Genomic DNA, 144,179 nt, shown 5'->3' with positions numbered 1-144,179 from the left:
CCGGACTTCATTGACATCTATTATTTGAAAACACGAGATGTTCCAAATTGTGATTTTAAGATGAACTAGCATATGCCCGTGCATAGCACGGGTGGTGAATTAATTAACAAAATGTTTACAAAATGATATTAGTTAATTAGATAATATATATATATATATATATATGTTTGGGTGTGTATCCTGTGTATGTATAGGTAGTTAGATATAGATATAGTAGAATACTCTAAATAACTAACTTCATCTAAAAAAGGATTATGGAGTTAAGAGGTTATTAGATCATGGAGTATGAAGTTACTAGAATAAAGAAATAAAAATAAATTATATTCATCAATTGCAAATAATTTTGTAAATAGAATTCTATACAACTTCACATACAAGCCAAACCATGGAAGATGATAAAATATTCATGTGCTAAACAATGAAAATAACCATCTAAAATTTTCTGTAATCACTTGAAATAATGTTAGGAGATGAAAAAGAACACTTCAAAACTTACGAGAATTAAATTAAAACAATGTGTAAGAGAATATGCACCTAAAAATTAAGTTAAATTCATATCTAAATTTACCTTTCCTGCTTGAAATAACTTTCCCATGTAATATGAAGTGTTGTTGTTAAGCAATGCTAGGGGCATTATTATTTTAATTTTAAAAGGAAGAAACCAAAATTCTAAAGTAAAAATTAATAACAATATCTTACTCTCAAACACATTTCGTGATTCAAATATTGAAGATAAGTAAAGATATTAATAAGATGGATGAAATGTGAAAACTACCCATAATTACTTTTGAAGGTAGAGATCTTGAATCACATGCTTTTATTTATTGTCTTTTTGTCATTGAATATCTAGGTTGAAAAACATTATAAATTATACATTATAGCATAAATATATAGAGAGAGAAATGAATTTGGACAAGGCTTGGAATTTATAGTAAGTAATTGGAATTAAAAACAACAATGACAATATAAGATAAGAAACTCAAACCTGAATGTTCAAATGATAATACAAAAACCTATTTGAGAAAACACTTGAGGCGTCCAAGTTGTGGGAGAAACCATCTCAAAGCATTATAAGCATGTGTTGGATTGACCTAGATATGTAATATTTACATGATAAAAGATTTCACTGGCTTGCATTCTTTCATAGAAGAACAAAAAAATGGAAAAAAAACTAAGTCCCTGACATTTGAGAGGTTTGAACATATTTATTAGTTTCTAATTACAATTGAGATTAGAATATTCAAAACAACAAATTTTGAATCACAAATTAGATTCCTTCTAGCAAGTTACCTGCTGAAAGTGACCCATTAATAGAATATTACCTCTTCTTCTATGATATGTTCATTGCTTTTCCCCTTTTGAATTCTCAATAAATATGGTCATCCTTCCCAAATATGTATTGACAAAAAAGCAGACAAATTCTTGCAACTGCCCATCACCTCCGTTCATGGATTTGTGTGTTTAGAGTTATAAATGATAGTTATTCACTCAACTCCTTGACAAGGAGGAGTTACAAAGGCGCAAATTAGGCCAACTTCTCCATGTTCCGTATAAAATACATGTATAAAATAAAACAAAGATAGTTGAGAAGTGGGGAGATTATTATGCTTGAAATTCTTATATGGGGATGTGTGGGTGAAACCCCACATTTCATAATTAAATTATAATTAAGAATTAAAATTAATTTCCTAAACAGGATTAAGATGTGAGGGAGGCTTTTATGCTTGAATTTTTTTTAAGATTTTTAAAATTTAAATTTAAATTTTTAATTAATTGAGAAGTTATGTTAATGGATAAGATAATAGAAATGGTGAGAATATTTATTTGTTTTGGGAAAAAATAGTGAGAATATTTAGGAATAAGGAAAAGTTGATCATAGTAGCTTTCATATTATAAATTTAAAAACTAAATCATCAATATATCTAAATATTCAAATTGAACATTTAAATTATAAGTAAGAATTTAAGTTAATTTTACAAATAGGATATGGAATGAGGAGGTCATGATACTAAAATTTTTTCAAAGATTTTTTAAATTAACATTAAAAACTGTGAGTTAATTGAGAAGTTATAGTTAAAAATTGATATTATGGGAGAGAATATTTTGCGATAGGGGGAAGCAGATTTTGTTTGTTTTAGAGATGAAGTTGATATTTTTTAAAAAAAATATTTTTGTTAATTAATAATGACGTGAATAGCCTAAAATTGCATTATTTTGAAAAATGCATATGTATCAAGCTTGGAAAAGTACTTGTTATTCTTCCATTATATATATATATATATATATATATATACGTGGGATTTCATTTACACCTAACAAAGTAATATGTTTAAATAAATCTAAGCTTTCAATAGTTATCTACTTATCTTCTAAGCCGGTTTTAGACTCATCATGGAGTTTTAAATTATACGCTTGTTAGAGCAGTTTGGTGCCACAACGTGTTTTGCCAAATGCATAAAAGGGTCATGAAGTGCAGATTTATTCTATATATAGTTTTGAGACATTGGAATTTTAGTATAAAAACAGATTCAAAACTATAAACCATTTTTGCACTCTGCTTTGAATAGAATATATAATCTCCAAGCCATCTGTTTCAATATTATAATTCTAAGCACCCCTTAAAACTGGATCGTTGTTTCAAGTTTCAACCTTGGTGAAATTAAATGATGATTTCAAACCCAGTGATTTTGTGACGTTGATTTCAATCTTTATTCCTCTAAATCTTGGCCCTTCATCATAACTCCACCTTCCAAAACTTTAGGCTTCAAATACGAGCCTTTTGCGGCTACTTTATCATCATTTAATTTGCACTGAATGCCTTCTTTCTTTTGTTCCATCCAACCCAATTTAATCAAAGTTGAAAAGGGATTTCTAATTAATTATATTACTATAATTAGATTGCTCTCCCATTCTTAATCTTTCTTCTTGTGCGAGAACTTGAGCTCAAGGCTCTAAATTAGATCTTCATGATCTTCCCATAAGTGAATCTCTTAAAATTTTTTAATTCATTTAAAAGGCAATTTAGCCCTTAAATTACAGGTGCAAAAGTGTCTAGAACCTTATAATGAAAATGGTACAATTTCATCCTTACTATTAACCAAAGTTAACTTTGACCATTAATTAACTAAAAAATTAGAAAAAAGGACCTCAAAATTATATAAAAGAATCAAGAAAATTTTTGAAATAATTTTCTAATTAATTAACAGTTAAAATTAACTTTTATTAATAGTAAGAGTGACATTATATTGTTTTCAAAAGTTGAAAAGTAATATTTATATTAAAAATGAGGTTAGGGTCTCAAATGCTAATGAACATATAATTTAGGGGTTAAATTATCATTTAACCCTTCTTAATTTTATTTTAAATTGATTATCATTTAAGATGGATTCTAATAAATTGTTAGGTATTTTTATAATTTTATTCTTCAGTAGTAATATAGCTATATTTTCCTATGATAATATACATTATTTACCAAACTAAATGTTTTGAATTTATATACACTACTTTTATATGAGGAAAAAAATTGTTGAAAAAAATCACCCATTGAAAATTTAGTTGGCCAAAGTACCTAGAATTTGTACAAGGACTTAGGTCCTTGAGGGGAATAAAGTTTAATTGCAAAATATCGGCTTGCTATTCAGCCATATGTAACTTTTTGGATGCATATGCAACATTCTTTTATCATATGTAAGTTTCTTCTATTCGTGTAAACTTTCTTCTTTTATATGCAACTTCCTTCCACAAGATGCAAAAGGCTCCTATCATGGAAAACTTATCATTAGGTGCAAGTTCTTGTTGAGTGCAAGGGATCTTCTACTGGATGAAACTTTTTAGCAGCATACTTCAATCATATACAAGAGCCTATCTATCTTTCTTTAATTTTGTGAAAATTTTCTTTCGTCATATGCAACTTCCTTCTATGAGATGCAAAAATCGCTTATGAGATGCAAATTTCTTTCATGTACGCCAGACTTCTTTTGCGAAATGCAAAATTTTGACGTGCAAATTATTGTTCGATGCAAGGCATCTTCAACTAGCCAATGCAACTTTTTTTAATTTGTAGGCACATGCAACATTTTTTTTCATTGTATAGAAGTTTATTTTGTTCGTGCAAATTTTCTTCTATCATATGCACCTTCCTTTGGTGAAATGCATAAACATCCCAAAATGCACAAATTTATTCTACATATACAAGAGTTCTTCTGTTAAATGAAAACCTTTTTCATTAGGCTGCAAGTTCTCCTTGGGTGCAAGACTCAAGTAGATGCAACTATTCTTTCCTAATATGCACAATTCTTTGAGGGGATGCAAATTCTTTCACACATGAAATGTAGCATTTGATTTCTCATTTTTCATGAAATCATAAATAGATATTCAAAATATATATATATATATATATATCCTTAAAAGATAAAACGTGTAGTACATTACTTTTCATGAAAATGCTTTCACATATCCTGAAAAACCATGTTTTCCATTTGTAATATAGACTCTTTCATCAAATTCTATGAAAACATGGATCAATTGTTGGGAAAAATGTGCAGCCCTCCAAGATCTTCGTGGGGAAACATTTGTTTTCATAAAAACTTATTATTATATCTTAAAAAATAAGTTTAACATATATAATGTAATTTATATTTCTTCATATTTCATGGAAACACAACTTGATATGGGAGAATTGCACTGCATGCCCTAAAAAAGCAAAAAATTATACTTTTGGTCTAATATATTCTGATATTGCACTATTGGCTCAAGAGTCCTTGTTGCAATTTTTTTTGAGAGCAAAAGTTCAATTTTGTCTTTATGTGATTTGAAAACTCAAGCTGTGTAAAACTCTCATCCACGAAGTACAACATAATATTTATAAATTCTTAATGTAATGTATGCATCCATAAACATTGTGTTGTACATGATTTGAGTTTTCAAATCACACAAAGGTAAAATTATACTTTCACTCTAAAAAAAAGCAACAAAGGCCCTTGAGCTTATAGTGCAATTTTTTGCTTTTTTAGACCCTACCCTACAGTGCGATTTCCCCAATTGATATTTAAGAAAAAGAGTAAGGACCCATTTGTTTTAGCTTATTTTATTAAAAAAATCACAAAAAATCTATTTTGTGAGTTTTTGTGATGTTTATTTAAACTTTGATAATAATTAGAATAATAAAAAAAGCAATTAAGAAGTTACTTTGAGTAAGTTCTAAAAATAATCTAATACAATAGATGAGAGAGAGTCTTTTAAAGAGGTGGGATACACAAAAATATCATAAAATTTTAAAATAGTATAATAATAAATTATTTTTATGAAATAAAAATTAAGAAAGATATCAAAAAATTTAAAAATAACTAGTTAATAATCACTTTTTATTATTGTAACCAAACATAAAATAATGTTTTCTTTTTATAAAATTTCTAAACTACCTAAAAATCACTTATTTTTAATTTTAAACAAACAGACCTTAAATTTTACATGGAAGATAACACCTCTAGAGTAGCCATTTTTTGTGAAAACATCGTGTGATATCCTAATCGAAATTTATCAAACCGCGATTTAACATTATTTTATGATATATGAAGATGTTGCAATAAATTATGGTGGTTTCATTAAAAAGGCATTGTGACATATATTTTACAAACCATCAAAATATATTCAACCATGTTTTGGAAAGGAAAAAACACTGCATGTTTGCGCAGAATCTTTTAGCTTACAGATTCCTCATTTTTTGAGAGTAGCAACCGCGGGTTCTTGGTGGTTCCATTTAACTAAGCTTACAATTAATCTCTTTGAGATTAAAAATGGTAGCATCGTGTTCATTCCTCCCACTTTGCATCTCTATACGCCTCTTAACTCTGAAGTATCTTTGGTGGACTTCTTAGTGGCAACACAACAAGAAGATGAAGAAGATATTATTGAAAGCAACAAAAGTTAAATGAATAAGGGCAGGTTTGTTTTATGTTTTTAAAAAATATCTTTTTAAAAAAATTAAAAATTAAAAATTCATTTGAATAAATGTTTTGAATTTAATAGTCTTATTTAAAAAAAAAAAAAAATAGAAACATCTTCAAGCTATTTTCGTTTTATTAATTTTTATTTGTAAAATACATAATATTTGATTATTAAAAATTACAGTTATCATGACTAATTACAATCATAAATCACCACTATTAACTACTAATGATCGTCATCATTGTCAGCCAATTTTTTTCATTTTAAAACTGTTTTTAAATCAACATTATTAAAAAAAATCATTTTGTTTTGTAAAACAGTTTTTTAAAAACAATATATGAGAACTGTTTTACAAACAAATTAAAAAATGAGAACCGAACAGGTTCTAAAATTATAATATTACCCTTCGTAATTATATTGTTCTCGTAGGACAAAGTAAACATCAACACTGAATATGAACAACAGAATCTGATAAATCTTCAAAACAAGGGGCAATGAAATTGATCATTGCACCAGTGATCAATACAGTGAGGCATTTGACCATATGATCTTCTTGTCATTACATCAAATTTAGATATATAATGCAAGTTGGCCCAAAAGAAAGACAAAAGCAAACATGTTTGAGAATAACCAAATAACCTAAGAGCAATTACCTGGTTATGAAAGGAAACATATAAATTAAGTATATCAACTTCCAAGGTTTGGATTCCAATTTCAGGTAAGGATGACAGATATATTTGGATGGGTACGTAGTAGAGATGGTGATTAATCTGTCAAATTTGGGTACAAGGTGGCGTTGAAGAACTTGAAATCTGAACTGCTTAAAGTTGTGGTATGCTATTTGGAGCATTAACTCTTATAAGCCTTCTGGTAAATTGTGGGATGCTATTTGGAGCATTAAGTTGCCTTCTAAAGTTGTTCACTTCTTATGGGGGGCAGCTAATGGAGCTTTAGCTACACAAGAGGCTCTTTTTAAGAGAAAATGTGCAAGTAGTCCTGTATGTTTACTGTGTAATGATCATGTTGAAACTGTTGAGCATCTGTTTTTTTTTGTGTTGGTCTGGCTCTTCTTTGTCTTTAAGGGTTGGCAGATGAAATGTTACAAGATTTGATAATTGGCTGGAATCTTGGTTTTTTGTCTGATAAAAGATCTAATGATTCTGTGGCTGCTACTTTAGCTGCACTTTGTTGGTCAATTTGGAAATCTAGATGTAGCTTTGTTTTTGAACGTGTGCATATTAATGCGGATTGGTGCTTGTGCAGGGCATTAAGTATAGTAGAAGAGTGGCAATAGAATTTAGTCAGGCAAAAGAAAGAAGTAGTAAACTCTCAAGGTGTGGATAGAGCAATGAGGTGGGATCGTAAGGCTTTGCGTATGAAGTCTTTGGAAGTGAAGGGGTGTGAATGGTGGTGGCTTTCTGTTGTGGTGCAAGAATGTATTGAGCTTTTCAGATTCGATGGTGCTTGTTCTGTGAGTTTGGTCGCTCGTAAGGGCAATGCTGCCACAGACTGGATTGTAGCTGGTGTTATGAGTGGTATGGTACCGCAAGGATGGCTCTTTGAGCCACAATCTCTTCTAGTTTTTGTTTTGGCCAGGGATTTGAGTAGCAGCAATGTTGAGTCTAAGAAGAAAAAAGGAAATCGGCTGAGCATTGCTGATTCTGTTGTTGTTGTTGTTTTTTTTTTTTTTTGGGGTGTTGTTTGTTGCTTTATTTATTTGTTTATTTTTTTATTGCTTTTCTTATTAATTAGTGAAACCCATTTTTCGATATTAATAAAATTGGCTCTGTTTTGCTCATCAACTTCTATGTATCTGCTATTCATGACAAAAATAAGGCAAAACAAAATGTGGATTATTTGCTTTAATAGCCTATTTTTTGTTACAGTATAGATTATTTGTTTATCACTTTTTAGATTAAAACTCCTTCCGTTCTAACATTATTGATGCTTTAAATTGTGTGCACATATTGAGAAAGTATATAAATACCTTAAATTTTGACAAAATATAATAATATTACCAAAACATCCTTAATTATAATGTCTTTATGGCCAAGACAAAAATTATAATGTCTTAAAGCAAATGTATCTTATAATTACAAAAATAATTAATACTTTTTTATAAACATAAAATAACACAATTATTTTGAAATTAAAAAAAAACAAACCATGATATATAGCAGTTATTTTGGGATAATTGAGCGAGTATAAATTATACAAATGCACTACTTTAGAAGTAGAACATTTTGAAGCGTATGGATGTATGAAGTAATTAAATTGACAAAGAATCAATATGTATATAGTATAATCATTGTATAGAGTACTTTAACTGAGCCAACTAGAGAGTACGGTTGTGCAAAAGTTTGATTTTTCTGTCTAACCCAATTCAACTTGAACAGCTAATCTAATCCAATTCAATAAAATAATTGGTTCAAATGACTAAATAGAATAGGAGACCAAGCTTTCAAACCACTTGATCTGATCTGGTCCTATAAAATTATTTTAATATAATTTTAATTATTTTTAATATATTTGAATAGTTTGAACTTTGAACTTAGCATTTTCTTCATTCATATTCTATTTAATATAATTTCACTTTACTTTGCTACTAAATTGTTGTTAACTTGTTGTAATATATATTAGACATATTGCTGAAATTTTCTGAATGTTGTTATTGTTATTGTTGAAGTTATAAATTTAAATCATTTAAATTGTAAGTAAAATATTTGTTGTTGTTGTTTTTAGATATTGTTATGGATTTTTTATGATTATCAATATTTTTATTATTTTAATTGAGTTTATCATGATGAAATGAATTGTTACTTCTCATATAGGAAAAACATAAAAAGAAAAGCTAAGTGAGTACTAAACTATTAGAATCAATCTTCTATTCCTATGGATTAAGTCTAATTCTATTAATTTTTAATTTTTAATTGGATCAACCGAACTTTGGGTTTGCTAATCTAGCCCTTTCAGTAAAAGAAATTAGATTTTAGGTTAGGTTAAAGTTTAGTCTTATCTAGTCCTTCATGCAACCTATTAGAAGTATAATAATCTATATGCAATGTGTGTGTGTAATATAAGGTTTTACTTAAACCAATCATTCATAATATTAATTATAAATTATACAATAGTGTATAAAAAAAATATTATTATAAAAAAAATTCTAATCCTGTACGTGTATACGTGAATAAAACTAGACGAAGAAGTAAATTGTGTGTGTATGTTTTATTTTTATTTTATTTTTCATTTTTCATTTTTTTTTTTTTTTTTGAGTGAAGAAGAAAACTCTTTTTCTACGAGTAAAAAACAAAAGTGAGAAAAAAAATCAAAAGAAAGCAATGAAAGCAAAAACACCAGAATCTGCTGACGGAAGCTATGACACCAATACAAATTAGGTGTGGAAAGGAAAATTACCTATGCTGACTTCCTAGACCAAGCTGTAAGTCAGACCAAGCTTCATGAGATAACATCAACAAATTTAAAAAAATTTAGGGTCAGATTTAAAAGTTTATATAATTTTCTTTATTTTAAATTTATTTAGGCCATCCGAATGAATTTGGAAAAAATTGAATAAAGCTTGAGTCCAAATCAACTTAACCCAAATGCACAAATTCTTTTTTATTATTGATAAAATAAGATAAAAATTTAATTTTTTAAAAATAAAAATTGAAATTAAATAAAAAATAAAAATAAAGAAAAATAATATTTAATAATTTAAATATTAGTCAACCCATAAGGGTGATTAAAGGTGTGATTTGGTTCGGTTTTGATTAAAACATAAACCACACCAAACCAATCAGTTTGCATAAAGAACGATGCTTGATTGGTTTTTTTTTTTTTATTAAAGTTGGTTTGGTTTAGTTGTTTAGCAATTTGATTTATACATAGATCAAGTTTTAGTATTTTTTTACTCTTTTTTTCCTTTCATATCCCAAAATCAAGTCACATTCTCAACTTTATTATTTATGAATGGAAATAAGTATCATATCAAAAATAAAAATATTCAAATTTTGTTGTTAATAAACATCAGATTATATGCATTATAAGTAATGTTGACACGAGTTAAATTTGATTACAAATGATTTTAATGTCTATAATGAAAATAAATTTGTTTTAAATCAATAAAAGAGAAACATATTTTAACAATATATAGTGAAGTATTTAACTCTCCTTACTTGGCAACAACAATACACCTCTCCTTATTTTTGATTATCTTTTACTCTAAAAGCAACTGGCAAAATTGATAAAGTAAAGTTAGAAATTCTATTAAAGTATTTTGATCTTGGATTGGACTTCAGTTGATATTAAAAATTAAAAATAACAAACACTAAATAATCTAATATTAATTATAAAAAATACACTTAAAAATATAAAAAAAATGATTCAGGTTTGCTTAAGGTTTCAAAAAAAAAATGAAACTTGAACCAACCTATTTAGTTTTTTAATTTATAAAACCAAATCAAACCTTACTAATCACTGATTTTGACCGGATTGGTTTGATATAATGGTTTTGCTCAACCTTATCAATCCAAATAAGCCTGAAAACTTGACAAATTAGGATTAAGCCTTTTTTATATGTTAGGTTATTTTAAACTCGGCCCACATTGAATTTTGCCTGAATAAGCTCGACTCGCTTGGATCACTGATTCTTTTTCTTAAGTAAATTATTTCATAAATTACATGCATGTTAATTTTTAATTTTTTTTTATATCTTTGATCAATCCTTATTTCTTTTTCAAGAGAAGGCAGATGATGAGGGAGGGTGATACTTTCTTCTCGCAAACTTCTGTGAGTTTTGAATACGTTATTCAGTCAAAAAAAATAGAAAACTGAACATGAAAGTTTGAAGAACACGTCAAGAATTAAGATGCGATTGGTGAAGAAAATTTTCCCATTTTGTAGATAACGTGCCATTTAAAAGTTGATCTTCTTTTATAACATAGGAATAGATGATTAAATAAATTAGCACAAATAATATTTGACTAAAACAAGTAGATATTTTAAAAAGTTTGTAAGCATTCCAATGGCATCAAAATATCTTTTTGCCACAAAATGCATAAAAATATCTAAGATTTCGTTTTTTTATACTCATTAATTGAGAAATATCATCTAAGGACTGTATAATATTTTAATATCAATGAAAAACCTTTAAAATATAAAATGTTACTACATTTCTTTAAGACCTATTCGGAAATAAAATTTTAGAAAAAAATTAATTATCCTTGAAGCATTTTATAAGTTTTTCTTTTGTATAAAATACAAAACATTCGGCTATAAATAATAAATCATGGTTGTAAGTTTTTTAACTTGCTCATAAACAAATATTTACTTATTAATTATGTATAATAACTTATTGAAAATTGAATACTTTATTATTTATACCAAAGACTTGTAAAACGGTACAAGAATAATCACACCTTTTCTCCCAAAATATTTTTTCAAATATGTGTCAAGGTTTTTTTTTTAATATTAAAACACTATTGGAGTTCTTAGATGATATTTGTGTGTAAAATTTTATATTTAACTTCATATACTTAATATACTTTTAACTAATTAAGTTAAAATAAATAAATTTTAATAAGTTAATAATATTAATAATAATAAGTTATCGTAAAAAAATAATTTATAAAAGATATATTTGTTATAATTTTATATGAAACAATCACCTTAGATGTATAAGTTTGTGTATATACTAGTTTTTTCCTTATATTTTTTTCTGCCGACTTTCCCTTATATTTGTTTACACATGATTAGAGAAAATTCAATTTAAGACTTAATATAAATTTAAATTAATAATACACCTTAATTTGATTATTTATTATATAATTATGAGTTTTTTATATATTATTTTTATTTTTATTGACCTGGAATTCCCTCACCGGCCGCCGCCTCACTTTCGGCAGCTGTTGATCCCTTTCTACTTTTAGCTTCCACCTTCCAGACTGTTTCGAACTTTTCTCTGCAAATTGAGGCATCCGAGACCCTGCTCCTCACTCCTGCGTTTCTCTCCATCGTCATTTCCTCTTGAGCATTTCGTGATTGTTCTATCTCGCAGTAATGGCGAATGAGGTGGTTCGGTTGGATTTCTGGCCAAGCCCCTTTGGGATGAGGATTAGAATTGCACTTGCTGAGAAATGTATCTAGTACGAGTATAAAAATGAGGACTTGAGGAACAAGAGCCCTCTGCTTCTTCAAATGAACCCGATCCACAAGAAGATCCCGGTTCTCATTCACAATGGCAAACCCATCTGTGAGTCTCTTATCGCTGTTCAGTACATTGACGAGGTCTGGAACCACAAATCCCCTTTTGCTTCCTTCCGATGCTTATCACAGAGCTCAAGCTCGATTCTGGGCTGACTTCGTTGACAAGAAGGTTTGTTTCTCTGTTTCACCACTTTTCTAGTTCTTTACCTTAACTTCTTTTAGATTGCAATAATTTCTGCCCCTTGTTTGACATACAGATGACATGTCTTCGTTGGTTTGCTTCTTGTTCGCCCGTCAGCTTTCATGTTGACGATTTTGACGGAATACTAGAAATGAATTCGGCTTTTTTTGCATGACTGGGTGATTAGTCAGTAAAATACGGATAATATAAAATATTGGAGCCTCGTTTATTGTTTTAAAAAACGGATATTATATAATATTGGAGCCTCTTTTATTGTCTTTATTTTTTTAAAGATTTTGCAAATCATTTGATTTCTCGTGTTTTAATGTTAATGGGAAGCCATACTTGCTGAGTCTCACCAAGTCATGTGGTTGACTTCCGGGTTTGGAAGTTCTGCTTTCTACATGCCTTTGCAATCTTTAATAGGGGAAGAAGAAAACGATTTGGGAAATTATTAACTTCTTTAAATATAAAAATGTTTTCAGTTCAGTACGAATAACTAGTGAGCGACTGACTCTTTTCCGATCATTGTATTGTTTCTTTAGGAGAAAAGTGAGAGTGACTGGTAATTTAGTTTACCTTTTCTAAGATGTTAATTTGAAACAGATTCATGATGTGGGAAAGAGTGTGGACAACCAAAGGAGAAGAGCAAGAAGCTGCAAAGAAGGAGTTCATAGAGAGCCTGAAATTGTTGGAGGAGCAGCTGGGAGACAAGCCATACTTTGGAGGGGACAACCTTGGATATGTGGATGTGGCACTCGTTCCATTCTACAGTTGGTTTGAAGCCTATGAGACATTTGGTAACCTTGAGATAGAGGCCGAGTGCCCCAAATTCATTGCCTGGGCAAAAAGATGCATGCAGAAAGAGAGTGTGTCCAGTCTCTTCCTGATCAGCATAAGTTCTATGAGTTTGTGCTTCAGAGGAGAAAGAGGTCTGGCATTGAGTAGAGCTTCATAGAAGACAAATGATCTTCCAGTAAGCATTTGCTTTACCTTCTGAATAGTAATTGTATAATAATGATACGGCACTTTGGTGGGCCATGCTACATGCATGTTTTTCTTTCTCAGTGGGGTGTTTGTTGCTTTTTGATTGGTACTTGGTCCCTGTTTTGTCTGTCTCATCGTATCATGTTTTGTTGGTCGTTATTACAGTGTACGACCTTTCCCTGCATGTGTAACTAGACTTGGCTCATCTAAAGATTGCAAGTGCATCAATAATCTCTGTGTTTTTTTTGGACCAACAGTGCATCTATAATCAGTGTCGAAGCAAATTTCAGAGAACCTTTTTTCTTTTTTTTTTTGGGGGGGGGGGTTGAACAGAGAACTTTTTCCTGACAAGAAGAAACAGAATCTCCTACTGTCAAGTGAGCTAATGTTTTTAAAGTTAAATGTTGCACCGTGGTATCATGAACAAAGGATAATAGAAGCCTGGGCAACCGAATCAGCCCAGAATCAGAAATTGAGCAAATGAGTAACTAAGTTGTTGCTCTATTCTGTACCCGGAAAAAAAAGGGGGGGGTTGTTGCTCTAAAATTATCTGGTACTTGGTAAATCAGCCCATCGAAGTTGGGATGGAAGCAAACTTCTTTTCCCTCTTTATAATATAGGAGAAGAGAGAGAAAGAGCCAAAACAAACAAAAAAATTAAAAAGAAGAAGAAGAAGAAAGACTCCACTATGTTTTGCTGACTGAAGCCATAACATAATGGACGGGTGAAATTTCTATTTAGAGTTGTAGTGTTGAGCCGGCGTTTAGAGTCGATAATTCAGGTCAAGCCTGACGGGCTAGCTCGAATTGGCCCGAAAAATTTTAGGGCCGGACTTAGGAAAAAAAGTATTTTTTTATGTTCGGGCCTATTCGGGCCGGCCCGAATAGGCCCGAATACCCGAATAAAAAAATTATATTTTAAAAAATATATATAATATAATAAATATTAATTAATTCTTTAAGTTTTAAATCATTTTATACTAAAATACCATATATTTGAGTCCTAGACATCATTTAAGTATTAAAAAAAATATATTTTATATTTTTTATAAAATAAAATAATTAATTTCAAAGTAAAAAAATAATTAAAAATAATTTTAAAAATTAAATTCGGGTATTCGGGCCGCCCGAAGCTCAAAGGAATTCAGGGCCGGGCTTGATTATTCGGGCTTTTCGAGGAAGCGGGCTTGTTCGGGCCAGGCCTATTCGGGCCGAGCCCGAATAAATCCGGCCCGCCCGAATTTCCAATTCTACCCGCGTTTAAAAAAAATGAAATAATATATTATTGCTTTAATTTTCGTTACACGTTTTTTAATGATAAATATGTCTTGTAATTGTTTCAATTTTATTAAAAATATTTTTAACATATTCCAGAAATTTTTACAAAATTATGAAATATAGAAATATTAGATTATATATATTGAAAATGAAAACAAATAATGTAATTTTAGTTTCAAAGTTTGCACGTCATCGCTCACGTCTTTGTGGCATATAATGATATCATGTTATCAGTACGGCAACATAACATTGATTCCCATTAAGATGTGTGCGAGAATTCTTTACATTTGCTTTTTAATCCCCTTTTTGGAGGTCTGTCACCATTGTCTGAAAACTTGTGTGATAGCATTTGCTGTGAGTTTTTGCGTCGGCAGAGACACGTGTCTATAATAATTTTTTTTTTTTTTTTACCTTCTAGTTGCTGACAAAAACTGAATGAAAAAAAAATAATAATAATCAAGTCTAATTGTCTGCAAACTCGACTATTAAACTGCAAATTTGTCGGTGACTGTGTACATATTTGACTCACTAGGCTTTAATTTAGAACATAGAATAATATATAGGAGTGACCTAGCCCACAAATGTATAATGAATTCTAGAAGTGTACAATTCATAAAATAGTAAACAGTAAGTAATAAATTAAAATCGTTCTCATAAAAAATTAAATTAATTAGTGATTAGGCAATAAATTTTTCATGTTCATTTAAATTGAGCGAAATAAAATTTGAATTTGATTTCGCAAATTAAGAAATTAAAATTATATGAATGTATTAAAATAAAAGTTCCAACAACCACAAATAATCAAGGCAATTTAGGGTGGTTAATTCCTTCTTCAATTTATAGAGCATGTAATTATTTAAATAAATTTAATTAATATTAATTTATTAATCTAGAGTAGTAATAAGAATAATTATCTTCTGGTTAGTTACACTCCTCTCTTAAATTAATATGTTATTCCTAACACAAATACCCAAGAGGCAAAAGATATAAACTCACTCTAATGTGATCGTATGTGTCCAAGAGGTATATTCTTATCCTATTAAAAAATTAAAATAAATTTTAATCTCACATCACTCAATTTAATGGTCTAATTAGATTTTCCTCTCTTAAGGCCCCAAATTCACACTCAATGTTGACCAAATACTAAGTAGATAAATAAATGCAAGATTAAGTAAACAAAATTAATATTAAGCTCAAATAAATGGTTCAAACATGCTTTAATCCAAGAATCAGTTCATAACTGCTCTAGATTAAGAGAAAATTAGCCACACATGACTCTAATGACAGCAAAAATCAGCAATATATACAACAAAATGAAGAGAAGAAGGAGAAGAGAAGGTTTATTGGAGTAATTTTGAGCGAAACTCTTAATTTTTTACTGAATCCAAGATTCTCCAACCCTTCTTTAGTTCTTTTTCCTCTCCCTACACATTCTGAGCTGCTGGAAGTGAGGAATGGTAAAAAAAAAAATGAGGTCCCCAAGCTCTGAAAATTAGCTAAAGATCAAAACTATGCATTTTACTAAAATCAAGCTTCGTGGCACCGAAACAAGTTTTTGCAGCAGTGAACAAGACTTATGCAAAATTCCCTTTCAGATTTACTTCCTTACGACTTAGACTTCAAAATTTTCATTTTTGGGCCCATAAATTGGACTTCTCTACATGTATAAAAACCAAAATTAATGTTAGAATTGGTCCACTAATTTCTACTCACGTTTTTATGTCCATTCTCATACATAATCATTCACTCAATCATATTTTTGCTAAGAAATTCAAACAAATGATTTCCAATTGCATGAAAAATACCAATGAATTCACTAAAATATTGAAAGTCATCAAACCCCCACACTTAAATTTTTGATTGTCCTCAAGCAAAAGAAAATCATTATACAAAAAAAGATAAAAGAAATTGTGAATGTTTTGAGGTCAATTTCAATTCAAACTTTCAATAACTCAATTTAATTAAAAATCTTTACTTCCTTCCAAAAATAATAGCAGCAAGGTAATTAATTAAGCAAAGATAAATTCCAATAGGTTGTTCCTTGTCAATCAAGTGTTTGTACTCTATGCTCAAGGTGTTGAAATATTGTATTTAACTCAATTCCACCTATTGCAACCCATCTACTATATGCTTGTTTCTCATCTCAATCTCCACTAAATTATGCCATTGCACACGCAATCAAAAGGATTTTTCAAGGGTTAAAATGTTTTAGATAGGATAATAAAATGGAATTATTCAATGACAACAAATGCATCCTCTAATTAGTTCTAAACATTTTAGATACAGATCAAGAAAATTGAAGGAAAATATTATTACAAAATAACAAATGCACCACAACTATATATGGACAATATCCATCAAAGTCACACAAATTTTGTTTTCTCTCCTTCTCCTCCTCCTCCTGCTTCTCCCCCCTCCTCCTCCTTCTTCTCCTTCTTCTTTCGAATTGATCACAATTTTTTTTTCCAAATCCTCTTGCTTTTCTTCTCTTGTATTTCTTTTTTTTTTTTAAATTTCAATTCTAAATCCTAATTCCTCCATTTTCTTTCTTAGATTTCAACACTTAGCATTTTCTAAAGTGGTCAACAGGAAGAAAAGGATTAGAAGAGTGACTAAATCTTAACAAAGGGTTCATGATTTTTTTTTAATTTTAAAATAAGGATAAAGCTCAAATGGGTGAAACAAGGAATTTATGTGAAAAGGGATGGTTATTTGGTCAAACTAGCTTCAAAAATAAATGCATAAATCATTATTGTGTATGCAAATAGCTATTACAAGTATCAATAAAGATTCAAAACAAATTTTGGAGATAGAATCACAATAAATTTACTCCCTCTTAAAGAAAATGAACATTTAGGCTCAAAATTCTCACAACCTTTTTGGACAAAATATAATCAATTATTCAAACTTAATTCATTGTCTATTTACTAAAATTCTAGAAAGGTAGGACCAATTTTTAATCAAACATAATTTTTTTAAACTCAAAACAATCCAACCTTAGCCACATTCACAAGGAAAAAAACAAACAAAATGACTAAAACAAAATATTTATTAGATTTTCAAAATTTTCAAATTTTTTAATAATTTTTTTAAACTATGTACAAATATGTACAATCAATTCCTACTAGAAAAAGAAAAAAATAAGACTTAAGGACAAGCAAAATAAAAAATATGAAAGCACTACTACAAAAAAGGGCATATAGGACCGTTTTTTTACCTATAATGTACAGTACTATATGACACTGTTATATATTGATAAAATAAATATTAGACAATTCAAATACCTGTCCAATATACTATCAGAATAACTAGTGTTAGGCAGAGCATATTGGACGGTTATTTACCATAACCGTCCAATATTACACGGTATATTGGATAGTTATTATGATAACCGTCCAATATACTAAATAATATTGGACGGTTGTGAATATAACCTTCCAATATTTGATTATATTGGATGGTTATTATGAAAAAAATTGTCTAATATATTAATTTTTTTAAATATATTGGTTGTATTTCTTGCAGCCCCCTATAACAATATGATACAAATATAGATTAGTCTAATTCAATTCAGTCAAATCCATAATTATACTAAACTAAATTCAATTATAGTAAACTAATAATTTTATTAAAATAAAAAAATTTGTTTCCTATACAATTTCTCAACATATTACTAAGTAAAATAAAGTTGTTTGCTATACTAAACCAAAATTATTCTAAATTATAAAATCTAAATGAGAAAAACAAAAATAAAAATGTGTAGTTCACTTCTGTTTAGCCCACAATTGAAAAATGTACTTATACCATTCCTTAATAACTTCATTGATGTGATGATCCTTGAATTCTTCACAGTATAAATTAGGATAATATGTAATAATGTAATATGACAATAAAGTTAATTACTTTAACAAATTAAAATTTATAATTACATATAATTGAATCTAAATAACATATATACCGCAGCGGGGATTACAGTCATCCCACGAGTGATGATGTCTTAAAGAAATCTCATGATATAATATCCACAATCCTCGCTATATGCTATTTGTTGTGGGTACTGCATAGAAAAATCAATAAATATGTTATTGAATTAATTAGAAAATTAAAATTGATTGTTAAAATTAGTAGTGATAAGTACCTTTATTATCTTTCAAAAGATTTTCTTAATCTTCAATAATAATGTTGTTGAGGCACCCATCTACGATGTCCCATATAGACATTCTTCACACCATGTTCTAATCTCATTGACTGTGTGCTATCTTCACGAATAGGGCATTCAGTTTCCCTTTGATACTATACCCAGACAAATTATCATACACCAGAAAGTCATTGATTATGCCAAACAATATGGCTTAAAAATTAAATGTTTCCTCCTTGTACGCATCTTACACTTTGACACCTATCTCCCACAATAGCTTTAAATCTTCAATTAAAGAAGCCAAGTATATGTCTATATCATTTCCTAGTTGTTTTGGCCTAGAAATTAACATGGACATCATCAAATACCTACGCTTCATGTATAGCCATAGAGGTAGATTATAAATGATTAACATAACTAGCTATGTGCTATGGGTATTGCTTTGTATGCCATGTGGATTCATTCCATCGGTAGTTAGTATGAGATATAGGTTTCTAAAATCTTTTGCAAAGTCTGGGTACTCTCGATCAACCTTTTCCTATTGTATAAAGTTAGTGGCATGCTTTAGCATACCCTCTTTAATCCTCTTGATCGCATGCCATGTCAAATTTTTTGAATCTACTACACTGCTATACAAACGTTTAAACCTAGGCATTATGGAAAAGTACCATACCACCTTCTCTAGACTCTTTCCATTATTCTTATAACGCGATGCATTACATTTAGGATACTCAGTTAATGATGCATATTCATTGCTAAACAAAGCACAATCATTGAGCCAAGTTGATATCTTATCATAACTCATGCCTACAGATTGTAACACTTGTTTTGCATCATAAGTTCGGGTTGGAAGCTTATTACCTTTTGGTAGCATTTCATGAATCAATGAAAGAAATTTTATGAAAATCGTATCAGTCAACCCGCCTCTTGCTTTCAAGTTGAAGAATCTCAGCACAATAATTAATTTTGAAAATTCTGTGCAATCAGTGTATAAAGGTGTCCCCACATCATTTCTCAACCTCTCAAGCATTTCTGGATAATCTTGAAGTTCCTCTTCAATAGCATTTTTCATCTCTTCAATATGATCATCCTAATCTATATTTGTTTCAAAATCATGTGACACGCATGTTGTAACAGCCATCTGGGTCACCACTGCCTCTCCAGGGCCTTTTCCCAACGCTGGACAACACATATGTCACCACATGATTGCCGGCATTAGCCCAGGTGGTACTGAGCGTATTCCTCACCCCACCCTCGGGTCTTTTAGAACCTCCCCAGACTTGAACCTCTAACCTCTACCACCTTAATGAAGTTGAGGCTAAGTCTGGTACCATTGAGTCAACTGACTCAGTGGTACCAGATTCAGCCTGAACTACGCTAAGGTGGTAGAGGTTGCGGGATCAAATCTGGGAAGGTTCCAAAAGACCTCTTTGATATGGTGAGGAATAGGCACTGTACCACTAGTGCTGAATGCCGGTCTGGGCCTCGTGAGTGGAATTGGCCCAACATAGATAAAAGACCTCGGGAAGGTGGGGTGAGTCCAGTCCAAAAGACCTCCGTTGGGGTAGGGTGAGGACGTAGTGCTGTTATATCTACCACCTTAGCGAAGTTGACTCAATGGTACTAGATTCAGCCTGAACTATACTAAGGTGGTAGTGGTTGTGGGATCGAATCTAGGAAGGTTCCAAAAGACCTCTTTGGTGGGGTGAGGAATAGGCACTGTACCACCAATGCTGAATGCCGGTTTGGGCCTCGTGAGGGGAACTGGCCCAGCATGGACAAAAGACCTCGGGAAGGCGGGGTGAGTCTAGTCCAAAAGACCTCCGGTGGGGTGGGGTGAGGACGCAATGCTGTTATATAAAAGGCACCTTTTATGTAACAGCATGGCCTCACAACTGCCTTCCCAGCATCTTTTGGCCGTGCTGGGACCCACTACCCTCACGGGTCTAAGTCCAGCATTCCCCACTAGTGGTACAGTGGGTATTCCTCATCCCACCCTCACGGTGGTCTTTTGGAACCTCTCCAGAGTTGAGGCTAAGTCTGGTATCGTTAGTGGTACAGTAGATATAGATTTCTTGTCCATGATCTCTCTCAATCTAACAAGAATAGTTGAGGGAAATGATATTAGTGACTCAATCATATTGAAAGAGTTAGTTTAATGACTATATTAATTTCTGACTCAATCAATTATGAGACACATGCTTACAAATATGTATATCATCCCTCTCTAAGCTAATTAAATTTAAGATAATACTTACAATTATATTAAACTAATTGTAAGTATTTTATCTTATACAAAAACTTGCCAACAAGTAAATTCTTTTATTTATAAATTATAAATAATTTATAACATTCATTTTTTTGATTTCTTTAGGCATTGTATTTAAATACACACACACACACACACATATATATATATAATCCAAACAACATTAGGGCCCGTGTATTTAAGATTAAAAAATAATTTTATAAAAAGTGATTTATTTTGTAGAGATTTTAAAAAATTAGGAATTATTTTATTTTGGTTACAATCATAAAAAAATCATTTTTCACTTATAATAACAAGTAAAACATATGTTTCAATATTAACATTAATATATAAGTCCAACTGTTATAAAAATTATATATCATTAATGTATAAAAACTGTTTTTATTAAAATTTTTCATTCCTATTATAAACAAATAAAAAAAATTCTTGCATAAAAAATTCCCTTTTAATTAAAAAAACCTTAAATACAAAAGGGCCATTAAAAAGCCTAACTATTAATTCAAACAAAATTTTGGCAGCATAATAGCATAAAAATAAAACTTTTTAGGGCCTTTTGCCCTCATTTTGATCACAACTCATCATCATCATCATCATCATCATCATTATCAACAAAATCTTATGCTATTTAAAGTTAAAAGTTATATATAAGTAACAATTTCGAGTAAGTTAAAAATACTCATACACAATTTTAATCACTATAAAACTTTATATACAACTCAGTCATCAATTAAAGAATCAAACAATAAAACATTTTCAATCAAACTAGTTGAATTTTGTTCAAACAAAAAATGCAAAAAAATATATATATATATGTACCATAAATTCGGATAAAAATAAAAACTAAATATAACTTCCATCTAATCATATATTATTAGTCTAACATGCATTTTCAAGTTACTCATAGCTTCAAATTCATGTGGGTTTTTGCCAAAGGTTTTTTTTTTTCTGTCAAACATTTTATTGAACACCTTAAGTGCGCCAATAACAACTCAAAATCAATATAATGTAATCTCACAAACCAAAGCCTAATCAAAAATCAAACAAGCCTAATGTAATTCAGACAATAATCAAAAGCAAAAACTAGCTTGAATCTTTTAGAAAGCAAACAAGAAATTTGGAACAAATAGGAAGAAGAGTAGCTCGTTGCCTTATCGAATGAAACATGTGGAGAGGAAATAAACGAGAGGGAGGTGTGGGGGAGGAAGAAACCACAACAGATCAACAGCCAAAGCTCACCGATGGTGAAGAAATGGGAGAGGAAGAGAAGAGAGCAGCCACGGTGAGCGGGTCCAGAGACGTGCCACGAGCAACTCTATTTTTTTGGGTTTAGCCAAGAGAGCAAATGATAGAAAGGAAGAAAGGAGCTGATATAAAATGCCTATATTGGATGGTTATTTTTATAATCATCCAATATAGTGAGATCTTATTGGATAGTTATAATATAAAATCATCCAATATGTTTTTTCTTTAAATTAAACATATATTGGACAATTCTCTTAATAACAGTCTAATTGGACAGTTATAATTTGAACCGTCCAATATTAATCTTTATTGGACGGTTATGTTTACAATTGTCTAATAAGACCTGTCATTTATTTTGCTTTCTGTAGTAGTGAAGCAAGTGCTCCTTCCCTTACACTTAAATTAAACATTATTCCTAATGTTTAAAGACCAAAAAACAAGGAGAAAAGGACAATAAAACTCCCCTGACTAATAAATGTGGCAAGTTAATAGACAAAAAGACTCTGACAGAGAGATGAGAGTGACATATCCTCAAGAGAATATGGTACTTGTTAATAACATCAAATAGAAAAGCAGATAAGTTAGAGACAAAGAAGTGAGATACAGACCATCAAGTAGTAAGCTATGAATTATTAGTTACAATCCCAAGAGGATAAAAGCCAAACTGTATAATCAAAGAAGAAGAAAAAGAAAATCTAACAATAAAAGAAAAGTCAGAGTTCTATCAGACTAAAAGCTCGAGTCTAAGAGAAGGAGCCAATGATGGAGCTTGAAGCTCAAAGCCCAGTACATCAATTCTCTTCCACTCTTCTAATTATTTTTTGAATGGAATTCAATTGTGCTTCACCTATATGGAGTAACATACATTTGATGATACTTGATTGGTATTCTTTGATGTTTGCCCTTTTTTAGCCATCTAATTATGAGTAACATGTTATCCATCAATAGATAAAAAGTTAAGTGCCACAAAGTATCACAAAATAGGAGGGTTGATGAGTAAAGGAACAAGAGAAGAGTAAATGTTTAGGGTAGGATTGAAAATGGGAATGGTATAGGCAGAAGAAAGAAAAGAAAATATTTTTTTATTGTAAATGTATGGAAAGAAAAACACACACATATAAACAAAGGAACAATTTTTTTTAAAAGTAATTTTCAATTTTTTAAATTTCAACATAAATAAAAAAAACTAAATAATTTTGAAGCAATTTTTTTAAATTTTTTTAAATATGAATTTTTTTGACAAATATTTACAAATATATTATTATTATACTTTTATTAATCAAAAAGAAATTTTTTTAAATAAACAAAAACTTCACTCCAACGAAACAAAGTTTTGTTTTAACAAAGGTGCTCCCTAGAAGTTTGGTGGAAAGTCACAGAAGCATGTTTCATTGGGGTAAGACACAATTTCACTACAGCTAATGTGTTCTCTAAAACTTTGGTAGAAAATACAAAGAGACCCTTTGCAAAAGCAAAATCTCCTTTCGCTGGTTAACAGAGAATAAAAACACACACAACCTTAAAAAAACTATGCAAACAAAGTAAATACTGACGAAAAAATAATCTAAACACTTCCCAATCAATAAAATCATTATGCCATACCCTCTTCAACACATCCTAATATTTAATTAATAACTTTCAATCCAAACATTCATCAACACAAACCTTGAGCATAGTGATAGAAGCAATAAAGCACAAAGATAGAATACTTCCCCAAGATGTTGTTGGCTTGTTTCTTAATTCAAAATTTAAGGTTCCACATTCATCAAGAATTCAGCAACCTATGAACACAACAAATAAAGAAGATCAAACCAAAGACAATAGAAACAAACAAACCAAAAACACAAGTAAAGAGGAAATAAAACTTGGGTTGCCTCCTAAAAAGAGCTTGGTTTATAGTCCTTAGCTAGACTTTTTTAAATTATCATGATGGATTCCATTCATTTCGATTAGACACACCATGGCATTTGTAAGGCTTCCAGAACAAATTTGTTCTTCTTCTTGTATAGTTTCATTCTTTACTCATTTTTTATTTCTTCCCTTTGCTTCTTTAAGAACCTTAAATTTGACCTCTTCTCCTGACACCCTCATAGTAATTTTTCCTCTATAAAGATCCACAATAGTTCTTGTAGTTGCTAAAGTAGGACAACCGAAAATGAGTACTACTCCCTTGTCCTCCTTAAAATCAACCACAATAAAATCCACCAAGATTATGAAGTTATCTATCTTCACCAAGGTATCTTCAAGAATCCCTATTGGACATTATAAAGATTGATTTGTTAATTTTAAAATGACAATGGTGGGCTTAGTAATGACAAGACCAATTTGCTTGCACACAGAAAGTGGCATCAAATTCACATTTGCTCCTAAGTCATAAAGTGCATTACCATTAAAAATAGGAAAAATAACAATTAAGGACCCCTAAGGATATTAATCCCAATTAGGGACCCTAAAAGTATAGAAATCTCAATTGAAGACCATGGCCTTTAATTGGGATAAAAAACAAAGCTAACTTTACAAAATTACCCCCTTACTAAACTTTGAAAGGTAATAGGAAAGAAGCTCATCTCGTGTGCTTTGTTTTCTTATTGGGGGGGAATTCTAATCGGATGTGCTCTTGTCTATTGAAAATGTTTAGGAAAAATTAGTGGAATGCATAATCATCTTTTAATAGGTAATGACATACATTGCTTCTTTTAATAGGTTTATTTCCCATATGGCAAGTACTTCAACAAAAGAGGTATTTTGTTATTTTCATGTTGATGGACATTTTGTAAAAGATTCATAAGGGAAGATGACCTATGAAGGTAGGAGATTAACTTTTAAATTGATTAGAGAAGGTATAAATCATGAAGAGTTGTTAAGGATGGTGTTATTAGTGACAAGAATTGATAGTGGTGCAGCTGACTTGAAATTTTATAGTGAAGTTTAGTGAAAACACATACATAGACCTATTAAACGATGAGGGAGTACAACATTTCATAAAGTATAATAATGAGTCAGCACATGTGTATATTGAGACAAATGATAATGAAATACATGGAGCAATGAAATATTCGATGGAGTAAGTTGTTGTTCTAAGTTATTTGTGTTTTTAATTAGTTTAGTCACCATTTATATTGACCTGTGAGTAATTATGAATGTAGGATGGAGGATTTGTTACCATGATCACTGCCAGGATCTCCCTATAGGTAAGAGCTTGAAAGTATATTTCCCTCTTTGCCATGTTCAACACAAAATGCTCTTGCACCACTACCTGAGGTTAATTCAGTAAAATGGAAGGATTTATTTATGGGTTTTGGCTAGACATTTGGTAATGCAATTATATTTAGAAAAGAACAATATAAATATAGCCTTGCTCATAGGTTTGGTTACATATTTGTGAGAAACAACCCTAAGAAGATGATTGTCAAATGCAATATTGATGGTTGTAAATGGAAGATATCAACTTATACTCTTGCGAAGCCAACCTTTATATTATGTGTGAAAAAATTCCACAATGAACACATGCATTCTACTCAAGATAACTAAAGCAAAAGGCTAGCTTAAAATTGACATCATCAATCATCATTAATGCTGTGAAGGGGAATGTGGAGAAAACTTGAAATGAAATTAGATAAGACCTTTATAAGAGAATGGGCAATAGGTTGAACCTCACATATTAGAAAGCTTTGAGGGAAAAGATAGAGTATTGGAGGAAATACATGGGCTTCCACAACAATCATACATATTAATCCCATGGCTTTGTGATAAATTAAAGGAGACAGACCCAGACACAATTGCAAAGTGGGTTGCCTTGATAAATTACAAATTTGATAGACTTTTTATGACATATTGATGCTGCATTAAAGGGTTTCTCCAAGGTGCTCGTCCAATTTTGTTTATTGATGAAGTCATTTAAGTAGTCCATATAAGGGAACTTTGCTAGCAACTTCTGCAATTGATGTAAATAATGACTTATTCCCTTTGGCTTATGCAATAGTGGGTGGAGAAACATATGATAATTAGACTTGGTTTCTTGAAAATGTGAGAGAGATCACATACTAAGTTCAATTGACCATAGTGTTAGACAGGTATAATGCTATTACCGGTGCAATGCGTGCAATATTTGATGGGAATCGACATGCTTTTTGTTATCATCATGTCATAGAAAATTACAACTCTGAGTTTACAAAAATTAACAGGGGCACGCGAATGATTGATTGGATGACCAAAGAAGATGCATTTAAGCTGTTGGATAATATGCATATGCAAGGTTGGAAATAGAATTTCATATTGCCATGGGTCATTTGATAGTTTTTTCCCCACAATTAGCAAGATGGTTAGAACCAAATGGGGATATAGATCATCGGGCCTTAGCAAAATTTTCATACAAAAGATAGGACAACATAACAACAAACCCTGCTGAATCTTTCAATACTTGGCTAGTGAAAGAAATAAAACATCATATATGTACATTGATAAATGAGCACCGAGCAAAATTAATAAAGAATTTATATAATAACAAAATAGAAATGGCAAATTGGTCAAATAGAGTTAGGCCTTGTGTTGAAGTGAAGTTGAAAGAGAATGTATTGAGAGCTGAAATTATGGTGACTGAACATTATAGTGTGAATATGATATTGGTGAAGGTAGGAAATAATAATTTAAGAGTAAATCTAACATTGTGAGAATACTCTTGTCAAGAATGGCAGATGGTAGGACATGTGCAGCAATAAAATTAGTCCATGGTAATGCATGTTCATATGTTGAAGAATGCTAGCTACACTATCCATGCACAAGACAAAAATTTATAGCTTCACAATGATTCTGATGGAAACCATTGACATGCCTCAATTGGCCGAGCTATATTATGAAGATTATGAAAACAATACCTTTTTGTAACCACCACTGACTACACATCCCCAAGGCGACCACTTACCAAGCAAAGAAAGTCACAGTTTTAGAAAAAAAAGGTGTATTATTGCTTAAGATGTAATCAAGCTAGACATACCAAAAATAGATGTAGGAATCTCAATCAAATGTAGGGATTGAAAGGGGTGAAAGCCATATGCATATTAATTTCTTTAAAATTGAAATGCATATGATTTTTATTTATTTTGTGCATTTTGCTATTAAAAGACCTTTTGTATAGACACTAACTTCATATTTTTTATATTTGTAAAGGTGACAAGTTATGTAAATAGGATTACAGTCTACATTATTTTTTGGTAAGCAGACTGCATAGGTACCATTTAGGTAGATGGGATATTTTTTATGTAAGAAGAGATGCAAATATGGTGTACATGTATTGAAATCAGTGTAATATAATGTTGATGCATATTTTAGATTTAAATATATGCAAGTATAAATGCTGTCATGACATAAGACTGTTGAATTTACCAACATAGCATAGGAATATTGCTAATGTTACTACTAACAATATATAACCTTACTTGGGATTAAATTTTTTCGTAGTATTTCAAACATTTAAGAGACTTGTCAGATAATGGAATCCAATAATGTTAATTAGGAATTTTATATCTAAACTAAGAAAAATTCCTACCGTATATTGTGAAATGAATAACCCCACTTGGTATCATTTTTTATTAGAAGATACCTGTCAGAAATTAGGATCTAGCAATCTCATTTAAGAATTCCCTAACTTGGATTGGAACAATAGCTAACGTATAGTGTGAAAGTTCCTAACGTCACTTGGGAAATCTTTATGTAAGGGTAAGTCTTGCCACAAATTGAGTTCCAACAACCTAACTTGGGAATTCCCTAACCTACCTTAGAAAAGTAACTAATGTATGTTGTGAACGTGCCTAAAGTGCTTGAGAATTCATTATATAAGGATAAGTCTTGCCATAAGTTCAGTTTCGGCAAACTCACTCGGGAATGTCCTAACCTAACTTGGGAAAAAGTTTTGAAAACGCTTAATGTGACTTGAAAATTCTTATGTAAGGATAAGTTACTTGACACAAGTTGTGTTCCAGCAACCTCACTTAGGAATTCCCTAAACTACCCTGGGAAAGTAACTAACGTGTGTTGTGAAAGTTCTTAATATGACTTAGGAATGTATTCTTTGATGAAAACTCATGTGGCACAAGTTCGATTCTAGCAAACTCACTTGGAATTTTTGTAACCTAACTTAGGAAAAAGCCAAATGTTGGTTTTGAAAGTGCCTAACATGACTTGGGAATTCTTATGTGAAGATAAGTCACTTGGCATAAGTTTTGTTCCAGCAACCTCACTTGGGATTTCTATAACATAACTTGAAAAAGTAACTAACGTGTGTTGTGAAAGTTCCTATCATGACTTAGGAATGTATTCTTTGATGAAAACTCGTGGCACAAGTTGGGTTTCAGCAAACTCAATTGGAAAAATCCCAACCTAACTTGGGATAAAGCCTAACATCAATTTTGAAAGCATTTAACGTGACTTGAGAATTTATTGTGTAAGGATAAGCACCGAACATAAGTTTTGAAAGTAACATGAGTCAGTAAAAATCAAGAATGATTTGTCAAATTTCTTGTACATGTAACCAAAGTTTTGTTGGAAATTGCTGTATTATATACATAAAGCCACAGGAAAATACTTAATTACATAAAGATGTAATTTATATATCACAATTGTCTACACTATGATTTCAATCTTTTAGATCCTGCATGCCTAGCATTCAAAATAAACATCATGACTTGAGAGCCTACTCTGTTGTGTGGATGAGTCAATAGCCAATATAATACCTCACTTTTCATTTCACTCAATTGTTCCTACACAATCAAATAAAGTCAACTGACAAGACACAAAATTATCACACATAGAAATTATATCTTAACTTTAACATTTATTCCTACTATTGTTAATGAAGGTATAGTAAGGCCGCCCTATTCCTCTCGTACAGTATTATTCCACTTTCTGAGGCAAAAGATGACATACATTCCACAGTCAGATTTGCAAAAAATATAAAATTTATTAGTACTTAGTTGGAAAATATACACATAATTACATGTACACAATTTTAGCTGTTTTACTCACGTCATCAGTTGCTGTTCCATAGGCACCAATTTCAATTCTAGGTCATAATTGTCATCGACAAGTTCAAGTTTCAGTTTCATTAATATTTCTACAAACCTATTTTTCTGAGAATAATAATAAAGTGAATGAGAAGCTTTCACTGATAAAATTTTACATGACATTATATGGGAAAAGGCATACCATGAAGTAAGCCATTTTTTCCTTCTCTTTTGGTAATAGAGCTTCCTTCACTTTCTTTATATTCTTCTTTTCTTCTTTAATTCTTTATTAGATGGTAGCATCGAGTCCAGCGTATACATTGTGGCTGGTTTTAGCTCCACAACATAGCAAAACCAGTGCAATGCAAACACTATAGGGGAAAAAATGAAATTGCAATCTCCTATGTTATACTTGACGTTAGTTAGCATAAAGTCTTTCAAATGGCTATCCAAGTCTCATCTTTTTTATTGGTGAATTATGGTTCTCTGAAATGAAAAATTTAATACTTATAATTTGTAAGTACCTAATAAAACAAAGGAATTAAATCGTATGACAAACCGCAAAATCTAGATAAAAAATGTGTTTTCACACAACTTGATCCTTTTCCTTTTGCTCATTGACCAAAAGTCTTTCAATTAATGTAACAACCTACATAAAAAAATAACAGTTACATTAAAATATTACTATAGCTTAATCTATTTTAACTAGCACACTTGCTCACCGAACTACTGATCCATTATCTAGGACTTAGACACTTGCATTCATATCTTGTCAAATAATGCTAATCAATCTCCACACTTTTCCTGTTAGAGAAAACAAAATTATATCAACCAATCGATTATGAACATATCAACTAGTAAGGTTGAATATCATACTCATATCCTTCATTTGTGGAATAGACTTTGTGCAGTATTGGTAAACTTCTTTCTCTATAAATTGTCCACTTTCTTCACATCCTCCTTCTGCCTTCCCTCTATCATCAAAAAAGGTGAATGAATAGTGCTGAGTATTTGTCATTGTGACCTTCTTAGTGTCATTTCACCCTTAGAATCTTGTTTTTTAATTTGCTTTTCCACTTCTTCTTCTTGTGCACCTGATTCTCCCTCACCTTCATTTTCATCACCTTCTACTTGTCTTTCCTCTTCTTCCTTTTCATCTTCTCTATATCCCCCTTCCTTTTCATTTTCATCTCCTTCTGCTTGTCCTTCCTCATCTTCCTTTTTATCTTTTCTAGATCCCCCTTCATCTTCCTTTTCATCTCCTGTTGATTCTCCTTCCTTTTCTTTATCTTCATGTTCCAACTCTTCTTCCTTTTCCTCTTCACCATCGTGGTTTTGAACAACTTTCTCTCCTCTTCTTTTACCTTGGAGCTTGAGGAGTCTTTATACAATTTTATGTGCAAAGTTCACAACATCTTTGTATACATCTTTTATGTTGTGCACTATATAAAATATCATATATTTAAAATTACATAAAATATAACTTTGCTAATTAATAACCATCATTTTACCCTTACCGGATCATAAAATGAATTCATTTCTAGAAGCTCTACTAAGAAGCTGTCATGTCCTCGAGAAGGGTGATATAAAATGCCATGATCACTTGCCTTCTCAAGTTGAACTTGTGCTGTCACTCTCTCCTCTGTCCAATGTTCTAAAGCATCTTCTTGTGATGGCACCTTAATTGGTTCTAATGGAAACATTTGACAGTAGAAAATTTGCATATTTACATCTATGTCATATAACCCATAGAATTTTGTTCAAAATAACTCATCCACATACCGTAAGAAAAAATAAGCATCCTCCAATAGTTTTTTATGCCCATCCTTCTTCTCCCATGCTTTATATTCAGCTACCTCCTTTCCAAGCTCATATAGTATAAAGGATGACCAATTATAACATACAGTTCCTAAATTTAATCTAGACATGACCTTTAATAGTTTATCACTTATCTTGGAACTTGAAATTAGACAAATAAAATTTCCTAAGCAATAGAGAACAAAGAGAAACTCAAATCTATCATTTTCTTTCCCTGAGAGCATCCTGTCCTTTATTAGATTATAGGATACTCTTTTAAAGTCCTTGTTTAAGGACTTTAACTTATTCTTATCCCCATTCATATCAACCATCTCTCCATCATTAGACAAGCCAAGTAAGGCATGAATAGCTTTGCCATTGATAACTTTCCTTTGACCTCTAATGAAAAGGGATAATGTAGGAAGATCAAATGCCTTCATCACTTCATCGCATAAATCTCTGGGTAACTTGTGACGTTTAATATTTAAAAGCCTACCAAAACCTATTCTATTAACCCTATCCCTCAAGGATTTTCACTTTTTGATATAATCAAAAACTTCCTTCATCTTTGTTGGAGAATACCTTGTCTCAAATGGAATTTGTCCAAGAAAAACAAGTCAACACCATTACTTGAATTCATCACATTTTACATGCTTGAGATCAAAAATAATGTACCTCGTAAGCTTTTACACCAGCATTTTTCTCCTTAACTAGACGCTTATAATGATCTTTTTCTTCTGACGATAACTTTTTTCATGCTGCAATTACTTCTATGTTGAGTTTCTTCAGATCATTTCCTTACATTATATACTTACCATGATATGTATCTTTAAACTTGCTTAAGCCAAAACAACTTTTTTGCCTTAAAGAATTTCCTTTTGTTTTAGCCATTTTTCTACACACAAAGAATGAGAGTAAAAAAAACAAACTACTATTGAATGTATCTAACATCACTAATGAATACACATAATAGTACTATTGAATTTACCAAACAAAATCTAAATTTTCTCCATAAACAGGGGAGGGCCAGGGAAAGTCACAGTCATACACTCCCTAACCTTTTTTTTAAATCCCCTTTATGACATGAAGGAGTTATATATTTTTGGGTAAGTAGGAATGAGATCTTAAACACCTAAACAACTAAGCACACCCATTTAAAAGTTGTGTAGGGATAGGGTCTTAAACACCCATTTCCACAAAAAGCAACATCTTTTTCGTCTTTGTAATACAATATAATCAACTGGAAATTAACTTGGGCTTTCCCTTTTAGGTTTTCCCACAAACTTTTCCAATTCTAGAAAAGATCACATCAAAAATAAAGAAAAGAGATAAAAGAAAAGGGGAACAGAGACAAGCTCAATGGGCTATGTCATTATGGGTCCCACCTCCCTTCCTTCTAACTCCCTCCAGCATAATCATTTCTTTGTAAACTTAATCAACTATATTTAAAATGCCAATATTAAGGGAGAATTTGTAGAGCTAAATGATAATGAAGAATGACCTGTGATTACAACACTAATGCTAATCCAATGAAAACTCCTCTACCCATATAAGCACTTCATTCCTTTTCAATGACATAAACCAAAAAACAATGCTATTGTCAGTACTTAAGATTACAAATACCAAAGGTCCCATGCCAATTATCACAAGATAAGCAATTAAACCATTAATCATACACCATTGACATGTTGAAAGCATTTAGCAGAAGAGTTAAAGCAAAAAAGACTTTCAAGCTGAGGTTGATTTGCATAACAAGTCTTACTGTGATATCATACTAAACATTAGATTAGTTAGAGGATAGGGGACAAACAATTTTAGCAGATAAAATGAATTTTCACCAAACTTGGATCCTCTGCAGTGGTTTGTAATACTGCAGGGGAGAGTAATATTCAAAAAAAAAAGGAGAATATAGAGCTTATTTCATTTATTTACATGCATCCCAATCTGCAGTGGTTTGTAATAACATAAGGGAGAGTAATATTCAAAAATGGACTCATTATCCTCTATTATTAAAACAATATTACAAATTTACAGCAAAATAACAGGAATCAAGTGAAGTAATAAGCTAGCCAAATTAATTTCTAGTTGATTGCTAGTATCTAAGCTCAGCCAGTAAAAGAACAAAGGGACAAGGGGGAGAGAGAGAGGCACCAACCAAGGAAGAAGATCAGTGATGGGCAATAAAAGGGATGCACTATGAACTGGACGTACATCGAACTAAGAAAGCGACAAAAATGGGAAACACTGGAGGACCTTTTATTGGTGATTGCATAACCCTCAAGCTAATATGGAGAATGAACGATAACGACAATGGATGAACCACCATGAAAAGTAGTAGCTGAGGGAGACACCAAACAGAGCACAAATAGGGCCCTGTGCGTGCGAGCATATTCCTTTTTTCCTCGTGAGGGAATTTTTGACAATTGACATTGTTTTTTATCTCAATTAAGGACTATAATCTTGAATTGGGCTTTCTATATTTTAAGGTTGCTAATTAGGATTAATGTCTTTAGGGGGTCTTTAATTGTCATTTTTCCTTAAAAATATCTCTAACATTACATGGAACCATGAATTATCCTCAATCTAGAGTCTTTATTAGAATCTCTTGTTTCATCATAGAAGAACACTTTTCAATAAGTGCTACTATTTCAAATTCATATAGTCTTTTCTTTCTAGATAACATATCCTTCATAAATTTTGCATAACTTAACATATTCTTCATCAATCTTCTTCTTAATAAATCTTTGAGGAAAAAGTAAAAGAGGAACAAATAGTAGCTTTGATTTCATCTCTTTCTTTATTTCCAATGCACTTTCTTTCTTCCTCTTCTCACCTTCAATGTGAACTTCTTCTTTGTTGTCATTCTTCCCTTGAGTAAATTCTTCACCACTGTTGACATCATGAGATAACCCTTGATTTTGTCCTTCATTTTTAACATCCATTATCTCACTTTCTCCTTTCTTTTCAACAATTTGGAGTTTTGATAGGCTATCCACTAGCTCTTTTTCATTCTTTGTCATGATAGCTTTGCGTTCTTTTATAGGTCTCTTGCCTTCTTGTCTCGAATTTTGAATTGTGTCACTGGATAAGCCACCTTGTCTCAAGGCATTTAGAGTAGTAGCTAACTGACCAATTGAGTTTCTATATTTTTGAGAGATGAGTCAAACCTTGCATTAATGTTCGCTTACTCTCGATTATTCTTTATTTATGCAATCATTAATTTATCTAATATATCCTTTAAATAAACCTTAGGCTCTTGGCTAAGAATAAATTACATTTCAAATTGAGAGAATTCTAGTAGTTAAATTGACTTTATACTAAAAATTGATGCTCGATTGAGTAATGAGCCATTTTTCCAAGAGAAATTAGGATTATGATGCAACCCAACATTATAAGTGTTTGAGTAAGGATTGATTCAATTGTTACCATGATAATTTCCAGCATAGTTTATTATTGCTACTTGTTGAGAGAAAGGGTATTGTCTAGTAACTTGTGCAATTCCACAATAATCACATGGAGCATATATAGCATGAACTCCCATATGTCTACCATTGAATTGATTAACTCGTGTTTCTAGGCAATTAAATCTCTTACTAAGAGTTTGAAGAATAGCCACTACTGAGGAAGATGAAGAGTCATTAGCAACTCTCTCTAATGGTCTCCTAAATCTCCTTTCACTACTGTTTCAGATGCAATCAGCAGCGAGATCATCCAAATAATTCTAGACATAGTTCATGATTGCTTCATAATCCCACCATTTGTGACTGCATTCATTTTAGACTTGAACTCAAGCGTCAACTAGTTACTGAAAACTTGAATCAAAATCCATTTCTCTTGATTATGCCTAGGACTCTGCTTAACTAGCTACTTCAACATTTCCTAAGCTTCATACAAGTGTTCACCAAACTATTGATTGAAATTAATAATGTTGGCTCTAGCATCCACCATTTTCTTATGTGGGAAAAATCTAGATCTAAACTTTCCTTCCAATTCTTCCCATGATGACACACTACTCTCTTTCAAGTTAATGAGCCAATCCTTAGCTTTCCCTTGTAGAGAATAAGGGAAGAGTCAAAGATGGATGACATCTTGAGAAACTCCATTCTACTTAAAGGAGTCACAAATATCAAGGAGTGTACAGTTCCTAAATAGTAAATGATAAATCAAATTTGTTCCCACAAAAAATTTTGTTGGTAATTAGACAATAAACTCCCCATTTTCATTTAAGTTGAGCAAAACAAAATTTAGATTTAATTTTGCAAATTAAGAAATTGAAATTATATGAATACACTAATATAAAAGTTCCAACAACCATAAATAATCAATACAACTTATGGTGGCTAATCCCTTCTTTAATTCATAGAGCATGTAATTAATCAAATAAATTTAGTTAATATTAATTTATTAATCCAGAGTATTAATAGGAATAATTATTTTTCAATTAATTACACCCATCTCTTGAATTAATATGCTATTCCTAACATAAATACCCAAGAGGCAAAAGGCACAATCTTACTCTAATATGATTGTAAGGGTCCAATAGGTATATTCCTATCCTATTAGCAAATTAGAATAAATTATAATCTCACATTACTCAATTTAATGATCTAATCTAAATTTTTCTCTTTCAAGGCAAAAGCTAAACCCCTAAATTCATACTCAATGTTGGCCAAGCACCAAGAAGACAAATAAGCATAAAATTAAGTAAACAAAACTAATATTAAGCTCAAATAAATAGTTTAAACATGCTTGAATCTAAAAATTAGTTCATAGCTACCTTAAATTAAGAGAAAATTAGCTACACATGGCTCTCATGATAGCAAAAATCAGTAATATATACAACAACAAAATAAAGAGAAGAAGGAGAAGAAAAGCTTAGTTAGAGCAATCTTGAGCAAAACCCTTTACTTTTCACTAAACCCAAACTTCTCCAACTCTTCTTTGGCTCTTTTTCGTCTCCTGGGACATTCTATAGTTGTTGGAAGTGAGGAATGGTAAAAAAAATGAGGTCCCTAAGCCCTAAAATTTCTCTAAAGATCAAAACTATGCATTTTACTAAAATCAAACTTTGTGGCAGGGAAACGTAATTTCGGTACAGCAAACGAGACCTGTGCAAAATTCCTTTTCAGATTTCCTTCCTTGGACCTAAGCTTCAAAAACTTCACCTTTGGGCCCATAAATTGGGCTTCCCTACATATATAAAAACTAGAATTAATACTAAAATTAGTCCACTAACTTCTAATCACATTTTCATGCCTATTCTTACAGATAATCATCCACTCAATTATATTTTTGCAAATACATTCAAATAAATGATTTTTAATTATATTAAAAACACCAATAAATTTAATAAAATATTGGAAGTCATAACTGACCTTGAAAGATAAGGGAAGGACTCACAATGACTCTAAATATACTCAAATACATAGATGTGGACATGTTATGATTGTTAATTCATCGTTTAACACAAGGGATCAGAACAAGCATGCATAACACTTGCAATCGATTTAGAAGTCTCACTCAATTCCAAACCTTTTCTTGATCTACAGCATAGTCATAGCCTCTAAAGGGATCAGGGAGGGTTTCTAAAATACTTTCCCTCTAATAACACCTTTTTACCCATTCCATGAACCTCGAGCATTCATATTAAACTCTGAATTTTCAATGTTATTGTAGGTATAAAACCTGCACTTGATTGATATTAAGGCAATATCCAAAAGTCCAAAATGATCGCTTTCAAATACAACTATAAAAATAAGATTTAATAGCATATATTTTGTAGCAGTGAAAATAAAACACCACTAATATTAAAGCTAGAATAAAGAGGTGGCGTTTCCTATATCAAACGTCATGCTTACTAATTAATTTTTTCTTTTACAATTTTACTAAATATGCAGAGGTGGCATTTTTAAAATGAGAGGTCATAGCTTCTTGTCAATCAACAATTTAATGGTATTTCAGTAATTAAATGCCACCTCTCTACTTTGTGGTAAATTAAATATTTTGTTTTGTAAGAGTATATAATTATTTTATCATGATTATATAATAAGTATAAATAACCAGTAAGTAATAATTTAAAACCAGAAAGATGAAACGCCACCTCTCCAATTCATTAATTCATTATTATGTAATTAATGATTAAAAATAAATTGTGGCGTTTCTACAAACTAAAAACACCACTCTTTTATACTAAAAAATAAATAACTAAATATTAATTTAGTAAATAAATAAAATATCTATGATTTATAAAATAAATATTTTTATTAATAAGTATTTTGTTGTCTCTGACAACAACTATCTATAATTTTATTATTTGTACGGATAATATGATTTATTATTTTTAGGGAGAGTGGTGGCGTTTCCAAACACCTCTCTTATTTAATCATCTAAAAATTAATATATTATTTTTTAGTAAATAAATTATTTATAATTTATTAAATGAACACAAGTTTTAAACTATATTTTTTTAACAACTAAATTCAGATGCGGCATTTTTATTGTTTGGACATGCCGCCTATCTGATTAATTAAGTTAATATTTTTATTTTAATAATTATTAATAATTAATAAATATATAATAATATTTATTATAATATAGGAAGAGAGATGGTGTTTCTAGAGACAAGAAATGCTACCTCTCTTATTCAATTATCTAAAAATTAGTATATTACTTTTTATTATTATTTAAAATTAGTTAAAATCTATAAAAATTTAATTTTTATAATTTATTAAATTACTATTTTATAGAGTATAATATTTTTAACAATATTATTTTTAAATATTTTGATTAAAAAGATGGTGTTTTCAAAGCTAGAAAACGTCACTGCTCTTGTTTATTTATTAAAAAATTCATATAGTAAATATCAATTAATTAAATATTTTATTATTTACTGAATTAGTACTTTTTTGAATATATATTATTTTTGTTACTGAAAATCATATAGGTGGCGCTTCCTTTTTGTGGAAAGGCCACCTATCTAATTAATATTGAATTATTATTTTTTGTTTAATAATAATTAATATATATATATATATATATATATATGATTCGTTTTATTTTTAATGTGAGAGGTGGCATTACTAGACACTTAAAACGCCACCTCTCTTGTTTAATTATTAAAAATTTAATATAATAAATATTAGATAAATAAATATTTTATAATTTATTAATTTACTTTGGTATGCATATATGTTATTTTTATTAATTAAAATTAAATAGGTATGTATTATTAATTATTATATATTTATTAGTTATTACTAATTATATATTAATATTTTATTTAATTATTTTATTTGTTTGTACATATTTTTATTTTAGAATTTACTTTCTTAGAATTAATATTTAAGAAAATTTAGAAATACATATATTATTTATTAATATGTTATGTTTTTTTCCTGTCAAGTTTGAAGACTTTTTGACCAACGTGTTAGAATTATTATTGAAATTCAAATTTTCAATATTACAGATGTGGTGATTGGTCCTTGAAAATCGCCACCTTTGTCTTTTTTTTTTTTGAAAAAATTACAGTCATTTATGGCTGTCCATGCACGTGATTCATTGTCCCTTTGCTCCATCCCCACAGCTTTGTGCCTTCCTTCATCTGTGGTTCAGTGCCTTTAGCTCCTTCAAACCCTCGCAACTCCGTGGTTCCCCTCTGAACTCGTCAAGCTTTCAGCTTGTACATGGTTCCTCTTCTTCCAGTTTGTTAGCTCCCATGGGTAACTCTCGTGCCCCACCAATATTTATTTTATGAAATTTTTGTCTTCCCCTAGAGATCCATCCCCACCATTGTCAGCCAACTTTGATGAGATAAAGTCTACACAACTTTCTTTTAAAATTCCTCAAACTTGTGGTCCCTCAACTTGTACTTGATTTGCTCATGTCCTCATTTTCACCTTATGATCTTCAGCTTTGTGTGGTCCAAATATTATTTTCTTTACACCAATAGATTGTGCTGCTTCAACTCGAGGTATGCTTAGTTTTTTTTTTTTCTGAATATAATATTTTTTATTTTAGTTATATTATCAGTTATGGGTTCAATTTAAAATAAATTCTAAAAAATTATGTTTGCTACCATAAAATTTTTTGTTGATTTATTTTAATTTATTTAATTACTATTGATTATTGATTTGGCTGTTGGTTAAAATAATTATATATTTTGCATGTAATAAAAATATTGAATATGCTAAATTAATTATTTTAGGTATTTACAGATGTTGAATAGGGGGTTTAATGCCCAGGAAACGTTTTTTTTAAGTTATGTTGCTTAAATTTTTTAAATTATTAAATTAATATATATATATATATATATATTCATTTAGATTTATTTTTAATTTGGTTGTTCAATTTTATTGATGCATATTTAATTTCCAATTGGCTAGACTATTCCTAAAATTTTCTATTGATTGATTTTAGTTTATTTAATTACTGTTGATCATTAATTTGGATGTTGGTTAGAATAGTTATATATTTTGCATGTAATAAAAAATGTTGAATATGTTAAATTAATTATTTTAGGTGTTTATAAATGTTGAATGGAGGGTGTGAAACCCAAGAAGCTTTCATTTTTAAGTCATAGTGCTTCCAGCTTTACTTTGAAATATAAATAATAAATTAAAAAAATAATAGATACATTAGTTATACCTAACACTTCTCTATAATAGGTAGAGGATATGGATTGGAAGTGAATATTTTCTAATTGATTGTCAAAAGAATATAAGGACGAGGTGAAAGAGTTTATTATCTTGTAGTTTAGAATGTGAAGGATCCAAACAAAATTTTGTGTCTTTGCTTAGATTGTTACTATGGAAAGAGAATTAGTTCAATTGAATTGTTAGATCTTTTAATATGTCATAGAATTGATCAAAGTTATACATGCTAGCCAAGGCATGGGGAGAGAAAGCTGTATCCAATAAATAAGTGAATACCATTAGGTATTTTAAAAGACAAGATGCATCAGATAATGTTGACAGCAATGTGTATGAAATTGATCATCTTAATGAAATGCTAAATGTAATAGAGGATGATTTTTGTGATTGTCCTCAAATGTTTGAATGGTTGATAGGTGATTTAGAAAAACCACTATGTCCTTGTTGTACTAAATACACCAGGTTATCAGCATTTTTATATTGTATAATTTGAAAGCTGCCTATGGATGGGCTAATAAGAGCTTCACTTTATTTGTTAATGCTTTGAAAGATATGTTTTCGATTGGTAATAAACTTCCCTTCAACACATATGAGGCCAAGCAAATGCTCTGTTCAATTAGTTTGGGCTATGAAAAAATACATGCATATCCTAATAATTGAATCTTATTTCGTAATGAGTATGCTTTGTTAGAGAATTGCCCTAACTGCAAAGTATCAAGATATGGAAAGAAATCAAGTCTTATGAAGGTGCTATGGTATTTTCCTATTATACCGAGATTTAGGTGCATGTATGAAAATGCAGAAATTGCCAACCTGTTGACATGGCATGAGAATGAAATGATTAAAGATGAAAAGATTAAGCACTTTGTAGATTCTCCTCAGTGAAAAAATTGATTTTGAGTACCCTAATTTTGGAGATGAAGAAAGGAATCTTCAACTTACATTGTCAACAAATAGAATCAACCCACACAATGTTCAAAGTAGTACCCACAGCATATGGCTAGTAATATTAATAATTTATAACCTTCCTCCATGGTTATACATGAAATGCAACTTTATGATATTATCTATGTTAATATCTAGGCCTAAATAATTAGAAAATGATATCAATGAATATTTGGCTCGTTAAATAGAAGATTTAAAGCTAATATAGGACACCAGCGTAGAGGTTTATGATGAGTACAGGAAAGAAAGTTTTAATTTGAAAGCCATGTTATTTGGCACCATTAATTATTTCCCTGCTCATGGCAATCTCTTAGGATATAGCCTCAAAGGACATTGTGCATGTCCTATACATGAAGAGGACACTTATTCAATAAGGTTGGATCATTGTAAAAATATGTTTACATAGGACACCATAGATTCTTACCTTTAACACATTGCTAGCAGAAATGAAGAAAAGCTTTTAATGGTGACTCCAAAAAAGGCCAACAGCCTAGTTCCTTGACAAACATGAATTTGTTTGAAAAGGTGTAAAAACCTTGACAACCATTTTGGCAAACCTTTTGCAAAAAATGTTGCAACAAGTGGTTGGAAAAAAATTAATTTTTTTTATCTGCCATATTAGAAGTCCTTACATGTAAGACATTTTCTTGATGTGACGTAGATTGAAAAAAATGTTTGTGACAATATGATTGAGACATTGCTCCAGTTTCCAAGAAAAAAGTAAGGATAGTGTGAAGTCAAGGTTGGATTTTGTCTTTATGGGAATAAAAAAAGAATTGGCTCTAATGGAGAAAGAAAATCATACCTAGCAATAGCTTGTACTCTATCTAAGCATAGAAAAAAAAAATCTTTTCTTGAGTTTCTTTCATAGTGTTAAAGTGCCAAAAGTATACTCTTTAAATGTGAAGAACCTTGTATCAATAAAAGATTTAAAGTTACAAGGTCTTAAATCTCATGATTGTTATGTCCTCATACAAAATTTCTTATCGATGGGTACTTGATCAATTCTGCCTAAAAAAGTGCAATGCACGATCACTAATCTATGACTCTTCTTCAAAATGATTTGTAATAAAGTGGTTGACCCTATAAATTTGTTAACCCTATAAAGGCAAGGTGTTTTGACCTTATGTGAACTTAAAATTTATTTCCGCCTTCATTCTTTGATATTATGGTTAATTTGATTGTTCACTTAGTCAAGAAAGTTCAAATATATAGCCTAACTTATTTAAGATAGATGTACTCGATTGAGTGTTACATGAAAATCTTAAAAGGCTACGTGAAAAATAGATATTGACCTGAGGGTTGTATTGTTGAATGGTACATAATCAAAGAAGCAATTGAATTATGTATAGATTATTTATCTAACATTGATGCTATAGGGATTCTAAAGTCTCACCATGATGGATGAAGATCAGGGCAAGGAATAATCAAAAATAAAGTTATTAACATTTTAGTAGCTAAATGTGAACAAACTTACCTATATGTTCTACAAAACACTGAAGAAGGAAAGAAATTTGTTGAAGAACACAAGGATATTCTCATTAATATGGTTGGTGTTAGATATCATAATTTTATAACAAAAGAACATAGTCGACACTTTGTAAAGTAGTTTAAAAGTCTCATCCTTATGGAGTCGAGGAAGAATCTAGGTAATGATTCTGAAAAATTGAGATGATTGACCAAAAGACTGAGTTTACAAGTTTTATCTTATAATGGTTTTGTGATCAATGGTTACACTTTCTATGTCAAAGAACAAGATGATCAAGGCACAATGCAGAATAGCAAAGTAATGCTTATTGCTGGCAGTTTACATGTATCTAGTTCAAGAGATACCAACCTTATCTATGCAGAAAGATCATACTTTGGTGTCATTGAATGTATATAAGAGTTGGATTACTTTATATTTAGGGTGCCTATCTTTAGATGTAAGTGGGTTAACAATTACAGTGAATTTCAAATTAATAATCTTGGATTTATCTAAAGTTAGATATAGAGATTACCCTTTCATTTTAGCTTCGCAAGCTCAACAAGTATTTTTGTTCCTAATCTTACAAAAAAAAATTGGTCTATTGTACTTTTATTAAACAAAATTCATGAATAGAATTGGTCTCTGTGGACATCCTCAAACAGGTCTTACCAATTGCATCAAAGAAAAGGAAATGTTGATTTCATTATATGTATTTTGATCAATGATGACAATGACAATATCATGAAGCTAATTTTGTTAGGGTACTTTAGTTTGGTCACTGTAGATAGCTGCAATTCCATAAACAGTTTGTAAATTGATAGTTTCTATTAATACACTTTTTGTTCACAACATCCCATTGGTTTTTGATAATTGTAAATTGACAATAAGAAATAAGGCCCCAACAAGTTGTAACTTGGCTATATTGGCCAGCGTTAAGTATATGTCAACAACAGCCCATTCTTTTTTGACAATTCGACATTACATATTGACAATAAGAAATTAGCTATATGTACTATCAAGAACTTATATTCAATTTTTCAACGTTACGTATATCTTGATAAGAACCCATTCATGTTCTGACAAGAGGACATTCTGTATTGATAATAAGAAATTAGTTGTATGTACTGTCAAGAACTTGTGTTCAATTTGCTAGTGTTATGTATATCTTGACAAGAACTCATTCATATTCTGACAAGAGGACATTACGTATTGACAACAAGAAATTAGCTGTATGTACCATCAAGAACTTATGTTCAATTTGCGAACGTTATGTATATCTTAACAAAAACCCATTTGTGTTTTGACAAGAGGACATTATGTATTGTCAACAAGAAATTAGCTGTATGTTCTATCAATTACTTGTATTCAATTTGCCTATGTTATGCATATCTTGACAAGAACCCATTCGCGTTTTGATAAGTGGACATTGTGTATTGACAACATGAAATTAACTGTGTGTACTGTCAAAAACTTGTGTTCAATTTGCCTGTGTTACGTATATCTTGACAAGAAGCCATTCGTGTTCTGACAAGAGGACATTGTGTATCGTCAACAAGAAATTACCTGTATACACTGTCAATTACTGAAATAATAGAACAAAATTTCATACTAGTACTTGTCATCCATGCACCAAGTACCCTCATGAAATTTACAGCAAAATATGCCAACCTATTTACCATAAACCTATATAAAAAAAAATATACCAAACTATTTACCATAAAACCTATATATAAACAAAATATAGCAACCCATTCTAAAAAAAAAATACATTAATGAGTTGCTTGTATAATCAAAAGCTATACTTGTGTTTACCAAAAACCTTGCAATACTATATATGTACCAAAATATAAGCATGATGGCCAATTTTCTCAACCTGGATTTGGGTTCTTACAAGTCCTTCCTGTGTGACTACCCTCTCCATACCTTGAGCAATGGTAAACTTTCTTATTCTGGAATTAGAATTCTATCCTCTTAGTACGTGGCCTTCCTGAAGGTTGACTTGTCCATGGTGGCAATAGGAAGTTCAAGGATGTTGAATCACCAAGCCTAAGGAAGTCATATGTCTCTACTAGAAGTATAAAGGTGTTGTACATTTTCTATTGGGCAGCAACTTGGTAACATTCCCCAACAAATGAACATTTATTACCATGGTTTACCTTTATTGCTACACATGTATAGGCACATAGCAATCGTGACATTTGCCAAGCAAGGCAAGAGCATTGTCATAGTGAAAGGTTCTCAAAAACATCATCTTTTAAAGTTCTAACTCTAACATTATTAATTCTATAATGTTGTGCATCCAAAGTTTCCCCCCTTAACACGTCCTACATTAACTTTGAGTCAATGTTTGGTCCAACTCCATTTGTCCATTTGGATAAAGCCAAATTACTTTTATACATCTTTAAAGCCAACTTTCTCTATGCTCATATTTAACACTGGGATATTATGCTGTCATTCCTTAACAAGCCATGCATTGAAAGACTCTATAATATTGGTTGTTATATTGTCCCACTTCTTGTAAGGGAACTTGCTCATAGCCCAATAATCAATATCTGAATTACTTTTTACCCAACGTCCTAACTCTAGATAGAAACTTATCAAATTACCCATTGTTGCATTGAAGTCAGAATGAAGTCTAGCATAGGCTACAGCATCTAATAGTTGAAATATAGCTTCCTTTTTCTCTGCACTCTTCCTTTTACCCCTTGTGACTTTCAAAAATTTAACGCTATAGTTCTCTTTCACATGATGGTAGGAAAAAACATGTCTCTCACCACTAAATATGGCACATACAACCCCAATTATTGTATTATGTTTGTCGGACACAATCGTTGTTTCCTTACATCCTGTCATCTCTTTCACATTATATAGAAACCACACCCAATCATCATAAGACTCTCTACTAACTATAGCATAAGCTAATGGGAATAATTCATTGTTGGCATCATAAGTACTTTTACTAAGCATTGTCCCTTTGTATGGATCAGATATATAACACCTACATATATACAACATGGCCCGACCAGCTTCTATAAACCCTTTTTATACAAGGCCCATAGGCAATTAACACCTATTGAAATCTATTACTTGGTCCAGCAACCTATTTAGCCACTGTTTCTAGATCGCTTTTTTTAAGTTTGCCACAAATCCAAGGGATTAACTTGTAAGACTCTTCCGGTGAACCATGTAAATCAGCCAATGCCTTCTCTTTACCTCTATATGGGTGAAGGTAAGAAAGGCTCACACTATATTCTCTATACATGTCTCCTTTAATTTCATTTGCAGACTTGTTGATACTTGACCTTAACTCATCTAGTAAAATAGATGATGTTAGAGAAGCTCTAGTCTTGTGTGAGACTACGAGGTTGTCTTGAGCATAATACGTATGTTAATTGATAAATGTTCTTGCACATAAGAACGCATCATCTTCCCCTACTAGCTTAAATGCAGAAATTTTCCATGGGCAACCCTTAGCCACACACTCTACAATGATTTTCTTCTTTTTATTCTTTAGGAAGTTATATGCAAACTTGTGGGCGAGGCTATATTTATGCAATGCTTGTCTGAATGCAACAGCATTAGAAATATCTGACCTACACTAATAAACAAATCCCTTCACTTTGCAGCATTCATCTCTGTCATGGGAATTTGAATACTCTACACAACTAAACTTTGTTCAGCATTAGCTGGTGTCACTATTTGAGGAGGAGACGATGAGCTTACACAGTCTAAATTAATGTCCCACTCACTTTGACACATCGATATTCCTTGCGTGTCTCCATAAATGTCACCTTCACTACATTCACAATCAATGCCATACACGTTATGCGCAATACTAAATTTCAACCAACTAAATTGTATATAATTTAACTTAAATGCTTACTCTTGAGAATAGTCAATTGGTGATGACTATGTTATGTCATTCTCCCTCCTACCTATATAAATGTGACCAGTGTTATCATTAAATTCAATCAGTTGAGCAACTCCAATGTCATCAATAAGATCTATTAATGTGGTTTTTTCAATATTCAATATGTACTTCAGGTCCATTGTCTTCATTCTAAGACACACATCTAATAATATTAATCTTCTAAGTGCATTATATGTCATCCCCTCTGTAATAATTCTAGCAACTATGTTACCTCACTCATATTTCATCTTCCCTTCACTTGTCATGACTTAATCACTTAATCTCCACCATGATGGAAAAAAAAATAATTTCTTCCCTTGAATACTTGCCATTGATCATTTGAGGTTGAAACCTTAAATTAATGTAAAAAGCTTACATGACATTAGTCATACAAAATTGACTATAATTCTACTTTAATAATTACAAATCATATATTAATACCAAAGAATTGCTATTCTAACAACACAAAAGTAAATAGTTCCAAACTTCCAAGGCTTCAAGAAAGCATATTCCAAAGAAACAGTCCATTATTTAACAACTAAACTTTCTATTTTAACAATATCATATTACAATTTTGACAACACAATATAAAATACATTTCAAAAGGGCACTTTGTAAAGGGCACATGTAACTCACATTTAATGAATCTAATACATTCAGATTTACTCAAACTTCCCAGCTGTTACTAAATGCTATGCGTTACCTACACACAACATGTAGCTTTACATACTGACAATGAAGAACGTAGGAGATAGGGTCGGAAACATAGTTGTATTAATTACCTCAACATAGAAGAAAGAGTTCGGCCATTCCGATGCACTCAACTCGCTTTACATATAGTTCGAACATTCTGCTACCTTCAACTCACTCTGCTAGCACTCTTCATGTCATGTAGTTTTCATGCTAGAACATTACCCATGACTAAGAATAATGAGAACATTTAAGGAGGTAATAATGTAACACAACAATGGATGATTTTACATTTTTTCATCTACAAGTTGTTGTACTTCACTTGCAAAGTTGGTTCAGAGGGAATGAAAATAGGAAAAAGCTTTGACTGAGATAGCTTTTAGCTGGGAACACATTTCCAACATTTTGAGGGGCATGCATTTCGGTCTTTTTCCTCATGAAATTAACATGTAAGAAGGACCAGAGGACTGCAATGATAATATGAAATCATTTGGTCCTTCTCTAATATAAATATTTTATGATGGTCTTTGGATGCTATTTTCCCAAAGGAAAAAAGACCAAAATTTGCTTACAGAAGCCATAACACAAATACAAATTAGACGAAAGCCATGACACAAATACAAATTAGGTGTGGAAAGGAAAATTATGCTGACTTCCTAGACTAAACTATAAGTCAAATCAAGCTTGATGAGATAACATGAATAAATTCAAAAAAATTTAGGGTCATACTTAAAAGTTTATATAATTTTCTTTACTTTAAATTTATTTAGGCTATCCAAATAAACTTGGAGAAAACTGAGTTAAGCCTGAATCTGAATAAACTTAGCCCAAATGCACAAATTCTTTTTTATTATTGATAAAATAATATAAAAATAAGATAAAAATTCAATTTTTTAAAAATTAAAATTAAAATTAAATAAAAATAAAGTAAAATAATATTTAATAATTTGAATATTCAAGTCAGCCCATAAGAGTGATCAAAGGTATGGTTTGGTTTGGTTTTGATCAAAACATAAACCAAACCAAACCAATTAGTTTGCACAAAAAATGAGACTTGATCAGTTTTTTTTTTTTTTTATTAAAGCTAGTTTGGTTTAGTCTTTAAGTGATTTGGTTTATATATAGATCAAGTTTAAGTATTTTTTTTAACTCTTTTTTTCCTTTGATATTTCAAAATCAAGTCACAGTCTCCACTTTATTATTTACGAATGGCAATGAATACCATATCAAAAATAAAAATATTTAAATTTTGTTATTAATAAACTCCAGAGTATATTTATTACAAGTAACGTTGACACGAGTTAAATTTCATTACAAATTATTTTAATAGCTATAATGAAAAGAAATTTGTTTTAAATCAATAAAAGGAAAACATGTTTTAATAGCATGTAATGAAGTATTTGACTCTCCTTAGTCATAATACACCTTTCCTTAGTCTGAACTATCTTTTATTCTAAAAGCAATTAGCAAAATTGATAAAGTAAAGTTATGAATTCTATTAAAGTATTTTGGGTTGGATTAAACTTCAGTTGAGATTAAAATTTAAAAATAACAAACACTAAATAGTCTAATATTAATGATAAAAAATACACTTAAAAATATTAAAAATGTATGATTCAGTTTGGTTAAAATTTTAAAGAAAAAAAATTAAAACTTGAACAAAACCATTCAGTTTTTTAATTTATAAAACCAAACTAAACTTTATTAATGATCAATTTTTTATTTCGATTTTGATCGGAATGGTTTGGTTTGATCGATTTGGCTCACCCTTCTTAGTCTAAAGAAGCCTAAAAACTTGAAAAGTTAAGACCTAACTTGATTATATAGGCTTTTTTATATGTTAGGATATTTTAAGCTCGGTCCAAATTAAATTCTCCCTGAATAAGACCAACTCGCTTGAATTATTAATTCTCTTTCTTAACTAAACTATTTCATAAATTACATGTTAATTTTTATTTTTTTAATATCTTGATCAATCCCTATTTCTTTTTAAGAGAAGGCCGTTGATGAGAGAGGTCATCCAACCGCTACTGCTACTTTCTTCTTGAAAACTTTTGAGTTTTGAATACGCTATTCGGTCAAAAAAAAAAAAATAGAAAACTGAAAATGGAAGTGTGAAGAACATAGCAAGAATTAAGATGCGATTGGTAAAGAAAATTTCCCCATTTTGCAGATAATGTGGCATTTAAAAATTGATCTTCTTTTATAATATAGGAGTATATAATTAAATAAATTAGCACAAATAATATTTGACTAAAACAATTAGATATTTTAAAAAGTTTGTAAGCATTCCAAAGGCATCAAAATATGATTTTGCCAACAAGAGGAATAAAAATATCTAAGATTTAGTTTTTATATACACATTAATTGAGAAATATCATCTAAGGACTCTAAAATATTTTAATATCAAAGAAAAACCTTAAAAATATAAAATACTACTACATTTCTTTAAGACCTATTTGAAAATAAGATTTAAAAAAGACTTAATTATCCATACAACATTTTACAAGTTCTGCTTTTGTATAAACACTAAAACATTCAGGTATAAATAAGAAATCATGCCTATAAATTTTTAACTTATTCATAAATAAATGTTCACTTGTTAATTATGTATAATAATTTGTTGAAAATTAAACAATTATTGTTTATAACAGAGACTTGTAAAATGCTACTAGAATAATTAGACCTTTTCTCTCAAAATCCTCTTTTCAAGTATGTATCAAGGGTGCATTGATATTTCACATTTTTATAGCCTTTATTTAATATTAAAACACTATTGGGGTCCTTAGATGATATTTTTGGTGTAGAATTTTATATTTAACCTTATATACTTAATATACTCTTAACTAATTAAGTTAAGACAAATAAATTTTAATGAGTTAATAATATTAATAATAATTTATTATAGAAAAAATAATCTATAAAAAAATTTCTGTCTAAATTTCATCTAAAACAATCATTTTAGATGAAGTTTTGCTTTTGTATAAACAATAAAACATTCGGCTATAAATAATAAATCATGCCTATAAGTTTTTTAACTTATTTATAAACAAATGTTTACTTATTAATTATGTATAATAATTTGTTGAAAATTAAACAATTATTATTTAAACCAGATTTGTAAAATACTATAAAAATAATTAGACCTTTTCTCTCAAAATCTTCTTTTCAAATATGTAACAAGGGTGTATTGATATTTCATATTTTTATAGTCTTTATTTAATATTAAAACACTATTGGTGTTCTTAGATGATATATTTTGTGTAAAATTTTATATTTAACCTTCTATGCTTAATATATTTTTAAATAATTAAGTTAAGACAAATAAATTTTAATGAGTTAATAATATTAATGATAATTTATCGTAGAAAAAAATAATCTATAAAAAAAATTTCTGTTATAATTTCATCTGAAACAATCACGTTAGATGGATAAGTATCTGGATGTACTATTTTTTTCCCTTATATTTATTTACGCATGATTAGAGAAAATTTAAGATTTAAGATTTAATATAAATCGCAATTAATAATACACCTTAATTTGATTGTTTATTATATAATATGAGTGTTTATATATTATTTTTATTTTTTATTGACCTAGAATTCCCTCACCGCGTCACTTTCTGCAGCTGTTGATCCCGTTCTACTTCTAGCTTCCGCCCTCCAGGCTGTTCTGAACTTTTCTCTATAAATTGAGGCATCCGAGACATTGTTCCTCACTTCTGCATTTCTCTCCATAATCATTTCTTCTTGAGCATTTCGTGATTGTTTTATCTCTCAGTAATGGCGAATGAGGTGGTTCTGTTGGATTTCTGGCTAAGCCCCTTTGGGATGAGGATTAGAATTGCACTTGCTGAGAAATGTATCCAGTACGAGCATAAAGATGAGGACTTGAGAAACAAGAGCCCTCTGCTTCTTCAAATGAACCCGATCCACAAGAAGATCCCGGTTCTCATTCACAATGGCAAACCCATCTGTGAGTCTCTTATCGCTGTTCAGTACATTGACGAGGTCTGGAACCACAAATCCCCTTTGCTTCCTTTGGATCCTTATCACAGAGCCCAAGCTCGATTCTGGGCTGACTTCGTTGACAAGAAGTTTGTTTCTCGGTTTCACCACTTTTCTAATTCTTTAACTTCTTTTAGATTGCAATAATTTCTGCCCCTTGTTCGAAATACAGATGAAATGTCTTCGTTGGTTTGCTTCTTGCTTGCTTGTCAGCTTTGATTTTGACAATTTTGACGGAATACTAGAAATGAATTTGGCTTTTTTTGCATGACTGGGTGATCAGTATATAAAATACTGATAATATATAATATTGGAGCCTCTGTTATCTTTTTTAAATATGGATATTATATAATATTGGAGCCTCCTTTATTGTCTTTATTTTTCTAAAGATTTTGCAAATTGTGTCGATTTCTCTTCTGTTTGAATGTTAATGATGGAAAGCCATACTTGCTGAGTCTCACCAAGTCATGTGGCTGATTTCTGGGTTTGGAAGTTCTGCTATTTACATTCCTTTGCAATATTTAATAGGGCAAGAAGAAAACGATTTGGGGAATTATTAACTTTTTTAAATACAAAAATGTTTTCAGTTCAGTACTAATAACTTGTGAACCACTGACTCTTTTCCCATCATTGTATTGTTTCTTTAGGAGAAAACTGAGTGTGACTGGTAATTTAGTTTACCGTGTCTAAGTTGTTAATTTGAAAGGGATTTATGACGTGGGAAGGAGAGTGTGGACAACCAAGGGAGAAGAGCAAGAAGCTGCAAAGGAGTTCATAGAGTGCCTGTAATTGTTGGAGGAACAGCTGGGAGACAAGCCATACTTTGGAGGGGACAACCTTGGATATGTGGATGTGGCACTCGTTCCATTCTACAGTTGGTTTGAAGCCTATGAGACATTTAGTAACCTTAAGATAGAGGCCGAGTGCCCCAAATTCATTGCCTGGGCAAAAAGATGCATGCAGAAAGAGAGTGTGTCCAAGGCTCTTCCTGATCAGCATAAGGTCTATGAGTATGTGCTTCAGAGGAGAAAGAGTTCGGGCATTGAGTAGAGTTTCATAGAAGACAAATGATCTTTCAGTAATCATTTGCTTTACCTTCTGAATAGTAATTATATAATAATGATATGGCACTTTGGTGGGCCATGCTACATGCATGTTTTCTTTCTCAGTGGGGTGTTTGTTGCTTTTTGATTGGTACTTGGCGTCTGTTATGTATGTCTCATCGTATCATGTGTTGTTGGTCGTTATTACAGTGCACTACCTTTTCCTGCATGTGTAACTAGACTCGGCTCATCTAAAGATTGCAAGTGCATCTATAACCTCTCTCTCTCTCTCTCTCTCGGACGAACAGTGCATCTATAATTTGTGTCGAAGCAAATTTCAGTGAACTTTTTTTTTTGTTTTTTTTTTTCTTTTGGGTCAAACAGAGAACCTTTTCTTGACAAGAAGAAACAGAATCTCCTGCTGTCAAATGGGCTAATGTTTTTGAAGTTAAATGTTGCCCTTCTATCAATAAATTTCTATTTCTCACGGCAAGGCACTGCGGTATCATGAACAAAGGATAATAGCAGCCCGGGCAACCGAATCAGCCCAGAATCAGAAATTGAGCAAATGAGTAATTAACTAAGTTGTTGCTCTATTTGCAACTGGGGAAAAAAAAAGAAGGTTTGTTGCTCTAAAATTATCTGGTACTTTTAGCTGTCATGACAAGATTGAAGGTGTGTCAACAACTAGGTTTCTATAGGATTCACATTTATTTGGATTCTTTAGATGCCATTAACATTATCTTGCGAGGTTATGTAGTTGACCACCCTTGGAGGGTTGAAATTAATGCTGCACATGACCTCATTTATTATGTTCAAGAGGTGGAGGTGCACCATGCTTATAGGGAAGTTTTACAATGTGCTGATTACCTTGCTAGAGATAGTCATGGATTAGGTCTTGGGATAAAATTTGTCCATGCAATTCCTGATGCCTTGCATACCATGTTGTGTGAAGATAGGTTCACATTTACCTATGATGTGTAATTTTTTGTAACTTAGCTTCAAGCTTTAAGCTTGCCATTTCCGTCCAAAAAAAAGAAAGGTGGGATGGAAGCAAGCTTCTTTTTCCTCGAACTTAGAAATTAATAAGATAGAAAGTAATAAATCAAAGTTATTTTCATAGAGAATCAGGTTAATAAATCAAAGTCATTTTCATAGAGAATCAAGTTAATTGATAATTTAACAATAAATTTTTTATTTTCGTTTAATTTGAGCAAAACAAAATTTGATTTGATTTCACAAATTAAGAAATTAAAATTATATAATGTATTAAAATGAAAGTTCTGACAATCACAAATAATTAAAGCAACCTAAGGTAGTTAATCCCTTCTTCAATTCATAGAGCATATAATTATCCAAATAAATTCACTTACTATTAATTTGTTAATTTAGAGCATTAATAGAAATAATTATTTTTGATTAATTACACCGCTCTCAAATTAATATACTATTCCTAATACAAATACCCTAGAGGCAAAAGGCACAAACTTACTTTAATATAATCGTATGTGTCCAATAGGTATATTCATATCCTATTAAAAAATTAAAATAAATTCTAATCTCACATTTCTCAATCTAATGGTCTAATTTAGATTTTTCTCTCCTAAGGCCCCTAAATTCACACTCAATATCGGCCAAGCACTAAGTAGACAAATAAGCACAAAATTAAATAAACAAAACTAATATTAAGCTCAAGTAAATGGTTCAAATATGCTCTAATCTAGAAATCAATTCATAAATTAAGAGAAAAATCAGCCATACATGGCTCTAATGACAGCAAAAATCAGCAATATGTGCAGTAAAGTGAAGAGAAGAAGGAGAAGAAAAGCTTAATTGGAGCAATCTTGAGTGAAACCTTTAATTTTTTACTAAACCCAAGATTTTTCAACCTCCCTTTGCCTCCTTTTCTTCTCCCTGAACGTTCTACAGCTGCTAGAAGTGAGGAATGATAAAAAAAAAAAAAGAGGTTCCCAAGATCTAACAATTAGCTAAAGATCAAAACCATACATTTTATTAAAATTGAGGTTTGTGGTATCGAAACGTGTTTTTGCTATAGCAAATAGGACTTGTATAAAATTCCTTTTTAGATTTACTTCCTTAGACTGGGGCTTCAAAATTTTCATCTTTAGATCCATAAATTGAGCTTTCCTACATGTATAAAAACCATAATTAATGCTAGAATTGATTAACTAATTTCTAATCATGTTGCCATACCCATTATCACACATAATCATCCACTCAATTATATTTTTGCTAATAAATTTAAATAAATGATTTCCAATTGTATGAAAAACACCAATGAATTTAATAAAATATTGAAAGTCATCAAACCCCCATACTTGAATATTTGATTGTCCTTAAGCAAAAGAAATTCATTATACATAAAAGGATAAAAGAAATTGTGAATGTTTCGAGGTCAATTTCAATTCAAACTTTTAAGAACTCAATTTAATTAGAAATCTTTCTTTCCTTCCAATAATAATAGCAGCAAGGCAATTAATTAAGCAAAGATAAATTCTAACTGGTTGTCCCTCACCAATCAAGTGTTTACACTCTATGCTTAAGGTGTCTAAATATTATGTTTCACTTAATTTTACCTATTGTAATCTATCTACCATATGCTCATTTGTCATCTTAGTCTCCACTAAATTATACCACTGCACACACAATCAAAAGGACTTTTCAAGGGTTAAAATGTTTTAGGTAGGATAATGAAATGAAATTATTCAATGATAACAAATGCAGCCTCTAATCAGTGCTAAGCATTTTAGATAAAGATTAAGAAAATTGAAGGAAAATTATATTACAAAATGACAAATGCACCACAACTATATATGGACAATATCCATCAAAGTCACACAATTTTTTTTTCTTCTCTTCTTCTTCTTTGATCACTATTTTTTTTTCAAACCGTCTTACTTTTCCTCTCTTGTACTTCCTTTTTTTTTTTAATTTCAATTCTAAATGCTAATTCCTCATTTTCTTTCTTAGATTTCAACACTTAGCACTTTTCTAAAGTGGTCAACAGGAAGAAAAGGAGTAGAAGAGTGAATAAATTGTAACAAAGGGCTCATGATTTTTTCAAATTTTAAAATAAGGATAAGGCTCAAATGGGTGAAACAAGGAATTTATATGAAAAGGGATAGTTATTTGGCCAAACTAGCTTTGAAAATAAATGCATAAATCATTGTTGTGCATGCAAATAGCTATTACAAGTCTCAATAAAGATTTAAAACAAGTTTTAGGGATTGAATCACAATAAATGTACTCCCTCTTAAAGAAAATAAATATTTAGGCTCAAAATTCTCACCTTTTTCGACAAACTATAATCAATTATTCAAACTTAATCCACTGCCTATTTACTGAAATTCTAGAAAGTAGGACTGACTTTTAATCAAACATAATTCTTTCAAGCTCAAAACAATCCAACCTTAGCCACATTCACAAGGAAAAAAAACAAACAAAATGTTTATGAGATTTTTAAAATTTTCAAATTTTTTTAATCATTTTTTTAAATTATGTACAAATATGTACAATCAGCTCCTATTAGAAAAAGAAAAAAATTAAGGACAAGAAAAATGAAAAATATGAAAGCAAGTACTCCCCCCTCACACTTAAATTAAATATTGTCCCTAATGTTTAAAGACCAAAAACAAGGAGAGAAGGATACTAAAACTCCTACGACCAATAGATATGGGAAGTTAACAAATAGAAAGACTCTAACAAAGAGATGAGAGTGACATATCCTTAAAAGAAATGGTACCTATTAATAATATCAAATAGAAAAGTAGATAAGTTGGAGACAAAAAAATTAGATGCATACTATCAAGTAGTAAGTTGTGATTATTAGTTACAATCCCAAGAGAATAAGAGCCAAATTGAATAATCAAAGAAAAAGAAAAAAAAAATCTAACAAGAAGAGAAAAGTTAGAGTTCTATCAGAATAGAAGCTCGAGTTTAGGAGAAGAGCTAATGATAGAGCTCGAAGCTCAAAGCCCAATTCATCAATTCTCTTCTACTCTTCTAATTATTTGTTGAATAGAGTTCAATTGCCGCTTCACCTATACAGATTAACATTCATTTGATGAAACTTGATTGGAATTCTCTAATGTTTGCCCTTTCTTAGCCATCCAATTATAAGTAACATGTCATCCATCAATAGATAACAAGGTAAGTGCCACCAAGTATTACAAAATAGGAGGGTTGACAAGTAAAGAAATAAGATAAGGGTAAACGTTTACGGTAAAATTGAAAATGAGAAAGGTGTAGGCAAAAGAAAAAAAAGAAAATATTTTTTATTTGAAATGTATGGAAAGAAAAAACACACACACAAACAAACCAACAAGTTTTTTTGTTAAGTAATTTTCAATTTTTTTAATTTCATCGTAAAAAAAAGACTAAATAATTTTGAAGCATTTTTTTTTCAATTTTTTAAATATGAAATTTTTGACAAATATTTACAAATTTATTATTATTATACTTTTATCAATCAAAAAGAAATTTTTTTAAATAAACAAAAACTTCGCTCCATTGAAACTAAGTTTGTTTCAGCAAAGGTGCTCTTTGAAAGTTTGGTGGAAAGTCACAGAAGCATGTTTTGCTAGGGAAAAACATGATTTCGTTATAGCAAAGGTGGTCTCTAGAATTTTGGTGGAAAACACCAAGAGACCTTTTACTAAAGAAAAATCTTCTTTCAATGGGGCGAACATAATAGAGAATAAAAACACACACAACCTAAGAAAACTATGCAAACAAAATAAACACTGATAAAGAAAATAGCCTAAACACTTCCCAATCAACAAAATCATTATGTCATACCCTATTCCACCTAATATTTAATTGATAACTTTCAATCCAAACACAAGACCTTGAGCATAACAATAGAAGCAATAAAGCACAAAGATAGAATACTTCCCCAAGATGTTGTTAGCTTGTTTCTTAATTCCAAAACTTGACTTTGAGTTTCTAAATTCATCAAGAATTCAGTAACCTACACAACAAATAAAAAAGATCAAACTAAAGACAATGGAAACAAACAAACCAAAAATACAAGTAAAGAGGAAATAATACTTAGGTTGTCTCCCAAAAAGTGCTTGGTTATAGTCCTTAGCTAGACTTTTTCAAATTATCAAGGTGGATTCCATTCATTTTGATTAGACACACCATGGCATTTGCAAGGCTTCCAGAACAAATTTGTTCATCTTCTTGTGTAGTCTCATACTTTACTCATTTTTTATTTCTTCCCTTTGCTTCTTTAAGAACCTTGAGTTTAACATCTTCTTCTAACACCCTTATGGTAATGTCTCCTCTACAAACATCCACAATAGTTCTTGCAGTCACTAAAGCAGGACAACCAAAAATGAGTAGTGCTTCCTTGTCCTTGTCAAAATCAACCACAATACAATCCACCAAAATTATTAAGTTATCTATCTTCACCAAGGCATCTTGCATTGGATATTGTAAGGATTCATTTGCTAATTTTAAAATAACAATGGTGAGTTTGGTAATCCCAAGAATAAGTTGCTTGCATATAGAAAGTGGCATTAAATTGCCATTTGCTCCTAAATCACAAAGTGCATTACCATTAAAAATATCTCTAATATTACATGGAACCATGAATTGTCTTGGATCTAGAGTCTTTAGTGGAATCGCTTGCTGCATCATAGAAGAACACTTTTTAGAAGTGCTACTGTTTCATATCATAAAGTCTTTTCTTTTTAGATAATACATCCTTCATAAATTTTGCATAACTTAGCATATTTTTCATCAATCTTCTTAACAAATCTTTGAGGAAAAGGTAAAAGAAGAACAAATAGTGGCTTTGATTTCACCTCTTTCTCTATTTGCAATGCACTTTCTTTCTTCCTCTTCCAACCTTATATGTGAACTTCTTCTTTGTTGTCATTCTTCCTTTGAGTAAATTTTTCACCACTCTTGACATCATGAGATAACTCTTGACTTTATCCTTCATTTTCAACATCCATCAGTTCACTTTCTCCTTTCTTTTTAATAATTTGAAGTTTTGATGGGCTATCTACTAGCTCTTTTTCATTCTTTATCTTGATAACTTTGCATTCTTTATAGGTCTCTTGCCTTCTTGTCTTGGATTTTGAATTGTGTCATTGGGTAAGCCACCTTATCTCAAGGCATTTACAGTAGTAGCTAACTGGCCAATTGAGTTTCTATATTTTTGAGAGATGAGTCAAACCTTGCATTAATGTTCACTTGCTCCTGAATTATTCTTTATGTGTGCAGTCATTAATTTGGCTAACATATCCTTTAAATCAACTTTAGGCTTTGGCTAGGAATAAATTGCCTTTCAAATTGAGAGAATTCTAGTAGTTGAATTGGCTTTGTATTAAAAGTTGATGCCTTCTTGAGTGATGAGCCATCTTTCCAAGAGAAATTAGGATTATGACGCCAGCCGACATTGTAAGTGTTTGAGTAGGGATTGATTTGATTGTTACCATAAAATGCAACTTTATGATGTTATCTATGTTAATATCTAGGCCTGAACAACTGAGAAATGATATCAATGTATATTTGGCTCCTTTAATAGAGGATTTAAACCTAATGTGGGATACCAGTGTGGAGGTTTATAATAGGTATAGGAAAAAAATTTTCAATTAGAAAGCTATGTTAAAAGAAAGTTTCAATTTTAAAGATATGTTATTGGGCACCATTAATGAGTTCCCTGCTTATGGCAATCTCTCAAAAAATAACATTAAAGGACATGGTGCATGTCCTATATGTGAAAAGGACACTCATTCAATAAGGTTATATCACTGTAAAAAAAACATGTTTACATGGGACACCATAGATTCTTACCTTCGACATATCACTGAAGGAAATGAAGAAAAGCTTTCAATGGTGACTCTAAAGAAGGCAAACAGCCTAGGCCATTACAGGCATGATTGTGTTTAAAAAGGTGTTAAAGCCTTGACAACCATTTTGGTAAACCTTTTGTAAAAAATGTTGAAACAAGTGGTCGGAAAAAATTAATTTTTTTATCTACCATATTAGAAGTCCTTACATGTAAGATCTTTTTTTTATATGATGCATATTGAAAAAAAATTTTGTGACAATATGATTGAGACATTGCTCCAGTTTTTAGAAAAAAGTAAGGATAGTGTAAAGTCAAGGTTAGATTTGATCTCCATAGGAATAAGAGAAGAATTGGCTCTAGTGGAGAAAGGAAATCATACCTATCTACCACCAGTAGCTTACACTCTATCTAAGCATAGAAAAAAATCTTTTGTTGAGTTTCTTCATAGTGTTAAAGTGCTAGAGGGATACTCTTCGAATGTGAAGAACCTTATGTCAATGAAATATTTGAAGTTACAAGGTCTTAAATCTTATGATTGTCATGTCCTCATATAAAATTTCTTATCGATTGGTATTTGATCAATTTTGCCCAAAAAAGTGCAATGCACGATCACTAATCTATGCTTGTTCTTCTGAATGATTTGTAATAAAGTGGTTGACCTTACAAATTTGTCAACCTTGCAAAGGCAAGTTGTTTTGACCTTGTGTGAACTTAAAATGTATTTCCTACCTTCATTCTTTGATATTATGGTTAAGTTAACTGTTTACTTAGTCAAGGAAGTTCAAATGTGTGGCCCAGCCTATTTAAGATGGATATACCCAATTGAGCATTACATGAAAATTTTAAAAGGCTATGTAAAAAATAGATATTGACCTATTGTTGAATGGTACATATTTAAAGAAGCAGCTGAATTGTGTATAGATTATTTATCTAACATTGATGCTATAGGGATTCTAAAGTCTTACAATGATGGAGGAAGATCAAGGAAAGGAGTAATCAAAAAAAAAAAGTTATTAGCATTTTAGTAGCTAAATGTGAACAAGCTCACCTATATGTTCTATAAAATACTAAAGAAGTAAAGCCATTTGTTGAAGAACACAAGATATTTTCATTGACATGTTTGGTGTTAGAAATGTGAATTTTGTAACAAAAGAACACAATTGACACTTTGTAAAGTGGTTTAAAAGTCTCATCCTTAAGGAGTTGAGGAAGAATTAATGTTTTTGAAAAATTGAGATAGTTGGCCAAAGGACTGAGTTTGCAAGTTTTATATTACACTGGTTATGTGATCAATGGTTACACTTTCTATACCAAAAAACAAAATGATTAAAGCACAATGTAGAATAGTGGAGTAACACTTATTGTTGGCAATTTACATATATCTAGTTCAAAAGATACCAACCTTGTCTATGTAGAAAGGTCATACTTTAGTGTCATTGAACATATATGGGAGTTAGATTACTTTATGTTTAGGGTGCCTGTCTTTAGATATAGGTGGGTTAACAATTATAGTAGACTTCAGATTGATAATTTTGGATTTATTCAAGTGAATTTATATAAAGTTGGATATAGAGATGATCCTTTCATTTTAGCTTCGCAAGCTCAACAAGTATTCTTTATTCCTAATCCTGTAAAAAAGAATTGGTTTATTGTACTTTTACCAAACAAAATACATGAAGATGATGATCAAGATCAAGGTAATAAAGATGTGAATATTGAAGATGATCTTTTTTACGGGACAATACAATCTTTTGATAATGATTTAATTGAAGAGAAGCACTTGTACATGAGAGATGATCATATAGATGGGATGTAGGTCGACCTATGAAGTTCTAAATCAAAACAAAAAAAATAAAAAAGTAATTTAATTTCTCATGTTACTTGGTTTTTTTCATTTTTCTTATTATGTATGTGTTGATGTATTGATTTCAACTTGCAAGAAAATGAGTTCAAACAATGATAAGCCTCATACTAGTTTAAATGATGATGGTCTTCATCCAGTAAAGGAAAAAATGTTTTGAGATGTTCATCATGGTAAAATTGTGATGGCCAAATTGATTAGAAATAGAAGCATGGAAATAAAACCACGAATTGGATGGAATATCAAGGGTTAGCCAATAAAACCAAATGAAGAAAAATTAATCAATTATACTAGGGTTGTGACTCAAGATCATGTGCCTATTACATTTACAAATTGGTGAAAAGTTCCAAATGAATACAAGAGATTCATATGGGAACAAGTTGAGGTAAAAAAAAATAAGTCATTAATATTTTATCTTTTTGATTATTTTTTCCTATGCTTATAATGATTTAAATTTTTTTCTTTCTTTCATACAGTCTTGTTTTGAACTTGACGAGACTCATAGAACATATGTCCTTAACAAAGTCGTAGTTCTTCTTAAAAAATTTCATGCAGATATTTGCATGTGGTATTTAATAGATAAAATTAATACATCATTGAACACCTACCTGACGTTTATGATGGGATCATATCTCAAGAAGATTGGGATGAATGTGTTCTTGCGCAACAATAAAAGAATTTAAGATAAATAATTTCAAATTTTATGAATTAAATCTAATTTTACTCAAATAAAATTAATATGAATTCAATTTGCATTTGAACAGGTGAAAAGCAAGTGCTATTGTCAACTAACGGAAAGCCAAAAATATCGCTTCAAAAAGGTCAAAAAGGATACATATTCATTGAACAAGATAAAATACATACCTTATATTTAATAATTATTACATGCATCTATTGCATATGTTGGAGTGATTTATGAATTCAATTAATTATTTCAATATGTTTATCAAAAAAGACAATTTAAATTGTGAACAACTTACATGACATGAAGTATGAGTTGAAGGACAACTAAATTCAAAAGGTAAAATTGAAGATGATGGTGTAAGGCAAGTTTAGCAGACTTGTGTACATATTAGTACTTAATTCATGTTTAAAATTTTATTTAGATGATTTAATTTTATATATAATATGTTATGATCATTATATAACAGCAAACTTTGTCACAAGAAAGGCCAAAAGAAGCACAATAATTTAATCGTGAAGACATCCTTAACAAAGTATTAAACGTTCTAGAAGTCCCTGGTTGTGTCAGAAGGGTTGGTTTTAGTATTACCCAAACCACTTATTTTGGGGGTTGAAGATGCTTAAACAAGAGCGTTATTGCTGAGTTAAAAGAGAAAATAAATGCATTTCGACAACAAATGCTAGAATAGTATTTGTGTGAATAGCATTATGAAGAACAATATCATCAATTATAAGAACAAAATAAGAAATTATTTGAACAAATGAATGCTATAATCCACCAGGGCCTAGTGAGAGTTCCGATATGTGAAAGCCCTAGTTTGAGAGATAACTGCACTTCTGTGTCAAACCATCTTGCTCTCCCTGTGGTATTTTTTTTATAGATAACTTTTAAGGTTATTATCATGTTTATAATATAAATTGCTAAATATTTTATTTGTTCCTAGGGAGAATCAAAATGTAAATTATACACAGAAATTTCCTTTAAAAATGCAGTTGCTGTGAGTACTGTTTACAATTTTGTTGAAGATAATTTACATATGATTTTGTTACACCTTGGCATATTGCAAGTATCTGTGGACATCTGCACTAATGTTGTGATGCCAAGTTACCAATACCTCTTAATGAGAATATTGTATTGGTTAAAGATGTAGATGTGACTTTTGTTGTGTGGCCTTTATATCTCATTGAGTTATTTGACAAAGTAATTATATAATTCACACTTATAATTTGCTAGATGTAATTATAATTACATGACTTAATTATTTGATTTTTACAGACTCAATAAAAATTAAAGAATAAGAGAATAATTAAAGTGCATGGTAATATCTTCAAGAATTCTAATACTATGCATAAGCAAAAAAGTGTATCTCATGGAGCTTAAAAAATGAGAAAGGCCAATAATTGTTGTGAAGCCCTTCAAACTCTTTTGCCAAAGCTTACTACTAATGGCCAAACAATTAAAATAAAATTTGAAGAAAAAATATATTGTAAAGATAGTTAAGAATATCTTGATAAAAATACCATCATGGAAATACTTAATTAAGAATGGGCGAGTGCTTGGTGTTATGAACACTTAGATAAGGTACATGTTTCATAACATTCTTTGATATTAATTATTTTTATCACCTATTGTGATTGGTTTTCACACAATTTTCTGTAGTTTATTAAGGTATTTGTATATCTCTTTTTTTGAAAGACAAGGAGAAAAAGAATATATTTGCATTTATTAGTTCTCATGATATTAGTCATGGGTCGACATTGAGTTCATTTGAACAAGTAAATCTTGCAAAAGAAATGTTCATAGAAAAATCAAAAGTTGGACAAAATATGTTATTCTTAATACCTTACAATACGAGAAAATTATTTTTTTAGTTATTTCTTTTTTTATGTACTAGATATCTCAATATTATCAAGACATAACCAAAGTTTAAATTTTTCAGAAAACATTAGATTTTGACTATTATCAATCTTGTGGCTGTTCTTTTGCCTTTAATTTATTATCTAGATCATCTATTTAGAGGTATGCCAACAGATCAGTCTAATATATTGAGGTTATTTAATAAGTAAGTATTTATATTTAAAAGAATTATTTTACGTGTGTGTGCGCGCGTGTAAATTATTATTGATTAATTTTTCTTTGTTTTGGTAAGGTATTGAATAGTTTTTGAGGTCACAAAGAACTATCCTTTTCTAGAAATAAAGACTTTTCTAAAAATTATCAATGAACAAAAATTATGGTATATTTATACTTAAAAGAATTTATCAAATTATTGAAAATAAATTTATTTCATTCATAAATTTACATTACCTTTTGGTTATTTTTTTAGTGCCCTTTCCAACCAAATGACAACAATTTTGGGTACTATATTATGAAATTTATAAAGGAAATGATCACTCATGGTCAATCTTTTGTTTCATTTGAGGTATGAAAATTTAATTTAATTTGGGTTTGATTATGTTTAGATGTTTATAAATGACCTCCTGTTTTAATATATTTTGTAGTACTATCAAGATACAAAATGCTTGGAATATAATGACGAACAAATTTATGATCTAATTGAAGAATGGTTTTTCATTTTTGGATTTCTTGGCCAAAGGGTAATTGATAAATAATTATGTAAATTGAAAATTGTTGAAATTTTTCATTACATGTCTTCACTTATTTGGAGAACTTAGATATATTAATGTACTTATAAACTGAATAGTTTGTTGTATGCTAAGAAATGGTGTAAATTTTTATTGTTTATAAACTGCTGGATTGGTTCATGTTTATTGCTGGATCTTTTGTAAAAGTGAAAATTTTGGGTATACAAAATTTTGAAAAATTATTCTAAAAAAATACATTAGGTGGCATCTATGCAATGAACAAATGCTACCTAATGTATTTTTTTTAAATAATTTTTCAAAATTTCAATGAACAAACACCACCTAATTGTATTTTAAAATTTTTTAAAAAAAACTACATAGGTGACATTACTTCTCTAAAGAAAAGCCACCTCTCTAAAAAAAAAAAATTAAATAGGTGATGTTTCTGCTTCCCAAAAACACCACCTATGTGTTATAAATTGAAAAAAAAAATTAAGAGGTGGCGTTTCCAAACTAATGAAATGCCACCTCTTTTGACATTAATTTTTTTAAAAAAAAAATTGAAGTAGCACTTCATTGGTTAGAAACACCACCTCTCTTACTTTTTAAAAAAATATAACTTCAAAAAAGTGGCATTTGTCAAACGAAAAGCTATCGTTTTAATATTGTGACATTTCATTAATTGATAAAATGTCACTTGAAACCTCTAATAGCATTGAATTTTATAATATTTTATAAATGTTACATAACTAAAATTTCAAACTTGCCAAAGCCTTTTTCTGTAGTAGTGAAAATAAATGTTGTCTCCAAGTTCATTTTCTAAAAGTCTCACGCACTCTGTGAAATCCTCCTTTCCACCCTCTTGCTCTTCTCCCTTGCTAGCCCACATCTTCCTACCACAATCAGCTATCACACATTTATATCATATAGCAGAATATTGAAGTCATCCTGATGGATCCCAGAGAGGAAGCTGACCTTTTTGTCAAAGAAATCAATCCAGAATCTTGCTTTAATTTGGCTCGGTTGTGAGCATCATCAAAGAGAAGGCAGGTATCTGTGCTTCCAACCTCATCAATATATTGAAGGATGACAAGGCATTCGCAGATGGGCTTTCCGTTTTGAATGATACTGGAACTTTCTTGTGAATGGGTTTGATCTGAGAAGCAAGTCGCTCTTGTTTTGATTCTCGAATACATCTTCTTCTTTGTACTGAATTTAATTCACTCTCATGATATAAGGACAGGTCCACAATCCCAAGAGCATTACTTGTTCCATTTTTGCAGAGTAATGTCTTGGATTTCTGTCTTGTATAAATAATACAAAATAATCCGGCTAGTTTCGAGGAAGCTAGGGATTCTTTTTCAAAAAATAAATAAATAAATAAAAAGCTTGTGGAATGAGTCTTTGACAAAACTTCTTATCTAGAACATTCTCCAAATATTTATTTATTATTATGTATACATATCAGTCTTATTAAGAGATATTATTTGATGTTATTATATAATTAAATCATTATTGGATTGTCTATTTCTTCGTATTATGATGTATTCTTCAGCTTAGTAATAAACAGAAAGAATTATAAATAAAATAAATTCAAACAATACACAAATAAATAAAATACAAAGAATTATAAATAAAATATAATTCAAACAATCACTTCTAAAAAATTAAAAAACTAATATTTATTTCAAAATTAATTTCATATAGGGATATTCTCCCATATCCCTTCTTAGTGATCACTTCTTGTTGCATGTTATTACCTTCAAATCATTTCAAAAATATAAATTCCTAACTAACCTAAGATTTTAAGTGATTTAGGGAAAAAGAATAAAGTTAAAAAAATTTCAGTAGGGTCTTCCCTGCAAATAGGACATTCCAAGACCTTTAAAAAATTTACAAGACAAAATTCATAATTTTATTTAAATAAATAATCACATGCAATAACTTAAGGTCTTATAAAGCCACTATTAACAGCACTCTTAGCAACAATCAATATTAATAACAATTAAAATTGAAGAAATTTAGGGAAAAGAATGAAGCTGAAAAAATTTTAACAGTTTCCCATAAAAATTAAACTTTCAAAACATTTTAAATACAAAAAACACTCAATTTTACACATAAATAATGTCAACTACGATAACAATTTGATCACATGTAGTACTCCTCAACGAACAATTATATAATAACTAATTAAAATTAACTAACTAAAATATTCATTAAAAATTAAAATAAACTAAACTATATTAATTATAAATAGATTTAAAATAAAAAGAAAAGACATACCTATGGAAGAACCCACGACTGTGGCCGAGAGGGGAGGGGAGGAGGAGGAGGAGGAGAAGGAGGGAGGGGGGGAGGGGGAAGGGGGCACTGAGGAAGAGGGGGAAGGAGGGGGAGGGGGACATGACAAAAAAGGAAGGGAAGGTGAGGGGAGGAGGACACAATGGAGGAGGAAAAAGAGAAACAATCACAAGGCCAATTCTAAAATGTGGAAGACAAAAGGAGTTTACAAATTTGAAATTACTTTTAACATTGGGTACCAAATTTTTTTTAAAAAAATTAAATATCACTTTTAACATTGGGTGGACTGTCCACCCAATGTTAAAAGTGATATTTAATTTTTTTAAATAAATTTTAAAACCTTTTAACGTTGGATGGAGGGTGGACTATCCACTCAATTTTAAAAATTTTTTAAAAATTAAAAAAATTACTTTTAACATCAAGTGGACAGTCCACCTGATGTTGAATAGCCGTTTTTAAAAAAATTTAAAAAAAAAAAAAGCTTTTAACATCAAGTGCAAGACCCCTATTGCAAATGGTAACTATATTTAAAAAATAAATTTTAATAAAAATACTTATCAACATTAGTTGTATGTAAACCCCAATGTTAAGAGTATGAAACAACATCAATTCCCTTTGAACTTGATATTGAAAGTCAAGCAAACACTCATTTAATAACATAAATGACACCAGTTCACTTTTAACATCATTTACTTGTGAATTGATATTAAAAATAGTCTTTTAAACTCATATTTTGCACTAGTGATGGTAACTATTTCCCGGTTTTCCAAAAAAAAATAAATAAATGAGATCATGATTTTTTAAAAAGATGATATCTTTTCAACTCATTCTTATTAAATATCTTATATAAATATCATAATAATACATATTTTTAAAAAGATAATAAATGAAGTTAAGATTAAGATATAGTTGGATATGTAGACAATATCATATATTATAGTTCAAAGGGAGTGAATACTAGGACTCAACTTTCACGCACCTAATTCATATTAATGCATAATATTCTTTAATTTTAATAAAGATAAATATCCCTGAAACTTGCAGCGGATTGCAAGCAATATGTTGCCTTTAATTATTTTAAGGTTTCATTTTATTAGGTTAATATGCTATGGAAAGGTATGTCATGATAATTTATGCCTATTCATACATAGAAGTAGAAAACTATTATCTTAGTAATGACATTAATATCTTATTTAAAATCAACTGGAGTACAAATATCATGAGAATACGAAATATATCTTTTTGTGAATTGAGTTGAAAATGAAAATTGTGAGGAAGTATTTTATGTTGTGCATATATTGTCAAAATCTGGTATCAGAGAAAGCTAAGCCAAATGGGGCGGTAACTCTCACTTAAGGCAAATTGGTGTCATTATGAATCAAAATCCACAAATGATGGAACATTTTTTGAGGCAACGCAATTGGTCACTCAATCTTCCATTAACGATGCTCAGTGATCCCACTGCTTGACTGATCTCCACATTTTTCTCTTCTCTACATACAAACACCAATTTCATGTAAAAAGACACTCTCCATATATAATTCTTAATATACATTTTTCTAAAACATTTATTTATTAAAGTTCCTGCTGTGATATTATTCCCTAATTAACAAACTTCATTGATAATAATTTGAGATTTTAAAAATATAACGACCACAGATGAAACATTTATTAGAAACATTTGTTTTTGGAATTTCTACTTTTGTGCCTTACTTTAAAAAAAAAGGGGGGGGGGGGTGGGTGGCCTCACCTTTTTAAAAGAGCGGAATGGGACCTATTTATTTGGACGGAAAACTCTGAATTAAATTCCCAAGCCGGACTAACATAAATTGACCAATCGATGCCCTCTTATTGTATCCATCGAAACGTCCGAAACCATCACTCGCTCCTTAGCACATGCAATATTACCCTCTGATGGAGACCCCCATTCATGGAAGTGTGCAGGTATCAATTATATTCTTAGCATTTTTCCAAATAATAATAATAATAATAATAATAATAATAATAATAATAATAATAATAATAATAATCTTTTTCCAATACTTAGCTAAATTTTTAAATGTTAATAAGTTATTAAGTTATTAACTTAATAATCTTTTTCCTATGATTTTATTTATAAATCATGTCATTAAGTTATTATCAAAAATTTTTCTTTTTACCTTAAGTAAATGTTGATGAAAGAAATTATATTATTAAATTAAAATATATGTATTTAATAGGAATAAAATTAAAAGTGATTTATAAATAGAATCGGAGAAAGTAATATTGGCTAATAAATGAATCAATTATAATTTGGGAGGTAGGGAGGGAGAACAAAGTAAGGGCCTTTACGTATCAACTAGAATGAACGCATGGCATAACACGGTGGACCGATTCTAGCAAACATGACACATGCTGATGTGTCCCTCTTTTGGAGATATTTGTATGCTGTAATTGAAAACGAGTCCCATGAAGCTTCACGGATCCACTTAGTTATATATGCAATGAACATAGCCTAGTGGTGTATAGAGGTGAGTATATGGAAGCTAAGGCAGATATATATTAATAATGAGTTAGTATACACGTTAAAGGCGAAGCAATTGCCCGGAAAATCAGAGAAGACGACGATGTTGGCGATCAACCTCCGAAAGGCCAAGCGTATGTCCTAAAGGTTTTGAATCCTTAATGGTACAGAGAAGTATTTTTGAGAGAAGTGGAAGTGAAGTATAAAAGTATGTTTGCTACATAGATAAAAATGAGATAAAAATTTTATTTAATATTATATTCATATTTTAAAAAGAGAAAAATATCGCTGAAAAAGCCCCTTAGAAGAACCAGTGCATGAAGACTGCCCTGAAAAAAATCACTATTGGAGAACAAAAAAAGTCCATTGTCCAAGAAGAAAAACTGAGGAAGATAATTACAATATTCAATCAGCATAGAATTCAAACATAAAATAAGATCAGTTTCATAAAATTAGATCGGAAAATAATGGAATATGTTCAAACGCATAACCACAACATTGAAGATGAAGAGATCTACAACTCAAATATGCAATTATGCAAATATTGGTTCCATTATACCATCGATTTTGACAAAAATAGAAGCACTAGCAAGCATTAGGTCCTAAAATCTATTCACAATCTAGTGCGATTTAGGTATTGGTCCCTAAACACAAAACGATGGTGGAGTCAAAAAGCACCCATATTGTTTTGTAGCGGTGGTCGAGTAATTTGCAAGCATACGGCTTTCATCGAGTTGGGGTGATCAAGACTAGGAGTTATGGCGATGACAGTGCCAATAATGTATCCCCGTTCTTCACGACACTGCTTGATTGAAGAACCCATCATTGCTTCCCTTGCTCGTTGAAGTATATTGCAAAAGATCTAGAGATTGATGGCCTCCCCAAGAAATGTTTGAATTGTTGTCATTACTGCTGGAAAATGTTTGAACCACCATTTCCAGTTGGGCTCTCATGTTTTAACAAAGTATCATCCTCATCTCCTTTCAGATAATGTACAAGCATTAATTTATACCGACAATTGGTTAAATGGTTTTTTGTCGTTTTGTGTTAATTTTTATATTTTGTCTTCTAATACATACATACATATATACATATCTACATACAAACATTTCATTAATAATAATAAAATTTGGTTAATATTTAGTATAGGTGATGATGATGAAGTTGCTGAGATAATTGACATTAAATCTCCACCTTCATCTTCAACAAGTAGACTTACATTTGAGAGATTTAATATTTTATTTTTAGATGATAAGGAGGAGGATTTAGATTTATATTGATGAAGATTTTAATTTTCATCTTAAATTTAGAATTTTAAATTTTTGTTGAATTTCATATGAGACTTTGATTTATTTTTATATTAAATTTTAGAATATTCTGCTTAAATTAAAATATTATTTTTTTTTTGGAGAAAGAGGGCTTAAAGGCCAGGCTTTAGAATTAAGTTAAATTATAAATAATCAGCTTTAAGGTGTGAGCCCTTAAGGTCAAGGGCGAATCCACATATAACTTGAGGGCCCCCCAACTTCTTCCAATTTATTATGCACAAGGGAGTAGATTATCATGGCTATAGAGTCCCCCCCCCCCTCCTAATAAAAGAAACTCCATACAACCATGCACATACACATATGCATGCATAAATACATCTATATATCTTATTTTGTTAGCACATTAATTAGATATTCTTTCATTTATAAAACATTTTTAAAAGTTTTACTTGGTTAAAAATATAAGATATTAGGTAACTTTAATAATTTTTTTGACTATACACTTTCTTTATTTATTATTTAGAATTTTAATTATTATTATTATTAAGGTATTTATATAAGACATTTAACGAGGACACAATCAAAAAGATAGGGAAAATACAATCATCGATTCCTATAGTTTCATCAAATTTTATTTTTAGTCCTTATATTTTTTTTAAATATTATTAGTCTCTATAATTTTGGTAAGATTGTATTATGTTTGTACCTCAGGTACCTATAAGCTATAGTTTTAGTGTTTTGAGCGTTTTTAATCCCTATAAGAACTAAAAATACTAGAAAAATCTACATGAATTAAAAGTAAAATCTAATAAAATTATAAGTATCAATGATTATGTTTTTCCAAAAAGATATATAAATTTTTAAACCACTGTCTTCCACTAACATCTCTTATAAATCGTGAAATAGTTATTGATACCCTATATTATGAATTGGAGTTAGAGAATACAAATAAATTTTTAAAAAAATATTTATTTATTTTCATTATTTAAATTGCATATATTATTAGTTATTAATATTTAAACACATGATTTTACTTTAACTATTTTAAATTTTAATTTGCTTATACTTATTTATAATTATCTTATGACTTCTCCAGTTAATAAGATTATCTTTAAAAAAATTAAAAGATATAAATAAAAAAATATTATTTTTATAAATTTGGCCCCCTCCATTCATATGATGGTTTCGCTCTTGCTTAAAAAGCCCGCCCTTATTCCCATCTCATCTCTGGTAAACTTTATTTACTTTTTATTACTGTTGCAACAAACATAAAATTGAATCATCGATCATATTTTTTTCATTATTTATATAAGTGATACTCCCTCCGGTCCTATTTATAAGTTATTTCTACCAACCTCATCAATACCAATACAATAAAAGTACAAGGAATAAAAGTAAAATTTCAAACATGTCCCTATATAACAAATCTAAAAAGTAATGTCCTATTACTTTTTCTCTCTCATGAAGGGTAATTTTTGGAAATGCTTTTCAAATATTACATAAAAAGACACACCATGATTTATAAATGAGACCAAATGAACCTTCTAAAATGGGACTTATAAATAGGACCGGAGAAGTATTACTTAAATACACGGTTTTTTCTGGATACATGAAACATAGTTATTAGTCTATAGTCTACCAATAATTATATCTTTCCTAGTTTATACTGGCACAAAATGAATTGATATTCAATTACTGTGAAAATTTTGAGGCAGTGAATTAAGTAGGATTCAAGTTGTTGAAAAGGGAGAAAAAAAAATTGAGGTATGAATATTACTTTTTTTTGTATCCGTAAAATTGCATGCTACAATATTAATTGTGTAATATATTAACATTGAAATAATAATTTCTCCATACAGTTGACCATAGTCAAGTGGCTTTTGGGTTTGCGTCATCACTCACTGTCTTGCTTAAAGGCTGCATCTCTTCATGCATGGATCACAGTCAAAATCCCTTGAATTAAAGGATTTTGGATTATCTATTGGAAAAATTGAGATTTAAAAAAAAACTCCACCAAATTTGAGATTGCTAAGAAGGACTTTGGAAATTTGATGAAAGACTTGGTCTTGCAGTGTCAATAAGTTAAATAAGCAAAAGACTTAAACGCCCTTGATCAAAACCTTTCCCTCTCAACTCTCCCTTTCCTCTCTCGCTCAACTCCCATGAGAATTTTGGCATTGTTCAGCCACAACTCTAATTTTGATGTCGATGACGGTTAGTTGTGGTTTTGATGTCAATAGCAACAAGGGAAAGTAAAGCGAGTTCTTTGTTTTGAAGATGATGTAAGAGGGAGTGAAGAAGGTTCAAATCGTAGGGATTTTTCTACTATCACATTCTTCATGGTTACATTCTCCATCCCATTCTTTTCCCTTAACATTAGAGTTGAGACCACTGAAATCGTCGTCTTTATGGTCTGATACTTCTTAATTTGTTCTTCATCCACAAACAATCACATACATTCACCTTCAACACATGGAAATTGATTCTTCTAATTCATTCTCTTTTGAATATTTTTCTTACTTTGATTCATATGCAAAGCAAGGAGTACAGCAAAACATGTGAATCAAGCTTCTGTTTAGGCATGTACATTCACGCTTATATTCATCGATTTTATTTTCTTCTTTTGTTTGATTTTTGGTGTTTAAGCTTAAATTGATTTTAATTACTGCATCTCTAAATGATAATAGGGCCTCCATTATTAAGATATGGCAAGCATTATGGGCTTCTGTACAATGGATGTCTTGGGGAAGCTCCTTGTGATGACCTTGATGCTTGTTTTATCAAACACGATCAATGTATTCAAGGCAAAAATAGTACATTTCACATTCAATCCATGAACATGAATAATGGCCTTTTGTAAAATTTCTCAAATTTTTTGTTGCTCAGGTAAAGCTTTGAGACTTCTTAATTCTAATATGATGTTTATGCATGCAAGATATATGGCATGATTTCATCAATGAGCCTTTGGCCACATCATTAGTGAAACTTTGTGGTTGTTATTACAAGCAGAGAATAATAGCATAATACAGTATTTGGTAGTTAACTATTTTCTTTATTTCCTTCTTCTGTCTAAATTAATAGAAAATTATCATTAATGTTGATCAATAATACACTTGCCAGTCTTTAAAAAGTATCTTCCTATTATTTGCACTTGTTTATGTTAGTTTAAGAAAAACTATATAATCAATGGATATGGTTATGTTATGAAAGGTAGTTATTTCGTTGAATTCTTGTCATGAAATAGTTCATTAATTAGTTCCAAAATATGTGTAGATTCTTTTTACAATAACCTACCAATAAAGTGTATAATTTCTCATGTTGATGCTCATGCTCTTAATATCATTCTATTAAATTGAGGTAATTTAGACTCTATCTCTTTAGTATGGCTCTGGATGTTTGTGTTATTTGTCATCACAATTTAAAGATAAGTAATTATCTTTTGTACTTTTAAGTTCCAATAGAGATTTGAATTAGATGTTTTGGCATCTTTGATGATTGATGAGCATTGGCTTTGTTCAGATGGATTGAATATTTATACTGCAATTGTGCTTACAGCATTTTTGAGAAATGAAGTGCTTAGATACTATCATTTCCCTATTTTTTAAACCAGTTGAAGTAAATTAGTCATATGATGTATAATTTTGAGGCTTGAGGAAGAATCTTCTTCATCCGTTGTACTTTCCTTTATTTGTGATGCAAAAGAAAAAAAAAGGCGTTGATGGAAAATCTCACTCCTAGAGAAAAATTAAAGACAATGAAATAATCACAAGCACTTTCAAATTTTTCAAATCTAACAATCATCTTTAACAATTGCATTTAAACATGAATCAATGTTTAACATAGTTTAATTGGTAATTTCATTCCCCTACCTTTTCAATGGGATTGAGTTGATTTTTTCATCTGCACTAGGTTTCATCAGCTAGCCTATTTAAGGGTTGTCTAGAGGATTTAATAACGACTAAAATGCTAGTCTAAATATAATTGAGCTTCTTGCTAGAATTTTGGATTGATTACTTGGTAATTTTCATTCATAAAACATACTTGTGATATGACAAATACGATATTTACCACTTGATTTGCTACATACTAAAAGTGCCTTCTTATATTTTGACATTGATTTATGTAGATATTTGGCATCAACAAAATGGCATCTAGTTTGAATTTTGGGTTATCCAAATGCTGGAGAAGGAGAAGGCTAGGATGAATAGATTATAAGTATTGTTAGGATGTGACATTTGTAAATGTTTATGTTCATGAAATTGTTTCCATTTGCAAAGCATACATGATTAGGTGTATGCATATTTCAAGATATAGAAATTCACTTTTTGTCACTCTTATTGTACGAATTACATGATACGATAAATGAATATTCAGAATTTAAATAAATAGGATTGACAATGTAAATAAATAGAATTTATTAGATATAATTCATTGCTTTATAATTTATGAGATGTACAAAAGAGAACATTTATGATCATTGGTCTTCACTAAGTTGCAAGGGTTCCCATTGAAGAAGAATGGCTTGTTGGTGTTCAATCATTTTTCTTGATGCTTTAAATTAGTGTGATTACACTTTACATATAACAATAGTTACCGTTGGTGTTTTCTTGAAAGATTTGAAAAATTTTCAACATTTTCATTTACGCTTTCAAAATAAACTTATTCAATGTAAATAAGATGTAAAAAGCTTGTATTAATTCAATGTTAATAAACATATTCATCAATTCATAGCTTGTATTAGTCTCCAATATTTTTCCATGCTTAATCTTCTAAGAATATATATTTTTTAGAATATCCATAGATATTTTCATGAAAAATGAGAAAATTTTCTAAATAACCATATGCATTTTCAGAATATCCATTGGTATTTTCATGAAAAATGAGGAAATTTTTAGAATAACTATTGTGTTTTCAAAATATCCATATGCATTTTTAGAACATTCATAGGTGTTTTCATGAAAAATGAGAAAATTTTCAAAATAACCATTTTCATTTTTAGAATATATATATGTGTTTTCAAAATATTCATAGGTGTTTTCATGAAAAATGAGAAAATTTTCAAAATAACCCTTTGTGTTTTTAGAATATCCATATGCATTTTCAGAATATCAATAGGTGTTTTTATGAAAAATGAGTAAATTTTCAAAATAACCATTTTGGAAGATAATTGTATCCCATTGAAGATGTCTGTATATAGGAAAGACTAATTGCATATCCTTCAAGATATACACCCATAAAATGGCCATTTTAGGACAATCCATTGCATATGACAATTGATTACTTGCATATATGAAAGACTTATGCACATAAGGGGAGCCTATTACATATATGGAAGACTTTATGCACGTGCATGGATGCATTCTCATTCAACAGAAGATGATTGCATTCCATTGAAGATGGGTGCATATAAGGGAAAACTAATTGCATATCCTTGATATCATTTGCACCCATAATAAAGTGAACATTTAAGGAAGATTGTTGCATATGGTGGCTAATTACTTGCATATATGGAAGACTTTTGCACATGAGTTGTAACATCTTCAATTTTAAATCAAATTAATTAAGCCTGAATTAGGTTAAATTGAGTTTAATAGAGAGGTGTGTGGCCAGGGTGGCTTAACGAGCGTGTTTGGTTGTAGTTTTAGCCCTAAAAATAGTTCTAAAGGAGAATCGAGTCTACCGAGAATGAAAAGAGGGAGAAATTTGAAGGGTAAGGTTTTATGCCATGTGTTACTACGCATGTGTCCTAACATGCCTGGAGGGATACTCTCTATGCCATCCATCATAATACATTGTGCATATGCCATAGTATATGGACACTTTTCTGCTGTAATAAAATTGTGAAACTGATGCAACAGAAGAGAGAAACAAAGAAGAGGCAAAGAAAAATGGAAAGAGCAGTGCTAGGGCTTGTGGAAATTAACTTTTGGGAGTACTTTGGAGCTATACAACATTAAAGATAAGCTTCCTACACTCAAATCTTTCCACCTTCTTCCATGTTCTTAGTAGTAGAAGTTGGGGTTTGGTTGATAATGATGATTTTGGTCCATTGAGGCTATAGGTCTTAACCCATTGACTTAAAGAGAGTTAATAGGAGTAGATTGAGCAAATGAAACTTGATATTTATGCGTTTATGTTGATTGGTGGTTGAGAGATAATAAATACGCAAAATTCCCATAAATATGTTAGTTGGGAACAATGTGGTCCCATTAATGGACATTTAAGAGCTCAATATATTAATAAGGGTTAAAGGAAACTAAGAAATCTTATGGGTATTTTTATACGAGTAGAGAATGAATCTTAAGCGTGAAGTAATGTTAAGTTAATAGTGAAAATTAGCTCAACTATGAAAATTGATGAATCATATTGTGAATGCTTGTAGAGCAACTTTGTTGGCACCATTCAAGCTTCTTGAAAGCTGTAGAAGTGAGTAACTAAGGGGTGAAACTTTTGACTTCTCAAAAGTTTGAGATAACTGAGAAATTCTATCTTGTGCTGTTGTGTGTTAATTAGTTTATTGAGTTATATTTGATAATTGAATTGTGTGAGATTAATTGAAATGCAAATGTGACATGATTGTTTGAAAAACTCACTATAAGGTGATTAGCTAATGTATTTCAATGATTTTGAAATTTCAAAGTTCAATGATTTAGGATTTGTGAGGTGTAATGATTTTATAAGTATGGAGTTTAATGATGTGTTTAATTTAGAGTTTAATGATGTGAATTGTGATAGGGTACAACGATTATGCATTATAAAGCTCAATGACTATTTGAAAATGTAAAGTTTAATGAGATTGGTAATGGAGTTCAATGATTTGATTGTGTATAATATGAAATTATCATGTATGTGATTGAGCACAATGATGTAATGATGCACACTTGAATTGTGCATATTTGTGCATTGTATGATCTTAAGAGGTAGGAGTTCACCTAGATAGAGAAGTAGAGATTTAAATCCATGTGGTAAGGCACCTATCCGAGTTGATGGCTTTCTTGAATTGTTTATATACATATTGTCTCACTTGTTCAACGAGAAACTATCCCACTAGTTCAATAAAGGACTCAAACCTAGCTAGCTATCCACTAATTCAATGAGAAAGCTAGATTAGGGAGTATGACACCCCATAGTGTGAGAAAATGGGCGAAACCATGTTTCATAAGTGTGTTAGGAAAACATTGGCTCGGTAACTCCTCACAAATATTTAGGCTTGGGAAGTCCTAAAGTATAAACTATCCCAGTGTGCTATAGCCCACAATTTTATATTAGAGGAATAAGGAAGATATAAGAAAGGTGTGATCATGTATATAGTAAAGAAGGTACATCATTGTTATATTGTGCCCCCGGTGAAATAAACAGTAAAAGCCTTGTCCTTTGAGAAAGGCCATCAATTTGAATTGTATACCTTACGCATGTATTAATTGTGATTGAGAAACATGGATATATACTTTGAAAACATGATATATAACTTGATATTGATCATTATCATATGTGTATGTTATGCTAGAGATGAAAAAGATGAACTATACTTGTGAATATGTTCATGCTTGAACTTGTTTATTAAATTGCCACTTGCATTTAAAATAATTGACAATTAGTATAAGTTAGTTGGACCTTAGTTACTGAGTGGTTGTACTCACCCTATTATCTTCAATATTATAGGAAATAGCTCAAGAGGGTCAGGCAGAGAAAAATAGCCAAAGGCATAGGATTGTGATCCTATTAGTAGGCCTCTATATTTTTTAGCATTTATGTGTATATGATTTTTAAAATTGCTAACTAGGAATTATCCATTTTGTGTCTTACTTACATTATGTGTTTTCTGAGTTGTAAGTGTATTTTAAGCCCTAGGGAGTGTGTTTGTGAAATGTAAAATCATTATAGGGCTAAAATATTAGTACAAATAAGAATCAAGTATGATATGTGAATATTATGGACTATTTAATGAAATGAGTTATTTTAGCTCCCTTTTTTATTTTTGAGAATAAATGGGTTGAGTATTGAAAATGTAATTTGTAAGTGTTTTACATGACGTGATGGGTTGTACAGGTTAGTTTTTGGTCTATTGTATGTGGTCTAATTGGTGTATATGGCTCTTGGCTTTTGGCAAATGATTTAGACAATTAGTTTTGTAGAAGATGTTAAAAAGTATAAGTTTTGAAAAGAGTGTCTACATTTTCAATGTCTAATAATTTTGTTGCGAAATCCAAGCTATTAGCTAGGACTTGAAAAGAGCTTTTTATAAACACATAGTTCATATCAATCGAATATCGGATGGAGGTTTAGGGCACATCAGAAGTTGCCCCAAAAGCTGTCAATTTGATAGCAAAAATCTATTGTCATGGAATGTGCAATGCGTGCGGCATATGGCGTCATGAGCCGTAGCGCATGGCACAAAGGCAAACGAGCCGCGGCGCATGCCCTTAAAAATTACAAAATTGTATTATTTTATGATTCCTAAGAAAATGCATTACTCCTGAACGTGATCTCATGCTTTCGTATAGTTATAAACTCTAATTTGGGAATTTCAAAATTTTTTGAAATGGATTTTGTTTTGAAAACTTGAGACACTACTTTTATAGCTTATTTGCAAATTTAGTGTTTCGTCATTTACCTTAACCCATCTCTTTAACTATAGAGATTTGGGTTAATCATGGATTAGAGAAGGAGGATATTACATGAGGGAAGCCTACTAAATATATGGAAGACCTTTTGCATATATGTGGATGCATTCTCATTCAATGAAAGATGATAGCATTCCATTGAAGATGGTTGCATATAAAGAAAGACTAATTGCATATCATTGATATCATTTTCGCCTATAACAAAATGAACATTTAAGGAAAATTGTTGCATCTGATGACTAATTACTTTCATATATAGGAGAATTTTACACATAAAGGGAGCTTACTACATATATGGAAGACCTTCTACATATGCAAATATAAGGAAGAAAATTGTATTTCATTGCAGATCAGTCTCATATCTTAGAAGACAGGTTGTATATGCTTTTAAAAGTATCCATAAGGGAAATTAGTAAGATATATTCAAATATGAGTAAGTGATATTCAAATATGTAGAAAAAATTGCATTTTATTGAAAATCAATCACATATCGTGGAGACAAGTTGCATATGCTTTCAAAAGTATCTATAAGAGAAATTAGTAAGAGATATTCGAATATGCATAAGTGATATTCAAACATATGGAAGAAAATTGCATTTCTTTGAAGATCAGTCACATATTATGGAAAAAAGATTGCATATGCTTCGTTGAAGATGATTTGCACATATCATGGAAGAAACATTGCATATGACATATTGATACCTAAGGACCTCATGCTTCAAGGCTTAATAAATTGACACCGAAGGACCTTATTTCACATATTGACACCAAAGGACCTTCTGTTGCATATTGACATTTAATTATTGACAATCAAGGACCTGTGATGTATGTCAAGGAATTTGTGCAACATATTGACAACGAAGAACCTTGTTTAATGTTTGTTTTTTTAATCATTTAGGGTATTTTTTTTATTTAATATTCATCAATTATTGATAGCAAAGGACCTTTTTTTAAAAAAAACAATCCCAAGTCCTTCTTAGCAATTAGATTTTTGGTGAAGTTTTTTTTTATCAATTTTTCTTTATTTATTTGGTGCACTTCCTTATAGAAATATATTATGTATACTTTTTATGCAAAATAAAAGAGAGATACATATCAAAGAGCATTAGGCTTGTTATATGCACATGTTAAACATTATATATTAATTATCAAGTTCATGTAGTCAAGAATGGGAGATATATAGTAAGTACACTTTTTATTATCCCTTTGCTTGTTTAAAAAAAAAGTAACTGAATAGAAATTTTGCTCATATTAAAAATAGGGACCAGTAATTTTTTCAAGGAGGGATAAAGAGCTTTCATAGAGTCAGTACTAGGGTGTGCATTTTACCCGTTGACTTGCATACCCATTGGCTCAACCCATACACATTCAATTAGAAAAAAAAACGGATATGAGGGGGTAGTTACCCATATATGAATAAACAGGTGGGTAACAGGTAAGGCCACGGGTGGCCCATACCAGCCTGTTTATACTGTTTTTTTATTTTTTTAGTCTCCTAATTTTGAAAACACTAGCCCAGAATTCATATATATATATATATATATATATGAAAAAGAAGACAATAGCCTAAAAATTCAGAAACAAAAATGATAAAAACCCAGACCCAAGAAGGCAAGAACTTCATTCTTCAAAAAAGAAAAAGCATCCCTGCGTGGTTGCATTTGCCAACTTGCTGCTCGTGAGATTTGGATCTACAATTCTAGCTTCTGTATTGCATCTGTGTGAGTGATTGAGTGCATACCCTAAGTCCTGACGACTCTATTCATTCTGTCGTTTGCAATCATACTTCGCCAGTTGACCTTGTCCTTCAACCTTTCCCCTATTCGCCTAAGTCACAAAAGAGCTCCACTCGTTCTGCTGTTCGCAGTTGCAATTCACTAATTCGCCCTGTTCTTCAACTTCTTCCTTGGTCGCCTAAGTCATGTAAGAGCTTTTAGCTTCATTATTGATCGACCTTTACCTTCAACTTCATCAAAACATCAAATCGGTTAGTACAAGAAGCCAAGAACTTTAATTTTAGCTTCCTCTTGTTATCTCTCATTATCAATATTCGTGACTTCGTGTATTTTATTTTATTTTATTTTTTTGTGATTTTTACATGATCTTGAAGTTCTAATGACTTATTATAAGTAAATTCTGATTTTGTGAAACACCTAAAATAAGTTCCCTTTTACCATATTCGGATGATATATTGGTCATCCTATTCTTCAACTTCCCCCTGCCCTTGGTCACTTTGTAAACAAGTCACCTATACCCGCCCATATCCACTTACACCCATTTAAAAATAAGTGCAAACAAGTATATGCTGGTATGGGTAGGTGGCCACCCGTATACCCATAACGAGCAAGTTATGGGTACAGCCACAGGTGGCCCTTATCCACCCACTTACACCACTCACTACCTCTAAGATAACATTTTTGATTTCTTGGCTCGAGCAAATTAAAGCTCCACACCTTTCAAGATTCCTATTATTTTAACCAATGCGTTCAAATCCATCTCTTGTTAAAGGCAGGATCAAAAATTGTTTTCGCCACAAGTATGTTCTATGTGCACTTTTATTTTATTATTAAATAAATATTATGTTATCACTGAATAAAAATTTCGGATAGGCTATTGTGAAGAGATGGCTAACAAGAATAAAAAATGTCAATAATTATGAAAACGCTGAGCCTTCACAAGCCTTTGTATTGTATTAATCGCAATGAGCAGTCATGGGCTACTTTTGGCATGCTTTGTCTATTTGTGGGCCTGCTTTGTCTCTTTTCATTATGGCAATGTCTTGGGCCGGACTTCATTGATATCTATTATTTGAAACCACGAGGTGTTCCAAATTGTGCTTTTAAGGTGAATGCGTGGGATTTCACTTACACCAGACAAAGGAATATGTTTAAATAAAATAGTTACTGATAGATCTAAGCTTTCAATAGTTATCTTCTAATCCAGTTTTAGACTCATCAAGGAGTTTTAAATTTTGTGATTTTAATTATACGCTTGTTAACCCTTATTATTATTATATCTGAAGATGTTGCAATCAATTGTGGTTTCATGAAAGAGGCATTGTGACATATATTATACAAACCATCAAATATATTCAACCATGTTTTGGAAAGGAAAGTTGGCCAAAAAAAATTGTTTTGGAAAGCAAAAAACACCACACGTTTGCGCAGAATCTTTGAGATTAAAAATGGTAGCATCGAATTCATTCCTCCCACTTTGCATCTCTATACGCCTCTTAACTCTGAAGTATCTTTGGTGGACTTCTTAGTGGCAGCACAACAAGAAGATGAAGAAGATAATGAAAGCGACAAAAATTAAATGAATAAGAGCAGATTTGTTTTTTGTTTTCAAAAAATGTCTTTTATTTTTAAAAATTTAAAATTCATTTGCATAAATGTTTTGAATTTAATTGTCTTATTTGATTTTATTTTGTTTTTTAAAAACAAAAAATAGAAACATCTTCAAGCTATTTTTGTTTTATTATTTTTTTATTTTTAAAATAAATTATATTTGATTATTTAAAATTACAATTATCATGACTAACTACTATCATAAGTCACCACTATTAACTACTAATGATCGTGATGACAGCCAATTTTTTAATTTTAAACCTGTTATTAAATCAACATAATTAAAAAAAATCATTTTGTTTTGTTTTGTAAAATAGCTTTTTAAAAATAGTTATGAAAACTGTTTTACAAAACAACTTTTAAAAACAAAATAAAAAATGAGAACCAAACAGACTCTAAAGTTATATTGTTACCCTTCCTAATTATATTGTTCTTGTAGGACAAAGTAAACATCAACATTGAATATGAACAAGAGAATCTGATAAATCTTCAAACAAGAGGCAAGGAAATTGATCATTACACCAATGATCAATACAGTGAGGCATTTGACCGTATGATCTTCTTGTCATTGCATCAAATTTAGATATATAATGCAAGTTGGCCCCAAAGAAAGAAAAACGCAAACATGTTTGAGAATAACCAAATAACCTAAGAGCAATTGCCTGGTTATGAAAGGAAACATATAAATTAAGTATATCAACTTCGAAGGTTTGGATTCCAATTTCAGGTGGGGATGACGGATATATTTGGATAGATAGTAGGGATGGGAATTATTCTGTCAAATGTGAGTACAGGGTGGCGTTGAAGAACCTGAAATTTGGACTGATTAAAGATCCGAGTAACTCTTATAAGTCTTCTGGTAAATTGTGGGATGCTATTTGGAGTATTAAGTTGCCTCCTAAAGTTGCTCACTTCTTATGGAGGGCAGTTAGTGGAGCTTTAGCTACAAAAGAGGTTCTTTTTAAGAAAAAAATGTACAAGTTGTCCTGTATGTTTATTGTGTAATGATCATGTTGAAACTGTTGAGCATCTATTATTTTGTTGCCCATGGGTGAAGCAAGTTTGGCTTGGCTCTCCTTTATCTTTGACGGTTGGTAAATGGAATGTTACAAGATCTGATAATTGGCTGGAATCTTGGTTTTTGTCTTATAAAAGATCTAATGATTATGCGGCTGCTACTTTTGCTGCACTTTGTTGGTCAATTTGGAAATCTAGAATTAGCTTTGTTTTTGAACATGTGGATATTAATGTGGATTGGTGCTTGTGCAAGGCTTTGAGTATGGTAGAAGAGTGGTAGCAGTGATGCACACAAATATGCAATGAATTCCGCAACTGTATGGTTTGTAAAATAATAGGTGATAAACCAAAGTCGATCCTATAGGTAATCAAGTTAATTGATAATTAAGTAATAAATTTTTCATTTTTATTTAAGTCAAGCAAAATAAAATTTAGATTTGATTTTGCAAAATAAGAAATTGAAGATATACAAATGCACTAAAATTTAAGTTCCAACAACCACAAATAATCAAGGCAACCTAGGGTGACTAATTCTTTCTTCAATTCATAGAGTATGTAATTATCCAAATAAATTCACTTAATATTAATTTGTTAATCTAGAGTATTAATAGGAATAATTATCTTTTGATTAATTACACCCCTCTCTTGAATTAATATGTTATTCCTAACACAAATATCCAAGAGGCAAAAAGACACAAACTCACTTTAATGTGATTATATTGATCCAATAGATATATCTTATCTTATTGGGAAATTAGAAATAATTCTAATACTACATTATTCAATCTAATAGTCTAATTTAGATTTTTCTCTTCTAAGGCAAAACCTAAACCCTGAAATTTACACTTAATAGTGGTCAAGCATTAAGTAGACAAATGAACATAATATTAAGTAAACAACACTAATATTAAGCTTAAATAAATGGTTCAAACATGCTCTAATCTAAGAATCAATTCATAATTACCTTAGATTAAGAGAAAATCAACCACACATTGCTCTATGATAGTAAAAATCAACAATATGTATAACAAGGTAAAGAGAAGGAGAAGAAAAGTTTAATTGAAGCAATCTTAGGCAAAATCCTTGATTTTCCACTAAATTCAAGCTTATCCAACCCTCCTTTGGCTCCTTTTACTCTCCTTGGATGTTTTGCAGCTGCTCAAAGTGAAAAATAGTCAAAAATAAGGTCCCCAAACTCTAAAAGTTCATTGAAGATCAAAATTATGCGTTTTACTAAATCACATTTTGTTGCAGCGAAACACATTTTTGATGTACTAAACATGACTTGTTTAAATTTTCTTTTCAAAGTTACTTCCTTTGACTTGGGTTTCAAAATTTTCATCTTTAGGATGATAAATTAGGCCTCTTTACATATATAAAATCTAGAATAAATGATAGAATTGGTCTACTAACTTTCAATCACATTTTCGTGACCATTTTCACACACAATTATCCACTTAATCATACTTTTGGTAAAAAAATTTAAAAAAATGACTTCCAATCACATTAAAAGCACCATTAAATTTAATAAAATATTGAACGTCATCAAACCCCTAACACTTGAATGTTTTCTTGTCCTCAAGTGAAAGAAAATCACAATACAAAATGGCAAAAGACAATGTGAATGTTTCAAGTTTAAATGCAATTCAAAATTTTTGGAACTCAATTTGATTAGAAATCTTTCCTTCCTTCTAAAAATAACAGTAGCAAGGCAATTAAATAAGCAAAGATAAATTTCAATAGGTTGTCCCTCACTAGTCAAGTGTGTGTGCTCTATGCTTAAAGTTTCTAAAGGTTATGTTTCACTCAATCCCACCTATTGTAATGGATCTACCATAGGCTTGTTTCTCATCTCAATCTCCATTAAATTATGTCATTGTATACACAAATCAAAAGGACTTTTTAAGAATTAAAATGTTTTAGGTAGGATAATGAAATGAAATTATTCAATGGGAACAAACACTTCCTCTAGTCAGTGCTAGGCATTGTAAATAAGGATCAAGAAAATTGAAGGAAAATTATATTACAAAATGACAAATCCACCACAACTATTTACAAATCCACAAAAATCACATATTTTGTTTTCTCTTTTTCTTTTTTTCTTAACAATGACTCATCTTTCTTTCTTTTTGTATTGATCACTATTGTTTTTTAAACCTTCTTACTTTTCTTCTTTTATACTTCCTCTCTTTGTTTTTTTTTTTCATTCTAAATCTTAATTCCTTCACTTTTTTCCATAGATTTCAGCACTTAGCACTTTTTAGAGTATGCAATGGAAAGACAAGGAATGGAAGAAAAGTGAATAAATATTAACAAAGGGCTCATGAAATTTTTTTTTAATTTAAAAATGAGGCTAAAGGTCAAATGGTGAAACAAGGGATTTATTGTGAAAACAAATAGGTATTTGGCCAAATTAGCTTTAAAAATGAATGCCTAAATCATTTTTGTGTGTGCAATAGTCATTATAAGTCTCAATAAAGATTCAAAATAAATTCTAGAAGTGAAATCACAATAACTGTACTCTCTCTTAAAGGAAATGAATATTTAGGTTGAAAATTCTCATAAGCTTTTCGGACAAATTATAATCAATTATCCAAACTTAATCCATTGCCTATTTACTAAAATTCTAGGAAGGTAGGATTGATTTATAATCAAATTTAATTCTTTCAAGCTCAAATCAATCCAACTTTAGTCACATTCACAAGAAAACAAACAAACAAAATGTTTATGAGATTTTCAAAATTTTCAAATTTTTTTAATCATTTTTTTAAAACTATGTATAATATGTATAACCAACTCTTTAAAAAAATCAAGGACAAGCAAAATACCAAATGTAATAGCAAGTACTCCCTCCCCCATATTTAAATTAAACATTTTCCCCAATGTTTAAAGAAAGAAAACAAACAAGGGAATAGGGACACTGAAACTCCCTTGACCAATAGACGTGGCAGGTTGGCAAATAGAATGACTCTAATAGAGAGATGAGAGTGACTTATCCTTAAAAGAATATGTTACCCGCTAATCACATCAAATAGACAAGTGGACAAGTTGAAAACAAAGAAGTTATATAGAGAACATCAAGAAGTAAGCTGTGAATTATCAGTTACAATCCTTAAGAGAATAAAAGCCAAACTGAATAGTCCAAGAAAAAGGAAAAAAAATCTAACAACGAGAGAAAAGTTAGAATTGCATTAAAATAGAATCTTGGGTTAACAACAAGAGTAGCAAGAGAAAGAGTCAATGATGAAGCTCAAAGCTCAGAATTCGGTATATTAATTCTCTTCCCTTCTTTTAATTAAATCCTACATGGAATTCAATTGTTGCTTCACCTAGATGGTTTAACTTTCATTTGATGATATGTTTCCCTACTATCACAAGAAAATAATAAAACCAGTGTAAAATCATAATAATTAACCATCACAACACAAGTACAATGCCAAATTTAATCAAGAAGAATAGCCAAGTTTAGAAGTAAGAACCATGCCAAATTTGAAAATGAACAAATCAAAATTTCCCACTCACAACTATAAGTAACAACACGTCATCCATCAGCAGATAACAAGACAAAAGCAACTATATATCACAGAATATGAGGCCAAATTCATATGGAAGTGTCTACAACAGTGTACCATTAGTAGTACACATAGAATGTTCCCTAATTTTAAAATTTCAAAATGTTACATATGCTCAACAACAAAAACAAGAAAGCCAATGCACTATTCACAAATAGCAAAGCATCTAACAATGAAAAATAAATAACCCTGCTGACAAATTAAATTCATCTCAAATGAAAATTGAAGGGCAATTCAAATCATAAATCTCATATTTAGATAAGAATGGGTCTAGATTTTATATCACAAATATTTAATTCTAAGCTCAAAGCATAAATCTAACAGCACCAATTCCAACCATCAACACCCATTTGAAGTAGTCAAATCTAGCATACTCGAGCAAAGAAAATGGGTTTGAAATACCTACCTGAACTTAAGCACCAAGTGGTACAAATAATCAAGAAAAGGAACACACTCACACAACTAATATGCATATGAAGCTTCCAATAGTAAGATGGAGTGGAAAATGAGATCAAGAATAGAGAATGTGACCGAATGCATGGATCAGCACACAGGGGATATGACAATCATAGTGAAGGCACAAAGGAACTAACATTGAAGTGAGAAGAGTGTGAAGCTACGGGAAATATGGGTTTTAAAGGGCAAGTGATAGTAGAGATTGAGCTGAACACAATATGGTGATAGAAGGTGAAAATAAAGCTAGGCTAAGGCTGAAGTAAAGGTAAGTAGCAAGCCAATGGAAGTGTGGCTAAGTGTCAGACAGTGCTCAATAAAAGGTAAGGCATTATATGCAATGGTGGAGGGAGGTTGAAGACATAGTTGGGTGAGAGTTCTGTCTAAGTCAATGAAGAAAGGACAATGGGTGGGGCTCAAGATGAAGTTGTGGCCAAAGGAGAAGATGCAGGCAAATCGAGGCACAATCAAAACAATGGGGAATAGAGGGAAGGCAAGATGAAGGTGAAGCATGAGAGTGGGTTTCAAACAATTCTCAACAAAGGTTGGGGATAATGAAACATGGTAAAGATGATGGATTGAGTCATGATAGTGGAAGAGGGAGATAAAGGTGACAACTAAGATAGATGAAACACAGACAGGGGGTAAGGTACTACTCATGGTGAAGGACAGTTGAGACAACAATAATGGAGGGGAGCTGTATACAGCAAATGAAGGAAAGAAAGTTGCGACAAAAGGAAAGGAATGAATAAAGACGAGAGTAAAAAAAAGTTAGGGTAAAAAGGATAAGGGTAAAACTGTAAAAACTAATATATGATATTATTAATTTAAATTTATTTTGAAAAAACAAAAGCTATACAGTTCTGTTTTTTAAGTAATTTACAATTTTTTTATATTTTAATGCAATTAAAACAAAATATTTTTTAGTAGAATATTTTTTTATTTTTTAACAAATATTTAAAAATTTATTCTTAGAAAACTAATAAAAATATTTTTTTAAGATTTAAAAAAAAACCAAAGATTTCACTTTAGCAAAGCAAAGTTTTGCTTCAGCAAAGGTACTCTCTGAAAATTAGCTAAACATTTCACAAAATAGTCCTTTGCTCTAACAAAATACAATTTCGCTTCAGTAAAGGTGCTTTTTGGAATTTAATGGAAGGTCATAGAGGCATCTAATGCTAGAGCGAAATAAGATTTTTCTACAGTGAAGGTGTTCTCTAAAACTTTAGACAAGAACATAGAAAGACCATTTGCTAGAGGAAAATCTTATTTTGCTAGGGCAAACAAAACTAAGAACAAAAACACTCACAACCTTAAAGAAATATGCAAACAATGTAAAAACTCCTGAAAAAAATATCCTAAACACCTCCTAATTAACACAACCATCATACCATACTCTCTTCCAAACCTCCTAACATTTACTTTGCAACTTTCAGTCCAAATATTCATCAACACAAGACCTTAATTGTATATAAACATATAAAAATATCATCAATAAAGCACAAGGATATGATACTTTCCTAAAATGTTATTGGCTTGTTTCTTCATTCCAAAACTTAACTTTAACCTTCCAAATTCTTCAAGAACTCTGTAATCTACAAACTCACCAAATAAAAGAAGATCAACCCAAAGACAACTAAACAAACAAACCAAAAACACAAGTAAAGAGAAAATAAAACTTAGGGTTACCTCCCAAAAAGCACTTTGTTTATAATCCTCAACTAGACTTTCTCAAATTATCAAGGTGGATTCCATTCACTCCGGTTGGACAGCATGGCATTTGCAAGGCTTTCGAAACTAATTTGTTCATCTTCTTGTGCATTCTCATTCTTTACTCATTTTTTGTTTCTTCCCTTTGTCTTTTTTAAAACCTTAAATTTGACCTCTTCTCCTAACACCCTCATGGTAATTTCTCCTTTATAAACATCCACAATAGTTCTTGTTGCGGCTAAATTAGGATGAATGAAAATGAGTGGTGTTCCTTGTCCTCCCCAAAATCAATCACAACAAAATCCACTGGGATTATTAAATCATCTATCTTTAGCAAGACATCTTCAAGAACCCCCATAGGATATTGTAAGGATTGATCTACTAATTTTAAAATAACAATAGTGGGTTTGGCCATCCCATGACCAAGTTGCTTGCAAACAGAAAGTGGCATCAAATTCGTACTTGCTTCTAGGTCACAAAATGCAGTACCATTAAAAATATCTCCAAGATTACATGGAACTATGAATTGTCCTACATCTGGAGCCTTTGGTGGAATCTTTTATTTCATCATAGAAGAGTACTTTTTAATAAGTGCTACTATTTCAAATTTATGGAATTTTTTCTTCTTAGAAAATACATCCTTCATAAATTTTGCATAGCTTGGCACATTCTCAAGCATCTCCACAAATGGGATATTGACATACAACTGCTTCAATACTTTTAAAAACTTATCATATTCTTTATCAATCCTCTTCTTAACAAATATTTAAGGAAAAAGTAAAGGAGGAACAAATAATAGCTTTGACTTTCACCTCTTTCTCTATTTCCAATACACTTTCTTTCTTCTTCTTCCCCCTTCTAATGTGAACTTCTTCTATGTTTTCACTCTTCTTTTAAACAAACTCTTCATCATTCTTAACATCATAAGATAACCCTTGAATTTGCCCTTCATTTTTAAAATCCATCATTTCAATTTTCCTTTCTTTTCAACAACTTAAGGTCTTGATGAGCTATCCTCTAGTTCTTTCTCACTCTTTATTATAATAACTTTGCATTCTTTCATAAGTCCCTTTTCTCCTTGTCTTATGTTTTGAATTGTGTCACTTAGTAAGCCACCTTATCTCAAGGCATTTATAGTAGTAGCTAATTGGCCAATTTGTGTTTCAATATTTCTGAGAGATGAGACACCCCTTGCATTAATGTTAGCTTGCTCTTGATTACTCTTTATCTGAGAACTCATCAACTTAGCCATCATATCTTCTAAGTTAACTTTTGGCTCTTGAATTGGAATAACTGGCTTTTTAACTTGTGAAAAACCTGGTGGATTAGTTGGCCTTGCACCAGAAGTAGATGTCTAGTTGAGAGAGGTACCACTCTTCCAAGAGAAATTAGGATGATTTCACCATATAGGATTGTAAGTATTTGAGTAAGGATTTCCTTGTCCTCTTTGAAAGTTCCCTATATAATTCACCGCTTCAGCTTACATAAACATAGGACATTGGTCAGGCATATGCACATCCCCATAATGATCACAAATAATAGGAGTCAGTTGCATAGAATTTTCATTCATCACATTATTTTTCTTTACTTGACTCTCTAACAAATCAAACCTCTTGTTAAGAGTAGACAAGATAGCTGCCAACTGAGCAAAAGAGTTTTCATTGGTGCTTGATTTTTGAGGAATTAGTTGTCTCTCATCCCCTCTATGTGAGTGACTCTGATAAAGTGTTCAAGACTTGCATAACTTCATCAACAAGCCTTTGATCATAACTCCCATTCAAAATCAGAGTTAACATAGAATCAGATTGATGATTCAATCTTGTGTAGAAATTTTGAACAATGGCATAGTTATCCATCCTACGACTTGGCAATGCTCTCATAATTTTCTTGTACCTCTCCCATGTAGTATATAAGTGCTCATCTAATAGTTGCATGAAATTGATCAAATCACACCTAGCATTAGTAATCTTGTTGTTTAGAATGAAGTGAGCTTGGAATTTTACTTCTAGATCAACTCAATTGCTAATAGACCCTTCTAATAGATTGAGTAGCCACCCTTTTGCTTTGTCTTCAATAGAGATTGGAAATAATTGAAGTCTTAAAACATCTTTTGGTACTCCATTTTGCTTGAAAGAATCACACACATCCAAGAAAGACATGATATGATGATTAGCATCTTGATATGGAGCACCACTAAATAGGCCAACAATTTAAATCATGGTAATCATCACTGGCTTGATCTCAAAAGTGTTTTCTTGGAACTCTGGCACTATAATGCTATGTTGAGTGCTCATTATGATTTACCCAATAAAATCATGCATTAATCAGTTGTGATTTTCCTCAATCATCTTTGTAACCACAGTTTCTTTATCCTTGTGAGATGAATTTAAGGGTGATGTTGCATCCAAGAGTTTTTGGATACTCTTCGTTCTTACAGGTGTCTTTTTAGCTTTAGCTCTACATAACATAAAGTATAGTGCTGCAAGCATAAAAGAGTAAGATCAAGAATCTAACTATACAACACACAAATAAAATAAAATAAAATGCTTAATTGAAAACTACTAAAGTTCCTTTAATGCTAATCATAAAATGCTCTGAAAAACTTGATGCACACAAATATATAATGAATTCTGCAAGTGTACGAATCATAAAATAGTAAGTAATAAATTAAGATCTATCACATAAAGAATTAAGATAATTAGTAATTAGGCAATAAATTTTTTATTTTCATTTAAGTTAAAAAAAACAAAATTTGGATTTGATTTTGCAAAATAAGAAATTGAAGTAATACAAATGCACTAAAATTTAAATTCCAACAACCACAAATAATTAAGGCACCTAAGGTGGCAAATCCCTTCTTCAATTCATAGAGCATATAATTACCCAAATAAATTCGCTTAATATTAATTTGTTAATCTAGAGTATTAGTAGGAATAATTATCTTTTGATTAATTACACCCCTCTCTTAAATTAATATGTTATTCCTAACATAAATACCCAAGAGGCAAAAAGGCACAAACTCACTTTAATGTAATTATATTAGTCCAATAGGTATATTCCTATCCTATTAACAAATTAGAAATAATTATAATCTTACATTATTCAATCTAATGGTTTAATTTAGATTTTTCTCTTCCAAGGTAAAACTTAAACTCTCAAATTCACACTCAATGATAGTTGAGCATTAAATAGACAAATAAGCACAAGATTAAGTAAACAAAACTAATATTAAGCTTAAATAAATGGTTCAAACATGCTTTAATCTAAGAATCAATTCATAGCTACCTTAAATTAAGAAAAAATCAGCCACACATTGCTTTATGGCAGTAAGAATTAGCAATATGTGCAACAAAGTAAAGAGAAAAAGGAAAAGAAAATTTTAATCAGAGCAATCTTGAGCAAAACCCTTGATTTTTCACTAAACCAAGCTTCTCCAACCCTCATTTGACTCCTTTTGCTCTCCCTGGATGTTCTGTAGCTGCTGGAAGTGAAGAATGATCGAAAATGAGGTCCCTAAATTTTAAAAATTCATTGAAGATCAAAATTGTGCATTTTATTGAAATCTCGCTTCACTGCAACGAAATGTATTTTAGTTACAGTGAACATGTCTTGTTCAGATTTTCTTTTCAAATTTACTTCCTTTGACCTGGGCTCCAAAATTTTCATCTTTAAGCCCATAATAAGGCCTCCCTACATGTATAAACCCAAAATAAATGATAGAATTGGTCTATTAATTTTCAATCACATTTCCATGCCCATTTTCACACACAATCATCTACCTAATCATATTTTTGTTAAAAAAAATTCAATAAATGACTTCCAATTATATTTAAAACACCAATAAATTTAATAAAACATTGGAAGTTATCAGGCAAAATTTAGACAAGCAAAAGAAAGTGATAGTAAACTCACAAACTGTGGAGAGAGCAATGAGGTGGGATTTGCTTGAGGTTGGTAATGTGAAGATCAATGTAGATGGGCCTCATTGCTCCAAGAATAAAAAGGCAGCAATTGGGTTGATTGCAAGAAGCAATATTGGGCAGTTTTGAGGGGGGCATTGGTAGGTTGGTTTAAGCTAAATCTACATTTACGTTTGAAAGCTTAGCTCTTCTTAAGGCTTTGCTATGAAAGATTTATTTTGTGATGAGAAGGTGGTTATAGAGACCGATTGTTAGGTATTATTAGTAAGGTGAAGTCTTTGAAAGTGAAGGTGTGTGAATGGTGGTGTTTTGATGTGGTGCAGGAATGTATTGAGCTTTTTAGATTTGATGGTGCTTATTTTGTGAGTTTGGTCGCTTGTAAGGGAAATACTGCTACAAACTGGATTACAGCTGGTGTCATGAGTGGTATGGTATCATAAGGATGGCTCTTTGGTTACAGCTGGATTACAGCTGGATTACAGCTCTTTTTAGATTAAAACAACTTCCGTTCTAACATTATTGATATTGATACTCCTTCCGTTCTAACATTATTGATATTGATGCTTTAAGTTGTGTGCACATATTAAGAAAGTATATAAATACCCTAAATTTTGACAAAATATAACAATGTTTCACCAAAATATCCTTACTTAATTATAATGTCTTTTTTGCCAAAACAAAAATTATAATGTCGTAAAACAAATGTATCTTATAATTACAAACATAATTAACACTTTTTTATAAACATAAAATCGCACAATTATTTTGAAATTAAAAAAAAAAACAAACCATGATATGTAGCAGTTATTTTGGGATAATCAAGCGAGTATATATTATACAGATGCACTACTTCAGAAGTAGAACATTTTGAAACGTATGGATGTATGAAGTAATTAAATTGACGAAGAATCAATATATATATATATATATATATATATTATCATTATGTAGAGTACTTTAACTAAGCCAACTAGAGTGTACGTTTGTGCAAAAGTTTGGTTTTCTTGTCTAATCCAATTCAATCCAAACAACAAGTCTGGTCTAGTCCAGTTTAGTAAAAAAAATTGGTACAAATGACTAAAGAGACCAAAAAAACCAGGTTAACTTTTTAGGTTGTATTGAATAGGAGACCAAACTCTTAAACCACTTATTTGGTCTGATCCTATGAAATTATTTTAATATAATTTTAATTATTTTTAATATATCTCAATAGTTTGAACTTTGAACTCGACATTTCCTTCATTTATATTTCACCCTTTTATTTAATATAATTTTAATTTAGTTTGCTACTAAATTGTTGTTAACTTGTTGTAATATATATTAGAAATATTGCTGAAATTTGTTAAATGTTATTGTTGCTGTTGTTGAAGTTATGAATTTGAATTATTTAAATTGTAAGTGAAATATTTGTTGTTATTGTTGTTAGATATTGTTACATATTTTTTATGATTATAAATATTTATATTATTTTAATTGAGTTTATCAAGATGAAATATATTGTTACCTCTAAAAAACTAAAAAAGAAAAGCTAAGTCGATACTATATTATTGGGACTAATCTTCTAATCTTATAAAATAAGTCCAATCCTATTAATTTTTAAGTTACAATTGGACCAGACTGAATTATAGATTGACTAATCTAATTATTTAAGTGAAAGAGATCAGATTTTAGATCAGACTAAAGTTCAGTCTTGTATAATCTTTTGTACAGCTGTATAAGAAAGTATAATAATATATATGCAATGTGTGTGTGTGTGGGGTATAGGGTTTTACTTAAGCCAACCATTTATAATATTAATTATAAATATAAATTATACAATAGTGTATCAAAAACGTTGTTATATGACAAATTCTAATCCGGTACGTGTATGCGTGAATAAAACTTGACGAAGAAGAAAGGAGTACGCGCGCGCGTGGTTTTTTTTTTTTTTTTTTTTTGAGTGAAGAAGAAAACTCTTTTCCTACGAGAAGCGGGAAAGAAATCAAAAGAAAGCAAAGAAAGGTAAAAAGACCAGAATCCGCTGACGGAAGCCATGACACAAATACAAATTGGACGGAAGCCATGACACAAGTAAAAATTAGGTGTGGAAAGGAAAATTGCCTATGCTGACTTCTTACTTCTTAGCATATGCGGTTGGTTAGACCAAGCTGTAAGAGACAATATGAACAAATTCAAAATTTTTTAGGGTCCGATTTGATAGTTTAGATATATTTTTTTTACTCAGAATTTATTTGGGCCATTCAAATAAATCTAAAAAAAATTGAGTTAAGCCTAAACGAACTTAGCTCAAATATATAAATGTCTTTTTATTATTGATTAAATAATATAAAAATAAGATAAAAATTTATTTTTAAAAAAATAAAAATTGAAATTACATAAAAATAAAAAAATTGTTGTAAAATATAATTAATATGAAGAGTAGAGAAAAACAAGATAATACAAGAAATGGAGAGAAAATAATAGAGGAGAATTCTTATTCACTAGCATACGTATACTTTGGACATAACCTCTATTTATAGGCATCCAACCATTCAAATCTTATCCTAATATTACAAAGATATAATGAAACATATCATGGTACATTATATAACCTTTGAAGGTTATAAGCTATTAAGATTAAGAAACTCCTTCCATACTATTCATAAAGACATTAAGGATAAAGGAGTTTTAAGAACTATGAATTATATATATTCATAACATAATATTTAAAATAAAAAATAAAGTAAAATAATATTTAATAATTTGAATATTCAAAAAGCCCATAAGCGTCATCAAAGGTATGGTTTGGTTTAATTTTGATCAAAATATGAAGCAAACCAAACTGTACCAAACTATACCAATCAATTTACATAAAGAATAACATTTGATGGATTTTTTATTAAAGTCGGTTTGGTTCAGTTTCTAAGTTTGTAAGCATTCCAAAGGCATCAAAGTATCATTTTGCCAACAAGAAGCATAAAAATATTTAAAATTTAGTTTTTATATGCACATTAATTGAGAAACATCATCTAAGGACTCTATAATATCTTAATATCAAAGAAAAACCTTTAAAAAATATTAATACATTTCTTTAAGACCTATTTGAAAATAAGATTTTAAAAAAAGACTTAATTATCCTTGTAGCATTTTACAAGTTTTGCTTTTGTATATATAACAAAAAATTCAATTATAAATAATAAATCATGCCTATAAATGTTTTTAATTTATTCATAAACAAATGTTCACTTGTTCATTATGTATAATAATTTGTTAAAAATTAAATACTTTATTTTTTATACCAGAGACTTGTAAAATGCTTCAAGAATAATTAGACCCTTTCTCTCAAAATCTTCTTTTCAAATATGTATCAAGGGTGCATTGATATTTCATATTTTTATGGCCTTTCTTTAATATTAAAACAATATTAGGGTTCTTAGATGATATTTTGTGTGTAAAATTTTATATTCAATCTTATATACTTGATATAATTTTAATTAATTAAGTTAAGACAAATAAATTTTAATGAGTTAATAATATTAATAATAATAATTTATCATAAAAAGAATTATCTATAAAAAAAATCTCTGTTATAATTTCATCTGAAACAATCACGTTGGATGTATAAGTATGTGTATATACTAGTTTTTCCCTTATATTTATTTACACATGATTAGAGAAAATTTAAGATTTAATATAAATTGCAATTAATAATACACCTTAATTTGATTATTTATTATATAATTATAAGTTTTTATATATTATTTTTATTTTTTATTGACCTAGAATTTTTCACCGCCTCACTTTCTGCAGCTGTGGATCCCGTCCTACTTCTAGCCTCCATCTTCCAGACTGTTCCGAACTTTTCCCTATAAATTGAGGCATTCGAGACTTTCTTCCTCACTCCTGCATTTCTCTCCATTGTCATTTCTTCTTCTTGAGCATTTGGTGACTATTTTATTTCACAGTAATGGCGAATGAGGTGGTTCTGTTGGATTTCTGGCCAAGCCCCTTTGGGATGAGGATTAGAATTGCACTTGCTGAGAAATGTATCCAGTACGAGTATAAAGATGAGGACTTGAGGAACAAGAGCCCTCTGCTTCTTCAAATGAACCCGATTCACAAGAAGATCCCCGTTCTCATTCACAATGGCAAACCCATCTGTGAGTCTCTTATCGCTGTTCAGTACATTGACGAGGTCTGGAACCACAAATCCCCTTTGCTTCCTTCCGATCCTTATCACAGAGCCCAAGCTCGATTCTGGGCTGACTTCGTTGACAAGAAGGTTTGTTTCTCTGTTTCACTATTTAGATTGCAATGATTTCTGCCCCTTGTTTAAATACAGATGACATGTCTTCGTTGGTTTGCTTCTTGTTTTCTCGTTAGCTTTCATGTTGACGATTTTGACGGAATACTAGAAATGAATTTGGCTTTTTTTTGCATGACTGGGTGATTAGTGAATAAAATACGGATAATATATAATATTGGAGCCTCGTTTATTGTCTTTAAATACGGATATTATATAATATTGGAGCCTCTTTTGTTGTCTTTATTTTTCTAAAGATTTTGCAAATCATGTTGATTTCTCTTGTGTTTGAATGTTAATGGGAACCCATGCTTGCTGAGTCTCACCGAGTCATGTGACTGACTACTGCATTTGGAAGTTCTGCTATTTACATGCCTTCGCAATGTTTACTAGCGCAAGAAGAAAACGATTTGGGAAATTATTTACTTACTTAATATAAAAATGTTTTCAGTTCAGTACGAATAACTTGTGAGGGACTGACTCTTTTCCCATCATTGTATTGTTTCTTTAGGAGAAAAGTGAGTGTGACTGGTAATTTAGTTTACGTGTCTAAGTTGTTAATTTGGAACAGATTCATGATGTGGGAAGGAGACTGTGGACAGCCAAAGGAGAAGAGCAAGAAGCTGCAAAGAAGGAGTTCATAGAGAGCCTGAAATTGTTGGAGGAGCAGCTGGGAGACAAGCCATACTTTGGAGGGGACAACCTTGGATATGTGGATGTGGCACTCGTTCCATTTTACAGTTGGTTTGAAGCCTATGAGACATTTAGTAACCTTAAGATAGAGGCCGAGTGCCCCAAATTTATTGCCTGGGCAAAAAGATGCATGCAGAAAGAGAGTGTGTCCAAGTCTATTCCTGATCAGCATAAGGTCTATGAGTTTGTGCTTCAGATGAGAAAGAGGTTTGGCATTGAGTAGCTTCCTTCATAGAAGACAAATGATCTTTCAGTAATCATTTGCTTTACCTTCTGAATAGTAATTTTATAATAATGATATGGCAGTTTGGTGGGCCATGCTACATGTTTTTCTTTCTCAGTGGGGTGTTTGTTGCTTTTTGATTGGGATTTGGTCTCTGTTATGTCTGTCTCATTGTATCATGTTTTGTTGGTTGTTATTACAGTGTACCATTATTTCCTGCATGTGTAACTGGACTTGGCTCAACCGAAGCTTGCAAGTGCATCTATAATCTTTTTTTTTTGTTTTTGACCAACAGTGCTTCTATAATCTTTCTCGAAGCAAATTTCGGTGAAGCCTTTTTTTTTTTTTTTGGGGGGGGTGTCAAGCAGAGAACTTTTTCATGACAAGAAGAAGCAGAATCTCCTGCTGTTAAATGAGCTAATGTTTTTGAAGTTAAACGTTGCCCTTCTATCAATAAATTTCTACCATGAACAAAGGATAATAGCCTGGACAACCGAATCAGCCCAGAATCAACAAGTTGAAATTGAGCAAATGAGTAATTAATTAAGTTGTTGCTCCATTATGTACCCCCCCCCCCAAAAAAAAAAAAGGTTGTTGCTCTGAAATTATCTGGTACATGGACAATCAGCCCATCGAAGTTGGGAGGGAAGGAAACTTCGTTTTCTTTTTGGCCCTGTTTCCTTATTAGAATAGGATAAAATAAGATAAATTGAATAAATAAAAATAAAAATAAAATGATTAAGGAGTATAAGTGAGTGCATTGATAAAGGAAAAGGATAATTTAATTTATAAAGTTGAGAATTATAATTTATAAAATTTTTAAAAGGTAAGATGATTTTTACATCTGTAGTATATATTAAAAATTTTATCATACTTATTATAGAAGAAAAAATGATTTAATTTATTTTGATCATATGTTTTTTTTAATTCATTACGTTTAATTCATTTTTAATATCTATACGGGACCTTTGCAACATGAGGGAAGAGAAATAAAGAGACAAAAGAAACTAAAAAAGTTTAAAAAGAAAGACTCATCTATGTTTTGCTGACTGAAGCCATGACGCAATGGAAAGGTGAAATTTCTAATTAGAGTTGAAGTGTTGAGCCCGCGTTTAAAAAAAAATGAAATCATATATTATTGCTTTAATTTTGTCTTACGTTTTTTAATAATAAATATATTTTGTAATTGTTTCAATTTTATGAAAATTATTTTTAAAATATTCCAGAATTTTTTACAAAATTATGAAGTATAGAAAAATTAGATTATATATCTATATATATTAAAATTGAAAATGAAAACGAATAAAGTAATTTTAGTTTCAAAATTTGCACTTCACCGCTCACGTCTCTGTAGCATATATGATATTATCTCATCAGCATAGCAATGTAATTACATTTATTCCTATTAATATGTGTGCGAGAATTCTTTACATTTGCTTTTCAAGCCCGTTTTCGCAGGTCTGTCACCATTGTCTGAAAAGTTATGTGATGGCATTTGCTGTGAGTTTTTTTTTTTTTTTTAATACAAGAATACAAAATACCTGTGTAAAGGTTGAACAAAATTAAGTTATGTCAGATTTCATAAGGAATTTATATTTTAAGGGTGGATGATTATAAATAATAAGATAATCTTAAGAGGCATGGTGAGCGAGTGTGTCTTCACATCTGTTTGTTTTACAAAACATATGATTAAAAGAAATAATTCAATCTTTTATGATCTATCAAAGAGAGGATGGGTATGAAGAAAGTTATACTGGATAAGCAAGAACGCTTTCACAAAATTAAAATAAATGTTAATTTTATTGAATCAAGCATTCCAACAAAATTAAAATCTTTTTAAAATGTCCTAGAGTTCTGCTGTGGTGTGGGGTTGATAATTGAGGTATTTGAAAAATTCCTTAATCGAACTATCTTTATCATGATTCTACCACATTTGTTGTGAGTTTGGAATCGGTAAAGCTACAAAGATACATGTCTATAATAAGAACTTTTTTTTAATTTCTATTTGTAGACAAAAACTGAATGAAAAAAAAAATCAAATCAAATTGTCTGCAAACTCGACTATTAAACTGGCAAATTTGCCTGTGGCTGGGTACATATTTGACTCACTTGGCTTTGGCTTTGATCAAGAACATTCAATAATATATAGGAGTGTCCTAACTTGAAAGATAAGGGAAGGACTCACAACAGCTCCAATTATACTCGAATACAGAGATGTGGCCAAAATAAGGAGAAAAAAAAGGGTACAGAGATGTGGACATGTTTGTTGATTCATCGTTTAACACAAGGGATCAGGACAAGCATGCACGACGCTTGCAGTCCGATTCCGAAGTCTCACTCAATTCCAAACCTTTTCTTGATCTACAACACAAAGTCATAGACTTTAAAGGGATCGGGGAGGGTTTCTGAAACACTTTCCCTCTGATAGCACCTTTTCACCCATTACATGAACCTTGGGCATTGATATTCAACACTGAATTTGCAGATGTTGTCGTTGGTATAAAACCTACAAGTGATTGGTATTAAGGCGGTGTCCAAAAGTCCAAAACGATCGCCTTCAAAATAAAGCTTGTCTCCGAGTTCATTTTCCAGGAGTCTCAAGCACTCTCTGAACTCCTCCTTTCCACCCTCTTGCACTTCTCCCTTGCTAACCCACATCTTCCTACCACAATCAGCTATCTGTGAAACACATTTATATCATATGGCAGAATATTGAAGTCATCCTAATGGATCTCAGAGAGGAATCTAAACCTTTTGTCAAAGAAATCAATCCAGAACCTTGCTTTGGCTCGCTTGTGAGCATCATCAGAGAGAAAGCGGGATCTGTGATTCCAAACCTCATCAATATATTGAAGGATGATAAGGGACTCGCAGATGGGCTTCCCATTGTGAATGAGTACTGAAACTTTCTCGTGAATGGGATTTGATCTGAGAAGCAAGTGGCTCTTGTTTAGATTCTCGAATATATCTACTACTTCTTTGTACTGAAATTTAATTCCTTTCTCCAGCAGAGCAATCTTCACTCTCGTGACATAAGGACTGATCCAGAACCCCAAAAGCATTACTTGTTCCATTTCTGCAGAGTATATTTTCTGTCTTGTATAAATAATACAAAATAAACAGGCCGGTTTCGAGGAAGCTAGACATTTCTTTTTTTTTTTAAAAAAAGTCTGTGGGATGAGTCTTTGACGAGAAACCAAAGAAGACTAGGGAATAGCTTATCTGCAATTTAATATCCATAAATGATCAATAGATTAAACTTGAAATCTCGTATTCAGATGTAATAGTAAAGGTAAAGTGTGCAATACAATGATCTCAATTTTGATGAGTATAGGCCCAAAAGAAAATTTCGGGGAAAACAGTAGAGCATCCATTGAGCATTTATGTATGTTTCCACCAATTAAGGTCAAGCGCAGAATGATAAAAGTACTTTATTTGGCAGAAATGATGACGACATATTCACTATTTTATCATCACCAGGATTTACCACAGTATTTGACAGATGCTAATCTAATGGAAGTGTCCTAACAGATTATAATATCGTAATTTAATCTCTTATGACATATTTAATTTCGGAATGCAAAATCTTATTTTTATAAAATAAAGACTGCCCTTTATGTGATAACATCACATTAATCGCTTTCAATATTATTGATGGTTTATGGTAATGATAAAATTAATTTTGAATTGATTGTCAATATTAAAAGCCTAAAACTATTACCAACTGAACTGAACATGCACAGGATAAGGAAGAAGATTCATCTAAAGAGGAAGAGGAGGAGGCGGCTGTTGAAGCCAGACAAAAGCACATTATGATGTGCACAAAGCATTTACTTGGTATAAAGTAGAAGATGACAGATTATCCAGCAACTCAATCCCATAATTCTCCACTAAATATTGTATTTTATAGGGCACTTTTGTGTTATTATCCATCCACTATGGATGTTGTTAAAGTTCTGTACATCAGGGCTCTAACATAAAAATATGTTATATTATTAATCCATAATCAAATGACACACGCATGCTAATCATGTCTCAGTTCTAAATAAGCAAAAGAAAACAGAGTCCTCTTGTTACAGTTGGAAACTACCCCACCGTTCAATAAAAATGAAAAATCAGAGATTGGAGTTCAGTTTCAGTATTTCACCATCATGTCATTATAGCAGAAATCCAAGTGCATTGAGATTTGAGACGAGTAGTCTACGAGAGAAATGACTGCTTACTCTGGAGACGTAAACAATAAACAGAGCAGAATTCGTACTAGAGTTACCATATTGGGAGATCCATCAACAATGGTGGAGATTTTCTGACCCAAAGAAAAAAAAAACACAATGGTGGAGATTTCCTGACCCAAAAGAAAAAAAAAACAATGGTGGAGATTGTCATGCAAGACCCGTCGACGTCTTGTCTCTGCAATCTACACCGTTTCGTTGTGATCCCGTCAATCCCATCTGTCAAACACAAACGGTAGTGTGATGCTGTTATCAGTGCAAGGCGATGGATTTCCAGAACAACGAGGAGGAGGAGGAGGAAGAGCAAATAAAACAGAGCAGATCAGAGCAATCAGTTTCACCTTTTTTTCCTATCTGGTTGTTAAGTTAGATCTCTGTCACTGTATCGTCTGTCTCTATCTCTTCTTTCCCTTATCCTTCAGTGGATGCATAGGATCAGGAAAAAACGATTTATGTAAAGAGGAAGAGAAGGAAGAGGCGGCTATGATTATTGAAGTCGACAAAAGGACATTGTGAAGCACAAAGCATTTACTTCGTCTAAGTGCAAGATGCCAAATTATCCAGCAACTAAATTCCATAATTCTCCACTTAGTATTGTATTTTATAGTACACTATTGTATTACCCATCCACTATGCTAAATAATTTAAAATAAATTGTCCTGCATCAATGTTGTAAAAGTTATGTATACCTGGGATTTATCATAATATATGTTATTAATGCATAATCGGGTGATACACAGTGGATTGTACACATGCTAATGATATACTCGTCCTAATTTTTAAACAAGCAAAAGAAAACAATATTCGAAATTGGAGTTGAATTTCAGTATCTCAGCATCGTGTCAATATAGCAGAAACCCAAGAGCGCCCAAATGCCTTGACATGAGTAGTCTTGGAGATAATAATTCCGAGAGTACGATATCGAGACTTAGACAAGAAACAATGCAAAATTCGTAACAGATTATCATAACATTGGCGGAGATTGTCATGTAAATATTTCCACTCACCAGCTCTGCAAACTACACCTTTCGTTGTGTTCTTGTCAGACACAAATGATAGCGCTATCAGTGCACGAGAACGCATGGCGGTGCATTTCCAGAAGAACGAGGAGGAGGAGGGGGAGAACAAATAGAACAGAAAACGCAACAGGACAAAGCAACTAGTATCACCCACTTCGCTGTCAATTGTTTTTGTTACCTCTGCTCTCTTCCTATTTGGCCGTTAAGTTAGGTCTCTGTCACTGTATCGTCTGTCTGTCTCTCTTTTTGTCCTTACCATCTCGTTCGGTTTGCATTGCCTTTGTAAGTCTGTATTTCTCTCAAAATAATAAAGGTTCAACTCCATTTGGCCTTGTTCATTCGGTCCTTCTCACCGCCAAGCCCTCTCTTCCTTACATTTTCTTCTCTCTTTCTTTGTCAAAATCTGCCATGTCTTTCTTGCATCTGAGAAAAATTTCTCAAATTTATGGTTGTTCCAATTCCCAAATGTATTTTTGATTCAAAATCAGCTGATCACTTCTTTTGGTACTCAATAAAGCCAACCCTGTATGCTTTTCGCTTTTTCTTACCGAAAATGGGTTCAGAGAGGAATTTCCACATCCAAAAGGGCTTTTACTTGATGATGGTAATTTGTTTTGGTGTGGTCCAAGTAAGTTCGATTAATGAAGATGGTTCGATTCTTTTGGAGTTTAAAGGATTTCTTTCTGACCCACAAGACAGTCTTCATGATTGGAATTCTTCTGATTTGACTCCTTGCAATTGGACTGGCGTGCATTGCAATGATTCAGTGGTAACTTCTATCAGTCTTTATCACCTTAATCTATCTGGCTCTTTATCTCCAATCATCTGCAACCTTCCTCATCTGGTTGAGTTGAATCTGTCAAAGAATTTCATTTCTGGCCCTATTCCTGTTAATTTTGTTAATTGCAGTAGTCTAGAAATATTAGACCTTTGTGCAAATAAATTTCATGGACAGCTTCAGAACCCTATGTGCCAAATCATCTCACTAAGAAAGCTCTATCTGTGCGAAAATTTAATGTACGGTGAAGTGCCGGAAGAGATTGGGAATTTGATTTCCCTTGAAGAGCTAGTCATTTATAGCAATAATTTAACCGGAAGAATTCCTGCGTCAATAAGTCAATTGAAGCAACTAAAGATTATCAAGGCAGGCTTCAATAGTCTCTTAGGCCCAATACCTGCAGAAATTAGTCAGTGTGAGAGCTTGGAGTTGTTAGGATTGGCACAGAATCAGCTAGAAGGTTCAATTCCAAGGGAGCTTCATAACCTTCAAAACCTTACTGCTATAATTTTGTACCAAAACCTTTTATCTGGAGAGATTCCCCCGGAAATTGGAAATAGCAGTAGGTTGGAACTACTAGCTTTGCATGAAAATTTGTTCAGTGGATCTATTCCGAAGGAGCTGGGAAAGTTATCTCACTTACAAAGGTTGTATCTATACACCAACCACTTGAATGGGACGATTCCTTCCGAGCTAGGGAACCTAACAAGTGCTAAGGAGATAGATCTTTCTGAGAACTTTTGAGTGGTATTATTCCTCTAGAGTTGGGGCAGATCTCTAATCTTGGATTGCTTCATCTATTTGAAAACCTTCTGCAGGGAGAAATCCCTAGGGACCTTGGGCAGCTACGGCTACTCAATACTTTAGATTTGTCAATAAATAACTTAACAGGTACAATTCCATTAGAGTTTCAAAATCTTACATACATGGAGGATTTGCAGCTGTTTGACAATCAACTTGAGGGTAAGATTCCTCCTGATCTTGGAGCTACAAGCAACCTCAGTGTTCTTGATTTATCTGCTAACAATCTTGCTGGCATGATACCTGCCCATCTTTGCAAATATCAGGAACTGAAATTTCTAAGCCTTGGGTCAAATTGGTTGTCTGGAAATATTCCTGATGATCTGAAAACTTGCAAGTCACTTGTGCAACTTATGCTGGGGAACAACAAGTTGACAGGAGGCCTCCCTGTTGAATTGAATGAACTTCATAATCTTTCTGCACTGGAACTTCATCAAAATCGGTTCTCTGGGCAAATAAACCCAGGGATAGGTCAACTCCAGAGTTTGGTGAGGCTTCTCTTATCAGATAATTATTTTTTTGGGCATCTACCTCTTGAGATTGGAAAATTAGCACAGCTTGTCTCATTCAATGTTTCCTCTAATCTTCTAAGTGGAAGTATTCCTAATGAATTAGGAAACTGTGTAAAACTACAGAGGCTTGATCTTAGCAAGAATCAATTCACAGGCACCCTTCCAGATGAAATTGGCTGGCTGGTGAACTTGGAATTGTTGAAACTTTCTGATAATAAATTTTCAGGCGCAATACCAAGCACTTTAGGGGATCTTACTCGGCTCACAGAGCTGGAGCTTGGTGGTAACTTGTTGTCAGGGAGCATTCCTTTTCATTTGGGAGGACTTGCTGCTCTTCAGATTGCCCTTAACATGAGCCATAACAAACTATCTGGTGTAATTCCTGACAGCTTGGGGAACTTACAGATGTTGGAATTCCTTTATTTAAATGACAATGAGCTAGTTGGTGAAATTCCAACCTCAATAGGTGACTTGCCCAGCCTTTTGGTTTGCAATGTTTCTAACAATAACTTGACTGGAACTGTTCCAAACACTCCTGCATTTCAGAGGATGGATTTCACAAATTTTGCTGGAAACAATGGATTATGCCGAGTAGGTTCCTATTATTGTCATTCATCCAAATCTCCCCCATCTACTCCAAAACAAAGTTGGACTAGAGATGGTTCTTCAAGGGAGAAGATAGTGAGTATTGTTTCGGGTGTAGTTGGATTGGTTTCTCTTACATTCATAGTCTGTATATGTCGTTCTATGAAGCGCAGTAGCCCCACTTTTGTCTCCTTAGAAAGGCAAACAATGCCCCACGCCCTAAATGACTATTATTTTCCTAAAGAAGGTTTTACATACCAGGATATCTTGGAAGCCACTGGTAATTTTTCTGAAGCTGCAATTATAGGAAATGGAGCATGTGGCGTCGTCTACAAGGCTATTATGGCTGATGGTGAGGTGATTGCTGTCAAAAAGCTGAATTCTTGTGGAGAAGGAGCAAATGTTGACAGAAGCTTTCTTGCAGAGATTTCAACCCTTGGAAAGATCAGGCACAGGAATATTGTGAAGCTGTATGGATTTTGTTACCACGAGGATTCCAAGATTCTCTTATATGAGTACATGGAAAATGGCAGCCTCGGGGAACAACTCCATGCAAATAAAATATCATGTCTACTGGATTGGAATTGTCGATATGAGATTGCTCTTGGGGCTGCGAAAGGCTTGTGCTATCTCCATTATGACTGCAAACCCCAAATCATTCACCGTGATATAAAGTCAAACAACATACTACTTGATGAAAATTTTCAGGCACACGTTGGAGACTTTGGCTTGGCAAAGTTGATTGACTTTTCATATTCAAAATCCATGTCCGCTGTGGCCGGTTCATATGGCTACATTGCTCCTGGTAAGTAATTGAATGGAAAAGTACTTTTTTTTTTTTTTTTAACTTACTACAATTCTAAATGCCGAAATTATATTATCTCCCTGCCTTGACTCCCGAAGCTTTCTTAAACTGAAGTTTGGTCGGTCATAAAATGTCAAAAATTGGTTTTAACAATTTCGTTCTTTGTGAACGTTGTTATTATTTTTCAGAGTATGCTTACACCATGAAGGTGACTGAGAAATGTGACATCTATAGCTTTGGGGTAGTTTTGTTGGAACTAGTCACTGGCTGTTCACCAGTTCAACCGCTGGAACAGGGTGGTGATTTGGTGACTCGGGTGAGAAGAGCAATTCAAGAAGCAGTGCCGACATCAGAACTATTTGACAAGCGTCTGAATCTGAGTGAACATAGAACAATTGAAGAGATGTCTCTTATTCTCAAAATTGCATTGTTCTGCACCAGTGTGTCTCCTCTTAATAGGCCAACAATGAAAGAAGTCATTATGATGTTGGTCGATGCTAGAAAGCATGTCAGCAATTCTCCCTCAATCCCTACATAAGAATCCCCGCATGACAGTGGTGCATCTTTCAAAGGTTAAAAAACTCGGTTAATTGGAATCATATTTTAGAATATTAATTATTATTAATGATAGATATGTTATCAAAATAATAAGCTTCGGTATAAAATGTGAGCAGGGTTCATTGAGGATGAATTCACCTCGTTCATTTTGCCATGAGTTGTAAAAAGGTTATTTCTCTAAATTTGCTTTTTTTTTTTTCTTTGCTTCATGTTTCAGTTTTCTCAGGAACATGTAGTGTTTCTGCAGATAATATAGTGCTGGAAGATCCGTGAATATTGTCTTATATCAATAATACATAGAAAACTACCAATGTATCAGTGAGTTACAAAATGAATTATCTGTACCATACTCTTTCTTTAAAAGGAGAGGAGAAATTGATTTATTTAGGCTAAATATTGGTTCTTAGGATCTTAGTTCTCTTTAAGGGACAAGGGGGGGGGGGGTTGTTAACTAAAACGAGAGGAAGAACTAGTTTTTATGAGAAGTAATATTAGAATTTTCTAGCCTCTTTGAAGGACGATTCGAACCAAGAAAAATAAAAACGTGGCACATCAACATTTACTTTGTTTATTTAATTATTTTAGGCCATAAAGGAAAATCGGAACTTGGCCACATACTGAGCAAGTGAGCAGTAGGCCTCCGTGAATCGAAGAGAGGAAGGGAAAAAAGAGGCGAATAAATTGTTAGTGCAGCGGAGTTGAAATTTCAGTGTTTGATTCCAAACTTAAACCTTATTTATTTATTTATTTTGCGGAAATTTCAAGTCTTATTATGATGTCATAAATTATAGGGCTTATAATTATAGTTGATTAGATATCCTTATAATTATAGTTGATTAGATATCATTAGGTTCATTTAAGTAAGATGCCTGATATTTGAATCATATATCACAACCAACCAGTCTGATTGACGAAAATAACTAGTAGTTCACTTAGCTCAAATAAAACAATGATAAATTAGTAGAAGGTGATGGCTTTAATAATTGCTTTAACACTTCACACAGGCAAAGGCGTAAAGTCTAATGGCAAGTGTATCAAGGAAATAAAATTGAAAAATAAGAAGATTTTGTACGTTCACAAATTCTAAATAAAATACAAACAATCAAGCAGATGATAGAATCATCGAAGAGAAACACATTCTTTCACACACTAACGTAGTTTGCCAAAATAAAAACCTATACAAGAAATTTGAAGATAATTAAGCCGAGTCCATCTGAATACGGAAACCAAACCAACGAGGAACAAACATGTGAGATCATGAAACCCAGCACTCACGTGGCTATTCTATATTGGCTTAGCCTATCCAGGAAATTGTCTTCAACTTTGCTTTCAAAAACTCGGTTTGACTGTTGTTCCTGCATTCCACCCCCTTTCCTTTTCTTTTTGACTATTCTTTTGCTGAGTTTCTTCTGTCCCATTTCTTCTACCATTTTTCTGCAATCCCCTCTTTGCCATCATCCTCCCTTGACTCCCAATGGACACTCTTACTTTCTCCATGCCTACATTTACACCAACCCTTCTCATATGCTGCTGGATTGGCGACTTGGTCTGAATCTTCTTGTATAAGCTTCGCCTTAGCATGCTTCCTCTCTTCTTACTTCCACTTTTCATTCTTTGTTTAGGACTCTCAAGATGTGTCTGTGCAGCCAAACAGTTTCCCGCTTCGCCATTGCTTTCTTTCTCCTCAGCTCTACTTTCTAACACTGGCACTATTGGTGATGTGAGGTGAGGCAAGCTAGGCACACTTGGGAGGGGTATCAGAGAGTTTCGCCTTAAAGTAGGAACTAAAGGAATACGTGGAGTCATTGTGCAGATAGAAGCTCTTCCAGTTCTTTTAGGCAATACAAATTTATCAACTATATCAGGATTGTTCTCTTTTTCAGCGTGATCAATGCACTTGACAGAGTTATCCAACGTTGTAAAGGGCATTGAGGGTTGTTTTAAGCTATTGTTCTCCGTAAGTGGTCTGGTTAAACCCATTAGATCGTTAAAGTTCTTGTGAGTTCCTGGTGGTTTATTTGCAAGTGCTGATCTCATAGGTGTATTTGTTTGTTCTTGATGTTTAAGCAGATGCTGCTCAGCTATCTTTGAGTCTACATGTTGGCGGGCTAGCTTTCTCTCAATCAAAAGTTGTGCTTCCAACTCCTTGACCTTAACCAACACATATGATGCTAAGAAGGACATTTAAAAGTAAAATTAAAATATTATGTGTTCCAATATAATACCTTGTCTTGTAGACTTTTGGTTTTAATATCCCTCTCCTTTATCTTTGAATCTAATCCATGAATTGTTTCCTCCATTTTCTTGATTTGCAAATCCTTAATCTTCATCTCTTGCTTGGTTTTCTCAGCCTGACAAAATAGTTAAATTGTTGAAAATGCAATAGATGAAACAAAGGAAGTGGAAAATAAAAAGGTACGAAGCAGTCATACCAGTTGTTTGAATTTGACAAGTTCAGTATGGTCCAATTGCCTTTTTGCGGGCCCTAATTCTATTCCCCTCACTCTACTAGCAAAGTTCAGAGAGCAAATTGTCTCACTTAAATCATTTTCGGTAGGACTAATCTGTACAAACATGAGCGTCTTCGAATCTCCTCCTAAAAAGCAAGTTAATTGGTCAAATTTCTATAATAATATTTGCTTGCACAAATATGGAGATAAAACTTATGTATACATGCAAATGAAGCAAATCTCAAAAAACCAGAAGTACCTAAGGAGTCTTGCAGCAAGTGTGTAAGTTTGGAATTTCTGCAGCGCAAAGAATAACATAAACTTCAATACTAACAGCAAACAATATGGGGCGTTCGTTTCAATATTTATATTTGTAATCAGAGCTGATATTTATTTTGATTACCTGAAAGGAACATGTGAGCACTTTGTTGCAAGGGCTGATATAACATCTCCTAGTGCAGACAGTGACCTGTTAATATTCTGAGTTTCCTTGAGTCGTTCCCCTTGCACTTCTGTTTTAGCCACTCGCTCGCTGCCTGCCAGGTCTACTAGCCACAACTTGCTTCTTGTGCATTCCCCATTCAACAAATTCTCCCCCTTAACCATAACACAGTGAATGCTGTGTAGAGGAGGAAGAATCCATCATAAGCAGTTAGGCACTACTTTTCTAACATGACATGCATAGTAAGAGGCAATTTAAAGGAAAGTGTTTTGTGATGTAGTTCTTCAATAGAATTGCAACACTTGACACCTAAAGAAATTTCCCATATATATTTATACCTAAAAAACTGATAGAAAACACCAAAGAAACTTCACCCAAGTCTTGTCTTTAAAATTTCAAGATTTCAACTTATATTAAACATAAATCTGACCAGTGGGATCGGCTGCTGTGCTCATTGGCATTGGTTGAGCTAACAGCCCTTGCGTTGCTGCCAGTTTGTAGGACTTCCCAGACTTCAGTCATATTCTTCACGTGTGCCTCTACCAATCCTGGAACGTGGTGCATTCCTTCGCCTGCTTGCCTTATTTCAAGCCTATATATAACCCAATATTAGTGAATATATCCAGCTATTAATCTGAAAATCAATCAGAAGAAGCTGAAGAGGGTTCATTTGAAGGGCGTCGAAATGAACATGACATAAATGGCAAAGTGACTTGGAAGCGACCTTCTTGCAGCTACTCCAAGCTGATTTCCTGAGACAAGCAAGTCTCTTATTTGCTCATTGTAGACTTCTAACACACTTACAGAGACATCATAGCGATATAGCTTGTGTCTCTCGTTGATTATGTCAAACATTTTCTCAAGAGTCCTGAAATTAACTCCACGTGCCTCTTTTGTACCTTCCATTGTAAATGTTTTTCCTGTTCCAGTCTGCCCGTAAGCAAAGATGCATACATTATACCCATCTAGAACTGAGGTTGCAAATGGTGCTGTGTCTTCAAATATGTCGGCTATTTGTATGCAAAACAGAAAAAGCAAAAGGTGGCCAAAATGAGTCTTAAACCTTAAAAATGTCACGGAGTATTCATGGCATATTGATTCATAATTACCTTGATCTGCTTGGGGCCCAAAAACAGCATCAAACTTGAAAGTCTTTCTAGGAGCCCCATTTGACAGTACAGTAAGCTCACCATCTTTTGCTGCTTCGAAATCTATTACCATTCTTGCCTCGTCTGTCATCTCTTCAGCATTAAGAGGCCTACACCGGCAAAAGACCCTAATGTTTCCTGTGAGGAAGAATATTTTGTAAGTCATTCTAAATTACTCTATTATATGAGTCTATAATCAAGAATTAAAGATCAAGTTCAAGCTTGCCTTTCAACTCCAAAACCTTATTGTAAAGTTCTTTTTGTTTCTTCGAGCCTTCTAGATATTTAGACCTGAGATCTTCGTGGAACTCTAGCTGCTCATGTACTATAAAGAGTGGAATAAGAATAGTGAAAATGTGACCTTCAACTAGCATAAAGATTTGAAACTGAAACGACTTCGTATCTACTTACTCTTGGACTTGATAGTAGTCCCCATTTCACTCATATCTGCAAGATACTTCTTATATGTCTCTACTTCCTCTGAAAGTGTGATTTGGTCCATTTTCATAATCTGTACAATGAAATTGCTTATCAGTTTACCACAATATAAGTTAGTTTTTTCCTGCTTAATTTTGTTAATTAATTAATTAATTTTTTTTCAAAATATCAGTACCTTTACTTTCCTCATCAAGTCTCTCAGGGAGGAAAACCACCTACTTTTTTCTTTTACTTGCCCTTCAATGGCAAATGCTGCAAGTATGGAAGTCTCAATAATACATCATATCAGATGAGCATAATATTAGCTGATAACTCATAAGAATCTGAAAAAGGTAAGCATACCCAATGATCCTACATGCATGGACTTGCGCATGAGTTCATTCTGAAGATCTTGCAAAGACTTCCATGCTTCTTGGCATTCTCTATTCTTCTGTTGATTCTCCCTTTTGAGTTCCTCCAACATCCTCCTGGCTTCCGCCAGCTCCTTTTTCTGACACTCAAACTCCCTTCTCAGCTTCCGAATATCCTCTTCTCCCTCGTTATCTCCTCTATCCTACAATAACAACATTGAGTGCGCAATGAAACACTCTAAATTTCATCCTTGGGATACAAAAATGATACTGGTTGGAAAGAAGCATACATCTAGAGAATCCAATTCTGCCCCCTGTGACACTTCCATATCTTCTAGAAATCCATTTTCTCCTGTATTTAAAGTAGAATCTTGTTAAAAAAAATAACACAGCTGTATTCTAAAATCTCCATCCATGGTAGAGAAAGCAAAAATGTCACTAACTAGGAGGGAAGTCTTGAGGCGACTTATTGGTGACTTCAGGGGGTGGGAAAAGCTCAAAAGAGGCTTCAGGAGACAATTCTTTGAAGGTTTCGCACGGCATAGAGAATTTCACGGTTGGAATCTTCCGAGGCTTTTCAACATCAGACCCATTAATTCCATTCTCTAAAGAAAGCTCCATAGGCGACTCCACTTTTTGACGAGATTTTCTTTCCGACATTTCAGGGGATTCCATGGCAATATCTGGTAAGCCAGCGCAGATGACCAAATCAGGGGTCGTTAAAGAATATCCTAACAGTGATCTGCCTGAAAAATTCGTCCCCAATTCGGTCAGATTTGAAAAATCTAATATCTGTAGGGGATTAAGTTGTGTGGAACAAAGCAAGAAATGGGCTCTCTTACCATCAACCATATTTTTCGCTATTGGGTCTTCGAATTGCACATCTTTTTTGTCAAACTCTCGTCTTTTCCAAGAAAATTCTACACCAGTAAATCAAAACCATGATGGTTAATGAAAAGCTCCAAGTTGGGTTCATCAACATCGAGAGAGTATCGATCTTTCTTATATATTACGGAGTCTTACGGTCATTGGAGCTGCCCTGCCATTCAGTATCTGCCATTGTGGGACTTTGAGAGCTCAGTGATGGTTGTGAATTGTCTGCCAAATCAATGACAAAAAAATTACCGACAAACCAAGACGGCCCAACAACAGACAAAGCTAAGTTTAAAATCATGGTGCAGAGTTCTTACAAATGGAGTGAATAGAAGAGTTTTCTTGTTGCAAAGAGGCGTCTGTGAGAAGAAGTGGGTCGTAAAGATGCCATTGACTACGATCATCCATCGATAAAATAACAACTGATTGAATTTAGAGCAATAATAACAATCAAAGCGTAAAGGAGTCACTACTGACTACTGCTTTTACCTCGTTAGTTGAGGGGGAGAGAAAAAGAAGAAAGAAAAGCGAGTTTTCTCTGAAATGGCGTTAATTTCGTTATTTTAGAATGCATAGAATAAAGTATATTGAATAGATTGGATTAGCCTTAATGGAAAAATTAGACCGTTAGGTTTTGAAATTTGAAATCTCCGAGGCGGGGAATTAAATATTCATAGATGCTTCATGCTTACGATGCGGTGCACCGCCCAGGTTCTCGCCCCGCTCTCATTTAGAAACTGCCATTCGGCTTTCGAGTTTCAACTTATTTCTAGTGGTGGTATCGGGAACAACAGTTATAGGCCCAAAGTTTAAAATATTTATATTGAAGAATCCTGAATTTAATAATACTTACGTCTTCCCTTTCAAAAAATTAAACATTTTTAATTAAATCTCATCTCTTAATAAAAATAATTATTTATTTTTAAATTAATTTTATTTTTTTATATTTATTTTTATTTAATAAAATGTTTTATAATAAAATAAATATAAAATAATTTATTTAATAGAGACATTTTTGAGATAAATATTTTTTAATTCACATGATTTATTTAATAGAAATATTTTTAAAATAAAAAATTAAAAATATTTTTTTTAATATTTAATTTTTAAAAAAATATTTTATATTTTTTAATGGGAGGAGTATAGTTTTTTTTATCTAAAATAGTTATTACAAATAGAAGGGTAATTAAAATCATATATATTTATTTTGATCCTGTTTAACCCTTAATTAAACATTATAAATCTCTACTTTGACTTGTATTAGAATTAGGCTCTGAATTAGTTCATGATTCTAAATATCATTTTATTGGACAAAAATCATAGATTGATTAATAAGGAAAAAAATTAGATATTTAGTTTTATAAACTTAAAATATTTGTTTCCAATTTAATCAAAATATGTGATTTTTTTAATTATGATTTATTATATGATAAACTCTTGCTTATAATATTAATGACGCACTAAAATTGACATATTCTATTTTGACTGGATAAAATATATTAAGTATTGGGCCAAAAATGTAATTTTCTCCCTTTTAGTATGCACAAGCATCAAATTGTAAAATAGAATGGGTTTTTAACTAGATTTTATGATATCATTTTAACATTTTTTTTATTTATATACCTTCTAAATTAACTTTTAATTAAGTGTTAAATGGAAAATTTTCTCCTAAACTACAATTCTAAGAATGCCTGGAACCTTAAACGAGTGTAATATTTCTCTTTAACATTTTAAAATGGTATAATATGCCTTCTTATCTTTAACAAATATTAACTTTGATCGTTAGTTAATTAAAAAAATTTGGTAAAAAATAATAAATTACAGAAAATAACAAAAAAATATTAAGAAAATTTTCTTCATCTTTTATATAATTTTTTTGGTCATTTCTGTAATTTTTTAGTCATTTTTTGTATTTTTAATCAATTAATTGTTAAAATTAATTTTTATTAATGCTACAGACAATATTATATTATTTTTAAAAAATTGAAAAGGGATATTGTTCCTAAAATAAATTTAGGATCCTAGAAATTCTTGAATCTATAGTTTAAAAGTGAAATTATTCTTTAATTATTTAATTAATTTTGAAATAACTTAAAATATATCAAGTATTTGGAGAAATAAAGTAATAGAGTAGAATAAATATTTAGATAGATTGAGTGAACCACAGTATTTGTGATTTGTTCAATAAAAACATGATATTTAAATGATATTAAATATAAATTAATTTAAATATTAGATAGTAGAGAGAGAAAATGCAAGAAATTAAATGTATATTTTGTTATAAAAATAAAACTAATTTTAAAAATATAACATAAGATTTTATATAGATCATTTGAAGTTTTTTAATTGAACAAATTACAAATGACGTGGTGCACTCGATTTACCTAAGTATTTCTCATTTAGTTAGATTTTTAATATAAGAGATTTAGAATTTACAATATAGGAGATTTAAATGGTCAACTCATGGTTTCATTAATGGTAGGAAAGGGGGAAAAACAAATATTAAAATTTATTTACTATAATTTGATTTGGATAAAACATATATTAAATATATAAGCTAAGATATGTAATTCTCTCCCTTCTAATATGGAGAAGTATAAAATTGTAAAATAGAATGGTTTATTATATATTATGATATCATTTCAACATTTTCTATTTGTATGTTTTCTAAATTAACTTTTAATTAATTTTTAAATAACTGGTAACATACCAAGTATATGGAGCAATAAATTCTAAAGTAAAACAAGTTATTTACATAGTATTGATATTGATATTGAAGAAACAAATTCTAAAACAAAGCATACGTTTTAGATTCTTAATTTGTAAGGCAATTTATAGAACAAAATAAATTATTATGTATATTTAAAGAAAATCCACTTGCTAAAGTATTTGTATCAAATTAAATACATATAACAATTCTTTTAATATACAAGACATTAACATTTTTTAAAATAAAATGATATGTCTTTCATGCAATCAAGTGTCTATTGTGCACTGCATGACATAAAATCTAGTTAAATAATAATTATCAATCAGTCAATATCAAATATAAAAATTAGTTATAAATAACATGACATTATTATACTCCACATGATATTACAAAAGAATAATTATAATATATTAAATAAGTTGCAATAATACAACGATGGGAGTTTACTTTTGTGATTTTGTCATGGACATGATTAATTTACATGGTTAGTTTTTAGAAATCCTTTGATAGACCTTTAACAAAAAAATAATTTGATTAGATATCAAGTGATAGAGTAATTTGGTCACATTTTGAAACACAAACACGAGGTTTTATTTTAAAGAGAATCATCCAATCCTTGAGAAGTAATCAATTCAATTCAAAATATGAAAATTGTTTTTATCTTTTTTTTTTGAAATAAGCATAAGAAATATTTGCTCAAAAAAAAAAAAGAAATAAGCATAAGAAATAGATTTCGCCTAAAAATGATGAATATACGGCATATAGCCGGGTTCCAACACCTTACCCACCCAATAAATCACCCAACGTGGCCTAACCCAAGTTCCAAGTCTAACCAACAAAAACCCAAAAGTACGTGTGGCCCGGATGGCAAATTGGACTAACCCAATTTGACTAGGGTTTTTGAGGTTTGGATTTTTATTTTTTTTTAATGGAGAAAGAAATTTTTAAGGGAGCTAGGGCTTTGCGATTTATCACGCCAGTATAAAATCTACCAAGGGTTCTGGCTTTTACTTTGAATGAGTAGCTTTCAAAATCGAGATCTTTTTACTGTGAATTGAGGTATGCATCATTTTCTAGCTCCGATGATGTTGTTGTTGTTGTTGTCTTGGTTTGTTTTTTGACCCTAGCTTCATTCATTGGTAAATTTTGTTTCTGTGCCGGTGTGTTTGCTTTCCAATTTGACTTGAACAAGCTTTCGTCTCTGATGAGGAACAAATTCAGTAAACTTTCGTTCTTCTGATTAGCTATTCATGAAGAATGCTTTTGGAGACCTGAACTGAAGAGACATACTGGAATGCACTTGTGTTTCTCTTTCACTTATTAAACTTTCGTCCTCAGTCACACACATGTATCTTTGATTGATATCTTATTTTTCATTTATATTCTTGAGAAATGCTTCTGGATGTCTGAGTTGAAACACCCATTGTTTCTCTCGTGTTGATTCCTGATTCGTTTCTTCATTTATGGAGAATGCTTTGGGAGACTTAGAAATGATGTTTGGCAAACACTCCTGTTTCTCAGGTTTTTAGAGCTTTAGATTTAGATCTCTAACTTAGGTTCCTAGAACATGGAAGTCGGTGGCAGCCTGCAATTCTACTTAACCCAAATGAGAATTTGATCCAATTGTTATTTTCAGAGGCACGAGATATGCATGAAGGATTTGGGGATTTTAAAATCCATTGTTGACCCAAACCGTCATGGTTTAGTTAAGGACATGCTATTTCCTGAGGAAGGGGTTGGGTTGTTTCTGTAAGCAATGTTTCTTCTTTTGTTAGTCTCCTTGTAATGTTCATATTTTGGGACTAGAATCTTTTAAAACTTTGTGCTTCCTATATCTCAACCAAGCAAGAAAGAAAGAAAGTGACGTTAAGTAACTAAAATGCCTTTCAAGATAATCAGAAGGTGACTTTCATGTTGAGCAGCCAATGTAGAAAATTCGTATAACTAAGAAAGCTCAAGGTTCAAGTGTTTCTTTTTTTGGGCTGGATATGTGATTATTTGTTCTCTCATATGCTGCATAAATTATCAGAACAAGCTTTCTTCTCTTCCTTTCATTATTACTTGTCTTAGTCTTGTTATTATTTCTACTGAATGCAAACTTACGTGCGGTTTATATGATTCTGTTCCACATCTTAGTCCTTGCAATTTATCTGAAATTTGTCCTTATATTCTTATTTTGTTCTTGTACTTAATGGTATTTGACATACTCTCTGGCAGTCAGTTCCTTATATATTTGAAGAATTTTGCAACTGAACATCAGTTCTGTCCAAAATGAGGTATATTTTAGTTTTAAATTGGTCATCTTGATTGATATTATCAGATATTTTGAGGTTTTTACATAATCACTAACATGGTTTTCTTCTCCTTTTTTCACTTTTCAGCCGGCCAATGGAGGAAGATGTAAGTTATTTTTTTGGTTTTCAGCTAAATATAAAATAGCCTAAAGTTGTATGCTCTTGTGATTTGAAATCACACTGAGTCAGACATGGGGTCTAACGTGTTGTTCATATAGGGACCCTGAAAAAAGTATGCTGTTGTTTGACTTGTAATCAATTTTTTTTTTCCTAGGGTGGTGGCAAGAATGAAGAGGAGGAGTTTAACACAGGACCGCTTTCTGTGCTCATGATGAGTGTTAAGAATAACACACAGGTATGTTTCTTCCAATATAGCACTATGGACTATGGAATCGAGGGCAGGCGTGGATTATTGTGGTTTTAATCAGATATCTTGCTCGTGCAGGTGCTGATCAATTGTCGGAACAATAGGAAGCTTCTGGGTCGCGTGAGGGCTTTTGATAGGCACTGCAACATGGTGCTTGAGAATGTCCGGGAAATGTGGACTGAGGTTTGTTTTTCTTTACCAAGGATTTTGGCTTCTTATAAATGAATCCATCTAAGTCATTCCATGTGTGTTGCATTCAGGTGCCGAAGGCTGGGAAAGGAAAGAAAAAAGCACAGCCAGTTAACAAGGATAGATTCATCAGTAAAATGTTCCTCCGCGGAGATTCTGTTATCATTGTTCTCAGGAACCCCAAATGAGGCTGCTTGCAATGCACATTAACTAGTGGGGAGTGATTTGCATGTAATATTTGCCATTTTACTGATATTGACGAGTACTATGGTCTTGACAGCTAGCGTGATGCCCTCTAAATTTTTGTTTAAATATTGAGATCTTTGCTAGGATACGGACGATATATTTTGATGTCAGCCTTTACCCAGAAAAATTCTCGAGCTAGTCGCAGGACAATCGTTGCCGGAACTTTGTAATATGCTCTTCATGCAAAACCGTATTGGGGATGCTCCATACTGTCAAATGTATGTTTCCGGAGTTTTACCATTAAATTAATACAGTGGTGTATATTTTTTTGAATGAAGAAAGACGCATTGACCGACAGATGTCGTTTCAATACATGAAGATGGATCGTGTCTTATTCTCTACCTTGAGGTGGGGGTTGATCAAGAAACAAGTGCCGAAGAAATGTCTGCAAATTTTCTACGTTTTCGTTAAGATTATATCTCATTTTCAAGCAGTTGCCAAAATTTTTGCATCGTTTAACAAAGATGTGACCACCAAAAAAAAAAAAAAGCCGCTTTCTACCCTTCGTTTTCAAGTGATATTCCGTAGATGCCTGTGTATCTCTCTCCTAGTCGAGCTTCTCCATATTTTAGGTGTGATGTAAATCTCATCTTATCTCAGTCACCAAGCTGCCATTCATTGTTTTTGTCATCTCTTCGTCAGCTCATCTTTGTTTTATTTTTTTTTACTTTATTTATAAATCACTTTCAATATGTTTATTAGAATTAAAGAAAATTTTAAAATTTATTAACTTTATTTTAAAATTTAATTAATTTTGACCTTTATCTCCAACAAATATTATTAAATTTATTACTGATATTATTCAAAGTATTTTAACAAAGGCAAAAATATAAAAATGAGCATTAAAAATTAATAAGTACCTTATTAATAGAATTGATTTTTTTCTTCTTTCTATCTTATTATGACCTATTTTGTTTGGTTTTATACATGCCCCAAACGCCTATTTGTACACCAACATTAATAATATTTGTCAATATGAACATCAAATAAAAAGTTTATTCATTAAAAAAGTTGGAATTCAACATGCCTTGTATTCTGGGGCTTTTTTTTTTTTTTTTATTAACTTTTTGTCCGACACTAACGGGGACTTTTCGCTCCTGAGGTAGCCAGCTTTCTTTGTTAATTTTTTACGGCTTCTGAACCCCTTTGTTTACCAAAGATAGAGAACTTCATAACTAAGGCAAGGCTGATACAAAAATGTGATTAAATCACCGATTGGTGCTATGGTATCATGCATATAATTTTCCGTTTGCCAGCTATACTTGTTATTTGGATTTTTCTTCATTTTCATACTGCTGAAGCTCCAATCCATGCTTCCCAATTTTCTCTCCATTTCATCCCTTCGCCCTCCACTCCATAATTGCAAACATAGCCTTCAGATAAAGCCATTCAATTTCTCCCTTCTAAAATTTCCTTCAGAGTACCACATTTCCCTTATTCTGTTGGACAATTTGCTTCCAACCAGTTATATCTTATTGAAAACTAACCACAATAAATAACGAAGTGTAGCGTTTATCCAGTTATCTTAGGAGGGAGCCATATAGATCGGTATATCACTAGTTATAAGACAAACAGATATATCTCATTCTCAATTTCTTATTGGTTTATTCAAATACCTGAAGAAAGAAGAAATGGAAAAACACAAAGATCATGGTCTTCATAAGTTTTACACAGGAGCAGTAGATCAAGTTCATGTATTCTGCCAATATGCATACATATTCAATATTTTTATTTGAACAGGCTGTACCAACTCAGAACAATAGTCAGCAGATCATCAAAAGGCCAACTGTTTACTCATTGGAAGGTGCATCCTCCGTTGGAATATTTCCACCTTTTATTGAATAAAAAAAACACACACAAATGCAAATGAGAAGAGTTCACAATCTTTTAAGAAGCTGTAACCCAAAAAACGTCAACTAAAACTATTCCCAGATTAAAACCAGCATCCTAAACACAGCATACCTTCATCTGAAGGAGCATATGGAGATTTCCGGTAACGTGTTTGCTGCTGCGTTGGCTGTGATAAAAATGTTCCAGGCAGAAATTAGTCACACACATCATACGGAAACGGCAGGTACAGTTAGATTTAGATACTTCGATTCAGGCATAATAGATAAAATAAATATCAAGATTTTTTGTTCTGAAGGTTTTACTTTTGACCACAAACACCAGCTTGCAGTATTTAATTGTTGCATGCTTTATTTATTTGATTTTTGTTTGTGTTTGTGCTTTTTTTTTTTTTGGGGGGGGGTTTTGTTGTGGAACTACAATTCAACTACAATTCTCAAGGTGTTTAGTATTCATCCAATGAAGACACCACCTCAATCCCATGGACTTGTACTCTTAACTTTATATCAAGGTTGGCTTCAATTTTATTTGCGTGTAGAGAGAGAAATTATTGCATGGACCTAGTATACTATATCATCCATACTCTAACCAATAAAAACTTGCCATGTCAAATGGCTGTAAATATAAATTAATTCTGCCATTGATGATGATAGAGAGAGAAAAAACAAGAAATTAAATAGGCATTCTATTTCAAAAATAAAGTCATTAATCCTCATGAACATAGCATGGTTTTATTTGATTGAACTTGTGCAACATAGCATGTTTTTATTGGACAAAATGTGGACATCGAATGACATGGCACACTGGATCCATGGAAGAATTTCTCATGCAAGAATACATTAATTCTATTAACCATTTATGAAATGTTACGTGGCAACATTAAGGTATGAGAATAGTGATGAGATACCTGCAGTTTTGGCCGCAGAGCCTCAAGTGGTCCCTTTGGCTTCCCACCACCTTGCTGTTTCACGCGAAGATACAGATGAGTTTACAAGATATATTCAAGACATGCATATTCTACTTCATCGAAATCACATATAGAGGGCTGGTTCCTAGAAATACCTTTCCCAGTGCCCAATCCGCAGAATCAAAGTATGCACGTTCATGGTCCTGGCATAGAAAATAACTTTAAGAAGAATTATGGAGGGCGCATCTGGCACCAGATATGTATGGCCATTAGCCATGTTACTTGCAGTGAACTACTTTACATATACCCAAAAACAAAATACCTTCTAGTGATGTGATTGTTTGATTTTGTACTGAATATATTCACTCTTGTGACCAAAAAAGAAAGGAAAAGAAAACCCCATGCATGTACCTTGGATATAAGCGGTGGCTTTTTAGGCACAATTCCTCCATATTTTTTCTTTATAACTTCCTCCTGCAAGATCTATGAATTCAATAATTTAAAAAATATGAATTTGGTTAAAAAAAAAACTTGCTGCAGCAGAAGTGACAACAACCTCCTCCTGGGAAGATGGCATATCAGCTGACTCATCAGATGTATTGACATTCACTCCTTGTTCTTTGTTATCCTCTAAGCTAGACATGTGGTCCTTTTGCAAGTAAACTGCAGCAACAGAGGCTTATTTAGTACGTATTTTTCCATTGCATGAAATACCATAGAAGTGAATATGAATCTGACTACAGGTATATTGAGCAATCACTTTGAGTTGAAAGCCATCAATACATACTTTATTCCATAGACATGCAAGTTGAACAAGTGTCATACATGTGAGGCAGCAATATGAAGCTCACTTCATGACAAGGTGGTAGACAACACATATAGACAAAAGTTAAAAGCAAGCATGGACAGCTCCCACTTGACCATTTTCAATAAGCATAGATTGCCAATTCAGTTTAAACGTACAGATATTATTTTAAATAAGCAAACGACACATCTAAAAACTGTCTGCAATTCCTGTGCCCTGGGTATCAAACGAAAAATATATAAGCTGTTCAGAATATTGAGATAGAAACCTCTACGGGCGGTACAGCATGCAAACATCAAATTCAAATTATTTCAACATAAACCTATACATGATGACTAAGACTAGCTATAACATGGAATTTCTGAAAAATCCATTCATTTATAAACAGGAGGGAAGGAGCTGGAACGCTAACTGAAAATTTATCAATCCTAGGTCCCTGGTCAACAGAACCCTTCTTTGTCTACATCAACGGGAAAAAAATGCTGTGAAAAGCCAGACAAAATAAAAGGAGAAAAGAGTGTAAGTTTATACAGAGAGAATAATAATAGTTAATCCTAAGCAAGTCGGATGTTAACAATTATATTATGTTTATGTTTTTCATTTTATTTAACTTATTTGTTTTCAGAAACCGTTCTACGTGGAAGAAAAATTTCAATGAAACTTCCCAGGAAATACTCAAACGGGCAATGGTTCGCCGATAGAAATGTTGTGGTTTTCCATGAAGTCAGAAGTTAATTGCACACCGGCATAGTGGCGGAATCATTTCATTGTTACAAAGTAGAAAGGGAAAAGTTAACGCCACAACTTTGTGGCTGCCAAAAGGAGGAAAACTCTTTTTTTAAACCATAAGAATTTTTCTAAGAATTTTTTAACACTTAACAATCAAAAATAATTTTTTGCTGACCACAGGAAGGATGAAAAGGCAAACTTTCACTTGTCAAAGGGTGCTGGTGATAGAAGAAAAGGAAAGGGAAAGAACGGAATATAAGTTCCTATTTTCCATTAGGTCAATAGTTGTTGATTGCATACCCTCGATATCTAGGTTCGAGTAGGATTAAGAGATTGGTTCAGCTTTCTCGGTAATCATTCTCTGCAACTTGTCACCCCCCACCCCCATAAATTCACCACTGATGCCAAACAAGAAAATTCCAAAGACTATGCCCTGTAAAGCGCCAGAGGTTAAGTCCCATATTAAACCAGACATATTACGTATTAGGACAATAATGTCGAAGCTCAAGAACACCAAACAGTGAATTCTAAAGCCTGCACACTCAGAAAGCGGCAAAAGCAAAGTTATCACAGTAAAACATTAGATTGGCATGGTTATTCAACCAAAAAAACTTGGTCATGGAGTTAATAGAAACCCCAACTCTTAAACTTGAATGAGGGAATATCAGAAAATAAAATTCAAGAAAGAATAGCGATCATCAATCATCAGGAGAAGAGAAGCCAGAAATAAACGACAGATCCAATTCGAGCACGGAGCGCATACCGGAGCAGTGGGGGCGCTACCGCAATCACCGGAGCGTCGAAACAGAGTCTTTGTTCCGATTGTCACGTCTCCCCCGCCCCTGCAATATTCTCTCTCCTTCCTCTTGTCTTAATGCCATTTTTTAATAAATCTTATTTCTTTTTTATTTCTTTTTTAACTTTTTTGTCAAATGAACAATTCCCCTGGAGGCGGTGAAATCTGAAATGAATGAAGTCAATGAACAATTTTCGACCCAAAAAAGGGATTAATTAAATCCAGTCAGGTCTCCCTTTTTTTTTTGGAGCAAAAAAATTCAATCAAATCCTAAATAATTTTAAAAGGTCAATGAATTTTCTAAATTCTTAAATGATATTTTGATGTAATGAAAAAAGACTGAAATACCTTTATTTTTAGAAAAATTTTGAGGTTGCTTGTTATCTTCTCTACCCTAACGATCACATACAATTAAGTAAAGAAAAGTTATCTATCTCTTCCCTACCCTACCATTAGCAACATACAGAGGTGATCGTTCTCTTCTCTGTCCTAAGTGACCACTTGCAACCGAGTAAAGGAAAGTTGTTCATCTCTTCTTTGCCTTAATTGCTAGCAACATACACCGGTGATCAAGGGAAGGAGGAAAGCTGTCCATCTCTTCTTTGTCTTCTCGCTGCCATAGTCTCCATTTCGCAATTGTTTTGTTGCCCGTTCTTTGGCATAATGTTTGGCTTGCTTTGCTTGTTGACTTGTTTATTTTGTGTGAATTTTTGTCTCTAATTACTGTTCCTTTTCACCTCTCGTTGGCTAACAGTGAGCAACTATATATATAATAGATTCAGTGATACAAATGGCATTAAGGCTAATTATGTAGTTGTCTTTTCACGTTTAGTAGCAGCTCCTTTTTTTTGGGGGGGGGGGGGGGGGGAAGGATTGCTAGCAACTTCAAGCTGACAAAGTTGGCAGCAATATTCCTTTGGTTCTTTTAACAGGTGGTTGGTGGAAAGTCAATAGCTTCTTATTGATGCACATTAGAGTTTGATTCTGGGTCAGAACTGTAGTCATTTAAAATATTTAATTATATTTGGTCAAAGTCCAAAATATCATCTATAACCAATCTTTTTAACTGCAAAAATATACATATGAGCAATGGACTCTCAAGATATAATTATTATTCCAAATCTGGAAAAACATTGCAGGAGGATTTAGATTTTGGAATCACATCACAAAAGCTAGGGTTAGAGACAAGCTACATCATGGATCAAAATACAATTGCCATAGTTGATGGCACTAACATGAAAATCTGTTCATGAAGTTCTTCCATCATTCTTCTCCAATAACATATATTTTCCATAGTGAAATATATATTTCATCTTAGATTAAAGGACCAACCAGAGTTCTAGCTCAAGTGCTCATCATAAAGCATCATATTAAATTGGAATTATAGTTCATACTGGCCATTCTATTTTTTCTCCTCACACCCACACAAACAATACTTTGAACTTATTCCCTCAAGCTATGTCAACGAATTGGCTAACCATGACAGAGCCTCTGCACACAGCCATTGTAACACTTGCCCCGAGTGTTATCCAAAAATCACACAATTCAAATAAACTAAGTGTGGTTAAGGAATTAATCCTAAAACCAACTTAGAAAACAAACCATTAAATCATTAAACAAATACACAATTGCAAAGTAAACATTTAAAGCTTTTAAAAAAATTTATAGGTTCTACCTATAGCACGGAAGCAAGTTAGGTGAAAGAAGGGTAAAAATATGCTGTCATGACAGCATTAACAGCCCTACCGAGTCAACTTCAGGGAGGCACCGTTTTGTCTTTCGAACTCCGATCGAAGAAATTTTAAAACTCACAAGTCACATTCAAAGGGTACTATAAGTGTACCAAATTTCAAAAAGATCCAACGGTCGGATTAAAAATTAGACATGTTACAAATTTGGTCAATTTTGCTGTCAAAAAGCTGTCATGACAGCACTTCCGGACCAACTTTCGGAGTGCACCATTTCATCATCCGACCTCCGATCGGAGTGATTCCAAAGCCCACAAGTCACTTTTTAAAAATACTATTAGCATACCAAATTTTGAAAAGATCCAACGGACAGATTGAATTTTGTGCAGGTTACAATATAACTACTGTAGCTGTCATGACAGCAACGAAATGCTGTCATGACAGCACCTCCAGACCAAATTCTGGAGTATGCCGTTTCTTCATCCGATATCTGATCGACATGATTTCAAATCCCACACGAAGCTTATAAAAGGTTTTACTTGTGACCCAAATTTTAGAGAAATCCAACGGTCGGATTAAGATTTGGACACTCGGATGCAAAAGTACAGCTTTTTAGTAAAAACCATTTTCAAAATTGTCCAAATCTCATTTTAATGGTCACAAACTTGTGGAAATACTTTGGACACGTCAAATAAGACTAAAAACACCTGATAGAACATTCAAATGATGGAAAACCCCCATACATCAAAATTTGACCACCCGGGTGCCATTTCCCAAAATGGACCCTAAACCCCCAAAATGTACAAATCATACAAGAGTGGTCACAAATCAATCTAAATATCATGTATTTATATAAATACATATGCTAAACATTTTCACTTGGCTCAGAACTCCTTGTGGGGCCCACACACCCACTCTCTCTATCCAAGGTATATGTTTGCCCATAGCACATCATTTGCAATGCAACCACTTTACATTTGCTTATAAAATCACATATATATCAAAATAAATATCTGCTTGTAATAGAAACTTAGTCTACTAAGTAAATCCATCAAAACCACACACCATAACCAAGTTTCCTAGCTACAAGTCTGCAAACAGACAAAAATTCACACACAAGCACACAATCCACACATATTCACACACACATACATAATCATATCCTACTGGCACCCTAATCCTAAATACATTACAATATATTTGCTCAAAAGAAAGGGGTTGCAGTTCTTTACAAATCACAAGCAAACCCCTAGCTTTGTTCCTTTCCCCATCCACCACTAGATCCTTCACCTGGACCTATAATATTGAAAAGAAAGGGGTGAGACAACCACAGTCTCAGTAACAGAAAAATCTACATTGATTATTACAAAGTAAGCCATAATCAAATAAATGAATAATAAATTCAACATAGTATATAATTTAGCCATTTAAAATGTATGAATGCATGACTTAGGCCGGTATGGCCTTTCATGACCAACAGAATGCCCCCTGGCACTCTTTAACTCGCAGGTAAACCTTATATCTACTTGTACCTCCACAGGCACAAAACATAGTCTAAGGCATGATCTAATCCACCGAACCACCTATGCCCCTTCGACATGAATCCTGAGCAGTCAAAGCTAACTCCCTCCCAGAGCCAGCCCGACTTACTCTCCATGTGAGGGCTATCTTGGCCTAGGCACTCAACCTCACACTTCATATGTCAGATTCCCTCCCCCACTGAGAGGTGTCGAACACTCAATATACTAACCACTTTAGTGCACTGAGCCCACAATACGTAAGACAACACTACGTACTGACAGTGTGCTATAAAATATCAAAAATCCACACCTTCTCATTGGTGAACTCCCACCAAGATCATGCCTTTTACTTTTGTCTACCTTTCTCGAGTATTGACCACTTCAACACTCTAAGGTAGTATAACATTTATAAATCTCCCTTAAACGATTCCTTAGCCTATCTAAGGTATTTTACTTAGTTACACTTCCTTAAGTGTAACTTCTATTCCTTATGATTAAAATACATGTAAACAAATCTCGTTTCCATAAAAACATTGTTATTAAACAATTAGAAAATATATTTGCACTAAAATCAAATTAGTACCCCATAACCCCTTATAAAGCACATTTAATCTTTTCAAACATGTAATGCATGATAGCTAGTAATATTTATTCAAAAATAGCTAAAACAGAGTAATAAAAAATATAAATTTCCCCTGTTACCTCAACACTTTAGTATCAAAAGGATTCCTTTTGTACAAAATAGAACTTAGCTTATTCCTTAACTTCCAAACAAATTTCACCAACAATTTCCTACAACATATAAGTGATCCACATCACTTATCATGACAAATAGCATTAATGAAGACTATAACTCATACCACACAACTTGGGTCAATGAGTCATAATCCACCCTAATAGTCCATGTATTAAACCAAACATTCACATAGTATCACTTAACCACCAAAACCATTTATTAGCCATCATTAAGCTAATTTTCAATTTATATAATTTTTTATCAATTAAAAACCTTCACTTAATGTCACCAACTTTCACCATTAGCCCTTATAATGAAAACCAAACCTTAATTTAAATCTTATTGGGCTCAAATAGAAAAATTATAACTAAATCAATAAGCTTAAACCATTGAAGAGCAAAACCCAATTTCTCAAGGTTTATTTTGTGTCCAAAACACCTCTTTTCATCCAATTATCCACTCAAAACATTAGATCACTATATAAAAACTCAAAACATGCTCTCTAGGATCCAAAAAAACAAAAGCTTACAAGAATAACGCCTTTGAGATCAAAATCTAAAAATATCCTCTTCCAAAAATTGAAGAAAATCAAGAGAAAGGGAAGAGGATTGAAGTAGGAAGTTTATCTATCGTGTAGCTGAGCTTGCAACGGTCGTAAAGACTCCTAGATCCAAGCCTAACTTCCTCCCTTTCTCTTCTCTTCTTCCTCTCTCCCTCTCGTACGTTTTCTTTCCTTTTCTTTCCAATTCAGTTTCTGCGTTTTTGCATCAGTTTTGGTCTTTAAATTGCTGGTCAAAAAGTTTGGAAAAAATTACAAGAAAGGGCCTAACATTTTTTATTATTGCATAAAAGCCCGGGTCAACTTTGATAATTTTTTCCATAGTTAAAAATCAAATAAAACCAAACTTTTGCTTAGAAAAATTTAAACTCTGAACCCTATCAAATTATTCTAAATTTTAATTTAATTATAGATATTTTATTTTATTTTTATAAATCCGAGTTTTAAAATTTCGGGATGTTACAGCCATGGAGTTTCCAACCCACTTATTTAAGATTATTAACAAAATTTTAGCCCATGAAAATAGCAATCTAATTTACTATCTTCACTTTGAAAATTTATATCTCAAGTTATAGGGCTTCAATTAAAGTGATCTTTAATATCTTGGAAAATTTAGGATGTTCTTCATAAGATAAAAATATTAGACAAGATATAAGGTTGCCCTATTAATACAATTGAAATATGTTATTTCGTATGTGGTATTTTGTTCAAACTTCCAATATGTCTCTTGTTTACAAGTCCATCTTTGTCATATTCATCAATGCCAGTGTTAGATTTGCTTGATTTTTTGTAGGATAATCTTGCATATGTTGACATTTCATTTTACATGTATGCACTCACTCATTCACCCATATACACTAACATTACAAATTAGTGATCTACAAATGGGCATCCGTTTTTTGTCATTTCTAATGTTAAACATCATTGATCAATACTTCTTATCCTTTTCTCAATGTTCAGTGACTTTTCATATGTAATAACTTTATAGTTGTCAACTTCTTGTGCAATGGATTCAAACATTAGTTGCATCTTTTCACTTCATTTATCAAGTGTCTTAGGACTCCATCCTACTATACATCATATTACTAGCTGCAAAGATAGCATTCCTCGACATAGTTATACACATTACCATATACTTCTTTAATGGTTGCACAAGCATGTGGGTAAGAAATGCTAAACATTTGCCAAACTTTGCATGTGAATTCCTTTAGTATCAGATTCACACATACATCTCCACATGGTGTCCAAACAAATGCAATATGTGAGCCATGTAGCTGAACTATCATAACTTCTGCCCTCAAAATATTTTCCTTCAACTTTGCTTCAATATTTGAACCAACTATGCTTTTCCACTTACTCATTACTCTCTTCTTTGCAAAAAATTTCTTGCTCAACTTGTCTCTATGCTCATTTATAAGAACACATAAATTATGCCTCATCTCCTCAAAAATCCATACATTAAATGATTCACTCAAGTTGGTTATTATCTTATCCCATCTTCAAAATGGGAACAATGATAATGCCCACCAATCAATATCACCTTGATTTTCAACCTATCTTGCTAATTGCGGAGAGAACATACTTAAATTTTTCATGGCTATATAAAATTCATGTGCATGCTTTATATAGGCAACATGATCAAGCAACTTTAATGCCTTCTCCTTGTTGTTCCTTCCCATTTCCCTACAAACTTTGTTAAACTCAAAGCTAAAATTCTCCTTTACATGTCAATAGCAAAATACATGTCTATCGCTACTAAATATGGCTCTAACAGCACCAATAATATCATTATTTTCATTAGAAATAATATTTACTTGTAGTGAACTAATGATATTTTTAATATTTTACAAAAATCAGGTTCAATCATCATGAGTTTTACTACCAACAATTGTAAAGGCCAATGGAAATAACTCATTATCAGTATCGTATATTGATGCTGCCAGTAAGGTACCTTGGTAAGGACCACTAAGAAAACATCCATTCATATATAAAACAAGTCTAGTTCCAAGCAAAAATCCTTTGATGGAACACCTACATGCAATAAATAATCCTTTAACTCTATTGTTCTCAAAAGCAACCCATTTTACTACAAGGTCAATATCAGTTTCTATTAGTCTATTACACAATCAAGGAACAAGCATATATAATTGGTTAGAAAGCCCACTGATTTCCACAAATGCCCTCTCCTTTGCTCTTAAAGCTTGACGATAAGTTAGACTTATGCCATAATCTTTATATATGTCAACTTTAATTTTATTAAGTCTTTTTTTCACATTAGACCTTACTACATCATTAATTATAAATGATGTCAGTATGTACCTTGTACTATAAAAAACTTCAAGGTCCACTTGAGCAAAATGTAAGTGCTCATTCTTGAAAGTTATTACATAAAGCAAGGGTATTGACATCCTTAATAAATATGATTTTATCTTCCATTGACATCCTTTTGCCTTGCATTTTGCAATTATTTTATTTGTGTTGTTCTTTACAAGTTTATACTCAAACCTATGTGCAATACTATACTTGTATATTCCTTGCATACAATCATTAGCACTCGCAAAAATCTGCCTAGATCCTACTAGCAAATCCTTCCATTTTATTGTATTTAGCTTAAGCATTGGTGTTGGGATACTTTGTATTGCACACGGTAAAACTTCAAGATCCTGTGTAGCATGTGAATTGCCAACTGAACATCCTACTCTACATTTCCATTCAAATCATGTTTATTATTGCTGTTCATATTAGCATAATAATTAAATTCAAGTAACTATTAAAAAAACTTACCTATCATTTGGATCTTTTATTGCCTCTGTACTTTGCTGGCTGTATCTTTCTAATGATGTACATATGAGCAAAATTATTATTCAACTTCAGTAATTGATTTATCACTTCATCATCTTTAAGGTTTAAAAATACATTACAATCAAACTTTATTGTGTACTTTAACTTTATTCCATTTAAATTACAATTTAAGTATGATGAAATCAATTTAACTAGTTCTTCAAGAAACATTCCTTCTCTGATTATTCTTCCATAACAACTCCCCCCATTATAATGCATTGTCCTATGTATATCTTTTGCAATATCTCTACTAAAATGAAAATAACAAAAAAATTCTTTTAAACAATTACTTTCCATCGTATCTAATAACATCAACTTACAACAAACAAAATAAAATGTTATAATATATCACTCAGAAACAAGTTACTTTTGGGAGCAGTGATTTTTTCATTAGTGAGACAATGACAATGTTCTATCTTAAAATGTGGACACTTGATGATAAATTATTACACTTTTAGTTGTAAAATGTTGAATTTTCATGCCAAATCTTTATAAATGTGAAATAAAAAAAAACTTTAATGTTTAGTTGTAAAAAAACATTTTCTCTTTTTGTTCACGAATGTCATTTTGCAAAAGAATCAGAACTTACTCAAGTCAATCTTTTTGTTCACACTACAAGGATTTGCAAAAAAAAAAAACCCTATCTAAATGCACCAACCAAAAAAAAAAAAAAACTCACATACACAAATAATAAGAGCTTACTTAAGTCAATAATTATGGCAAGTTCACATCTTTCATACACAAACCCTATTTTAGGAATGTGTATTCTTTAACGTGTCTCTCCTCCACTGATATGTATTTCTCATTAATGGCGAGAAAGATTTTGCTTGGGAGGGAATTTTTGGAGTTGATATGATGAGTGTTGATGTTATATTTAATCATAAGGGTATTTTAGTCATTTTTACTATAATTCATATTGAAAAAGGAATGGGACTTGATTGACTTTTTAAAATTACTTGAGATTTGACTGGATTTAATTACTCCCTTTGAGACGTAATTGTTATTTTTCCAAAAAAGAAGTCAATGAGCAATTATTTCCTATAATTTTGTTGGTTAATATTTTTTTCATATTCAGTAAGAATATAAGATGGTCAATTGAAAAAATTTTTAATTTACTCCATTGTACGATTCAAATAATCTAATTGCAATTTAGACTATCTATTTTTTTAATTTTTTTTGCCCTGATATGTTTCATTCTTCATTGAGAAAATAGCAATCAAGAACCTCAGTATAAAATTTTTATCAATTAAAGATTAATTGTTGTCAAAAATTCGAATAGAAAACAAGCTTGAATAACCTATTGTTAATTTAAAATGAATTATTGTTAAAACTTGAATGAATAGTTGTTGATAAAAGACTAATTCAGATCAATAAGTACCCATTCAAATTTGTTAAAATTTGACTTGACATTAAGGAGAGTCACAAGGCACGCAAAAAACGAGGAAGGACTCTTCAAAATATGAACTACCAGCCTGACCCCACATATACACTAAACAAAGGAAAAATTACGTCCAAATCTCATATCAAAAAAATTAATTACTATAAAATTATTGATAACTGAATTAAAGAGTGTCAATCTCTTTAATTCAATTATCGCTGAATTTTATAATAATTAATTTTTTTACGTAGAATTTCAATATAATTCCCCCTTAAACAAAACTCAATCTTGCACCGACAAACACTCAAAAAGTAGGCAATGGATACAAAATTTACAGAAGATAACAACCCTTGCTGATGAGATAAAATAATGAAACATACATAAGAGGATGCATTACATGCTTTGATCATATCGTGCAGTGAAGGTTGTATCTGCAGCAGTTGAAACTGTTGATGAAAATGTAGTATCCTGGTTGTACGAGGCCGAAGATGAATGGTATGAAGATGAAGCCTGAGTCTCCATCTCAATATTACTTGCTGGATTTTTCCTCACTTTGAGGTCCATAAAATCAGAGATCAAGGCTGGTTTTGTTATGTTCCTCTCGCCGACCCGCATTCTGCCGGCAAGCATGTTAACCACTGAAGACATGGACGGCCGCACCTTTGGATCATCCTGGGTGCAAAGAAGGCCAATCTTCAAAAACCTGCAAGCTTCCTCAGCATCAAAGTCTCCGTTCAGCGATTCATCTACCAGGGCCACCAATTCATTTCGCTCATAAAGATCCCATGTCTGTAACAACAGAAACTGAAGTAAGAGCAGGTCCTGAAATCTCATTCCTTTAAAGATCTATACAACAAAATTGACAACAAGTTATATTATTCATAAGCCTTGAATAGTATAATTCGCTTTACAGGATTACAATCACTCCTCTACTTAGCAGCATCATTTCTTTTACATGGCATAATTAACAGGCCCTTTGTTTCAAGACAAACACTCTGCCATTGAAGATAAATCCAGAAAGAACTTAAAATATTCCAATCTCCAAATGTGTGATTACCTTCCATTAAAGATGATTCCAGAAAGGATTACCTCAGTGTTTATGATAATTACCATAGATAAACAGAACAGGAGACAAACTAAGAACGGGGAATCTAAGAGCATGCCTAAACAATGAATTGCATGGCTGCAAATGGAGTAAAGAAGAGTAACTTCATAGGTTTATATGACCATAGAAGAACGTATGGGGACTCCAATAAGCTCAAATTCAAAGCTTGTAGTCTTTTTTTAAAAAAAAAAAAATTCTGAAAACGAACTAGCCTTTAATTTAACTGTCGGCAAGCAATTCAAAAGCACAGGAAACCACTTTGTCCCAAACATATTCCAGCCAAGAAGAAAAATCAAACGCTCTAATACTCGTGCATTCATAAGAGTAACTTCAACTTTCAGACTTCAAACGCTTTAATGCAATTCATTCCAGAAAGTGTTTCTCATTTGATATTGAGATATGCAAGTAAAGTTAGTGTATTCTATCTCCTTGCAAGGAGGTGCTTTTCACCTAAAAAAAAAGTTATAAAAGCACTACAAATATTAGAGATACATACCCTTTCTAGAATGTACTGTTCTTCAATTGGTAACTGTGTATTTGTGTTACATCTCCCACTTACAATCTCCACAAGGAGGACTCCGAAGCTGTATACATCAGCTTTTCGTGTCAGCTTGCCTCCTATTGCATACTCTGGTGCCAGGTAACCTCTGAAACAGGATATATAGCATTACATCCTGATATAGAATAATTACTTTATATAAAAAAAGGATATTATAAACATATATAATCAGATATATCAAATCCTATTTCTTCAGTAAACAAGAAGGGAAGGGTTGTGGCTAAGTAAAATTGCAAGGTTGCACAGCACAGCACTGACTATACTAAAGGAAACTCTTGTGCCGATAGTAAATGTCACGGATCTATGGTATTGGATGTTCTAGACATGGGGCGATAAGGTGCAGTTCCAATTGTGATCCCTGATAAGATATGACCAAGCTACTTTGAAAAAACAGAACAACTTAACCATATAAAACTCCCTAGTCAAATGGAAACTCCTTTTTTCCAGTACAAAAGAAAGACCTAGAGTTTGAAAATGGAAAATTGAGGAGGAGGGATCTAGTCATCATAAAATGAAAGATAATTCACAGTTTTAAAGGGGGAAGAAATTATAAAACAAAAGAAAACCAAAATCTTCCGGTTTCCCATCCTATAAAATAGAAATCAGAAGCACAAGACAACTATACTTACATAGTTCCCGCCACACGTGTGCTAACATGGGTCATGTTTGCCGGAATCAGTTTTGCAAGCCCAAAATCTGAAATCTTGGGCGTGAGGTCATTGTCAAGAAGAATGTTACTTGCTTTTATGTCCCTATGAACTATATGGGGTCTTACTTCCTCATGGAGAAAGGCAATCCCACGTGCAACCCCAATGCATATTCTAGATCGTGTTCGCCAATTGAATTGGATATTGCCATGTCGTCTACCTGGAAGTAAATAAATTAAAACAATTTATTGAACTAGAATTAGTGTAAGGTTGAAAGTTAAAATGAGTTAATAGAACACATTCATGTTGTTCAAAATCAGGCTTGCTATGGATATAATTCTTCTCAAGTTGGCCAAAATAAAAATAGCAAATTCATCCTTGCACTGGTTTTCCAGGAAAATAGATATGGGGTTGATTTCAATATCTCAAACACAGCATTAACACATTAAACGCAGTCATCCATCCAAATATAAGTAATATAGCACCTACCTATAAGGGTTTGTGCAAGGCTGTTATTCTCAAGGTAATTGTAGACCAGTATTCTGTGATTTCCTTCCACACAACAGCCATATAACCTAACTAAATTTTCATGCTCTATTTCTGAGATCACCTTAATCTCTGTCAAGAATTCCCTCACCCCTTGTTTTGATTCAGCTGAAAGAACTTTAATAGCTGCAACTTTTCCACCTTTTAGCCGTCCCTAACCATTCACAAGAATTATTCTAAGTTTTCATTCAAAAGAAAAGGAAGGAGAAATCCATTTCAAATGCAAGCAATACTCAAAGCATCAAGTTAGAAAGATTTGCAATTACCTTGAAAACAGAACCAAAACCGCCCTCTCCAATTTTATTGGCAGGACTAAAATCTTCAGTGGCATTTCGCAGTTCTTTGTATGTATAAAGTCTGACATTGTGAAGACCAGAAAATTCTGTTCCCAAGTACATTTAATCAAAATCTAACAATAGTAGAAGATATTTTTTTGAAGGTATAAAGAACTAAATATCATGATAAAAGCATACAAACATAAGCTTAGAAAATAATCAAATCTAAGTAACTAAAAGTCCTATAATCTCTTCTGTCTTAGCATCACAACTTATACGAAACATATGTTCCACTAACCTCCTTCAATGTCTGGATCTAGCCCCGCTGAAGAATGCGACCTTCTACCAAATAATACAGGAAAACAAGTCATGACTGAATGAAGTACCAATGAGCACCTTTGAATATAAAATGGTAACAATCGCTTCAAATGAAAACACTTCCAAGGCCACCTGATCGAACCACCAAAGTAACAAATTTCAATGTTTCAGGAGATATGCAAGTGGAAGACAAAAACAACTAATTGAACAAGATAGTGCATAACTTTTTAAGTTTTCAAATTTCATAGGAGCTGAACAAAGTACAAAAGTTTATAGCATCGGATAGAACAATGGATATATTAGCTCCAATTTTCCCACCAAAACTGCAATAAAATTAAAAAAAAAAAGGGGATCCTCTAATAGGAGTGTTGCATCAAAAGAAACAAACGCATGATTATAATTATACAACAGGAGACATATAGACATTAATTTATGACAAAATTAACTGATTTAGGAAATTTAGGCTGGCAAAACAACTTTTTTCAGCAAATATGCTTGAGGATTCCATAAAATGTCAGGGCGACCGGGAAAATAAAAGGCATGTACTTTGAGATGTTTTCTATTTTCCCATGAACTTTTATTTTACTAAGCACCCTGGTTAGCGTCATATTCAGCCACTACTATCTCCTGAATGGTTATCAATAATGTCTTTAACAGCTCTAAGAAGATAAAAATATGTTTTTTTATTTAAAAACAAAAAACAAAATTTCCCAGAAACAGAGGTTGCAGTGGCAATCAGAGACCAACAACAAAATCTAGAGCACTGAAAATGGGAAAAGAAAAGTGATAGCACTAATAATTTGATAAAAATATAATGCAGACAGAGAGAGAGAGAGAGAGAGAGAGAGAGAGAGAGAGCACAAACCCATAATCGAAGGCAACACAGAAAAAGGGGAGAATGAGCGAAACGAACCTCAAAGTGATGGGAACAAGCGGAGTAGAAGGTGGAAAAAGAAATTAAGGAGAGAAGGGAAGGGAATGAATGTGTAGAGAGATGATGAGATGCGATATTTAGTTGTGGGTGCGCTGGTGAGGTTAATAGTCTAAGCAAGGTCTCCCAAAAGACACGCACGTACTTTGACTCTTTCAACATCTCTTGTCGCTGGCTCTCTCTTCACATTTCGTGTTCGACGACCAAGACTTACAGGTGGTTTGATCAACGGAACCGCGTATCGGCGTATGTCATGTACCCGCAAAGGCGAAAACCCATAGGCGCGAGAGAGAGTTCCATCTTTTTTTTTTTTTTGGTTTGGAACCAGAAGGAGAAACTGAGCAACAAAAGCAGCAAAATAAAAACTAGCCCGGCGAGACAATCTCTTTTCATAAAAGGTAAGGGTTGATCAAAAATATAAATTCACTTATTCTATCACAAACAAACTTAGTCGAAAAATAAATACAGCAATTTGCTTCCCTAAATATAAGATTTAAAGAAATAACCTAATGCTTACACAGAAGCACATGAGCTTCGAAAATAATATAAAAAATGGATGTTGATCATTCTTGCAACGAAACCGTAGATTCAACATATCAGCACAGTCAGTGAAAACACTGGCATTCTTTTCTCCCAGCACAAAAGAAGACCATGAACAATTGCATGTAATTTCTTCACAGCAACAAGATAATGACCAACACAAATATTGAACCCATATATCCAATTAGCATCACAGTCTCTAACCACACCCCCCACATTTACCAAATTCATTCCTGACAAAACTGTCAACATCCAATCTAACAGTCTCATTGCTAGTCTAGACCAATGTTCTAGGGGTACTTCTAATTGCTTTCCAAAAGTATGTGATAACTTGGTCGCCTCCAAATCATATTTCCCTTTTTGTAAGCACGCAATACTTGAACCAATTCTCTCATAGTCTTCACTTGAAAAGGCCTTCCTACATTTTTCACTCCAAATATCCCGACAAACATAGTCAAAAGACACGCTCCATAGGACTTGATTCGTAAAACTTTTACCTGTAGCTTTTTTGAAGTTTCAAAGAATCCATTCCTCTCTAGTTAGTTGTTTGAACTGGCTTTAAAGTGCAAGTTTAACTAGCCCCTTCCAGTGCTCTTCTGCACGTGGACAATCTTTGAATGAATGCATCTCATCTTCAAAGTTACTGCATCTAAGGGGGTATAGGTTGAAACCCCCAATCCCTGTTTTGATGTAAGCTCCATTGTATGGACTCTATTATAAGACTTTAATCTTTTTTTGTCCTCACCATTGCCAAATTTTGTTCCACACTGCATCCTCCTTACTATTGGTACTTGTAAGAAGAAAATTATAGGCAAAATGTACATTAGAGTAGCCATCAGTGGATGGTCTCCAAATAAAGGTATCCTCTCCTCTCCTCTCTCATCTCTCCAATTTACTAACGTCCCAAGGTACCTTTTGCCAGTGGGATACCATAATAAGCCCAATTGTCTAACCAAAAATTAGTAGATTGACCATTTCTCACTTTTCTACCAACTCCTTCATAAAACTTATTACAACACTTCATAAGACTTCTCCAAGTCAAAGAAGCATTTTGCTTCTTTCCCACCTTCGACACCCTTCCATCACCATAGTTATACTTACTTTTCAACACCTTTACCCATAGGAAGTCATCATTATTCAGTAATTTCCAACAAAGCTTGAAGATAAAAGATTTGTTTTGTTTGTCCAAATCCTTAATCCCTAAACCCCTACTCTTCTTATCCCTTGCAATAGCATTCCATGACAGTAGATGTAATTTTCATTTTTCCTCATTTGAACCTCACAAGGAGCTTCTACAAATTTTCTCCATCTCAAACAAGAGTTTATTTGGCAAAATCATTGTCTGCATATAATAACTTGGTAGGGTTGTAATGACAAATTTTATAAGCACAGATCTCCTAGCTATATTGAGGAAATTAATTTTCCATCCCAACTTTCTATATCTTACCTTCTTAAGAATAGGAGAAAAAAATATTAAAGGATGCTCTCTTATGAAATATAGGTATTCCCAAGTATTTACCGAAGTTATTAGTTAAGCCAACATGCAGTTTCCAGCTCAAATCAAGTGCCCTATTAAAGTGAACATTCTTGGAATAGCACATTTTACTTTTTTTATAATTCATCTTTTGACCTGAGTGCTGGCAAAACACTTTCATACATTGATCAATCACATCAATTTGATCAGTAGATGCTTTTGCAAAGAGAACCAAATCGTCAATGAAAAAAAGACGAGACAGAGCTAGCCCCCCTTTTTCTAACTGGATTGGCTTCTGGTCTCCATGATCAAAAGCAACAAATTACATTGTCAAATTAAATATTTCATGTATCAACAACAAGTTCCATGGGGAAGAATTATACATGGTCACACAAAATAAAAATATTGTGTTAAACAAGAAGTTGTTCAAGGCTAAAGTATATATTTAGTCATCTAATTTTATATAAGATTTTAGTTTAGTCCCTTAATTTTATAAAATATGTTTTTAATTCTCTAATCCTAATACCATTAGTTCAAAATAATTATTTTTTATACTAATTATTGTTATTTTTAAAAAAAATTAAACATATATGTCAACATTTGAGGATGTTTTGTTAATGTTTAAATATTTTTGCCAATAAAATTAATTGGGTTACGATTAAAAGATTAAAAATACATTTTATAAAATTAAAAGACTAAAATAAAATATTATATAAAGTTAAATGACTAAATATAAACTTTAACATTTTTTATATATAGATGCACCAACCTAGTTGTCCTTTCAACCACCAAATACAAATCTTGTTGTTGCTTTTAAAACTGAAAAATATTAAGGGTCAATGACTCAATGGAGAGTTTAATTAATCTTTATTGGAGATCATCTTTATATTTTTCTCTCTCAACATGTGAAAATTAACCGATTATCTTTTTTTTTGTTTTCTATGAAACTTTGAATGGACTTAATACATAATCAAATGAACACATAGGAAAATAAACTAGTTAAATATAGGATCTAAATACGAGAATTACAAATCCCATCACTCAATAAGTATTTCTCATGACGATTTAGACATAGTAAATTCAATTGAATGGTTGTAGATGATAGCACAAGAAACAAACATAGATCTACCTTTTATATGCTCTATATCTTAATTCAACAATTTATTTAGAGAAATGGTTAAAATGTAACATCATAGAGTCATTATTTAACTTATTGTTTCATTTAGTTTTGATCAAGTATGACTTTGCAAATATTAATGAAATCAGTTGTAATTTAGACACTCATTAGATGAAGGATTAGAGACACAATTCAAATGTGTCACGTTTATCAATATGTTAGGGGTTGAAGATTTTTTTTTTCTCCTAATTTTTTTTAGAAGTATTTGGCACCCTATATTGAAGAAAGGTGGGGAATATTCTCCTAAACAATTTTTTCATGAGCAAAACCATTCTTCCATCATAAAACATTCATCTCTTATGTTATCTGCTAATATGAAATATTTATAAAACCTATGTACAGTAATAATAAGGCATTCTAATCCATTTTGACTATCTTATGTGGGTCAAAGAGGCTAAAAGTGATAGTGGCAAGAATTGACGTTGGTTTTAGTGGCAAAGTTGCAATAAAATGGGTCAGAATGTTTTGTTGTCATTATGCATGAACCCATAAGTATTTCATGCAAGCAAATAATGGAAAAGATGACGAGTTTTGATGGAAAGGTAATTTCACTTCTGAAAAAAAAATTGTTTAAAGGAATACTACCCACCCTGGTGCTTAGCACTCCTAAAAAAATTAAGGAGAAATTTGTCTTTAACCTATCTATTAATTAAGAAATTTTACCATACTTTTCATGTCATATAACTCTGTCCATGTTAAATTGTTAATTATCACTTCTCATGTCTTTTGTATGTTGTTTTACTATTAGAGTACAAATTATAATAAATAAATTTAATTTAATATGTCATAGGCCCTTCTAAAATTTTCTAATACATTCTTAACTTAATAATTGCTGATTTTAGGATAAGTGTGTAAAAAAATGATATAGAGTTAATCTTTTAAAATGACAAAATAGATAAAAACAATTATTTTCATAAAATAATGGTTAAAATGAAATATAAGAAGTGTTGTTGTTATTATTCTTACTACTTAAATTAAAAGACAAGAGATGAAATAATGATAATAGTTAGATCGTGAGTAGAAGAAATTATTTGATCCTTTTTATATATGCAAGTGTTTGTGTCCAAATTATGAATTTAAAGGTTTGAGTTTAACTCAACTTCATCAGCCTTAACCACTAAGTCATGAATATTTATGAAGCCTTAGCCACTAAGTCAAAACTAGGTTTAGGCCATTATCTCCATACTCTACCCATTATGCTTGAATTATGAAAGTTATTAAAGTGGCCACGATGAAGGAAGAGCTTTCTACATTTAAGAAAAGTGGCAATTATGGGGCTTGGGTACCAAGCTAAGGACCATCTATAAATAGACAAACCCTCTCTCATAAAAGAAGAGGAATCATTATTAATAAACTATCAGTCTAATTCTCAAACTCTTCATCTTCTACTTTATTTTTCCTTTTATCATGTAGTTTTAGTCTTTACTTTTCTGTTGCATGGCTGGCATAGCCCACCACCTCTTTTGTTAATTGATGTATTTCTGCTTCCTTGCATCAACATTAATTTTCTTTATTTTGCATTCTCGTATCCAGGTGAATCATGGTAAGAGAACCCGGGTTCCTCACATTTGATTATAAGTTAGGTTTTTTCATCCTTTTGAGACCTCACATCTTTAACACTCCTTACAACACCCTCCTTTTTCACCGAACAATCTTTTAGCACACCTCATAAGACCCATGTGAATGGAACGCCTAGGACACGTAAGGATCAATATGTTGTTGGAAAGAATGGACTTGAGTCTTACGATTTAGAGAATGTGGTTGCGCACGTAGAATGTGAAGTATGGACTTCTTGCACTCTAATGACTGTAAGATGACATGCAACACCTCCTTAAGGAATGCCTTACCCACTAGCTCGGGATGAGAGTCTCAAATGCTCTCGCTTAGGCAAACCTCTTATTATTGTGTCTAATGATGTTGTGGCTTTATCTTTGACCATGATATAGGACTGTATCAATAAGAAAGCAACGACCTCACAAACACTAGTAAAGGAACTTGAGAGACAAAATCTGAAAAAGAAGCAAGAGTGAGCCAAAAGCTTAGGAGAAGTTGGAATGCTAGGCTAACAAGAGACAACGAGCTCTGTTACAAACTCTAAAGGACGGGTTAAGGAACATCTCCACTATGTTGTCTAGGCTATTGAGGAGTAAGATCTAATTGGCTCGCATGTTTAAAGAATAGATGGACTCAAGGGGTACTCTCCCAATGTGCCCTTCGACGAGAAGATCAACAATGAGGATTGCCATAACATCCCTCAAAGGAGAAATGGCAGGTTTAACTTAATGGCAAGCTCGTTCGACCACCAGGGAGGATAAAGGACAAGATATTGTGAGAAAGAACAACAACACCACCAAGACATTTTTCATGAAACTCTTCTGAAGTAGCTCCATTCAACCAATGCTCTCAATAAGTCTCTCCAATAAATGCAAACAGATCTCAAGGCTAAAGCTGGGCCTATGAGCTAAGTCACCATTGAAAAGCTCGGGGGCAGTCTATGTAGGCTCACCAAGACGACTCTGTCTCTAAGGTGTCTTTTTAAGAAACTTTTTAGGCTGAGGAGAAGTGGACAACTTTACCTAAGATGTGGGAAGAAACTTAAAAGTCAACAAAAAACTCAAGAAGCAACATCCAAGGGCTCTTAAAAAGAGATGAGCAAGGCCTTGAGCTAACAACTTCTACAACCCTGATACCTGGACTGTCAATTTCTAAAACCATAGTGCTTAGCTTGTCATATTCGTTAAGTCTTGAGGTGTCATTTTTTTGTGGCCCTAGTACTTGAGTTGTCATTACCTATGGCCCTTAGTCGATCAAACTCAAATGATTTTGATATAAAGGAGTCATATTTTAAGAGACTGAATCCTAAGTTGTCAATCCCACGAGGGCCATGTTCATAGAGATCGGATCCTAAACCGCTAATCCCACAAGGACTAACTTCATAGGAGTTCTCTCCCCAAAGGCTTTCTCCATAAGGTCAAGCTCACAGTAACTAAATTTTGCAGGACTAGCCCTTGAGGTCCTAAAACTTGAAGGGCTAATTTTAAAACTAGCTCTTGAGATCCCAAACCTTGAGAAACTTGATTCTAAGCAAGACTATATGGCCCTTAATCCTTAACTACAAGAGTGTCCTCTAAAAAAATTACTAGATCAACCATCAATCAAAACGGAAACGAGAAAGTTCTCCAAGACATATTACTCACACAACACTTGGCAGTAGGGCCAACAGAAATATCCATATAAAATTGGCCTACAAAGGCTCCGACCAATTTATATGTGAAGGGAATTATTTGCATCCAAATTGTGAATTTGAAAACTCGAGTTCAACTTAATTTAATCGACCTTTAAATAATTAAAAATGAACATTTATGAAGCTTTAGTACAAAGTCAAGTCTAGATTTAAGCCATTATTTCCACATTCCACCCATGATGTTAAAATTATAAAAGTTGGAAAAGTGACCACAACGAAGGAAGTGCTTTTTAAATTTAAGAAAAGTGGTGATCATAGGGTTATGGCACCAAGCCAGAACCATCTAGAAATAGAAGAGCCCTCTCTCATAAAAGAAGAGGGATCATCATTAACGAATTGCCGGTCAAATTTTCAGACTCCGTGTCTACTGCTTTATCTTTTCTTTTATTATGTAGTTTTAGTTTTTACTTTTTTATTGTATAGCCGGTACCGCCCACCATCTTTTTCTTTAGTTAATGTATCTCTGATTTCTTACATCTACATTAATTTTTTTCATTTTATATTCTCACATCTGGGTGAACTGTGATAAGAGAACTTGGTTTTCTCATGTTTTATTAGAAGTCAGGTTCTTCTATCTTTTTGAGACTCTTGCATCTTTGACATACCTGATGACACCTTTTTTCACTAAACAACAAGTTAAAGAATTCTGAACCTTGTATGTCAAAAAGATGGCATTAGAATAACTTTCTCCATTATTTAAGTGTATCATGAAAAATATGAGATAATTATAGGAAACAAATAAAGTAAGAGGTGAGGTTGACCAAGAGAAACTCGGGTAAGCTACGAGTGCGAACAGTGAAAGCACTCGATCTCTCCTTCATAGTCCTTTTAGGAATGCGAAGGAAGCACCATCTTTGACCAAACTATTTCTTCTTTGCAAAAATAATAATAAAAATAATAATAATAATAATCATCATCATCATCAATTCATCATCATCATTATCATCTAGGAAACATATTATCTATCACCTAAATTATAAAACACTTTTGAATAAAATTTTACATACTGATAAACATTATTAAATATACTTAACAACATTATTTTTTCAAAACAAATATATAAACTTTTAAAAATACTTTTCATTTAATATATTGAAAAAAAAGAATAACAAACCATTAAAGAGAACAAGAAAGTACTA

At 31.8% G+C, this 144,179-nt stretch overlaps 8 protein-coding genes, 1 long non-coding RNA gene and 3 pseudogenes across 14 annotated transcripts; 7 read left to right on the top strand and 5 right to left on the bottom strand.

Annotated features, from left to right (window-relative positions):
• The first annotated feature begins 11,856 nt into the window (after positions 1 to 11,856).
• Positions 11,857 to 13,279, top strand: LOC129313690 (probable glutathione S-transferase; annotated as a pseudogene).
• A 37,040-nt stretch (positions 13,280 to 50,319) lies between these two features.
• LOC129313691 (glutathione S-transferase U19-like) lies at positions 50,320 to 52,019 on the top strand. Its single transcript, XM_054957001.1, has 2 exons — positions 50,320 to 50,800; positions 51,358 to 52,019. Exons 1-2 carry the CDS (start codon positions 50,483 to 50,485, stop codon positions 51,376 to 51,378), a joined length of 339 nt encoding a protein of 112 aa, XP_054812976.1. The 5' UTR covers positions 50,320 to 50,482; the 3' UTR covers positions 51,379 to 52,019.
• A 12,445-nt stretch (positions 52,020 to 64,464) lies between these two features.
• On the bottom strand, positions 64,465 to 66,038 carry LOC129314189 (glutathione S-transferase U19-like). Its single transcript, XM_054957552.1, has 3 exons — positions 65,991 to 66,038; positions 64,683 to 64,916; positions 64,465 to 64,600 (listed from the first exon to the last, which is right to left on the bottom strand). Exons 2-3 carry the CDS (start codon positions 64,901 to 64,903, stop codon positions 64,465 to 64,467), a joined length of 357 nt encoding a protein of 118 aa, XP_054813527.1. The 5' UTR covers positions 64,904 to 64,916; positions 65,991 to 66,038.
• A 30,235-nt stretch (positions 66,039 to 96,273) lies between these two features.
• LOC129312719 (probable glutathione S-transferase) lies at positions 96,274 to 97,863 on the top strand. Its single transcript, XM_054955401.1, has 2 exons — positions 96,274 to 96,683; positions 97,276 to 97,863. The coding sequence occupies exons 1-2, from the start codon at positions 96,369 to 96,371 to the stop codon at positions 97,618 to 97,620; spliced, it is 660 nt and encodes a 219-aa protein (XP_054811376.1). The 5' UTR covers positions 96,274 to 96,368; the 3' UTR covers positions 97,621 to 97,863.
• A 1,814-nt stretch (positions 97,864 to 99,677) lies between these two features.
• LOC129313292 (probable glutathione S-transferase) lies at positions 99,678 to 101,893 on the bottom strand. Its single transcript, XM_054956253.1, has 2 exons — positions 100,458 to 101,893; positions 99,678 to 100,299 (listed from the first exon to the last, which is right to left on the bottom strand). The coding sequence occupies exons 1-2, from the start codon at positions 100,692 to 100,694 to the stop codon at positions 100,063 to 100,065; spliced, it is 474 nt and encodes a 157-aa protein (XP_054812228.1). The 5' UTR covers positions 100,695 to 101,893; the 3' UTR covers positions 99,678 to 100,062.
• Positions 101,894 to 102,772: 879 nt separating this feature from the next.
• LOC129313290 (leucine-rich repeat receptor-like serine/threonine-protein kinase At1g17230) lies at positions 102,773 to 107,209 on the top strand (annotated as a pseudogene).
• An 815-nt stretch (positions 107,210 to 108,024) lies between these two features.
• On the bottom strand, positions 108,025 to 113,166 carry LOC129313291 (kinesin-like protein KIN-14Q). 2 transcript variants are annotated; one of them, XM_054956252.1, is made up of 18 exons: positions 113,101 to 113,118; positions 112,929 to 112,970; positions 112,762 to 112,836; positions 112,581 to 112,658; positions 112,182 to 112,484; positions 112,029 to 112,090; positions 111,731 to 111,941; positions 111,564 to 111,640; positions 111,362 to 111,461; positions 111,172 to 111,275; positions 110,912 to 111,083; positions 110,527 to 110,812; positions 110,233 to 110,394; positions 109,764 to 109,979; positions 109,620 to 109,657; positions 109,343 to 109,506; positions 109,136 to 109,261; positions 108,025 to 109,061 (listed from the first exon to the last, which is right to left on the bottom strand). In XM_054956252.1, exons 3-18 carry the CDS (start codon positions 112,796 to 112,798, stop codon positions 108,240 to 108,242), a joined length of 2,958 nt encoding a protein of 985 aa, XP_054812227.1. In that variant the 5' UTR covers positions 112,799 to 112,836; positions 112,929 to 112,970; positions 113,101 to 113,118; the 3' UTR covers positions 108,025 to 108,239. The 2 variants fall into 2 exon arrangements, with proteins under 2 accessions (XP_054812227.1, XP_054812226.1); XM_054956251.1 differs by having other exon boundaries at positions 112,929 to 113,166.
• Positions 108,728 to 109,209, top strand: LOC129313293 (uncharacterized). Its single transcript, XR_008593885.1, has 2 exons — positions 108,728 to 108,867; positions 108,981 to 109,209. It is a non-coding gene; the product is annotated as an uncharacterized LOC129313293 (long non-coding RNA).
• A 3,092-nt stretch (positions 113,167 to 116,258) lies between the features above and the next one.
• On the top strand, positions 116,259 to 118,735 carry LOC129313788 (uncharacterized). Of its 2 annotated transcripts, none has more exons than XM_054957176.1 (6): positions 116,259 to 116,380; positions 117,539 to 117,597; positions 117,703 to 117,721; positions 117,890 to 117,970; positions 118,061 to 118,165; positions 118,243 to 118,735. In XM_054957176.1, exons 2-6 carry the CDS (start codon positions 117,593 to 117,595, stop codon positions 118,357 to 118,359), a joined length of 327 nt encoding a protein of 108 aa, XP_054813151.1. In that variant the 5' UTR covers positions 116,259 to 116,380; positions 117,539 to 117,592; the 3' UTR covers positions 118,360 to 118,735. The 2 variants fall into 2 exon arrangements, with proteins under 2 accessions (XP_054813151.1, XP_054813152.1); XM_054957177.1 differs by lacking the exon at positions 116,259 to 116,380 and adding an exon at positions 116,983 to 117,070.
• On the top strand, positions 116,519 to 116,607 carry LOC129314751 (small nucleolar RNA Z159/U59; annotated as a pseudogene).
• Positions 118,736 to 119,977: 1,242 nt separating the features above from the next.
• LOC129313614 (uncharacterized) lies at positions 119,978 to 123,627 on the bottom strand. 3 transcript variants are annotated; one of them, XM_054956878.1, is made up of 8 exons: positions 123,470 to 123,577; positions 123,007 to 123,139; positions 121,729 to 121,835; positions 121,584 to 121,655; positions 121,328 to 121,375; positions 121,173 to 121,226; positions 120,380 to 120,434; positions 119,978 to 120,248 (listed from the first exon to the last, which is right to left on the bottom strand). In XM_054956878.1, exons 3-8 carry the CDS (start codon positions 121,813 to 121,815, stop codon positions 120,208 to 120,210), a joined length of 357 nt encoding a protein of 118 aa, XP_054812853.1. In that variant the 5' UTR covers positions 121,816 to 121,835; positions 123,007 to 123,139; positions 123,470 to 123,577; the 3' UTR covers positions 119,978 to 120,207. The 3 variants fall into 3 exon arrangements, with proteins under 3 accessions (XP_054812853.1, XP_054812852.1, XP_054812854.1); XM_054956877.1 differs by lacking the exon at positions 123,007 to 123,139 and having other exon boundaries at positions 123,470 to 123,627; XM_054956879.1 differs by lacking the exon at positions 123,007 to 123,139 and having other exon boundaries at positions 121,584 to 121,646; positions 123,470 to 123,627.
• Positions 123,628 to 132,351: 8,724 nt separating this feature from the next.
• On the bottom strand, positions 132,352 to 136,942 carry LOC129312752 (cold-responsive protein kinase 1-like). Of its 2 annotated transcripts, none has more exons than XM_054955445.1 (7): positions 136,540 to 136,942; positions 135,655 to 135,806; positions 135,348 to 135,463; positions 135,025 to 135,235; positions 134,518 to 134,755; positions 133,826 to 133,976; positions 132,352 to 133,013 (listed from the first exon to the last, which is right to left on the bottom strand). In XM_054955445.1, the coding sequence occupies exons 2-7, from the start codon at positions 135,725 to 135,727 to the stop codon at positions 132,618 to 132,620; spliced, it is 1,185 nt and encodes a 394-aa protein (XP_054811420.1). In that variant the 5' UTR covers positions 135,728 to 135,806; positions 136,540 to 136,942; the 3' UTR covers positions 132,352 to 132,617. The 2 variants fall into 2 exon arrangements, with proteins under 2 accessions (XP_054811420.1, XP_054811421.1); XM_054955446.1 differs by having other exon boundaries at positions 136,588 to 136,942.
• Positions 136,943 to 144,179: the final 7,237 nt, after the last annotated feature.

This window comes from Prosopis cineraria, unplaced genomic scaffold (genome assembly GCF_029017545.1).
Source record: "Prosopis cineraria cultivar Desert tree isolate PC_DT_omini unplaced genomic scaffold, ASM2901754v1 PC6, whole genome shotgun sequence".
NCBI classification, from domain to species: Eukaryota; Viridiplantae; Streptophyta; class Magnoliopsida; order Fabales; family Fabaceae; genus Prosopis; species Prosopis cineraria.
This window is presented reverse-complemented; position numbering and strand designations above follow the sequence as displayed.

Bases quoted from the DNA above. Each gene is read 5' to 3' on its own strand.
- LOC129313292 (XM_054956253.1), bottom strand. From the start codon at position 100,694: ATGGAACAAGTAATGCTTTTGGGGTTCTGGATCAGTCCTTATGTCACG. The intron at 100,300-100,457 runs GTTTGGAATCAC...TGTGTTTCACAG, and splicing joins TCCTTCAATATATTGATGAG to ATAGCTGATTGTGGTAGGAA.
- LOC129313788 (XM_054957176.1), top strand. The intron at 117,971-118,060 runs GTATGTTTCTTC...TTGCTCGTGCAG, and splicing joins GTGTTAAGAATAACACACAG to GTGCTGATCAATTGTCGGAA. The intron at 118,166-118,242 runs GTTTGTTTTTCT...TGTTGCATTCAG, and splicing joins TCCGGGAAATGTGGACTGAG to GTGCCGAAGGCTGGGAAAGG.
- LOC129313614 (XM_054956877.1), bottom strand. From the start codon at position 121,815: ATGTCTAGCTTAGAGGATAACAAAGAACAAGGAGTGAATGTCAATACA. The intron at 121,376-121,583 runs GTACATGCATGG...TTTCTATGCCAG, and splicing joins AGCCACCGCTTATATCCAAG to GACCATGAACGTGCATACTT. The intron at 120,435-121,172 runs GTATCTCATCAC...TTTTTATCACAG, and splicing joins CTCTGCGGCCAAAACTGCAG to CCAACGCAGCAGCAAACACG.
- LOC129313291 (XM_054956251.1), bottom strand. From the start codon at position 113,019: ATGGATGATCGTAGTCAATGGCATCTTTACGACCCACTTCTTCTCACA. The intron at 111,276-111,361 runs GTAAGTAGATAC...CACTCTTTATAG, and splicing joins GACTACTATCAAGTCCAAGA to TACATGAGCAGCTAGAGTTC. The intron at 109,262-109,342 runs GTATGACTGCTT...CTATTTTGTCAG, and splicing joins TTGTCAAATTCAAACAACTG to GCTGAGAAAACCAAGCAAGA.
- LOC129314189 (XM_054957552.1), bottom strand. From the start codon at position 64,903: ATGTATTCGAGAATCAAAACAAGAGCGACTTGCTTCTCAGATCAAACC. The intron at 64,601-64,682 runs GTCAGCTTCCTC...TGATTGTGGTAG, and splicing joins TTGATTTCTTTGACAAAAAG to GAAGATGTGGGCTAGCAAGG.
- LOC129312752 (XM_054955445.1), bottom strand. From the start codon at position 135,727: ATGACTTGTTTTCCTGTATTATTTGGTAGAAGGTCGCATTCTTCAGCG. The intron at 135,464-135,654 runs GTTAGTGGAACA...ACTTGGGAACAG, and splicing joins AGATCCAGACATTGAAGGAG to AATTTTCTGGTCTTCACAAT. The intron at 134,756-135,024 runs GTAGGTGCTATA...ATTTACTTCCAG, and splicing joins CCTTGCACAAACCCTTATAG to GTAGACGACATGGCAATATC.
- LOC129313691 (XM_054957001.1), top strand. From the start codon at position 50,483: ATGGCGAATGAGGTGGTTCTGTTGGATTTCTGGCTAAGCCCCTTTGGG. The intron at 50,801-51,357 runs GTTTCTCGGTTT...TTTCTTTAGGAG, and splicing joins ACTTCGTTGACAAGAAGTTT to AAAACTGAGTGTGACTGGTA.
- LOC129312719 (XM_054955401.1), top strand. From the start codon at position 96,369: ATGGCGAATGAGGTGGTTCTGTTGGATTTCTGGCCAAGCCCCTTTGGG. The intron at 96,684-97,275 runs GTTTGTTTCTCT...AATTTGGAACAG, and splicing joins CTGACTTCGTTGACAAGAAG to ATTCATGATGTGGGAAGGAG.